This window comes from Tachysurus fulvidraco, chromosome 22 (genome assembly GCF_022655615.1).
Source record: "Tachysurus fulvidraco isolate hzauxx_2018 chromosome 22, HZAU_PFXX_2.0, whole genome shotgun sequence".
NCBI classification, from domain to species: domain Eukaryota; kingdom Metazoa; phylum Chordata; class Actinopteri; order Siluriformes; family Bagridae; genus Tachysurus; species Tachysurus fulvidraco.
The window spans coordinates 2,387,545-2,530,579 of NC_062539.1; the positions used below are offsets into that span (position 1 = coordinate 2,387,545).

General features: G+C 39.7%; 10 protein-coding genes and 1 long non-coding RNA gene across 20 annotated transcripts in view; 5 read left to right on the forward strand and 6 right to left on the reverse strand.

Annotated features, from left to right (window-relative positions):
* The window catches only part of LOC113650101 (vitamin K-dependent protein C-like), a 5,936-nt gene extending 1,875 nt beyond the window's left edge, over positions 1-4,061 (forward strand). The window contains exons 7-10 of the mRNA XM_027158188.2: positions 1,884-2,024; positions 2,119-2,240; positions 2,453-2,570; positions 3,247-4,061. Coding sequence (XP_027013989.1) covers positions 1,884-2,024; positions 2,119-2,240; positions 2,453-2,570; positions 3,247-3,797 — 932 coding nt within the window. The 3' untranslated portion in view covers positions 3,798-4,061. The remainder of the gene's footprint in view (positions 1-1,883; positions 2,025-2,118; positions 2,241-2,452; positions 2,571-3,246) is intronic.
* An 896-nt stretch (positions 4,062-4,957) lies between these two features.
* On the forward strand, positions 4,958-9,747 carry LOC113650091 (vitamin K-dependent protein C-like). Its single transcript, XM_027158171.2, has 9 exons — positions 4,958-5,052; positions 5,250-5,315; positions 5,514-5,588; positions 6,262-6,419; positions 6,515-6,539; positions 7,059-7,199; positions 7,311-7,432; positions 8,236-8,353; positions 8,782-9,747. Coding segments are annotated over exons 2-9 (1,191 nt in total). The 5' UTR covers positions 4,958-5,052; positions 5,250-5,314; the 3' UTR covers positions 9,333-9,747.
* A 98-nt stretch (positions 9,748-9,845) lies between these two features.
* dusp28 (dual specificity phosphatase 28) lies at positions 9,846-11,638 on the reverse strand. 5 transcript variants are annotated; one of them, XM_027158177.2, is made up of 3 exons: positions 11,512-11,638; positions 10,752-11,112; positions 9,846-10,199 (listed from the first exon to the last, which is right to left on the reverse strand). In XM_027158177.2, the coding sequence occupies exons 2-3, from the start codon at positions 11,098-11,100 to the stop codon at positions 10,153-10,155; spliced, it is 396 nt and encodes a 131-aa protein (XP_027013978.1). In that variant the 5' UTR covers positions 11,101-11,112; positions 11,512-11,638; the 3' UTR covers positions 9,846-10,152. The 5 variants fall into 5 exon arrangements, with proteins under 5 accessions (XP_027013978.1, XP_027013976.1, XP_047662095.1 ...); XM_027158175.2 differs by having other exon boundaries at positions 10,762-11,112; positions 11,512-11,636; XM_047806139.1 differs by having other exon boundaries at positions 10,762-11,104; positions 11,512-11,618.
* Positions 11,639-11,991: 353 nt separating this feature from the next.
* Positions 11,992-31,032, forward strand: wdr33 (WD repeat domain 33). Of its 2 annotated transcripts, XM_027158170.2 has the most exons (23): positions 11,992-12,209; positions 16,855-17,080; positions 17,253-17,321; positions 17,407-17,511; positions 17,815-17,910; positions 17,996-18,147; positions 20,145-20,242; positions 24,633-24,759; positions 26,278-26,432; positions 26,513-26,591; positions 26,714-26,824; positions 26,986-27,080; positions 27,169-27,255; positions 27,350-27,489; positions 27,641-27,790; positions 27,899-28,603; positions 28,681-28,729; positions 28,852-29,062; positions 29,251-29,325; positions 29,460-29,611; positions 29,709-29,810; positions 29,949-30,140; positions 30,241-31,032. In XM_027158170.2, exons 2-23 carry the CDS (start codon positions 16,877-16,879, stop codon positions 30,348-30,350), a joined length of 3,264 nt encoding a protein of 1,087 aa, XP_027013971.1. In that variant the 5' UTR covers positions 11,992-12,209; positions 16,855-16,876; the 3' UTR covers positions 30,351-31,032. The 2 variants fall into 2 exon arrangements, with proteins under 2 accessions (XP_027013971.1, XP_047662094.1); XM_047806138.1 differs by lacking the exon at positions 29,709-29,810 and having other exon boundaries at positions 11,993-12,209.
* Positions 31,033-31,882: 850 nt separating this feature from the next.
* Positions 31,883-32,973, reverse strand: sft2d3 (SFT2 domain containing 3). Its single transcript, XM_027158173.2, has one exon. It carries the CDS (start codon positions 32,788-32,790, stop codon positions 32,119-32,121), a length of 672 nt encoding a protein of 223 aa, XP_027013974.1. The 5' UTR covers positions 32,791-32,973; the 3' UTR covers positions 31,883-32,118.
* A 1,717-nt stretch (positions 32,974-34,690) lies between these two features.
* On the forward strand, positions 34,691-36,623 carry si:ch1073-184j22.2 (dual specificity protein phosphatase 14). 2 transcript variants are annotated; one of them, XM_027158206.2, is made up of 2 exons: positions 34,691-35,332; positions 35,790-36,623. In XM_027158206.2, exons 1-2 carry the CDS (start codon positions 35,318-35,320, stop codon positions 36,330-36,332), a joined length of 558 nt encoding a protein of 185 aa, XP_027014007.1. In that variant the 5' UTR covers positions 34,691-35,317; the 3' UTR covers positions 36,333-36,623. The 2 variants fall into 2 exon arrangements, with proteins under 2 accessions (XP_027014007.1, XP_047662025.1); XM_047806069.1 differs by having other exon boundaries at positions 34,691-35,265.
* Positions 36,624-42,371: 5,748 nt separating this feature from the next.
* Positions 42,372-54,510, reverse strand: si:ch1073-184j22.1 (erythroferrone). 2 transcript variants are annotated; one of them, XM_047806331.1, is made up of 9 exons: positions 53,937-54,510; positions 53,190-53,518; positions 52,830-52,946; positions 52,511-52,625; positions 48,152-48,279; positions 46,352-46,463; positions 45,193-45,283; positions 44,737-44,815; positions 42,372-43,681 (listed from the first exon to the last, which is right to left on the reverse strand). In XM_047806331.1, exons 2-9 carry the CDS (start codon positions 53,325-53,327, stop codon positions 43,583-43,585), a joined length of 879 nt encoding a protein of 292 aa, XP_047662287.1. In that variant the 5' UTR covers positions 53,328-53,518; positions 53,937-54,510; the 3' UTR covers positions 42,372-43,582. The 2 variants fall into 2 exon arrangements, with proteins under 2 accessions (XP_047662287.1, XP_027014107.1); XM_027158306.2 differs by having other exon boundaries at positions 53,190-54,510.
* Positions 54,511-62,554: 8,044 nt separating this feature from the next.
* Positions 62,555-72,415, reverse strand: gnb4a (guanine nucleotide binding protein (G protein), beta polypeptide 4a). Of its 2 annotated transcripts, none has more exons than XM_027158291.2 (10): positions 72,164-72,415; positions 68,804-68,916; positions 67,984-68,022; positions 67,009-67,115; positions 66,368-66,431; positions 65,899-66,061; positions 65,699-65,765; positions 65,374-65,575; positions 65,059-65,275; positions 62,555-64,944 (listed from the first exon to the last, which is right to left on the reverse strand). In XM_027158291.2, exons 2-10 carry the CDS (start codon positions 68,858-68,860, stop codon positions 64,838-64,840), a joined length of 1,023 nt encoding a protein of 340 aa, XP_027014092.1. In that variant the 5' UTR covers positions 68,861-68,916; positions 72,164-72,415; the 3' UTR covers positions 62,555-64,837. The 2 variants fall into 2 exon arrangements, with proteins under 2 accessions (XP_027014092.1, XP_027014091.1); XM_027158290.2 differs by having other exon boundaries at positions 72,160-72,373.
* Positions 72,416-76,996: 4,581 nt separating this feature from the next.
* Positions 76,997-113,208, reverse strand: pex5lb (peroxisomal biogenesis factor 5-like b). 2 transcript variants are annotated; one of them, XM_027158185.2, is made up of 14 exons: positions 112,552-113,208; positions 99,444-99,536; positions 96,192-96,303; positions 95,041-95,238; positions 93,296-93,425; positions 92,873-92,960; positions 91,892-91,978; positions 82,367-82,486; positions 80,667-80,810; positions 79,645-79,715; positions 79,282-79,500; positions 78,703-78,868; positions 78,085-78,242; positions 76,997-77,459 (listed from the first exon to the last, which is right to left on the reverse strand). In XM_027158185.2, exons 1-14 carry the CDS (start codon positions 112,570-112,572, stop codon positions 77,270-77,272), a joined length of 1,797 nt encoding a protein of 598 aa, XP_027013986.1. In that variant the 5' UTR covers positions 112,573-113,208; the 3' UTR covers positions 76,997-77,269. The 2 variants fall into 2 exon arrangements, with proteins under 2 accessions (XP_027013986.1, XP_027013987.1); XM_027158186.2 differs by lacking the exon at positions 99,444-99,536.
* Positions 113,209-124,745: 11,537 nt separating this feature from the next.
* phb2a (prohibitin 2a) lies at positions 124,746-133,653 on the forward strand. Its single transcript, XM_027158298.2, has 10 exons — positions 124,746-124,903; positions 127,167-127,299; positions 128,004-128,088; positions 128,254-128,333; positions 130,020-130,204; positions 130,327-130,456; positions 131,381-131,484; positions 132,161-132,238; positions 132,350-132,426; positions 133,083-133,653. The coding sequence occupies exons 1-10, from the start codon at positions 124,883-124,885 to the stop codon at positions 133,099-133,101; spliced, it is 912 nt and encodes a 303-aa protein (XP_027014099.1). The 5' UTR covers positions 124,746-124,882; the 3' UTR covers positions 133,102-133,653.
* Positions 133,654-135,271: 1,618 nt separating this feature from the next.
* Positions 135,272-139,911, reverse strand: LOC125139939. Its single transcript, XR_007139104.1, has 3 exons — positions 139,809-139,911; positions 135,849-135,934; positions 135,272-135,606 (listed from the first exon to the last, which is right to left on the reverse strand). It is a non-coding gene; the product is annotated as an uncharacterized LOC125139939 (long non-coding RNA).
* Between the last annotated feature and the right edge of the window lie 3,124 nt (positions 139,912-143,035).

Genomic DNA, 143,035 nt, shown 5'->3' on the forward strand with positions numbered 1-143,035 from the left:
CATATGTGAAAGCAACACCACATCCTGTTCATAATAAAATATTTGTCATGTGTTCAGCCAGTCTGGAACTTATTTGTCTGTTGGATCTGTGTTTTCGCTCTTATTATTATTATTGCTAGTGCAGTGCCAGTGGAGTTTAACTGGAGAAAAAAAATGCACAATCTCAAACATCAGAGTTAAGGTTTCGCCATTAAGCAGCTAAAAATAAACAACCAAGTGCTTCCTTTCCCACACGGAAATCTCCAGCATACATGAAAATAACGATAAATCCATCAATGCCTAGTTATTAATCTACGATGGTGTTAGCATGAAAGCTAGATCTTGCTGTTTGAGCCATGTTAACAGTTGAGAAGGTGAGAGAGCTGGACATGCTAAAGGACTAAAGATATTCTCAGTATTCTGCAGTGTTGGGCAGTAATGCGTTACTAGTAAGTGAGAACGCGTTACTGTATCACAGTTACTTTTGACAGTAACTAATTCTCTAACGCATTCCTTTTTAAATAAAGTAACTCTGTTACCGTTACCATACAGTATGGTGCGTTTGTCTGTTACTTTTTTAAATGAGTTAATTTATGCCCCTTTTCCACCGAGGCAGTTTGAGTGCAGGTTCGGAGCCTAATTTAGAACCAGTTCTTTCTGTCTCGACAGCCAAAGCACCAGCTCTGAACCAGGAAAAGTGGTTCTTAAGTAGCACCAAAACGTTGCTGGTCTAGACTTAAGAACCGCTTGTGTCCGGGGCTGTGGGCGGGGCTACTGTTAGCGCATCTGAAAATGTACCTTAAGTATACTAATGTTTTATACACTTTTACTTTACCGCGATATGATACATTATCGGCACACATGATAGTTTTTTTTAGATAATTTTTTTCTGTGTTAACGATAAAATAACGTTATGTACTTTATCGATTACAACCTCCATTTATACAGATTACACGGAGCCGCACGTACACGTTTTATTCGCCGCGTTTGGATGCTAATGTATGTTCGCAAAGCCATGAGCATTAACGGTAAAGGAACATCCGACATTGTTGTTGTGTTTGTGTTTGCCGCTGCTGCGCTAAAGTTGCTGGGACACGTGAAACGTATACAGTGACGTCACACTCTGCGCTGTGATGGCTCTCTAGCCGGTGGAAAGGCAAACCGGTTCTTAGAAGGTTCAACAGTGGAACCAACTTTGAACCAGCACCCGGTTCTTTTTGGTGGAAAAGAGGCATTAGGCTGAAGTGTAGCCTACAGCAGCGACACATTGTAGGATTGGTGGATGCCAAACCTGTAAACACGAAGACGCCGCACTGTGGGCATGCTTCCATTTATTCAGTAGTATGTGTGGCAGTAACGGCGAGTCGAGGTGAGAGCAAGACAAGTTTCTAAAAGTGGAAATATGCTCATTATAGCACTATAGTTGAGCATAAAGACAAAAAACTTTTAGTCAAACGTACTGTAAGCTGTGTCTTTCTAGTTCAAAGCTCCTATCTACTGCGATAAACAACAACTCCAATCTGGAGGTAGAAACTACACGCCTCGACGAAGCTAGAATCTAACCCTGTGTCGGTGGACACACTCGGAGTGACTCAAGCCCCTCCAGCCAAACAACAGCGACTGGATTTTAACCAGACTGTTAGCCAGGGACAGATCAACAAACAGTTTTGTGTTTGTATAGACCATAACGCCTAAAAGGCCATTAAAGGGAACATTAAAGAACGTTCTTTAAAAAAGTAACTAAAAAGTTACCTTTAACAGTAAAGCATTACTTTTTGGTGTAAGTAATCAACAAAGTAATTGAGTTATTTTTGAATGAAGTAACTACAGTAGTAACGGTAACTAGTCACTATTTCTTAGTAACTAGCACAACACTGGTATACTGAGACTGATTTGATCTTCAGTTAGCTCACACACCAACTGCTCGGTGGACAACGGAGGCTGTGACCACAACTGCCACGAGATAAAGGACAAGCTCGGACGCTACTGCAGCTGTATTAATGGATACGTGCTCCAGGAAGACTCCAAACAGTGCGTTCCAAAAAGTGAGGACAAACAGATGTTCTTTCTGTAGAATAGTTTAACCTTTCAGGTCTCTATGTTGTTAATATTGTCCATGTGTTTGTTTCTGACTTGCAGGTCAGCAGTCTTGTGGACAGATTCTGCTCGCTAAATCGATCTACAGACAGAAGCCCATTGAAGGTCTACAGCCTTGGATCATGGGGGGTGAAGTTGGAAAAAGGGGAGAGAGTCCCTGGCAGGTATAAAGAAGAAGGGAAAAAATGTAGAAATTTGGAGGGAAATAATGTTTTTTTAAATTTCTAGATATTTCATAAGTTGTGATTTGGGCGGCAGCTCAGTATCTCAGGTTTTCTTCCACCTTTTTTTGCAAGTGTTTATGTTTCTGATTCACGTTAAAACTGCATCAGAGCTCTTCAACATGTTTTCGTTTGTATTCGTGTTTCCACGTCAGGCTCTTATATTGAACTCCAAAGGAAAATTTCACTGCGGTGGCGTCCTGCTTGATGAAGTCTGGGTTCTTACTGCTGCTCACTGTCTCGAGAGATTCAGCCTCTTCGCTGTCAGACTGGGTTTGTGTTTTATGGTTCATTTGTTTTATTCATTTGCAGGCATTGACCATCCAACAACCCGAGTGGGTTTTCAATTCGTTAGGAATTTGTTAGAGCCCTAAGGAACCTTGAGGAACACTTTTTTCTCCAACAGTGTTAGTTGCTGCAGTCCATTCTGTATCCTGTACAGTAGGTGTTTGGTAGAGAGGTTGCTAGATCATTGGTGGTAGATTAAGAGTGACTGTGAAGCAGAGAGGGAGGTGTGGAGAATGAGCAGGTAATAAGTGAGTGTCTGCCCATGTGAGTGGTTTCCTGCAGCCTGTTTCCATGGTTACCCATTCGGCAGCGCGCTGTAAACCTCCCGCAAGTGTAGCCCATCACTCATTACCCACCAATTCTCCTCCTGCCGAATAGTGGTCTGCTTGCCCTCTCTAACATGCCTTGTCTCATCAGCATACATTATCACACTTAATAAACTTAATGAGTTTTTAAACTACTGCTCACTGTGGGCAGTTGTGGCCCAAATGGCTAAGGTTCTGGATTGTTGCTCAGAGGATTGGGGTCAAACTGCACCATTGGGCTTTTGAGCATGGCCCTTACCCCTCCCTGCTCCAAGACATGATATACTCAGCCGCTCACTTTGAACTGATCCATGTTTTTTTTTGTTTTGTTTTTTATTTATTAAAATCACTTTTAGGTGACTACAATCGTTACGAGTTCGAAGGATCCGAGTTCACCGTTTCCGTGGTGAAAATCATCCCCCATCCAAAATACAATAGAGAAACACTGGCCAACGACATAGCTCTGATGCGCTTAAAGTTGCCCGTAACATTCAGCACGTACATCGTCCCTGCGTGTCTGCCGAGTCAAGATCTGGCCGAGCGCGTGCTCCACCTCAACGGCACAATGACGGTGGTGACAGGCTGGGGCACAGAAACCGAAGGCGCAGAATTATACAGCACAGAACTCAAACACATCAACGTGCCACTGATGGACCAATCCGAGTGTGCGCACCACATGGTCAACAACCTGACGGAGAACGTACTGTGCGCCGGCAGCATCGGGAGCATCGACGACGCATGCAAGGGAGACAGCGGCGGCCCGATGATGACGCTGTACCGCAACACGTGGTTCCTCATCGGCCTCGTATCCTGGGGCGAGGGCTGTGGCCACACGGACAAACTGGGCATCTACACCAAAGTCTCCAACTATCTGGAGTGGATCGATAGCGTGAGGAATCATCCGTGATCGAATCCCATCAGTCCAACTCTCATCTGCATATCATGTCAGATTTAGTTATGTCTTTAGTTAGGCATAGACATGAAACCTTGTTAAGTGGCTGTTTGAGGACAATAATTAGACTCTCAGGCAGTGCAACTATGAATTATTAAGACTTTAGTCCCTTGGATCGCTCATGTCCATGCTTGCCTCCCTCGTCTTCACACAACATTACAAGCCAAATGACCTACTGTTTTTTTTCCTAATAAAATCAGTGTTTTTAAACCAAATTAACAAATATTCTCCATTAAAATACTTTTGGGTTTTATTCTAAAAAAAACAAAACAGTAATGAATTGTAATCCTCGGTGGCTTAGTGGTTAGCACGTTCGCCTCACACCTCCAGGGTTGGGGGTTCGATTCCTGCCTCCACCTTGTGTGTGTGGAGTTTGCATGTTCTCCCCGTGCCTTGGGGGTTTCCTCCGGGTACTCCGGTTTCCTCCCCTGGTCCAAAGACATGCATGGTAGGTTGATTGGCATCTCTGGAAAATTGTCCGTAGTGTGTGAGTGTGTGAGTGAATGAGAGTGTGTGTGTCCTGCGATGGGTTGGCACTCCGTCCAGGGTGTATCCTGCCTCGATGCCCGATGACGCCTGAGATAGGCACATGCTCCCCGTGACCCGAGGTAGTTCGGATAAAGCGGTAGAGAATGAATGAATGAATGAATGAATGAATGAGTTTAATCCAGTTTCCCATCATTAACTACTGAGGACCAACACAGTAACACCAACACATCAGTTATTAGTAACCAGGGTTATTTTATTCACTTCATTGTTTAAAGTTAGATTTGTATCCTTAAAAAAAACATGCTTGGGGTGATATAGTGAAAAAAATGGCTAAGAAATTAATCTAGAATCATTTAATGATTAAAACAAAATAAGATTAATAATAAAATTAAAATAAATTTAACAAACCTTAACGTTAACATGCCATAACATCGGCTTGTTGAATAAACCACAGAAAAAACATTTGCTTTTACTAAATAAACTAAACAATAAAAATTCAATGTTATAATTTGATTTTGAATTTCACTTTATAGTGCTTTAGACTTTATGACAATGTTATAGCCCGGCTATCATTTCATGGCTTTCTCAAATGGGTGTAAAGCACTGAAATTCTCTGTCAAGGGGTTAGAGGGCAGGAGCCGACTCGCAGTCCACGCATTAGTCAGTCATTAACACAATTTAAACAGAACCTTCAAGATCCCTGATCTTTATTATTCAGCATGTAAGTAAAATGGTTACTTCATTATTTATTGGGATTTACATTCAGAAGCGTGTGGATATTTAATCTCTGAGGGTCTATGTGCTTAGACAGAGATTTCTTAGAAACTGATGATGAAATATTAAGAAGCAGCTTTTAGACGACGACAAAAAGTTACAGCTCTAACCTACGATTTCTGACACCTCTATTTCTCCATCTAGATCTCGTGCGAGAAAGAAACAAAGACTGGTTTTCTGGATTTTTGCTCAGATCTGCTATCTACAGTAGTAAGACTTTCGGATCTGTATTATCAAACATATCTACGGAGATGTAGAGGAAATTTGTTCCCACTCCACTCCAATCCCACACTCGTTCTGTTACGTTTAATATGTTCTCTGTGTTTCTGCAATGTTGATGTAGAAATATTATTAATATAATAAATTCTAACGTAGATTTAAATGCCGTTATGTTTGTTACGTCCGCAGTGACCATGGGGAGGGCGATTTTTCTTTGCCTTTCACTGATTTTCCTCTGGGCTTCTTCTACTGTTTGTATGTCAGGTATGACCTGAAAATTTATTATACAAAACATACATATGCAAAAAAATAACCTTTAGTCAAAAAAACATAAATAACACTTTAAAATATTATCTTATTCTGTGTTTATATTGAAACATTTGTGGGTTTTTTTTTTTTTTTGTTCATATTGTATTCGTTTTAATCTTTGTTTTATTCATTTATTTGTCAGATCTACAGTATAAATCTCTAGCGTCGGATCTATAAATAAATCAGACGTATGTTAGATGTTATTACAGATGTTATTACACCACTGTTAGATGTTATTACATGCAAAGCCTTACAAAAACAAACAGACAGAAAAAAAAATCCAGTGGCTTATTTGTTTGGGATGTTTGTACTTCACAAAATCTGAAAAGCTGAAATCTGGCAACCCTGTTGAAATCTGGCAATTGTGCTTGTGCAACTCTAAATGGCTGCCCACTGCTCCGGGTGTGTGTTCACAGTGTGTGTGTGTTCACTGCTGTGTGTGTGCACTTTGGATGGGTTAAATGCAGAGAACGAATTCTGAGTACGAGTCACCGTAGTTAGCCGTTTATCACATCACTTTCACTTTCAAATAATATAATATGTTCAAATTGTTTCCTCTCTATTCCAGGATTTGAAATCAGACGCTATAGATATAAAGCTGATGATTTTTTTTTCCTGTATGTCTCAGTTTTTTACAGCAGTCCAGAGGCTCACATGCTTCTGCGCTCCAGAAGAGCCAATTCCATGCTGGAGGAGCTCAAGGCGCCATCGTTGGAGCGAGAGTGTATGGAAGAGCGGTGTGACTTCGAAGAGGCCAAAGAGATCTACAAGACCAAGGAGGTTACGGTTAGTCACTTCTTTATCATCTTACGAATCTTCTTTATGATCTGTGCACCTTCACAACGCAACATTGGATCATGTCTGCTCTTCTTCTCTTACAGTTAAGGTTCTGGTCCATTTATGAAGGTGAGTGTCAGGTTTATTTAAGGTAAACTGTGGCATCTTCATCTAAACCTAAAGCTTTTTCAGGAGTTTGGAAACCAGGGTGTTGTCTACAAGAATCTGAAAGACAGAAGTACTTTAAATCAATATAGTCTAGCAAAGATCCGCCCAGAAACATACGACTTATATTTTTGATAGGTTTAGTAATTCTGGTGCTAATTTGTTGGGTGGTGCTGTCAGGTCAGGGTTCACACTTAGCTTCATCAGACATTTCAAACATCATATCTGTGAGAAATCCACCAAACAAGTAGCTGAGATGTCGGTGCAAACGTCCCAGAATGCAAAGTGGCTACACACCGAGTTACAGCAGACGAGACAACGTCTGCAAAAGAGTCAACACACTAAAGTGACGCTACATCACTCTTTAAGTAGAAGGTAGAGCTGAAGCAAGGGCTTAATCCTGAATCATAAATATTGCTACGCAAGTCGTTCGGGGTGGATTTTTCCTTTACGAGTGTATTCTGAGACTGATTTGATCTTCAGATAGCGCACATATGAACTGCTCTGTGGACAATGGAGGCTGTGATCATGACTGCCAAGTGAGGAAAGACAAGCTCGGACGCTACTGCAGCTGTATTAATGGATACGCGCTCCATGAAGATTTCAAACAGTGCGTTCCAAAAAGTGAGGACACAGATTTTCTTGCTGTGGATGAATTTAACATTCCAGGTCTCCATATTGTTAATATTGTCCATGTGTTGGTAAATTGTCACGTTTTTTGTCGCTGATTTCCAGATCAGCAGTCTTGTGGACAGATTCTGATCGCTAAGTCGTCTTACAGATCGAAGCCCACTGAGGGTCTACAGCCTTGGCTCGTCGGTGGAGAAGTTGGAAAAAGGGGGGAGAGTCCATGGCAGGTATGGATGCTTCATAATGACCATTTAGTTCAATTTCATTCATTCATTCGTTTTCTACCGCTTATCCGAACTTCTCGGGTCACGGGGTGCCTGTGCCAATCTCAGGCATCGAGGCAGGATACACCCTGGAAGGAGTGCCAACCCATCACAGGGCACACACACACTCTCATTCACTCACACACTACGGACAATTTTCCAGAGATGTCAATCAACCTACCATGCATGTCTTTGGACCGGGGGAGGAAACCGGAGTACCCGGAGGAAACCCCCGAGGCACGGGGAGAACATGCAAACGCCACGGGTATCGAACCCCCAACCCTGGAGGTGTGAGGCAAACATGCTAAGCACTAAGTCACAGTGCCCCCCTTGGTTAATTTTTTTTCAATGAAATTAACCTATTAAGAATGCCTTAGTAAGGACATTTTTTTAAATTAAGGCATCACCCACATTAGGCCCAAACACTTGAGTCCATACCAGTGGCCTATTCTCTTCTGCTTTGGAGGCGGGGCTTATTACCACAAGTTTACTTGCACATAGAAGAATTTTTTCCAAACTGTGGATTGATTGTGGTATTTTTTTTTATTTTATTTTATTGTTACAGCTTAGCTTAACAATTTTCTTTAGCTATTATTTAAGCTAAGATTTTAGCTACTCAGGATGTGTTTTTTGTTAACCAAACTAATTTGTCGATCCTCTCGAAGTAAATGCAGCCTACACCTCACCAAAGAAATGTCTTCATTCGTGTTTACGATGGAGAGATCACTATTCAAAATGGTGCTATTTGTATTTACTTTCCTTCCCAGGCTCTTATTTTAAATTCCAGAGGAAAATTTCAGTGCGGCGGCGTCTTGATCGACAAAGTCTGGGTTCTCACTGCCGCTCACTGTCTCGAGGGATTCAACCGCTTCGCCGTCAGACTGGGTTTGTGTCAGGATTTTTTTTATGTGGATAATTTGCTTTTGGTCAGTTGTTAATAATGACATACAGTAGATGTAGCTAATCTCTCATCCGTCTGCTCTCCATGACTGCCTTTACGCTTGACCGAGCCCACAGCAGCCACACAAATAAAGAAGCTTTCATGGTTTCTTATCACTCCATTGCTTGCTAGCTAGATTACTAGCTTTGGTGACTTTAATGGCATTTTAAGTTATACTTACTGGTTTGTTTTCACCAGACAGTGATCTATAAAATACTAACATGAAGCCAAATAAGTATATTGATTGATTGATTGGTCAGAACTACAGCTTGGTCTACATTTGTGAAGATGTCATGGAACACTGGTCTTGTGATTATGGGATGGCCAAATGTTGGATGCAAATACTTTCTAACTGAAAGATTATCAACTTTAGGTGACTACAAACGTTTCGAGTTCGAAGGATCTGAGGTCACCGTTCCTGTGGTGAAAACCGTCCCCCATCCAAAGTACAATAGCCTGAGTGCAGACAATGACATAGCTCTGCTGCGCTTGGAATCACCTGTAACCTTCAGCACGTACATCGTCCCTGCGTGTCTGCCGAGTCAAGATCTGGCCGAGCGCGTGCTCCACCTCAACGGCACGATAACGGTGGTGACAGGCTGGGGCACAGATAAAGAAGGGACAATCCCATACAGCCCGGATCTCAAACACATCAAAGTGCCACTGATGGAGCAATCCGAGTGCGCGCACCACATGACCAACAACCTGACGGAGAACGTGCTGTGCGCCGGCAGCATCGGGAGCATTAAGGACGCGTGCAGCGGAGACAGCGGCGGCCCGATGATGACGCTGTACCGCAACACGTGGTTCCTCATCGGCCTCGTATCCTGGGGTGAGGGCTGTGGCCACACGGACAAACTGGGCATCTACACCAAAGTCTCCAACTATCTGGAGTGGATCGATATTGTGAAAAAGCAGCCGTGATCGAATCCCATTGTCCCGGCTCTGACCTTCATATCGTCTAAAACATCGTTCAAACAACCCCCCGGACTTTAATATCAAATCAATGTCATCTCTACTTTGGAGTTAATTAGGAAAGCCATTTAAAAGTATCATGACAATGATGAGTTGCACAGATTACTGAGGAAATATAACCTGGTTCTGATTACAGATAAATTGTCTAAAATTATTAAACCAGGCTGTGATTCTTTGTTAGAGAAAACTAAAAGATTTTTTAATTTGATCTAGATTTTTCCATTCAATTTATCATTTCTGCCCATTTCTGGTATACAAAAAAAAGCTTCTCACTGTCTTTGTACTATCTCTGATTTGACTTTCAAGTCAAAGAAAAATCAAACAAGAAAAATCTTGTTCTGTTTAAATAAAAGTACAAAAATTATGATTCATATACATCACTGACTACACACAATATCCACTCCTATGGGGCCTCATTGGTTCCTCACCCATGTATTAAATAAAGACATAATGAACTACACATCGTTTAAGAGATATTAGATTTATTTTGTGATATACGTCTTCCGTGAACTAGTAGCTGAAGTGAAAGGGGTCTAAACCGCAGGCGTTTGTGTTACATCCATGTCATTAATGGGTATGATTTTCAAGAGAACAATCTGTAGTCTTTTATTGATTTTGATTTACATAGCAGCTAACTAGCTGGAATAAGATCAACAGGAGCCTCGGTGTGGAGCTTGTTGTTTGTTTGTTTTAAGATGGCAAGATATTCAGACTGCTGCTTTCTGACCTCCTGGTCTTTAGCTCCTGCTCGTATCGCTCCAGTTGGGCCCTAAAGCCTGGGTTTGGTTCCACCACTGAACGAGCTTTTTTTACCACCTGATGAAACAAATAGCGGAGTAATTAAAATGAGAGACCAGAAATACAGATAGTTGAGGCACAATTCAAGACAGGTAGAAAAGTAAAAACTGCTTACAGCATAAAGAAAGACCAAACGACTCAAATAGAGAGTCGGCTCTCACGGTTCATTCAATGAGACATGAGAAGACTCGCATATGTGAGCAGTTATTTCTTTTATTCTTATTTTTGTAGCTGCGATTCATTTTATCTTCTTTTTTTTATCATGTGGGCTCTGTTAGGACTTTTCAAGTATTTCGACTGTCTCCTTTAGTAACGGTAATGTGTCGGCTCTCGTGGTTCATCTAAATGAGACGAGTCAGAGAGCCGACACATCATCGTTACTAATAGACACATTCGAAACAGTCTGAACAGAGCCGAAGTGATAAAGGATTAGATTATTGCACTGCCTATATCTATAAAAACAATCATTAAAAAAAAACTTCTCACATATCCTACGAGGTTTACTTAATAGAACCGATTCGTTCTTTCTAAAAGAATCGACTCGGGAGGGAAAGTATGAACATGACCTACAGATGTCTACCTCATACGCCTCGGTTAAGGACAAGCTCTGGTGCTTCATGAGGTAGGCGATGCATATTGTGGCCGAGCGACTGCGGCCATTTTTGCAGTAGACGACCGTTCGGCCGCCGCGCGCAGCTTCACGGAGTATGACATCAGCGCAGCTATCGAAGTGCGCGTGCAGGTCCTCGTTGGGGTCGTCGTAAACGGGCACGCGCAGAGTGCTGACACGTGCTGAAGGACAGGGCTGCTGCTTGGACACGTTGATACAGAGAGTCACTGCCTCCTTCTGGAGAAGCTCATCACTGCAGGCTGAGCGCGCATTGCTGATGAACAGCGAGTCTGTAACCTTACACAGCATTTAGCTAGCTCACTGTGTGTGTGTGTGTGTGTGTGTGTGTGTGTGTGTGTGTGTGTGTGTGTGTGTGTGTGTGTGTGTGTGTGTGTGTGTGAGAGAGAGAGAGAGAGAGAGAGATCAAAACTGTCAAATTGGGCAAACTCACAGGCCTGTATACTTCTAGTGCTGCAGAGTCCTTCACATACTGCACTCACTCACACACTCACTCTCACACACACACACCCCAAAATTACACACTGCACTGCTAAATGTATTACATGACGAGAGAAGCAGAGCAGCCTGTCTTCATGGTCCTAATGCATATGCTATACTCTTCGTGAAAGCTTTTTTTACTCACTAATAAGTAAAGAATCAACACTCCTGGTGTTAAGGGAAAGTAATTAACGACAGGAAGGAGCGATAAAGCACACTTACTTTTTCCACCCTGATGTATAATTATTTTATGTTGTTTTATTCCTCTTTTACCGTAAACGTATTATAAATAAACATCACTTTATAGATTTTATCCATGCAGTTTGAGTTATATCCTGTTATTACTAACGAGATGTCCATTATAAACAGGTGTTTCCTCACCATGATCAATTAATTTATTATTCAAGAGAAATGAATTTACAAAGCAATTCGAATCAGAAAGAAACACAGTCTATAAAATGATCAAATAAGGAAACATTTATAACAGCTTTGCGGTGCTAAGAAAAAATATATAAAAAAAATTTTTTGCTACCGAAAGTATATTTTTAAGGGTTTCAAGTAGTTTTACAGCTAAAAATAAAGAGAAATAAACTGATAAACGAATCTTTACGTCTTAGAAAACAAACAAATAAACTGAGCGATGACGTCATCACGCCAACTCAAGTCGTCCCGACGCTCCTGACTCTCTGGTTGCGTAATGACGCCATCACGTAAGCCCAGATCAACAAGACGAAGGCGCACTGGAGGTGGGGGAAACGGTGTTGAAGATGGCGGCCGCGAGTGATTTGCGGTGCATGTTGACAATCTGATTGCACGCTTGGGATGTTTTTTTGGTATTGTATTTTCGTTAAGAGAATACAGAAGAGTCGTGAATAAAAAAAATAGCTTTATAGACTCAGTCAGCACTGGATATATTCGCGGTGAGTTCTCAAGAACATGATAAAAAAAAAAAATAAACAATGACTCTGTGACCGGGGCGCCATTTAAACCTTAACGCTATGTGAGAGGAAAGCGGGTCCAACCTGTAGGGAATAAAAAAAATGTCCGTTTTAACCTGTTTTATTTTTCCCCGAAACGGTTTTGTGCTCATTGTAGATTTGTAGGAATACGTTTCGTCCTTAAGGGCTTGTGGGATCTAGCAAGGTAACTTAGCAACTGTTAGCTAGCTAGTATTGTGTGTGTTCGAGAGCACGCGCGCGCGCTTTGCTCGAGTTCTCTAAAAAAAAAAAACATCTATTTAAAGCTGTTTTATAACTAATTATAAACGTTTAAATCTATATAACTACGTTGAACTGCACAATAAAGATATAAAGAGACTATTTTGATCCTATACGGTTTTAAACAGGTCTCTACTTTGGCTCATGACGCTAGCTAGCATACACATTTCATTAGCCATTAGCTACACAACACTCCAGAGACCTTTTTATATAGATGTTTAATATAAAATACATTGCAGTATGAGTTGTATACGTGATTTAGTTGGCAGGTTTTCTTTGCTAGTTCTCAACCGTTGGTTATTTTATTTCCATTATTATTGTTGTTACTATTAATAGAAATGTCTGATTTCGTTGTCAAATTAAATAAATCCTCGTATTTAAGTACTGTATGTATTTAAGTGACAAGGCTAGTTTCCTGCCTTGCTAATTATCCAAAAGCAAATAGGATGCTAGTCAGAGAGAGAGAGAATCTCACCACATGTAAATATAGTTTGCTTTGTGTATTTTTAGGAACATATTTCTGATTTAGTCTGGCCTAACACCACAAATATCTACAGATGTATACACACACATCACATATCCCTAATATCGCTGTTATTCGGATGGTCCAGTTTAAATTATTAACTTTTCTTTTTTTATTATTATTACTCATAAGTTAGTGTCCACTGCTTATTAGTAGGGCAAAATAAAGTTCAGAGATCTCATACACAAGGAAAAATGTTTAGAGGCAGATTTGTGTGTAAGTGAAGAGGTCCGTGAGTTGGACAGACTAAAAGACTAAAGCACCGCTGCATCAAGCTCAGAAATCACATTTCCCACTAGGGCAGTGTAGTGTAAATCCCCCTGTATCAGCAGGTATTCCATCACAATCTGCTGTAGTCCATCAGATTTTTGAAACAGTTGGTTTATTTATTTATTTTTTTCAATGCGATGTGAGATTAATCTGGTTTGTCTTGATGTGCCACATACTTTCACAGGATGACGATTTATTACTGTTTTCTTTCCCTTAATATTTTATAGTTTGTGGAAACAGATTCATTTTTCAGTTTATCAGATATTCATTAGAAAGGCTAATTCACTTAATGTTGATTATATTGAATAAAGAACATTTTTTTTCATTAATCTCAGTTAAAATAAATGCCTGGGGTTTTGAGTTCTGCACTCTGACCTTTTTATTTTTTTATCTATTTTTTTTTTAATTAAGAACTGTAATCTTTTAAATGATCCCCATTGTATTTTAAAAGAAACACATTCATTCTATTTGAACCTATGGTATGCAAAAACAGTTGATGTAAGAATGCCCTCACCTGATTTATCTCAGAATCAGAATCAGGTTTATTGGCCCCAGGGTGTTGACACACAAGGAATTTGGTTCCAGCTTTTGGTGTCTCTCAAAAGTACAGACATGTGAATGATTATATTTACACGGTGCTGCTGCATTTCTTGAATGTTTTGGATAAATGATAAGTTTTCTGCAAACCTAAGCTTTAACATTATTCCAACCCAAATATCAGCTTTATAATATAGTCAATAATATATATATATATATATATATATGTGTGTGTGTGTGATATATATATATATATATATATATGTATGTATATGTATATATATGTAGGCCTATTGTAACATGGGTATGTTAAATATGTGCAACTCAAACCCAAAGTTATAGCCCTCACTTCAAATTCTCCTAAGAGGCCATTTGCTATTTTATATTTTTCTTTCTTATGATCTCAACATAACAAAAAACTTTTCTCACAATGTAAATGTATTGTGAAAAAATCTCATGCCTTGTGCCTCCTTCTTACACTCATGTCTGTCTCTGACATGGAGCTGTTTCAGTTTGGGTCGCCGATCAAAGAAAAAGTGAATGAAGTCATCCAGGATGTGGAGTTTCGACCATTTTGCTGCCTCTAGAACATGTCCTTATGCCAAACACACAGAAAAATGTAGTTGTGATCAGGAGAAAGGAGATTAGGACTTCTGTAAAGTGTTATGGGAAAACGATCCATGCCTGGTTGGTGATGCGGCCCGATGTGAAACCCAGCCTGGTTTATACTTGGTGCATGCAGAACCAGCGGTAAAGCGAGCTGAAAAGCTAGTACATGCTCAGTTTGCTTAAAACGTTTCCTGCTGTCACCCTGATAGTCATCATGATCTGAGACTCAAATTGGAAAGAAGAAACAAAACCCTCTGATCTTAAACCCAAAGTATCTGCTAATCTAGAAACTCCAGAAGAACCTCAGTAGGTTTCAAGGCAAGAGGCTGAGACGCAGGGCTTGTTTGTTTAGGGTGCGTACATGGATGGGGAAAGATGCTAGTGCAGAACATCAGGAGAGTGAAAAGGATTAATGTACACGTTTCATTTAAACATGACTCATCTGAATGTGACTCAGTTACATTTAAAAACATTAGCACACAAAACCTTATGGATTGAATCAAATGAAACCGTGAGCTGCTCTTTCTCGGCCCCATTCATAAATCAAGCACCTCTGTTGTGGGCTTCTCTGTACTGTGTTCATTTTTCTATCACAGAATAAAATGAGGTTAGCTCCTGGATAAAGATGTAAACGTGGAAGATTTGTATACATTCAGGAAAATACAGCAAAGTTCATATGCAGTTTTTTATTTTTTTTTTAAGGGAGGCATCTTTCCTGCCATGAGCTGTGGAGTTTTTCTCCTCAAGTAGCCTGAATGTTTCTGTTCATTTGTCATCATGATCCAGAAAGCAGCTTTCATTTTTCTCCATCCATGAAATGAAATATTGTGCTGAAAATGTTAAGAAGCGATAAAGTAGTGAAACAAGCTCGTTGTCCGGAACCTGATTAGCAGCCGCACAACTGTGTGTGCGTGTGTGAGATGTCATAATGATCTCCTTTAAATAACACTGCCTTCATTTTTATTCCAGAAACTTCGCCAGGTTCCTTATTTTTCTGTACGTTTAATTCTCCAGCCATTGTAAAGGTCGTGTTTTAATCCTCATGAACTTGTTTATATTTGTATAATAAACTGATTTTAAATGTAATTAATGTAAATAGCGATGAAGTTGATGGCTTCAAGTCATTGGTCAATGTTCAGGAGATTTAAATCAAGTCATGTGGTAAAGTGTTGCGTAATCCTTACTGGATTTGGAGAAAAGTTCTCAGCCAATCAGGAGCGAGGACCGTTATTTAATCCTTTAATACAGATTGTTTCATTTCTGATGAATAAAAAAGGAAATTGTTGAACGTTTATGTTAATCACCTTGATATCACAAGCCTGGATTATCTTTGTTAGGGAAACTAAGCAAATCTCAACTCACTCGGGTTAAATGTAACACAGTTGGGTGAATTTTTAGAAACCGCACATTTTATATGTTCTGAAAGTTCCATAAATAGTATTCTGGAGGATCTCTATTGTATGACTCGTGTTGCTGGTGGACTGCAGCAGGGTGATTTATAAATGTGGGACATCACGGGGGGGGGAAGAGAGAGAGAAGCATTTAATCTGTTGTCGTAATGATAACTTTGTCCTCGCTTTATGCATCCGAGATGAATTGAGTGTAAGGTACAGAAAGAGATGTTTGTGCTCCTGTTACCTCATTATCATTATTACAGTTTTCATGAACGTTCTAACAGTGTGTTGTATTTTTTTTTTTTTTTTTTTTTATATATGCCGTTGTCCGATCCTGATCGTTTCGAATGACAATGAAAATGTGCGAACTTTTTCGTCGTTTCACCGCCTCGTATGTTTTAGAGCACTGAGTACGAAGTGCGTGTTGTGTTGTGGTTGTTTTATTGTGCAGAAGTGTTAGCAGTGTTAGAGAAGTTAGAGGATGAGACGGTTGATTACCGCGACACTCTTGAGATATCCGAGAGTGTCGATTCTTTGCTAATCATAACCTGGAGGATGTGTGTATTGATGTGTGTTCGCTGATGAACTCTTTGACTCCTTATGTACGGTGTTGAGGTACTTGCATACAATATGTTTGACGTCACTCCTATGTGGGAAGCTACATTTTTCATTAAACAATCAATCTATCAGTTTTTTGTAGTCAGAACAGCAAATTGTGCTTTCGTGCTTATCGAATTAATAAACGTCTCTTTCTGTGAGTTTTACTTATTCAAAGGAAACTCTTTTAAATCTGTGTGCTTTTTTTTTTTTTCTTCCCCCTTTTCTATTTGGAGAATGATGAGTTATGAGATTAAGTCAAACGCTGCATTCCGTTGCAAGTTTTTCTTCGAGTTCAAACCCAGTTGCAAAGGTTTACAAAACTGGACTTTTCTAATTTCCAAATTTGGTTTGAAGGCATTGCTTCTTATTTGGAGACAGAACCCTTCTTATAACCTTCATCCTCACTCGTCCACAGGTGTAGCTGAAGACTCACCATCATGGCGACGGACATCGGCTCCCCGCCACGTTTTTTCCACATGCCTCGCTTCCAGCACCAGGCGCCTCGGCAGCTCTTCTACAAGAGGCCGGACTTTGCGCAGCAGCAGGCCATGCAGCAGCTCACCTTCGACGGAAAGCGCATGAGGAAAGCCGTGAACCGCAAGACCATCGATTACAACCCATCCGTCATTAGATACCTCGAGGTAGCATCAAAAACTCTTAATTCATGGCTACTGGGGAAAATAACCAGAAACCTTTAGATCAGAAAAATCCCACCTTCATACAACCTTGATCTTTTTTTTTTTTTACCCAACGTTCCTTTTTAATTTAAACTATATTTGGTAGATTGACTAACATTTACACTTTTACTGACAGAATCGTGTGTGGCAGCGGGATCATCGGGATTTGCGTGCTGTCCAACCGGATGCAGGCTGCTTTAATGATGTGAGTGTGTTGACTTGTTTTCAGGCTTTTGGAATATCAGGCTAGTTTTCTTATCTTGTGTGTGTGTCTGTGTGTGTCTCTGCAGCTCGTCCCTCCCATCGGTATGCTTAATAACCCTATGAACGCAGTCACCACGAAGTTCGTCAGAACGTCCACAAATAAAGTGAAATGTCCAGTGTTTGTAGTCAGGGTAAGTTTCCTTCAGTGCCCATGTCATGTTTGTGTAAGAGGCGATGCCAAAGTAGCAGCTGTTCACGATCGTCTCAGTCCTGTGCCCAGTATAGCTGTATTACGTCTGCGCTATGAACCCCAGTGTTCAGCCTCCTCCTCGTCTGCTGCAACAGAACGTACTAAACGCTACAGTGCATTGTTGCACCCTTAAGTACTGTAAATAGTGTTAATGTGGTATATGACATGAATTGGAATACTGCTGCCTTTGAAATGAAATGTTTATACTCATCTCTGTGCCTTTCTATTATTCGTTTCTAAACAGTGGACCCCCGAAGGCAGGCGACTCGTAACCGGTGCCTCGAGCGGGGAGTTCACGCTGTGGAACGGCCTCACCTTTAACTTTGAGACCATTTTACAGGTAAGTCCTCAGATAAATCGTGCTCTAATCCCCGGTAATATTCCGACCCAGGACTCATGGTGTATGACGGTTGTCGTCCTTACAGGCTCACGACAGTCCGGTACGAGCCATGACGTGGTCTCACAACGACATGTGGATGCTGACCGCCGACCACGGCGGCTACGTGAAGTACTGGCAGTCCAACATGAACAACGTCAAGATGTTCCAGGCGCACAAGGAGGCGATTAGAGAGGCCAGGTCTATACCCAATCTACCCTTTTCTGTAGTTAACCCAAGAGGCGTGTATAGGAGGCACCCCTCGGGGTCCTCCGTCCTTCTCTACTTCTCCCTGTGCTGCTCCATGTTGATGTTCTTGATTATTGACACGTGTATGTGTGTGCTGTCGCAACACTGCATTGATTTGTCACCTGTGGCTCATAAGTTCTGTATCCTGGATTCTTCTCTACATAATAATCACAATGTACAGAAAAGGTTTTTCCTATTTTTCCACATTTTAAATAAAGACTTTACTTTTATCTTTATGCTAAGGTTATTACAACCACAGAGTAGACACGGTGAGAAACACAGGGACAAAGTGGTTTATTGTGGAGGGTTTTACGGTGCTACACGGTCCACCTCACCGCTACACTCACCGGGAATGTCGGCCGGCGCCAGCGTGTGCCATGCTCACTCACCATGACATATTTAGTTTTGAATAAAGATTGAATTCTGGAATTTTTTTAAATAAAGATTCAACCAAATAAAGATGGTTAGAATAAAGACGACAGATATCCCTACTCTCATCTGGGAACGATTATCATTTGTAAAGCTCGCACCACAGCGTGACCTCCCACTGCTCCTACACCTGTTACACTTTCAGGTCAAATAAAAATTGGTCATCCTTAAACCCCCCCCCCCCTCCTTCCCCCCCCCCCCCCCTTTTTTTTTTCTTTCTTCTTCACATTTTCACTCTTCGGTTTCAAGAGTTATAAGCCACGTTTAGTAATTCTGTCCCTTCTTGCTGTCACTTCACACACGTTCGCTGGTGTCCCTTTTGCTTTGTGGAGATTCAGCCTGTGTTGGATGAGCAGAGGGAAAACTTTGCTTGCTTTCTGAGGGAGATTTTGTTCATCTGGTGCACTGAAGTCTCCTGTGCTTACATTTTTATTCATTGATTTGGGATAAACTAATGTTTGCTTTTGATCAGGAGGAGTGTTTGTCCAGAGTGTGGGAGCGGATTCAGAGTTCATGAGTTCATAGGTTAAATTAAATCAGTTTGTTTTTGTTTTTTAATAAGAACAGCAGCATAATAAAAATGGACTGCAAAAGGACGCAGAGCCAACCACACATCCTCGTTTATACCGACCCCGTAGTTAAACAGGAAACCTAATGTGGAAGTTTAGTCATCTCGTTCTCCTCCGCTGTTTGCGCTAGCCGATGTGCTGTTTCTCGCTATTTTTACAAAACCCCAGACGTGTCGACATCGCGCTTATAGCTTTAGCGTTTGTGATTTCTGTTCCTCTGCTACTTGGAGAACACAGCAAGGCTGTAAATTAAAATTCCTTGGTGCGTACAAGTAGATTCACTGTAGGCGAAAGGGCTGAGTGTATAAAACATGAACGTTTGCATGCCAGCAGAAATCATTGAAGTGAGATTACGGCCACTTGGCGATCGCACCGGACGACCAGGGGAAGAAGTAGGCGCCTGCTAGACTTAACAGTGCTGTCGCTGTAAATCCTAGCTTCCCAAATCTGGAGGAACCGTTTGTGTACGCTAGTCATGATCACATATCTGAGAACAGGATCGAGAAAGGAGAAGAGCCAGCGGTCAGTGTGGCTTCCTGTCAGTCAGCAGTGAGATCCTTTGCATCCTGAACAGGGAACCAAGAGTAAAACAGATCCCTGCGTACTGTAACACAACAAGAACTCAACCAAGCAAACGTGTACCATTTTTAAATGGTGTGTGTGTGTATAATGTAAACACTCGGTTTCCCTGCTTCCTTAATGCTGTAGTTGTGGATTTGGTACACGGCCTCTGTAGTGACGGTGTAGATGGACACTTCGATGAGGTTGAAGCATCTTGAGAAACAGATCTTGAAGTATTCGATTCACTTGTACACACTTACTACAGGAACACCTTCTCTATCCTACCCTTACCCCACCCCTCATAACCACAGAAACCTGGGAGTGTCTCAATCCCACTTAGAGCTGCTATGTTATCCTTCATTATTGATTCTTTTCCTGCTATGTCTTCAGTTTCTCTCCTACGGATAATAAATTTGCCACTTGCTCCGATGACGGAACTGTGCGCATCTGGGACTTTCTGCGCTGCCACGAAGAAAGAATCTTAAGAGGTACGTTTATGACCGACCTGAAGGCACAAACACCGTCAGGGAATTAAAAAGAAAAGAAAGGGATATGTGTGTTTTTGCACTCCATTCACACACTTCTACACCTCATCACCTCTCAGTAAGCTTTTAATGGTTTCATAAAGTGATCCTTCTCTCAATGCGCTGAAGATTTTTTTGTTCAAGTGAAATCACATGGGGGAAAGTTAGGTGTTCGCCACCACTTTTCTTTTGTAAGAGAAAGGTCCTAAAAAAAAAACCTACATTTTAAGATGAATAAAAAAAATCAGATTAAGAACTGAGCAGGAAGCAAGTAGATGAAAGGAGAAGTGTTGGAATAAATGTTAGATTTATACTTCAATCTGTTTTCCAGTGAATAAAAACCGCGGCTTTTGTGTCCTCTGAAAGGCAACACAAAGAAAACATGATCTTTTATGTTCCATTAGTCTTCTATAGTCCTGTCACTTTAAGTTATTAATGATTCCCCCAGGAGTGAGTTCTAGTAAAATAATGAACAACAGGCCGGTGTGATGATTCTCCAATAACAGCATGCCAGGACATGGGGGTTTTTACTCAACAGACAACCTTTTATTTATTTATTTACTCACTCATGTATAATTACATTTAACATCCATGAGACGTGATGGTAGCTGTTGATGTTTGTGAGGGGCCTTTTGTTCATGTAACACGCAGCACAACCCAGAAATCCTCAGCCGTCTGTCGGATTTGACGCTCGCTGCTTCTTCATCCAGTGTTTTTCTTCTCTTTTCTTTTTTTTTTCTTTTTTTTTTTTAAGTCATTTGGATTTTTTTATTTCAGAGCGCATTATTGACTTTGTAGCTCTCCTGAAGTTAAATACCCCTCTGTGATTTGACGATCTTTCCCGTTAAACGAATTCGCCAGTCTGCGGCACGAAGCAAAGAAAGAAATGTTTTTGATGCTTTTGCAGTTTAACAGCAGAATACGCCGGAACCTACTTCGAAATCCATCTAAAGAGCGTTTTATAAACGTTTTTATATGAAATAGGATTTATTCAGAATTCTTGTCGGAACCCGACACGGGGCTTTAAATGTTGGGCCGGATCCAAACGGGCTTAAGGTCAAAAGGCCACGTGTATGAAATGGTTGCTCTTCAGTAGCATCCTGCCAGGAATGCTAAGATATGTTTTTAGGGTTTTTAAAAGCATACACAAGTAACAAGAAGAACTAGACTCGGGCATCGATGTTGACATCATCACCAAATAGTATTTTAATTTTTCATCAGGAAATTTAAAAGGCAAACCACTCTGAACTCTACGACGCTTAGACGCTGCGGAGGCTCCGCCCCTTTATATGTTTCACCTTAGTAATGTTTTAGCTTGTTGGCATCTGTCAAACTAAATGGATTTATTTATTATTATTTTTCTCCAATAATTTTGCTCACAGAAGATTAAGCCTACAACTCTCAATGAACATTTCTCATGCAGATTTTATTTATTTATTTATTTGAATTTTGTGATAATAGCCAATCAAAGCCCTGATGAGGAAAATGACTGTCTTAGCCTTCAAAACCAAGAAGTGGGACCTAATGGGTAAAAGAGAGAACCCATTCAGTCTAAACTAGAGAACAAAACCTGCTCTGTCCCATAAACCCAACCACATCATCCCCATCAAACCAGCTGCTTAACCTCTCGTTCTGGGTCACAGTAATACTGTTTATATTTTATATTTATATCCACATCTGCAGGTTTCTCATCTTTCTCTCAGCTCGTTCTTTCACGTCAACTCCATTTCTAAACGCATTCGAAGTCCGTCTCAATTTCTGATACTTTGGTTGAACTTTAGGATGCTGTAAGAAAAATAAAGGAGGTTCCCTTAATTTTTTACATTTGCTCTTTAATAAACATCACGTATTGAATTGTCCACATTAACACAACTGGAGCTGTTGGTTATCAGTGTTTTGTAGAAGTCATGATTAAACTCGTGTCCAAGGTGCATACGAAACTGAAATGGAACCAAAACACAAGCAGTGTGATGGTTTGGGCTCCGAATTTCCAGTAATTATATCGTACTAATATAATTCTACTACGTTAATTATACTCGTAACATCCCTGTGTTTGTATAGCCTGCAATTCGACACAACGATGTTCCCGATTATTAATTAAATAAAGCTCATCGCTGGGACCGGTACGGATTCGACGGTACGTTAGGGTGCGTACAGATCTTAAGACATTATTTTTCATCTCGTATTTAATAGTGTTTTAAATGATTCAGCCATTTTACCGGTGAGATTTTGTTTGAGCTTTTCGTCCGACGTATATAAACAGCGTACAGCTTTTAAAGGAGAAAAGAAGAGAAAGGGGTTTGGGGCGTTTTTTACACGGGTCGCTGATGAAGCCACCCGATGATCATATTATTTTAGAGATGACACTTTCACCTCAGAAGTGCAGCCGGTACTGATAGACGGACCCCAGAGAAACAGTTCATTAGGATCATGGATATTAGGTTTTTTTTGTTTGTTTGTTTTTTTGGACTTGATACTTTTGTCCTTGAAGAGCTGGGATTTCTGTCGAAATGATCTAGAACAATCCGTCATCACCGACACCACGTACCTGTCTGTCCTCTCAGGGCACCACTAACATGGCTCCTGAACATGTCTAACAGGAACAGGTCATTGCTATGCGTCATTACACACACACACGCACACACACACTCCTCCTCAGTCTGAATGGTGACTTACAGATATTACACTACAGTAATCACAATCTCTCACAATTTGTGTGTTTTTTTTTCTGATTTGAAAAACATTTATATTTCTATTTATATATTCTATTTATTTTATTTTTTGTTCTATTTAGAGATTTATACCGATTTACTTTTGTTTTGAATTGTAGGGGTGGGGGTCAATTTCACAAAATGTTATTGTTTTACAAAATTCTGAGTCTTTCTATTGGTATTCTGAGAACCATCAGCCGATTTTAAAAAGGTGGAATCAGGTGTGACTTCTGCTTGATCGACGGGGGGGGGGGACCTGCACTCACAAAACCGACCCTTTGTGAAATAAGAACAGACGCGGTTCTATCGGGTCGTAACGTTTTTGTCGGTCGTACAGAATCCGATCTGTCTACACAATTCCGCAAAGTTGCGTCGCTTTAGAGTTCCAGATTTTCTATTCGTACATATCCTTTTGTCGGTCATACAGAATTGTAACGGTGTAAAAAAAAAAAAACCACGTAATTCTTTTATTGAAATCATTTCCAAATAATCGGCAGGTTTCTAGAGGTTTTCACCGAATTCTATTAGTTCAGATGTGTTTTTTTTTTTGTTGTTTTTTTTTTAAAGATTTCCACAGAGCTTTTTTTTAATAAAGATCTTGTTACCTGCTTTCCTACAGTAAAAGCCATCTTTTATTTATTTTAGGCTGTATGATTTTTTTTTTATGTGGGATGTGGTAGTGGTTAAGGTGTTGGGCTACTGATCGTAAGGTCATGGGTTCGAACCCCAGGTCCACCAAGCTGCCATTGCTGGGCTCTGAGCAAGGCCCTTAAACCTCAGTTGCTCAGTTAGTTGTAAGTCACTCTGGATAAGGGTGTCTGCTAAATGCCGTAAATGTAATTTTTATCTTGTTTTATTTTCTATACCTTCACGGAACCAGTCGATCCAGTTCTCATTAATGGTTTGAATTATAGAGCAATGTTTTGTTTTGTTTATTAACTTTAATGAACCTTTTAATGAACAGTCATTAACTTTGGTAGGTTGGTTGCGGATGAATGCATAATTAACCCTTTGGACTTTGGCTCAAACGCTTCCTCTGCCCTGGTGAAATATTTCTGCAGCACGCTGCACACCGGAAGTCATGGGAAATGTCACATCGTACCGGAAACTATAAGCCCTTCCCATCGCTTAGGATTAGACATGACGACACGATGCTGCTCATTCTTTCCTTGATAGCAGTAAAAAAAATAATAATAATAAATTTGAGCATTTTACTTACCATAATCTTTTTAAAATAACTCTGAATATCCAAACGTCACAAAAACAGTACTAGAGAACAGAATAAATCCCCATGACTTATACAAACCACAGCTATTTTAATCTTAAACAAAAAAACTTTAACTCGCTGTTTTTGTACGATATCGCATTGTATTTATCCTTTTTTTTGCCTGAGACTGACTCTGGGTATCGAATTAGTCACAAAGGCTGATTGTTTTTAATTTTGGAATTTAATCTACAGTAAAAGATGTGATTTCATTTTAGTTCACAGTCGGAGTTACAACCGTGAAGCTATTTTTAATGGTGTTGCTCGTTATCTACATCATCCGTCAGACACACATGCGCTATACTGTAGAATTAATGCCTTGAACATGGATGAGATCTTTTAACATTCACATTGAATTCTCTTACTCGTTGCTTTCCAGGTCACGGAGCGGACGTCAAGTGTGTGGACTGGCATCCCACCAAAGGCATGGTCGTCTCGGGCAGCAAAGACAGCCAGCAGCCTATAAAGTTCTGGGATCCAAAAACTGGCCAGAGTCTGGCGACATTGTGAGTCTATTCCCCAGGATGCATTTTAGCGAGAAATGTTAATCCCTTTGTTTGCCTCTGGAACACTAAAGGGTTAATTGTATGGCAGGTATCAGTGCAGATTCAAAGTGTTTTAATGTTTGCATGTGATTAGATATAAATTCCTCTATGAGGTTGAACACCAGCGTGTGAGTGAGTGAGTAAGTAAACTAGCAAGCGAAAGCCGTTAATATGGCACCTGTATGACTGCTTAAAGGTGTGGTCTCCGATTTTTGAAAGCCAATGCTGACATTTGAAATCACCAAACAAACACGCCCCTAACCCAAATGGGTCCCACCCCTGCATCGATAGCTCCGCCCACACATACATACGTAACCCAGGCGACTAACAGAAAGAAACGTGTCTTTATCATAACTGAAGGGAAGAACAATACGATTGTAGATAAACAAACAAGCAAAAATGCCACACAAGCATAATCATGTAAAGGACAAAGGCATATATTAGTTCTGTGTAACAAAGCAAAACCAACGTTACTCACCTATCGAGAAGGAAAAAAGCGCCTCGGCGTCTTAAGTAAAGTCGGCCACATATTCACAGGTCGGAGTTTCCCGAGTCAATAACTCCTGAGCTAAACACTGTTACTACACAAAACGCGGTTGTAGCTGCCTCTCTACATTACTACGATAGAAAAGAGGTGTTATTTGTGTAGTAACAGCGTTTAGCTCAGGAGTTATTGACTCGGGAAACTCCAACCTGTGAATATGTGGCCAAATTCCTGCTCCTTCCTGCTAATGTCTCACACGCACACTGAACACTCTCTCCACCCATATTGACAAGACACGCCCCTTTCTGCTCATTGGCTACACGTTTGTTTTCTTTTTTGTTTTGATTTTTGTTTATTATTTAGCCCGACGAATAATGGCATTTCCGAAGCATTTCTCAAAAATCGGAGACCCTGCCTTTAATCGAACACATTAGTTCGGTTCAGCTTACATCATCGTTTAGTCCTGCTTAAGTAAAAGACATTATAATATTGGGGGTTTTAAATTAAGCACACGATTTAGACTATTAGGCCATGCCCACAGTTTGTGCTTATAATATAACAGCATTTAGCAGACGGCCTCATCTAGAGCGATTTTAAAATTTGTATTTCGTTTTACACAGCTGAGCAATTGAGGGTTAAGGGCCTTGCACAGGGGCCCAGCAGTGGCAGCTGGGTGGACGTTGGAATCGACTTACAACCTTCCAATTGGTAGACCAACACCTTAACCACTAGACCTCTACATCGCTCAGATTTTTTAAAAATAAATAAATAAATAAATAAATTAATAAATAAATAAAAAAAATAAGGATCTCCTTTAAACAGATGGATGGTGAAATTGGGAGGTTTGTGAGTTCAAATCCCAGCAAGCCCTTGAGCAAGACCCTTAAGCCTAAACGTTTCATCCAAATGAGCATATAAACATAATGGAAAGGAAACATCTGATGTTCTCAGAGTGCAGTAAAGCCTGAAATGACCCATCTTGTGCTCTTCTTCAGACACGCCCATAAAAACACAGTAATGGAGGTGAAGTGGAACCTGAACGGTAACTGGCTGCTGACAGCATCGCGAGACCATTTATGCAAACTGTTCGACATCCGCAACCTGAAAGAAGAGCTGCAGGTGTTCAGGGGGCACAAAAAGGAAGCTACAGGTAGAAAGTGAGAAACACAGAGTTTGTGCTGATGTCATGTTTGTGTGGTATCTGATGATGTTCATGGGCTTTGGTTGTAGCTGTCGCCTGGCACCCGATCCACGAGGGACTTTTTGCAAGCGGAGGCTCTGATGGCTCTCTGCTCTTCTGGAACGCAGGGTACAAGCTGCTTGCTCTCTCTCTCTCACACACACACACACACACACATTTATTAATTTATTAATAACACAGCTTGTTACAAAACACCTGCTGTGAACATTGAGAAAATATTCCGTCGACAGGGTGGAGAAGGAGGTAGGCGGGATGGAGATGGCCCATGAGGGTATGATCTGGAGCTTAGCCTGGCATCCTCTTGGTCACATATTGTGCTCAGGGTCTAATGACCACACCAGGTATGTATTTAAACCGCATATATGTAATACAAAACATGCTCAAAACACAACACGCTAAACAAACTGACTGTAAATAACATTAGCATTAGGCTCATGATCTTGAGATTAGAGAATTTGTGTGGTGTTTTAAATATTCATCAAATCTGTTTTATAACCTTCAGCAAATTCTGGACCCGGAATCGACCGGGAGACAAAATGCGCGATCGCTACAACCTGAATCTGCTACCAGGAATGTCAGAGGATGGAGTCGAGTACGGTGAGTGATTGTAGATCAACACAGTCTGGGACTCGAGCTTCTACACTTTTTTTTTTTTCTTTCCTGAGTGTCATTTTCTGCCTCTTAGATGACATGGAGCCCAACAATCTGGCCACTATTCCTGGGATGGGGATCCCGGAGCAGCTGAAAGCAGCCATGGAGCAGGAACAAACCAGTGAGTGGGACATAGTGAATTTTTATACATTTCAAAATCCTGCAATTTGTGCTATTTGACACTAACATAAAACCTACGTTAATGCATCGCTCAGATAAAGAGACCGTACCAGAGGCTGAGATGAGCATTCCTGGACTGGACTGGGGAATGGATGAGGTGATGCAAAAGGACCTGAAGAAACCTCCAACAAAGAAGGTTCCTTATGCAAAACCTATTCCTGCTCAGTTCCAGCAAGTAAGTCCAAGTTTTTTTTTTTTACCTTCAGTTTAAATATTAATATAGAAATCCACAATAAATCTTCTGTGATAAGAAGCATGTATCATGCAGTATCTAGAGGCAAACAAATGTGTATGAACCAACCTGAAGGATTAAACTATTTTCTTAGGCCTGGGCAGAGAACAAGGTGCCAACTATGGTTCCAGGAGAGCCACCCAAAGAGAGGAAGGATGACAAGGTTGATGGCAAGAAGAAGACTCAGGCTGAGATTGAGCAGGAGATGGCTGCGCTGCAGTACACAAACCCCATGCTATTAGAGGTTTGCTGAATCCCACTAAATTGTTTGCTTCCTTTCGTCATCTCAGTGAATTCTCTGTTCTGTGACAATGACAAAGTTGAATTAAACAAAGTGCATTTCCATGTGCAGCATCTGAAGATTGAGCGAATGGCCCAACTCCAGGATCAAAGCATGCCACCACCTGGAAGCCAACCTGGCTCCATCCCATCTTTCCCTGGGCAAGGTGGCCCCATGGCAGCACCTCCTCAGGGCTTCCCTCAATCAATGCCATCTCAGCAGATGCCTCCTAGCATGGGGCCTCCGATGGGTCAGGGTGGCATGCCCGGCCCCTACATCCCTCCGGGTCAGATGGGACCTCCAGGGCCTCTGCCTCACCAGGGTCCTCCTCCGCAGGGCATGATGGGACCTCTGGATCTCCATGGACCTCCCCGCCACCCTGGACCTCACAGGAATATGGGGCCTCATGGCATGCCACCAGGGCCCAGGGGAATGCAGGGTCCCCCGCCAGGATCAATCCCTTCAGGACCCCCTTCAGGAGGCATGATGGGACCTCCACCACGGGGTCAAGGGCCACCCCAAGGGGGAATGATGCATCAGGACATGCGCGGACCAGCACCTCATGGGAACATGATGGGTTCTCAGGGGCCTCCTACAGGAGGAATGATGGGGCATCCACCCCGAAATCACGGCATGGGAAACATGCATGGAATGGGGCCTCCTGGAGGGATGCACGGGCCTCAAAACAACATGCAGGGGCCTCCGGGACCTCCTACGTATATGCAGCAGGGCAAGCCGCCACACATGGGCGAGGGAAACAGAGGGCAGTACAACCAGGTAAAAGTTGGACCTTAACCAAAATCGAAAATCTTTTAAATTAAGGGTTCTGGTTTTAATCCCTGTCTGCTTTCTAGGGACAGAATTCTGGCCCACAGTCAATGATGCACGGTCCTGGTGCCAAAGGTAAGCTCGAGAAGCCACTTTATTTAAATGTTGTTGTAGAACACTGCCAGAGAGAGAAATAAATATATAAATAAACAAAAATCAGATCAGTTTGTTTCTTCGCTGTTTGTTGCATTATGTAGATGGACCTCGAGGGCCTCTGAACCACCACATGGTTGAACACCAGGGCTCAGACGGAGGTTCTCAGTACTGGGTGGAGGACGGAGGGTACCAAGAGGGCTGGAGGAGACCGGGACAGGACTTTCATGGTGATCCCAGGGGCCACCGAGGAGGTTCTGGTGGGCAGTGGGAAAATCAGGAGAGGTTCCCTTCTCATGACGATGACTATGAAAGGTCAGTCATATTTTTGTGGTTGAGGACCTGTGGAAGAAAAAGTGTCACAGTTAACAAATAAATACACTCATAACTTTATTCCTATTCGGGAATTTGGGCATCTATAATGCATTGGGGTTATTTTTCATAATGCCTCACCCTACACGAGTTAGATCAGCCGAGTTGTTTACAGTATTGCGTCCCTACAGGTATGACGATGGGTACGAGGGCGCAATGGACGGATACGAGCAGATGCCGAGGCGACCACCACATTCTGACGACTCGTAAGTACAATATAATGCAATTAAAGATTATTCCAATACATTCTTATGCCCTGTGTGCACTCTTCAGTAAGAATCACATTCAACGGCAATGTGAGCAGAAAAACGTGAAGTAATGAGCTCTGGAATTTGTTTAGTTTCAGGAGAGGAGGAATGAGTGGACGTGGAGGCCGAGGAGGCTACCAGGATGAGTACGGTGGAGACGACAGCTTCGACTCTCAGGACGAGATTGGCCCAAACTGGGGGAACAGTGGGAGAGGGAGGCCACGTAGTGGACCACCGCGTGGAGGTTGGACTCGAATCATGCAATCCTTTCAGCCACAAACACACGCGAGCACACACACTCGGTCCAATCAGCATGAGTTTGAACATGTCATATCTCATAGGTGGTGTAGGAAGAAAGGGGCTTCTGCCAACTCCTGATGAGTTTGCGGCTCACTACGAAGGAGGAAGAAACCAAGAGGGTTGGGAGGGAGGGCGAGATGCAGGTAGAACAAAAAAAAAGAGTTGGGGTGGAAGGGTGTAGGCAGATAGTGTGAATGTGATGTTGAACATGAAGTTGAATTTCCCATAATACTGTGGAAAAGAAGTGGATAATGCTGACAGTGTTGTGTATGTGTGTTCAGGTCACGAGGGCTATCGGGACAGCCAGAGAGGTGACCACAGCATGCACGACAGTCCGTCTGCGGTCAGCAGGGAGCGCTCTTCTTCCCTACAGGGCATGGACATGGCCTCACTTCCACCTCGCAAACGTCCCTGGCATGACGGTCCTGGCACCGGAGACTTAGACTCACCCGGAGCTGATGACCGAGGGGCAGGTGAGACCTCTAGCCTGTTTCTGTTCTCAGGATTTTGTTTGTATATAAACATGTTTGAAAAACCCTTAAGACTTCGAGAGTAACCCTCTTTTCTGTTCAGGTCGGCCTCCACCACGTGAAGATGTCGGTTACGGTCCTCCTCCGTCTAGGGGCGGTAGAGGAGGGTGGGTTCGCGGTGGTCGTGGACTGAGAGGAGGCCGGGGACGGTAGTCAGAGCTACACCCAAAAAACAGCGGGTCGGACACTGTGGATTAAAAATAAGGACCAAAAGAGCCGCAAATCTGCTCCGTCAGCTCTGGTGCATTAATGCCCACCTGCGCATTTTCTCAAGTTTGTCCTGAGGACAGAGCAGCTCACGCTCTTCGTGCTGATCATAGGAACATGAGCCTGGTTGTAGCCTACATGCTGTGACTGAATATTGTGCAGTCAATAAATGAACCTGAAAGCTGATCTAACTTCAGATAGGAGAAACTAGCTCACACCTTTCACTTCATTTTGGGGATTTTTACGTGATCCTTTCCCAAATACTCCACAGTGCACTATAGAGTCGGATCCTCATGTGGTTCTGTTCTCACTCGTCAATGGTGACCTTCACTGGATTGGCTCGAAGTTTTCCAGCTCATGTTAAAGCTTAAAACATGCACCATGAGCACACTTCCAATCCAGCACCCGAAACACAGGACAGGCGGACATGCTTCGAGCTGAGGCACGTTTGAATCGTTTCATTTTATGTTGAAAAAAGAAAATACAGAAATGAATTGTGTAACATTGAGCAGCTGACGCCTGAGGCTGCTGACTTTCTTTCATGATGTACAGTTTGTCAACAGGTTGTCTTATTGTTTTGTGCATTTTGTATGAGATGGCAATAGAAGTTTGTGCAAAATTTATATCACATCAGTTGTCATTTCCTTTCTTTCACATTTTATGCCAATCTATTTTCACTATTGATTCAAACGGTTTCATATACTGTATTTATATTTAAATATTTGAGGGTGGAGGGGCTACTTGTAAATTAATACAATAGTTTCTCATTAAATCTAAAAACATAGGATGTGAGAGAACATCTGGCCCGTTGTTAGCCATGAACACCCCCCCCCCCATCCTGTCCTTAGCTGCTTTGTTGTGAATAAATATTAACTCACTTTATTTATAATTTTAAGCACAAATGAGGAATACAAACATCAGGCAATAAACCAAACTGACTATACTTTGGGAATAATTGTTGAGATCATGTAGCTGCTTGTTTGGAGATGTTTATTTAAAGGTTAATGCAAAGAGCCTCCAGTGTCAGCACAGTATGAGAGGATTTTAGGGATTGTGGTTTCTTGGTAACATGACAAGCTGGATTATCTGTCTTGTTGCTTTCAAGAAAAATGAGTGTGTGTGTGTAACCAGGAACCTAACTTGTTAAGCTAAAATCTCACAGCTTTAAGTGAATAATACACAAATTAAAAAGTATAAATGGTATCAGTGCTGTTTTCCATAGTTGGAACAATCCGACTGCAAAACCTCACCCCCTCACTGATTGTTTTCCTATAGCTACATGCCCCACAAAACCTAGAAGTTATTCTGTTGGAGATAAAGAAAACTCCTGAACATCTACACACAGCCTGCTCAAGCAGTTGGAGGTGAAGACCCTTACAATTCATTTTAACATTCATTGTTTGCACCACGATGACCGCATTGTGTTCCATCTTGTCTACTACATTCATCGGTCACTCAGACAAATCATTAAACAAATGTTAATCTCCATGACTTTATTTACAAACTGTTAGATGTGCATAAGAGCTGCGTCGGTCCTCTTTTCACAGCTGAACGATCCGAATGTGCTTCCAGTTCATCCAGATTAATACAGGAACTCGTCATTGCACGAAGATGATGAAACACTGTTGGTCTGCACACCACATTAATACACCGAGCAGCTGAAGATTTAAAACCGATTAGTGTTTAGTCCTGAGGTTTGTGCTAAAGTTTGTGCTCATATCGGCATGGTTTTGCCGGTCACTGTCCTTTTGATGGCCGATGCAGCCATTCCACCGACAAACCGCATCCCTGCGCTGCCACCGGGCACCAGAGACAGTACGTAGGCTGCTATAGCGCCGATCTGCACGAAGGCTCCGAGGGCCGTGAGCATGGTGCTGTGGAGCCCCAGCGCGGCGTACAGCGTCGCTCCCAGCGAGCACAGGTATATCACGGCCCCCGAGGACGGGGAGGCGATCATGCGGCTTGGACCGCGGAGGATGGCGGCGCCGGTCAGCGCAAAAAGCGAGCCGAGCGACCACAACAGAGCGAATTTCCGCGCCTTCAGTAACAACAGCGGCGCATAAAGAGCGGACAGGCCGAAACACAGAGCCGAGAACAAGATACACACACCGAATGCGACCAGCCGCTGAGACCGACTCATGCCCGGAAGACACGGATCAGGCTCCGCAGACCACGGCCAGGAAAACCCGCTGCTCGAGCTCGGGCCTGTGGAAGATCCGCTACGACCCGAGAACGGACTCGACCACCGACCGAACCAGCTGTCCGGTGCACCGCTGTCGGCTTCATCAACGTTCACAGTGGTGCTGGAGCTCGACTGAGATATTGTCTTCGCACCGCTCTTTGACTGAGCTAAATATTCCTGAAGTTGTCGGTTTAATTCCGCCATGATTGTTGTGTTGGAACCCAAACAGGAAGTGTTACGTCAGAAAAGTGCGACGTGGGTCCCTGTTAGTGCTTGAATCCAGCTAAAGGTGGACAATAAAACAGAATCAAAGTGCTTATTATTTATTTATTTGTTTGTTTTTAGTGTCACATACGCTTCCAGTACACAGACATATGTATAAATAAAAACAAATAATTGTATGTACAGTTGTTCTATAGATTTCAGAATGGAACAGAATAGAATGCAGATGCAGGGATGAACTAGGATGGAGATGTTAACCATGAAATGTAAAGTTATTGCACATTGTTATTGCATAATGGTGGAAACCTTTAACTGTTCACGAGGCAGGCATGGGAGACATATTTTATATATGACTAGGCCTAGACCAGTGGTTCTCAAACTATTGGTGTGTGACACCCCCCGCCCCCACCCCGTATACAGTGCATCCGTATGGCATAAAACATTCCAAAACTTAATATTCGAATTAAACAAAACATTAAGTTATACATCGTAGTGCTGTTGGTTAGTAGCCTTACTTTTCTGAAATTTAATTACACAAAATTTATGATAAATTCATTATTTTATAAAATGTCATAAAACCGGGGCCCCCTGGCACCATCTAATGGCCCCCAGTATGAAAACCACTGGCACTAGACTACTTGTTCTGAGCAGGAGTTGTCAGTGACCCAGCTGTAAAACTGTTGGCTAACAGACACTGATGCTAATTATCTGGGAAACATCTTTAACAGCAGTCAAAAGGGTCAAGTTGTGAATTTGTTGTAACATTACAACAGGAGATCATGACTTACTCTGTGCTCAAAGTGATGCTCACAGCTCCAGTGGTTTTCTCTGTGAGTGAACGAGGATGATGCTGAACAATTCCAGGATCTGCTTTTTTTCATTGGGTGTTGCTTTAAATCTTACCCAGATACAATAAAACCCAGCCTCTTTTTTTGATTGGCTGATAAGTGTCAGGCTTGACTAAGAGCTCCAGGGGAGACGCGCTTGATTCCTGCCCGGTTCCATAGAGAAAGCGATGCAGACAGATACATTTTGGGCGCTGCGTCATATTAAATATATGATAAATAGTAAGTTTTTCTGCGTGACAAGTACAATGTGTGGCAGGAGAGCGTGACAAAAGACCCAAATGAGCTCTGATTGAGGTAGATCTGGGGGAAGAAACAGTTCTTGTGCTGGTTGTGCTGGTGTTTAATCTCACTAGCTGCTGCCAATCTGTGAGAAGGCTGGTGATCCACTGACAGACAGAGTTAGGAACAAAGAGCTGGGTAGTTTGGTCTGGAGGAGTGTTGGAATGATGGTGTTGAAGTCCAAAATTAAATCCACAAACAGGATCCTTGCATAAGACCCTGATTTTATCCAGGCGTTGCAGGATTTAATGCAGTCCCAAGTTTACTGCATCATCCATGGACCTGTTTGCTCAATACAGGAGGTCCAGTAGGGGTCCAGTGAAGTCTTTCAGATAAGCCAGAATCATTTTTTCATGACGACAGACGTCAGCGTCACTTCTTTGGGACAGGTATGATGGTTGAACGTTTGAAGCAGACAGGGACTTCACACAGCCCCAGTGATCTGTCAGAGATCTGTGTGAAGATGGGGTCAGCTGGTCAACACTGGTTTTCTGAAAGGTTGCTGTCACGGCATCTGGTCCCGGTGGCTTTCTTTTTTTGTTCTTTCTGAAGACCTGGTGCACGTCATCTTCACTGATCTGAAGTGCGGGACGGGGGAGAGAGGGGTTAGTGGAGGTGTTAAATCCAGGTTTACGTGAAACACAGTGCAGCAGAGTGTGAAAAGTTCTTATTTTTCATGGAGAGCAGAAAGAATTTGTCCATTTTGTTGGGTAGAAAGCAGAGGATCTATATTCAGGAGTTTCATCCCTGGTAAAACTGATAAACACAAAACAGGAAAAACTAACAAAAAACACTAAGACAACTGGAGAGAGTGAAGTAAATAGATGTACTTGAGTTTTTTTAATTTAACAGTCAATTAGTTGTTTAAATCATTAAATAAATAAATATTTACAGTAATCATTTATTTTCCATACCTTCCTTACATTTTTATGAATCTTGTGTGTTAATATCACTACCTCAAATAGCATATTTTTTAATTATTTCAGCCAACTAAAAGGCTAGAGTATTCAGATGTTCAGATAAAGGCCATCTATGCTGGATGAACACTAAAGAGCTGAATAAAGAAACTGAAGTTTCTTTTAATTAAATCCTAGTTTGAAATCAAACAAAAGTTCACAGTAACAATTGCGCTACAGAAGACCAAAAGTTAACACTTTTCAATTCTCATACACTTACTGTAGAGCTATATTCCTCTGGGCTCGTCCACAGCTGTTTAGCCCATCTAAAATTAACCTCGCTCTCTACTGGACTCTAGTTCCCGAAGCCTTTTTATGGTCTGAGTGTGCCATCAGACCTGTAAGGAGAGAGAGAGAGCACATCTAGGGACCAGGTCAGTCGATTAAAATCACATCGATTACTCTGTAGAAATTATTTAAAACTTCATGGGAAGTAATAAGGTAAGCATGTGCTGTTAATTGATTATATGACTTATAGGCTCATTTTAACATGACCAGCATTATTGTAATGGACATTTGAAAATATTTCCATGATAAGCGATGTGAATTTGTATACTTCTATTGTTTTTTTTATTCCTCCTTTTCTATTGTATTCTACTGTTAAAATTGTTAAGAGCTAGACTTTTTGTCAGTGATGCACCCTGTAACACACTAATCTCTTATTATATATACTTAATAAACTCTTACGGCAGCCCTTGATGAATATACAATTTAAATAGAGGATGTGTGGTTGTTTAAAGGGATTAGAAGGCTTGGTGCTGTTTTTATTTAAACTGAAGTGACCCTTGCAAAATTACAACATTAATAAAATTAACTGCCTCTTTAATAATATGAAATGTGTCATGTGAATTTGGAGTCAATTGCTAATCTAGTGATATAGAAATTTTGTCCTGTCCAGCTTATGTCTCTGTCCAAGATCACCCCAAGCCTTTTCCTGAGTGGAGCCGATGCCCCTCTCAATCGAGCCCTCATGACTCGTAAGGGCATTACCCTCATTGTAAATGCCACCCTGTCCCACAGCTGCCCGACATACCCAGGAGTCGAGTGTGTACGTGTGGCTGTACCTGATCTTCCCTCTGCACGACTGAGTGAGCACTTTGAACGAGTGGCAGCCCGCATTCATAATAACCAAGCAGGTGGAACATTGGTGCACTGTGCAGCAGGCATGAGTCGTTCCCCGGCTCTCGTCATGGCCTACCTCATGAAGTACAAAGGAGTGACACTGTGCCAGGCACACAACTGGGTGAGGCAGAGCCGACCCTCGATTCGCCTCAATGCAGGATTCTGGGACCAGCTTCTGGACTATGAAAAGAGACTTTATGGGAAGAATACAGTGAAAGTTGCAGCTCCAGTAGAAGTGCCTAAGATGCCCAAAATGATGCCCAGACACAGTCTGAGAGAGTGTCCAAAATCGCCAAGGCTGAGCTGGTTTAGACGATAGGACTGTAATTTTATTTTACACTTGTCTGAGTGGCAGTGCCTTCACATTTTGTAAACATTTGCTTATATATAGCACTTAATGAAATGTTGTGAGGATATATTGTGATATTTTACCCAGCTTATATTGCTGTTATAACTTATAAGCACTTTAAAGAAAAGTGATGAAAAACATCACTTCAGCATGGAGTCGACTCTGAGTCAAATGACTCGACTACCTGGAAAGAACGTCATCCATAAACTTTTTCTAGTAAATAATGAAAGCCAAATAAATCTACATCACTGATACAGTTAACTTTTTCTTCTTATTATTTTATCCAATAATACTTTGGTGTTTTGTTCTTGTATTATTTTTAAATACTTACCAAATTCGTCTTCATGTTTTCCGTTTCAATTTTGTACCGATGTGTCGTTCCCGAATGAGTCAACTCATTGAGCCGAGTTCTGTAGGTCAACGTTGTGAGCCGACTCGCACGTTTACATTTGAAAAGCCTCGCTGATTTTTAGTATTGAATTATTATTGTAAAAAAAATGACTTTTGTAAAATACAACGAAAAGCAATGTGAACAAGTGAACTGGTAGACACTGTCCGATTTAAGCCAAAATAAAATGCACTGAAAGATTCGACTCTAATTGGAGAGCTTAGCCAGGTGATCCGATTCACTGAAAAGAGACCCGTCACTGTTATTTTGGTAGTTCCAGTTGTTTATTTCTCTTAATATTTAAGTAAATCTGTACCATTTAGAAAAACGTGTGTTATTCGAGAGCAGAAATGTTGTTGCTACTTTAAACGTGTGTAAACCTTCACCACAATGTGCTGTATAGTTTGAGACGACAGGGGGCGATGTGGGAGCATAAACTACAAGCCAGCTCCAGCAGGCAGGTGAAATTGAAACAGTGGAAAGTTTGGATTCAGAAGATAAGAATATCTTGAAATATCTTTGGCGAGACGAGCCACATGGCCCCTAATCACCTGTCTGACTCAAACATCTCTCAGACTCAAACACATTTATCCTCTCAAACGTGGAGTTACACTGGATGTCGTGATGGGCTTCGTCTCGGCCAGCGTTTCCCAGTCTCACTGGAATTATTAGAGACAGTGTGTTTTTAGTGATGTTAAAACAATATCGATTGATTATTAATTCATAGTTTTGTATGATAAACTGTGTGTCATGAAACAGGTAACATTACAACTATAAACCTATATTATTATTTTCCTATAACAGCACATCCTAAAGTGTTCTATTCTTCTTATACCACAGCAGTTTGCCTGTCTGGCACATCATATTTTTTAACCTTACTTGTTGTTAAACACCTACACTACAAGTTAAAGATGAGTAGAATTTAAGATGAAGTAAAATGAGCATGTCTGCTATACTAAGCTATACTATAATATTGCTGTTTGCTCATGTATCATATATTCTTTATGTTTCGAGTGACATTAGGTGGGTGTGGAAATATTTATATATATTTACACAAAAATATAATACTGATTGACAAAGGCAGTTTGCATACAATTTGCTAGCACTGTAGCAGAAAATTATATATAATGATATCGATATGGATTTATATGACCTATGTTAAATATGGATAATAATTTGTTCATTGTAATGATTACGGGGGGGCACGGTGGCTTAGTGGTTAGCACATTCACCTCACACCTCCAGGGTTGGGGGTTCGATTCCCGCTTCCGCCTTGTGTGTGTGGAGTTTGCATGTTCTCCCTGTGCCACGGGGGTTTCCTCCGGGTACTCCGGTTTCCTCCCCTGGTCCAAAGACATGCATGGCAGGTTGATTGGCATCTCTGGAAAATTGTCTGTAGTGTGTGTGTGAGTGAATGAGAGAGTGTGTGCCCTGCGATGGGCTGGCACTCCGTCCAGGGTGTATCCTGCCTTGATGCCCGATGACGCCTGAGATAGGCACAGGCTCCCCGTGACGCGAGAACTAAGCGGTAGAGAATGAATGAATGAATGGAATGATTACGTACAAAATATATCAAATCAGCCGTTTTCATCCAGTATATCATTGAAGAAAAAATGTACTGTGACATAATTTTTATCATGATATTTAACCAGTCCTAATACCCAACATTTAAGGTCCTTTTGTACATTAGAAGTAAATACACTTCCTGTTTGATTTAATACAGACCTGTAGTGTTTACTAATGAGGTTTTTTAGATTCACACAGCGTTAGTTACCTGTATGATGTCGTCATGTAGTTATATCGTTTGTATAAGGCTCAACTGCTAGCTCTAATCTTTCCTTACTTGTTAGCTTCAGTGCAAACTTGTGAAGCTTTTAATATTTACAGAGCATAATTAACACTGGTCTTTAATGTTTTTGGGCTGAGCTGTTGCTGAGATTAGTCTATAATGTAGACGTAACATTTAAGCTTTGGTTTCTTTACTGAAAAACTCATTTTGAGTGTGTTTGTTTAAAAACGGAGCTTTATTTGCGTCATACTGGCAGACTGGTAATTTGTGTCCAGAGTCCAAGACTAACATCGTTTGTCACTTTTAATGTCTCAGTTATTTTAGGGTCATTTCTTAAAATCTTGCCCTGCAATGGATATGATGTGTTTTGGCAACAATGCAGTGTTGTAGATGAGAGAGAAGAGGGAGCAGGCGATGGGGAGGGGGTAGTATGAGGGGGTACGAAGAGGGGCTTGGGGAATGTGTTGGAAGTGAGGCAGAGGATCGAGGCGTAAGGCCACACGTGGAAACTTGCTCATTTCTCCTGAAAAACAAACAGAATTTATTCTACACTGAAAGCCTGCCATGTTGTGCAATTAACAGGAAACAAGCTGGCACACACAGGCTGGGTAGATGTGTGTATGTGTGTGTGTGTGTGTGTGTGTGTGTGTGTGTGTGTGTGTGTGTGTGTGTGTGTGTGTGTGTGTGTGTGTGTGTGTGTGTGTGTGTGTGTGTGTTTAATGAAAGTTTGCTTTCAGTGGAGCCATCATGAGTAAATAACCACATGATTATGATGGGATCATTTATCTTTCTGCACGTTATTTGAAGGCCCTCTTAAAGCAAGGCACTCGAAAGCATACGAATGTAGCATTGGATATTTCCCTGGAAGGTAGGTGTGTGTGTGTGTGTGTGTGTGTGTGTGTGTGTGTGTGTGTGTGTGTGTGTGTGTGTGTGTGTGTGTGTGTGTGTGTGTGTGTGTGTGTGTGTGTGTGTGTTGAGAGAGTGGGGCACAAAGCCAGACAGCAGGCGCCACTATTTGAGCATGATGACCTCATCTCTTATCCCTTATTAAAGCCCAGAGTCCACAGCCCTCATTTCTCTCTCTCTCTCTCTCTCTCTCTCTCTCTCTCTCTCTCTCTCTCTCTCTCTCTCTCTCTCTCTGTCTCTGTGTTTTCTGGGAGTTAATTCACATAATGACAAGCTATTTCTAAAATAGTACTTAATGTAAGAATATTTTCCTCTTCATTAGCTGTACAGTTCTCAGTATGATTATCATCAATTCATCTTCGGTATTCACTTCACTTCAGTCTGTCCAGCGTCCAGCTCTCACACCGTAACGAAACTTTCTGACATTTTTTTCCCTCTTCCTCTAAACGCAGCCATTCAGCAACATCATGTTTGGTCACAGAAGTTTGCTTTCTTTCCATTTTGCACTGATTATAAAGTTAGTGAGTACAGGAAGCTCATCACTAACTAGCCTCATCACTGCGGCGTGTCTCAGAGCTCTGACCAGCCGAACCACCACCATTAAACCAAATTTCCTCTTCCTTGGTGTCTATAAACATGATGTTTCTACATTTTTAACTCAATTTTGTTCTTTCAGATCGTTGACTGAGTTTCACTAAATGTTCATTAATGTTGAGAGAGTGGTCTTGCATGTAAACCCATATAATCACGAGCAAAACGAGATTTTTACCACAGTTTACAGAGAACGATTTCACAAATGTTGCAGGAACGTTGTCAGAAGGTTTATAAACGTTACGTAAGTACCACGATTTGAAAACCACAAATCGTTCAAATGGGTTCAGAAATGTTCTGCTGAGCCACAACGGCTACATGGGACGGTGCTTTTATCAGGAAAACAGCCTCGTAACTGCACCTCAGAAAAAGAATCGACTTAAAGTTGTAAATGTTTCCAGACCAAGTCTTAAACTTCATACTAATGAAAAATCAAATGTGTAGATCAAAGCTCATAAAGCAGCTCGCCAAGATCCAGTTAGGGACTTAATAGTTCACACAGTGAAACCCAGCTGTGACTGGAGCGTCTCTCTGTCTCTCTCTGTCTGTCTGTCTGTCTGTCTTTCTGTCTCTCTCTGTCTTTCTGCTTCTATCTTTCTGTCACTCTCTGTCTGTCTGCCTTTCTGTCTCTCTCTGTCTCTCTCTCTCTCTCTCTGTCTGTTTGTCTCTCTCTGTCTGCCTTTCTGTCTCTCTGTCTGTTTGTCTCTCTCTGTCTGTCTCTCTCTCTGTCTGTCTGCCTTTCTCCCTCTCATCTTTCTGTCTCTCTCTGTCTCTCTGTCTGTCTGTCTTTCTGTCTCTCTCTGTCTGTCTTTCTGTCTGTCTCTGTCTTTCTGCTTCTCTCTATCTTTCTGTCTCTCTGTCTGTCTGCCTTTCTGTCTCTCTCTCTCTGTCTCTCTCTCTCTCTCTCTCTCTCTCTCTCTGTCTGTTTGTCTCTGTCTGACTTTCTGTCTCTCTGTCTGTCTGCCTTTCTGTCTCTCTCTGTCTCTCTTTGTCTGTCTGCCTTTCTGTCTCTCTATCTTTCTGTCTCTGTCTGTCTGTCTTTCTGTCTCTCTCTGTCCGTCTCTCTCTGTCTGTCTCTCTCTGTTTGCCTGCATGTCTAACTATCTCTCTCTCTGGCTCTCTCTCTCTCTCTCTCTCTCTCTCTCTCTCTCTCTCTCTCTCTCTCTCTCTCTCTCTCTCTCTCTCTCTCTCTCTCTCTCTCTCTCTCTCTTTCTCTCTCTTTCCCTCCCTCCCTCTCAAAGATGCTGTTCAGATCACACCAGCATAAACCCCAGAAATAAAACACACACACACACACACACACACACACACACACACACACACACACACACACACACACACACACACACACACACACACACACACACACACACACACACACACACACACCACACACCACACTGGTATATGGAAGTCATTTAGACTAATAAAAGGCTGCAGTGAACACAGTTTGTGGACTTCGTAAAAACAGCAGAGCTGAAACACTTTTCTGATGCTGTAAAACTTTTTAAACACCACAGAAATGATTGAGCCTTTGAGATGTTTTTTTAAGGACTTGACTATTAACTGGCCGATCGGATCGCATAATGATCATGAGGTGTAATTAAAGGATTAACACATTAAACCTACGACGAAACTCAACAGTCGTAGCATTTTCGGCTAAACAGTTTGTGTGATGTAATGAATTTATCGCCCATACATGATATCATATTGCTTATATATACCTAATGATTCACTCCAATTATTTATTTAGACAAGGAATTTATTTTAATCAATTAATAAATAAAATGAGATCCATGACAACTCGGTTTGTGAGTTTATTATATCGTTATATCGCTTGACTCTAGGCGACAGCGCTGTAAATGAAAACTTTGAAGGTGTATGTTGTTAATAAACATGTATTTAATCACCCTGCGTTGTTAAAATCCTGGACAAAAAACATTAATAAACCTAGTTGGTGTTAAGTGTAAGAACTGATGAAAAGGTGTCTTTGGTTCCACACAAGGTTCCTCCATGGTTCCTGTTGCTGTGAGTCTGATCTCAGCATATGGTTTGTTCTCCTTGTGTCTGTTTCCTCAGGGTTCTCCAGATTCCCAAAAATATATCAGTAGAAGGAATGATACACACACACAACACCGCTCGAGCAGTATGGTGTGTGTGTGTGTGTGTGTGTGTGTGTGTGTGTGTGTGTGTGTGTGTGTGTGTGTGTGTGTGTGTGTGTGTGTGTGTGTGTTCTTATTCTGTAGCCCGTTCCTAAAGGTTTAATCGAAACCGTCTGTCGATAAACCGAAACATAAAACTCATCGTCACTCCTGCAAATGAAGACGCGTCAGTCTGACGTTCAAGATTTTTATTGACATGACTTTCACGCTTTCTTCAAAAAAATGCAAAATAAATACGTATATAATTTCTTTATCCGTTTCTTTATCCGGTGGACGGCTGTAGCGTATAAACACGGCGCGTGAAAAAATACATACATCTCTATGGACAGATGATTAAATGTGTCAAAGTCGTGTAATTATCTCACTGTCAAGGTGAAAATCTCTTAGATGCTACAGCGTCTCGGCGTAGATATGTGGGGAAACGGTACGATTATTACTGCTGATATGATTCCTGAATTACAAGCGAAGAAATATGTAGAGAGAGAACTGGCCTGGGAAGACAGGTAGATGTTTGGAGTTAGTGGTGTGTGTGTGTGTGTGTGTGTGTGTGTGTGTGTGTGTGTGTGTGTGTGTGTGTGTGTGTGTGTGTGTGTGTGTGTGTGTGTGTGTGTGTGTTTATGTGTGTTTCTCTCTCTGTGTGTGTGTGTGTGTACACTCATTACCTGCTTTATTACGAACACCTCTACAACTCTACCTTCATGCAGTTATCTAAACAGACGATCATGTGGCAGCCGCACAGAGCGTAAAATCATACAGATGCCACTCAGGAGGTTCGGTTTACTGACCGTGGCATGGATGGATACCAGATGGTCTTTTTTTTTCCACACACGATAACAGTTTTCAGCCTAGATTTGTAAAAAAAAAAATCTAGATTTGTATGTTATGAGCTGCCAGGAAGTCTATAGTAACTCATAATACAATCCCAAGAACAGGAACCTGAGCCATGATGGATGCAGCCGAAGATCACCGCGTCTCTGAGTGGAACCCAGTGTGGTGTTCTTCAGCTGTTCATCCACTTCATGGTTAGAGGTGTTGTGTGGGCTTGAGTGGTCTTGTAAGGAGTGCGTATTGTAGTTACTATACACACTTCCCATCAGCTCGTTCTCCTCTGATCCCTCTCAACAAGGTGGTTCACACTGTGCGGGAAAATGTTGCTGAAGTCACAGTAATGTTCAGCGTGAACATGAACCCAATCTCTCGTCCCGTATCTACACGGGTTTATCTACTGCTACACGAACAAGCAGGTGTACAGGTGTTCCTGTTAGTCACAGGTGTCTATGTGCCTTTTGTGTGTGTGTCTCTCGCTTCCTGACTGTGTGTGTGTGTGTGTGTGTGTGTATGTGAGTGTGTTTACGCATGTGTGTGTGTGTGTGTCTTTGAGGTCTTATACTCCAAGAAGGATTCCAGAAAATAAGCTGTCTTGGAGAACGGTTAGCGCCGATCCTGTTCCGTTGTCAATTAGAATAGATACGTATTCTCCAGCCTGCAGAATGAACACACACACACACACACACACACACACACACACACACACACACACACACACACACACACACACACACACACACTTAGATTTATGCTTTGCCCTAATTTATCATGTGACTATATTTCAGTACAAAATGTTATTCTTTTATAGATTTATAAAATTGTAATCATGGGCAAAAGTATGGAGGGACACGGTGACTTAGTGGTTATCACATTCGCCTCACACCTCCAGGGTTGGGGGTTCGATTCCCGTCTCCGCCTTGTGTGTGTGGAGTTTGCATGTTCTCCCCGTGCCTCAGGGGTTTCCTCCGGGTACTCCGGTTGCCTCCCCCGGTCCAAAGACATGCATGGTAGTTTGATTGGCATCTCTGGAAAATTGTCTGTAGTGTGTGAGTGAATGAGAGTGTGTGTGTGCCCTGTGATGGGTTGGCACTCCATCCAGGGTGTATCCTGCCTCGATGCCCGATGACGCCTGAGATAGGCACAGGCTCCCCGTGACCCGAGAAGTTCGGATAAGCGGTAGAAAATGAATGGATGAATGGGCAAAAGTAATAAACACTTATTTCTGGGGTATTTTATATGAAGGAATAAATCAAGGTTGGTATGAACCATTTCTCCGTTCGAATAAATCTCTATTAAATCATTTGGGAACTTTGAAATACGGGCTTTATATAATTGTCAGCAAATATTAATTAATGTTCCATGTTTGGTAAAACAATGAAACAGCATGTAAAGGAAAGATGTGAAAAATGAACATTCCTACTGTTTCTGGAAATGTAAAGGGTTCAAAAATGATCCTTGCAGCTTCCTTACACAGAGTTTTGACGTGTGAAATGGTCCTAATCTGTTCTATACGGATTGGGGTGAATACCACATGGTATTTGTGTATGTCTGCTATAATCTGAGTGTGTGTCTGAGGTTTTACTCTCAATTGTATTACTGTCTGTGTAATTGGTGTGTGTGTGTGTGTGTGTGTGTGTGTGTGTGTGTGTGTGTGTGTGTGTGTGTGTGTGTGTGTGTGTGTGTGTGTGTGTGTGTGTGTGTCATTCTTACCTGCAGGTATAAGGTTCCTGTCAGCAGAATGCTAAACACTCCTCCTGCAGGATTCAGGCCTGTTACCGTCTCCAGAGACCTGAATCATCATCACAAAACCATTCATCATCATCATCAAAGTGTGTGTGTGTGTGTGTGTGTGTGTGTGTGTGTGTGTGTGTGTGTGTGTGTGTGTGTGTGTGTGTGGGCCTCATTCTAGCTGCCAAATCACAATGAAATTGTTTTTCATTTGAAAAAAAAAAAAATTCTTTGACGTTTTTTTCCTATCGATTCTGTTTTATCGCTTCTCCTTCGTCAAATGTGATTCTGACTTCAAATGCGAACAAACCCTAGAAGAGTCGTTTCCCTTCGTCTAAATAGTAAACTGTAAATCTGTACTTTAGCACTTAAAAGCACTTTTTTTCCTCCCTCTAATAAGCGGTGTACCGTTCATGTAACTATGGGCTTTATACTCACATGTTGCTCTGACACAGAGACTCGATGCATATGGAGGCCTTCACGCTGTCCTTCTGTCGCGCCTGCGTCCTTTTCTGCGTCTCACTAGATTCTGAAAACACACACAGTGTAACGAGGGATGTGTTGTCGTGGGTGGATGCTGGGTGTTAAGAACACACCCGTTTTCCCCAGAGCTTTATCTGTAATGATGCAACCGCACCGCAGGGACCGCGCAGGCTTTAACGTGTAGAATGACACGGTGACTGACTGGAGGAAGAATGTTCCTGACATACCAGGAGTATTTGACACATACAATTTAACATCTGGGGGGGCATCTCTGGAAAAGTGTCCGTAGTGTGTGTGTGTGTGAGTGTGTGTGTGAATGAGAGTGTGTGTGTGCCCTGTGATGGGTTGGCACTCCATCCAGGGTGTATCCTGCCTTGATGCCCGATGACCCCTGAGATAGGCACAGGCTCCCCATGACCCGAGAAGTTCAGATAAGCGGTAGGAGATGAATGAATGAATGAATTTAACATCTCACATGTCAGTACATTAAAGCTCTTGAGTAATTGTACTTCACTGTTTTCAATTTTTTTTTCCCTACAGATCCAATTTGTACAAAAAGATTACAAAAGATAATGTTATGATGTAAATGTCCATTTATGTTTATACCCTAAAGCTTGTGGGAGGCAAAATCTCTGTCCCTAAACTCATCATTCATTCATTTCCTACCGCTTATCCGAACTTCTCGGGTCACGTGGATCTCAGGCGTCATCAGGCATCGAGGCAGGATACACCCTGGACGGAGTGCCAACCCATCACAGGGCACACACACACTCTCATTCACACACACACTCACACACTATGGACAATTTTCCAGAGATGCCAATCAACCTACCATGCATGTCTTTGGACCGGGGGAGGAAACCGGAGTACCCGGAGGAAACCCCCGAGGCACGGGGAGAACATGCAAACTCCACACACACAAGGCGGAGGCGGGAATCGAACCCCCGACCCTGGAGGTGTGAGCCGAACGGGCTAAACACTAAGCCACCGTGTCCCCCCCAGTTCAGATTATTAACATTTATTATATGTAAGGCTAAAGGCGTGCGTGCGAGTGACACTGTGAACATTCAGTAGACATCATTCTGTAACGTGTATGTACAGTACATGGACTCACCCAGCACCAGGCTGGCTGTGAGCTGGTAGAACCCTGACACCGGGGCGGTGTATCGTCCGCTGCTGGCGTTGAAGCCCTGGCCTCTCTGGTGAAACTGCTCTATGTCTGAAGGCTGTGGGAAGCACAGAGAAGAGGAATGACTCAAACTATTCCAGCTGCTCTTTTCCATCGCCAGCTCGTCTCATCTGTGTGCCAGCGGCTCGTTTCGTTTCATTTACTTAAATCTGGAAAAACACGCCGAGGGCGAGGGCCTCGTTTACAATATACGGTGCCGAGTTACAAACAAAGGAAGGCATCGTTATATAAAGAGAGAGAAAAATGAAATGTTTCAAGCCATGCATTTTCAATTACAACAAATGCGCTGGCAGGTTTTCTTGTTTGTCGCACATAATGTCAAACAGGCACATGTTGCGATTACTATATACACACACTATCATTTATTCATTTATTTCTTACTATAACTTTTTTTTCTTCATATTTCGCTCAAGGTTTACACGCTTCCATATAATGTGCAGTGGATCATCATACTTAATGATGTATGAAACAGAAAATTTGTCTCAAGGTGACACCAAGAGCAAAATTTGAATATTTATCATGGGTGCGTTTTAATATTTAAATATTTAATATTTAACTTTGTAATCAGGTCAAAGTTCATGTAGGAAAATACGGAGAATTACGATACGGTGAATCAACTTAAAAGTTTGTCTGAAGGGTCAATTTGTACAAGCAGAAAGCAGGCCCTGTGAGTTAGATTAGATTAGATTAGATTAGATTAGACTAGACTAGACTAGATTAGATTAGATTAGATTAGATTAAATTAGATTAGATTCAGCTTTATTGTCATTGTGCAAGGTACATGTACAGAGCCAATGAAATGTTGTTAGCATCTAACCAGAAGTGCATAGACAGCTTGTTTACAAGTGGGAGTGTATTAAATAAGGGTATGAGGTTATACAGAAGGTGTAGTAACATGTACATATAAATGAATAAAGGTAAATATAGTGTGGTTATTATATAAGTATGATACAGTATGAAGTGGTATGACAGATATAGCTGTACAAAAGAAATGTCATTATGAATATATAAATCTATATATATATATATATATATATATATATATATATATATATATATATATATATATATATATATATATACGCAGACTAGACAGAATAAATATGGATGGACATACAGAAGTGTAATGATAGTTTTTTTGGGTGGTGCAAGGATGCATGATTTTAAAAGTGGTGCAAAATAGTGCGAAACACAGAAGAAAAGTGACAGTACTGTGGTGATTCAGTGCAGAAACAGCCACGGGAAAGAAGCTATTAAGAAGCTATTTTTCAGTCTATTTGTTAGTTAGTTAGATAGAATGGCTAATAGCGTCGCTATGGTTACAGTCAGTTTGTTTTTTTTTCATATCACTTGGGTAAAAAGCACAATTGTGATATTTTAGTACTCAAAATCTTTAAATCTGTTATTACTTAAAGTGCTTAAAGGTGATCAAACCCCACAAAGTTACAAACAGTCACTTCTTCAATCAAAGGAAACGCCGTAAACATGAAGAGCCGAACGTAAGTGATCGCCAGGTTCTCGTGAGTTTATCTGTCTTTGCTGATAAAACTACTTTTAGATTCTGGTTTGTGATAAAAGCGTGTTAAAGAGCCCCAGGCGTCATCATAACAGAATCCACATTGAAGCTGTTTGAAGTTTAATCCAGATGTGTGAGACGCCGCATGCCGAAGTCCCGGCGATCAGCCAAGACTTGGCACGCTGATGGCTTGCGTTTAGGGAACTTACGCTGCTGAAAGGCTGGAGCTCCTGCAGGCTCCGTCTCTGGACCAGCAGATTGCGGTGCAGGTGGCTGTGGAAGGCTGTGGCCACACGAGGGGGCTGTTCACAGAGCACACACTGGCTGCCCACCATCTCTAACAACAACAACAATAACAACAACAGGCAAAGTTTAAAATAAACCATATGTTCTTAAACACATCCAATTCACCATCATGACTATATAGTATAGTAGTTTCTCAAGGTCTCTACTAATCAGAGAATATAGAGGAGGCTATCCATCTCACAAGCACACTATGTACAGTAACATAACGAGCACAGAATACCCATAATACACTGTGTGTTATGCGTGCATGCTGAGGAGAGGAGACGCTTGTGATGGCGTTTATGTGGCATACGTAGTGGATGAAGTGTGGTTTGGGATAGAGCCATAGGAGAAAAAAATAGTAGTGAATAAATAATTCTAAAAGTAATAATGAAGTAACCTTCAAATAAAGAAAAAGAACATCGCTAATGGGTGAACAGTCACAGACGGCAGGCTGACCGCTTGTGGTTTGAGACACAGCCACTGTGGTCTGACGATGGTGAGATAATTGTGGTAATGTTTATGTGGGCTGTGTATGTGGTTTGGGACACAGCCACAGTGGAGGAGGATGCTGATGATGATGGAGGCAAGTCGGTTATGTAATAATTCCATGAATCAGAAAGGAGTCATTCATTCATTCATTCATTCATTCATTCTCTACCTTTTATCCGAACTACCTTGGGCCTGTGCCTATCTCAGGCGTCATCGGGTATCGAGGCAGGATACACCCTGGATGGAGTGCCAACCCATCACAGGGCACACACACACACACTCTCATTCACTCACACACTATGGACAATTTTCCAGAGATGCCAATCAACCTACCATGCATGTCTTTGGACTGGGGGAGGAAACCGGAGTACCCGGAACATGCAAACCACACACACACACAAGGCGGAGGCGGGAATCGAACCCCCAACCCTGGAGGTGTGAGGCGAACGTGCTAACCACTCAGCCACTGCCCCCCCCCCCAAGGAGTCTTTTTTTATTATATAATAATCCTGACAAGCCCCAATTCCCAACCCACCAGCCAGCTAGCAGCCTGAAGGGTGAAGGTGATCACGCATCACTCCTCTGCGACACATGAAACCAGACAACTGCATCTTTCCAAAGTGCTGCACACTGGGAGGAACGTGATATCTGTGCTCTCTCTCTCATACATGAGCTCACACATGACCACAATTGGATGGTGATTGACAGGGTAGAAGGATCTTGCTCCTCCCACCCAGACGACATAGCCATGATGCTTATGGGTTTATAGGGATTTGAACTTCCCATCTCCTTATCCTGAATCATTAGAAGTCGTTGTATTAGTAGTGGTCTTTGAAATCAGACTATTTTCCTCTTGCTTTAATGTATTTAGTAGAGCAGGAAGGTTGTGAAGTGCTGACATCTTAACAAATAACAACAAGAACATAAAAGTCTTAAACACTGAAGATAAACAGCGAGATACGTTCGAAATTATCTTTGACTGACGTTTGGCTACAAGTAAAGTCATTAAATAATCTGTGTCTGAAAGGGAGATGTAAATATTTGGAGTGCGAGTGTGTATGAGTGGATGGAGGGAGTGGATGTGTGTGTGAGAAAGTGTGTGTGTGTGTGTGTGTGTGTGTGTGTGTGTGTGTGTGTGTGTGTGTGTGTGTGTAGGCGTTGAACATGCTCAAGTTTGCGGCGCCACTGTGTTTTTGCCGTGTGAATAAGAGCCTTTATGTTTTATATTGCTGTCAGAACAGCCTGCAGCTCACTGCTCCAGAGCACAAACAGACCTGTGTCTGCTTTCCTGGATGGCTGCCAACACTCAATCCCCACACACACACACACTCACACACACACAATGTGGAATCCAGGGAATTCCACGGCAGGGCCAAGTCACACCGACGTCCAAGAAAACTACACTTATTAAAGGATCAAACCAGCCCACGATCAAACATGCAACAGACACACACGAGACAATACGAACACACACCACAGGCTTCACGCTGAAAGTGAGACACACACTCCTCGTTTAATACATCAATCAGACCTCATCCACAAAAGGCCTGTTGATCTGTGAGGCAAAAACACAATTAACAACAGAAATGATGGTAACATTGCTCAGAAGGTGTTGATTAATTTTCTAGAGATGATGCGTCGTCTTTAACTGGAACTTCAGACATCTTCAGGACAGAGGGGTTTACACTCCGTGACATGACACACCTCGATCGAGAGAGAGAGAGAGAGAGAGAGAGAGAGAGAGAGAGAGAGAGAGAGAGAGAGATAACGATATATGCGAAATAAAATACCTTCGATGTGCCAACGTTAACCCTGATTTGTTACTGATTATTTTCCGTCATCAAAGTTTATTCCTTACACAATCTACTATTGTAAGGGGGGCATGGTGGCTTAGTGGTTAGCACGTTCGCCTCACACCTCCAGGGTTGGGGGTTCGATTCCCGCCTCCGGGGATATGACGCCTGAGATAGAGGCACAGGCTCCCCGTGACCCGAGACGTTCGGATAAGCGGTAGGATATGAATGAATGAATCTACTATTGTATTTATTGTAACTACCGTGATCACTAGGCAAGTTTTGATCTGCTCTTGTATTTATTTTAACGACGAGTTCTTTATGTAATCGTGCTTCACGGCTTTGCTGGCTTTTATACCGGGTTTAATTTTATGGGCTTGCAGTGTTAATATGTGCAGAATAAATCATTTTGAAAGCTAATTAAGTTTTATGTGGTTAAGTAGCCTATCAACTCACCGTAATGCATATATTAGCTGTGTCATGCTAATTATGTTGACTTTGCACTCGTTTACTGGCGCTCGGATTTATATAGCGCCTCGCCATGTGGATTAGTGCCATATACAGTGTTACGTGTGTGAATCTCTATAAATAATGTGTGTAATAACATTGTTGGGTTTTCTTTTTAAACTGGTGATGGTGAAACGTGAATTTCACAAGAGCTACACAAGAATTACGGTTCTGATGGATTTATTTCTTTTTTCCTCTGTTCGCCGGTTACAAGCGTACCGACTGACTTCCTAGAAAAGCCACCGTTTGATTTATATTTGCACAGACATGCACCTCAGTTATTTTACACAATCATGCACTACTTGGCTCCTTCGGTGTGGTTACGGCATCTTAGCCTGGAGCAGAAGTATGAATTATTTAAATGTTGAAGCGGCTCTGCGGCGTGTTCGAGTCTTCTCTGATAAGCGAGCTGTAGAAACGTGGATACACGAGGCGCGAACCTTAACAGTGAGGTTAGCCCCAAAGGGCATAATTACCAGCTCTCTGAGAAGTAAAAGCTCAAAGTGTTTAACTGTGTAGGATCGTTTTGTCGTCGCCTCGGTGTGTAAGTCAGGACTAAAACACCTCACACCGTGCTGTGATAAGAAACGCATCAGCAGCAGGCTGGACTCATGACGCAGTCACTGCAATGCTGTGACGATATAATAACAGCACATATTGATGGGTTCTATTCCTCGTATCACACATAATACTTTTAATAAACGTGCACTACTTTTTGTATGTTTGTTGTTGTGGAACGAGGGTGAAAGTAGCTGGTGCTCGGGATTGGGCAGCTTTAAACAGTCCTTCATCGATGAGATGAAAAACCTTCAGCTTCACATATTACAGTACAGAGAAACCTCAAAGCTTAACCTCATGGAGGGAGACTCGAAGATTTTTCCATGGCTTTTCCACTGTTGTTACAAAACGCTGACACCGGAGAACTTCACCACACAAACGGAGCACACATCATCCACCCATCGTCACGACATCGGTCGCTATAGACGTGATCACGTTAATCAAATATTTTATATGGTCTGATTTTCAGCCAATCATGTGGCAGCAGGGCAATGCGTAAAATCATTCAGATACAGGTCAAGAACTTCAGTTAATGTTCAATGTTCACATCAAACATCATCAGAATGGGAAGATTTTGATCTCAGGGGTTTTTTTTGTTGGTGATCGATGGGCTTGTGTGAGTAGTTCAGGAACTTCTACTTGCCTGGGATTTTCACACACAACAAATCTCTATAGTTTTATAGAATGGTGCAAAAACGCCATGTCGAGCGAGTTGGAAAGATGGAGATGGTTGGAGGAGACAGGAAGGGTAAACAGTACAGTAAGTAACCACTCTTTTACAACCACGGTGAGCAGAAAAGCATCTCAGAACACAAATAACATCCTGTCGACTACGGGCAAGGATCTAAGGCAAAGTCCGTTAAAACTACTTCTTTAAGTTCACTTCAGTATTTCTAGTTCCTTTGGATCTAAGGAACATTAACATTGCCATACCTTTCAACTTTAGCTGGAGGTCCTCCAATATCTCGTCCTGGTTGGGTATCAACGGCCCAGGAGGACCAGGAGGCCCCTGGGGTCCGGGAGGGCCTGGAGGACCAGGCAGGCCATGCTGGAGAAATTAAGAGGTATTAAAGTACCTTTGAGAGGAACAGGAAGTGATGTATTGTAGTTTGACAGGAAAAAAGATTCCTCAAGGGTTGTTCAAGTAGTATAGACATTCTACACTGAGCATGTTTGATAAGCTTTAAGGTGAACCAAAGAACTTTTTTCCTCAACCACATACTGTATGTCCTTCATAAGGTCATAACCTTACCTTTGAGGTTCTTCTATTTTGTTTGGGCTTCTTGTTTCCCCCTTTGTTTGAGTTATCCCTGAAGGCTATCCACGTCCTGTGAGGATCGACTATGTCCATATCTGAAGACATGGTCTCCTGCAGAAAACGATCACCAAATTTTTCAGAAATTGCCAACAGCATCAACAGGGTCAGGGATAGAAAACAGACCACAATTGTTTAGTAAAAGTTTTGTAAAAACTTTTTCCAGTCGTCTAACACAAATATTACTGTAGATTTCACCTCCTGTATAATACAGCACAAAAAGAAAAGCCCACATGAAATCATTCCCTCGTGCATTAACACAGGTGCACACCACATGGACATCAATACTGAACTTACAGGACTCTCTGTGCTCACGGAGTTGCTCTCGTCGTCGAGTTCGAGATCCTCCAGGCTGTCCTGTCCAGCGCAGGTGGTGAGTAGGAGGCTCAGGACCAGGGGCAGGAGCGGCCCTTTCGGCCCATTCCAGGGCAACATGGTGCAGGGTACGAGGACGGTGATTTCTCACGGATCCTCAGTGTTCGGGTCCCATCCCACTCCTGGGAAGGTAAAAGAGTGACCTTTGAGCTTCTTGTAGTGTTCTCCAGAAGCAGTTCCTCAAATGGATGTAGCTGATGTGAAGATCCTCAGTTCCTCAAAGGGTTGATGCTTCTCATGAAGAAATAGTACTGAGATGGTTTTAAAGTGAGGGGGAAAATAAAGTAAAATCTCTTTGTGGGGTTCAGTTCTGGAGATCAGGGATATTTATCTTGAGCTATGCGAAGCCTAACGTCACTCTTTTTTCCCCTCCAAGCTCAGTCTTGCCCCGTGTCATCCAAGACTCTGTATGCCTTCTTGCTACAGTCTAAACATTCTCAGGTTGAATTAAACGTCCTTGTGCCTGTATTCTGTAAATACAGCATGTGTGGCACCGTTGAAGCTTTTGTGTGATGATTAGGCAGCTACACGGTTCTGTTACAGCGTGACTGCCTGTGATAAAGCCCGTGTGTGTGTGTGTGTGTGTGTGTGTGTGTGTGTGTGTGTGTGTGTACACTTGCTCAGTGGGTGGGATCGCCTCTCTTAGTTACTCTCTGCTCTCTCACTAACCTTACAGTCCCTCTGTGACTTTGCTTGCTCGGTTCCTTTCTGCTCCATCGGCCCTCGTGTGATGCTGATTTATTCCTCCTGTAGGAGCGTCTTCAGTTTACTCCACGTTCACTCCGTGTTATGAAGGTTCCCTTTCGCGCTCTCCTGTTTTTAAGCTCCAGAGTAGCTCAGGCCCCACCTCCTTTCATCCCTTCACTCCTCCTCCTGTTGCTTATCTGCTTGTGAATCTCGATCTGTCACTTTGTCTCTCTGCAGCCACCCTGATCCCTCATCTCTCCCTCGTCTCTCTCCCGTCCTATCCGCCTGTCTGAGCATTCCCGAGTCTCTTACTCCTGCCGTCCTGCGTTTTGCTCATTCCTTTCCTCCTGCCAGCTCTGTTTTGCCCTCTTACATGGATCTCTGGGTCCTAGTGCCTATTGTTTGACTTCAAAAGTCACATAATTTAACCATTACTGCATATCAGGCCGCTTAATCGGGTACTTTCGTTCCCTATTATATTAGAGCGCACAACTGATCCATTTGTGAATGCTGAAGGACGTTTGGGTGGAGCAGAATTGTGTAGGTCAGATATGCTGAATCTTGTGATCAAGAATGATGACATTTAGTAGGAAATTTGCAAAACCGTCCGCAAGACCTGCCACACCTCCTCATTTATCAGCCAGTGCCTTCTTGCGTTTGCCGCTTTCCCCTCAGCTGAATGAACAGTGTGGTCTTTAGATCAGCACCTGGTTCATTTCTGACCTGCTCACATCTCCAGGAGCCTCGTTACATAATTCCAAAATCGTATGCGAAGTCAACACGAGCGGTCGCTGGCACCATCTCATGGCCGATTTCTGTTAAAACAAACACCAGAGATTTCAAGTTGCTCCTTGTCTTCTTGTTGTATAATGAATATCCAAAGCACGCTAGATCTGTCTAAGCATTTAGGCAAGCAAATTAATTTAGTAGGTTGACGTTCAGAGTTTGAACACATCGAGTGTTTTGACCTTTGCCAGCAGACGGATCTGCGGCTATACAAACCGTAACTCACGCCGAGGAGGTTTAAAAGCACTCTGCGTTCTTAAAACCACTCCAGTCGCCAGTGAAAGTCTTGCTTGTTGTAATATAAACTGTAATAAGGGACGCTGGACTTTTAGACAAGATTTACATGAGAGGACAAAACATCCAAATCAAAGGAAACCGATACATGCATACGCTGAGGAGTTTAGAGTTAAGAGCGTTCTTAAAGCGAAAAAGTTTTTATACACTTCAATAATAAGATAATAATAAAGGAGGTTAACTTCAGCCTCCCAACCGTCCGCTAGCACAGACCTCCGAGCCCCCGCTGCTACACACAGATAAAATAAGAGGTGTGGCAGTCTGCATGGAAAGCTTGCAACTATCCATCTGGATGTCATCATCACTGACATTGTGACTTTACTTGAAAAACTGCAAATGTAAATTCGGATGTCGTCACATCAGAGCTGATGCGTACGTGTGAGATCGGAGCCGGGACGTAGCACGTGCACATTTTTACAGCCCAAACGTAGTCGACGTTCCATCAGTTATCGAGTGTATAATTATAAATGAGGAGATAAAAGGTGCAAAAGGTGTTCTTTGTAGTCCAAGTGAAAAGCATGGCTTGATCGTGCATTGTTATTTTAGTAGGACGTAGAATTAGCAGCAGTGACATTTCTTCATCGTTCTTAAGTCACGAAGTTCTTGGCTTAGCAATTAGCCAGTTAGTGATGCTTCTATAATCATAAAAGCTCTGTCCTGAAGCCTCATGGTGTACTGAGGCTTGGATAAGAAGACGACTCGACACTTTTGTTAATCATTTTTGTAGGTTTTACACCAGTTTTTTTTCATCGCTTAGATATCACTTTGTACCCCTGGGTGTTTGAGCAATTTGTGGAGTTTGTTAAAGACGGATCAGAGTTTATCGGAGGTCAGGAACCTGACTTTATTTACAGCCAACCCGACAAAGGCATCGGGTTCACGGTAGGGGAAAAAACATGATTGGTTAAGACGACTGTAACGTCTTAAAGCCGTTTTATTGCGCTGCTTTACTGCTTTTAAACAGCAAGCCTCGGTGTGTGGAGTAAAAAAACACACCGCACCTTTTCGATTTATTAGCTATTTAAGAGCCATAATACGACTCGGGTGTATTTATCGTGAGAACACACACCGGGCACACTGGGGCAGTAAAATCACCAGTGTTAACGCTACAGTTATTTCATCATAATCCATCCAAGCTGGACTCCCATTAACACAGATTTGAGGTTTTATTTGTGTGTGTGTGTGTGTGTGTGTGTGTGTGTGTGTGTGTGTGTGTGTGTGTGTGTGTGTGTGTGTGTGTGTGTGTGTTTAGGTGCTCAGAACCTGGAGCATGTAGAGCAGAAGATGACGACCCCAGGCTGCTCCAGCAAACTAGCTGCTTTAAATTAAAGTGCTGCTGGTGTGCAGAGACATGAAGGTGGCCCTTTTTTCTGCAGTTACAGCCAAAAACACGGAGAAAAAAAAATTGTTTAGGCTGCTTGGTTTGTAAACAAGCCTGCAGAAGGGAATTTTTTATTAGCATTAATCTTGCGCTGGCTTCGGTTAGCGACGTGCTGCCAAAACATGCACGCAGGGCGAGAAGGGTTTTATAGGTTTAGAGAGGTAGATGTTTAAAAATGAACCATTACAACAATTTATTTCATCGTTTCTTGGATTAACGTCGGCTTCGTTGACTTACCTTTGTAGTTAACACTTTGCTTCATGTCTCATTTATTTAGTCTAATTCTTTCAATAAAGCCTTTTATTAATAATCTAAGTAACACTGCATACTAAAAGCATAGAGACATTGGAAACAAAAACAAAAACCGTACGAGATATTAACTTCGCTAACCTAACAATTATGAGGTCCGGCACCACTTAGCATCGACCTCTTAGTGACTTTCCATCACAATTCCTAGTGAACATCAGGAACAATCTAGTTATTTAATATGATGAGCTGTTGAAGTTCTATAAACGGTGCAATAAAACAGTTTTTAAACGGTTTAAATGATCTAGTTTGCTCACAGACTTTGCTCACAGACACACATCTGATCTCTGGTTGTCCTGGAGGGTAGACATGGTGTTTTGAGAGACTAGCCGGTCCTGACAGACAGGTACAGGGCACACTGCAGCCCCCGGTGCAGACCGTCTGAGGTAAATCTGAGGTAAATTAAGGGCACTGAGGCTTTGGCACACGCGCCGCACTGCTGGCGTTCAGGACAAAGCCTGGCATATTTAGTCCACTGCTGGCAGACACGCAGGCTTCTGCAAGGCTTAATGTGTTGTACAGGGGATTAAATCGATGCTGACGTGACTAATGGATTGTCCGTGTGTTAGCACGTAGTCCATTAGCGCAGCATCTTATCTAACAAAGAAGTACACTTTGTTTTAATGTTAAGAGCTGTCTCAGAAATATTTAGCTGGCAAACACGTTTGCTTGCTCGCTCCAGGTTGATCCTGAATAATCTTGTGGATATTGTTCCTGACGCGTGGATATCTAAAAAAAAACTGGACAAACACACACACACACACACACACACACACACACACACAACACACCGTTGATGTAGAATAATTTGGATGATTTCTGAAGTGATTTTAAAATAAAAACAGGCAGGAAAATCACTTCCCGAGGCAAGAGTGCACACTGACTGTAAAAGCTGATTGTTCTGATCCGAACCCACGCTGATGAACACGGCGACTCGATTCACTGACGCTCTCCTCTCAGTGAGAGCCACATCACCGTCTCGGCCTCACGCTCAAACCATTATGTTTTTTCCCCACAAATTTAGCGAGCCCAAGTACATCACTGATGTGAGTGAGATTTGATGAACTGCATCATATAGTTCTCTAGAGAACATAGTACTTTTTGTTGTGTGTGTGTTGTTCGGGTGAGAGAGTACAGCTCGTGCTAATATGTCTTCTGTGTCTCCACATTCTCAATCGTTTCTATTAAATGTGGAAAAAACTGGATGTGGATGTGCGTGAAAAATCCGTTATCCTCCTTCAGTTTTACAGTGGGATCAGTGATCCAAGGTATCGAGGGTTATTCTGTATTATCTTGGGAGAGAAGGCAGCCACACCTCCTTTATTAGGACAGACAGGCACAGTTTGTACTTACTTGACTGTGACTCACATGCATAAATGCCACGCCCACTTTTTAAGGTCTGGCATGTGAAGGAGCAAAGCCTTATATTGGACATAACAGGAGCAGAGGCCACGCCTCTTTTACTGTGACTCAATTAAGCCCAATCCTTATTTGGGAGTGACAGCTATAAAAGCCACTCCTCCTTTATTCTAATTCACAGCTACAAAGACCACGCCCCTTAATATAAAGGCTCAAAGGCCACACCTCCTTTATTGTAAAGGCCACACCTCCATTACTGTGCATTAAAGGCTCCCTTTACATTAAAGGCCTTTGTAGCTGGGGCAGCCAATCACAGTAAAGGAGGCGTGGTTTTGTGCCTTTGAAGACCACATGTATGCTACCTTTGCTTATATGTGGGACTGACAGGCACAAAGGCCACGCCTCCTTTACTAAGACCTACAAATACACAATCTAGTGTCAAAGGAAACTCATTTAATGAAGTGTGTAAATAAGCTAAAACAATTAACATTCGTCATTAAAAGAGGTGTCTGATCCGTGTAACTGCTCCGTTTAAGGAGTTCTGACCGACGGTGAAACTGGTGCCAATCCGTCCCAAAAAACTGATCTCAGGAATGAAGTGAATTCAGTGATTATTTTTCTCTCCAAGTCACTCCATTACCTCAGATGTGGACGCAGCACATGGAGGGATGTGTCAGTTTGTTCATGAAGCTGGAGGCCCTCGACCCCGGGGCCCGAGCACATCTTCTTCACGAGCGCCAGAGACCAGAGGTGTGAAAAGCTTTGAGCTCTTCCTTCTGTGGGGAAAAAAACAGGAACCAAACCAAAAATCAGAGCGAAACAGTCAGAAACCAAGGTGGAAAATCTCCTAATAAATCTCGTCGGTGTCAGAACACGACAATGATTTGAAGATTTAAAGCATGCTAGCTTCAGGGGGTAAAAGTACACGAGAGTGACCACACAGCTCGAGCTTCATTTCTTGTTTCGTATGCTGCTTGGCTTCAAAGCAGTGCATGTGCTTTTTATTTATAGGTGCTGCTTTGGCTGAAGGAATCCAGGAGAGACTGCACGACTTTCCGAGTTGCACTCAAATCATGGCTACCGGCTCCAGAATAATCATCGTCTCGACAGAAAGGGGCTGAAAACAATTAGGATTAAGAGAAGAGCTCGGAAAAATCTGCGTTTGGAAAATTGTTCCGTCTCGCTGTTATTTAGTCTAGGAGAGAAATGTGCGAGAGCTGTTTTCCCAGAACTCGGAGGCGTGACGTGATGACAGTCCCTTCTCTGCGACGTGCGAGATGCTTGACGCGGTCCTGTAGATGCCAGTCCTGCATTCCTGTAGTGCCATGACCGTCGTAGCGTCTCCGTCTAGCCAGCTCTGGGCTGCTGTGTCCATCCGAGCCTTTTCTCTACAGCTCTCTACATTTGAAAACGCTGTAATTATAAAGAGCGTCGCATCCAAAATCTATAACTCAAGCTCTCGGCTAGCCTTGAGGAATTTCGTACCGTTCCCAAGGCTCTCGGTGATATTTATTCTGTGCTTTATTTTAGGGATTTTATTTATTTTATGTGGTATCATTAGTACTTTCTGCCAGTTGCTAGTGGCAAAAAGGAGACGGGGATTTTTTTTAAATGAAATGCAGTCCAGAACAACAGAAGCACAAAAAAAGAGAAAGGAATTTGGTTATTATGGGACGGATATATCAGAAAAATAAAACTTATTTTTTACAACATAACCTACATCAGGTTCTAAAAAGTTTCTGTTTCATAATAAGACATTTTCTCAATGTTTTGTGTAGAATGATATATTTTTTTTAAATTAATAACAAGATGTTTTCATGTAGTTATTTCCTTGTAGTAATGAGATGTTGAAAGAGATTTTTCATTTTTTTTATTTTGTGTCACAGCAACATTTTTCCATACAGAACTAAAACTAAGCTGATGAATAAGTTCAAAATAAAAACGAGGTGTATTTAAAAAATATGGAAAAAGACACAAAAGCATCCGGACAGTACAGTAAAGGCAGCACATGATGCTTAAATATCTTAATACAAAGCTTGGAAGTGCCCAGGTTTCATCTTTGTATTTTTATTTGTTTTTGTATAAAATATACCATAAAACAATAAATATGTATATGGATATTGTGTATTCCCTCACCTAAGCAAAACTTTGGCACAGTACAGTATATAAAGACACGCAGTATTTGTGTGATTAGTCTTTAGGACAAAGAATGTTGTGTGATGAGTAGAATGTCTACTTTCACATTCTCACCTGGTGAAACACTGCCCTCTTGTGGAACAAAATAATAAACAGTATAAAATAAAGAAGTGCTACAAATGGGTTGCGATATAAGATAATTAAATGTTATTTTTTTCCATAAAACTTTTTTTTTACTACAAAGACGATTATACCATAAGAATGGTATAACATTAATATATTAAAATAGAAATTTATACTTAAATATGTATTTATCTAGGTAGTGCGCAAGTAACGCTTCCTTACTAAATATATCATCACTGGTGTTTGCCACTCCTATGCTACTCAATGCCTGACTAGCTCGATTCTGAGTCGATTCACGTGAATTGTCCATAAAAATGAATCAATCGCCCGATTCAATCAGACCTCCAAACTGCACCGTATACAATTCTATTTTATGTGATAGCGTCTGAATATAGTTACGATATACTTTCCTTTTATAATGCATCTCTTATTAGCCTAACGACGCGGTTGTTGGGTTAATTTGTGACGTTTCGATTCTTAAAACTTCGATTCTTGGTATCGACACATTCACTGGTTCGATTCTATGAGTGAGCAATTTAAGGCAATTAAATGTTAGAAATGTGCAAAAGGTTCATTAAAAAAAACATCTGACTATTCTTTTAATGTATTGACAAGCAAAACGTATATAAATGTATATAAATTGTTTTATTGGAAATCAATCAATAAAGATTCATTTATTGGCAATAACAGGTCGCCAATAAATAAATGAATATATATATATATATATATATATAATGTTTTTAAAAAAGAAAAAAAGAAGAAAAAAAATTATTTGAATAACGATTATGTATATATCGCAATATATTTATATAAATTACAAAAAAATAAAAAAAACCGTAGATCATTATTTTATTCATTTTCATTGTTTTATTAAAGAAACATTTTAAGTTTAACAATTTTTTTATTTTTTGTAATTCTGTAATGGTTAAATGATGCCTGGTTCGTGAAACTGTTTTGTTTGATGCGATGATACAAATGTACCATATATCTTATGTCTCCAAAAATAAGAAGTAAATCACACTGTAATCTGATGCAGTGACCACACCGCCCTCTAGTGTTGCTTTGCGGAACCTTCCCAACATTGTGCCATCTGCTCAGGTTTTAAAGGTCATCAGGCACAACGCTGTAGGAGCTCTGTGTCACTGCCGAGCTTCCTGTATGAGGGCTCAGGTGGGGCTTTCCGACATCGACTATTCTGAAACTGTCTATTCTTTTGATCTGTGTAATTTTCTTTAGCTAAAATACCTACCTGTTTCAAAAGATAGCTGTCTGATTGAGTGTATGTGGTACCTACATATATGATGACAGCACATTAATGGTCTATTATTTAATACAAATCACACATACAGTGTCCTTACAGTCCTCGGGAAGCACTGCCACTTCACTATTAGTAACTAGAGCTGTCCTTTGTGTATCATCATCATCATCATCATCTCTGTAACACAACTTTTGTGTTTGTGATGAAATGAATAAAACATTTTGGTTTGTTTGCCTTGTGTGTTTGTGTCTCCCAAGTACAGTGATTGTGAGGGTGACCACGACAGAGAGAAACAGATTTACATCACACTCACTTTTGTTCTCTGTAGAAATCATGTATTTCTTCTGAATTTCTGAGATGATGCAACAGCTTCAGTTTCATCAACCTAAACACTACAGACTAAACTCCATCACAGGAACACCACAAAAAAAGTGTGTGTGTTGCCTTGTATGTTGCATACCAATTGATACCAAAAAATTATCAGCTTCATCGCAGCACATGTTCATATCGCTGCAGTACAGAGAGACACACGCACACAGGAGGAAGGGAAGACTTTTCTGAATCGAGGTACAATCGCTCAGGCTTCCTGATCTTATGTAGTGAATGGATGCAGCTCTGTTGAACGCTTCTCCTTCATGCAGGACCCAGAGAGCGCTGTAGCACCATTGTTTACACACTGGGTAAATAAAAGAGCCATTTATATTTATTTATCAATTAATTTGAACTTTCTGGAATTCAGTATTAAGAGATCACACTAATAAGAGAGGTGTCATGTAGTGAGTGCTCTATTTCTCTCTCCCTATCTATATTCATCCATGTACAGTATCACTTTCTCTCCCTTCTACCATTTCTAGATCACACACACACACACACACACACACAGTGCAGCTGTGAGTTCGTCATTCCATCATTTCCCCGGTTTCTACTTACGTCAAATGTTAAAATGAACAAAATCTCTCTGTGTTTTGTTTGGTTTTAATGTTTGTATTTGTGTTATAAAAATTAAGACATCAGCTGAATGCAGAAAATAAAACAAACAACCAAAACACACACACACCCTTAGTGCAGAAAAGACACTAATATTCTGCCACATTGGTGAATTTGCACTCAGCCTGCACTGGATACAAACAGAAGAAATTCGGGTTTTGATATAAAACACTTCTGCATCTCTACTGAAAACTGATTCTTCACTACAGCAGGTCAAAGTGTACATCCATCCTTCAGACTCCACAAAACCTGACAAGGGATTCTTCACCGACTTTTGTGCTAGAGTTTGATTCAAGAAATAGTTTATAAAGCACATTCTATCTCGCTCGCTCACACACGAAAGACAGTCGATGTGAAATTATACCAAAATCATTTAAATGATTTAATACAACAAAACCGTCTCAATACTGTAGGCAAAAAAAGACAAAAATAATATATATATATATATATATATATTAAAAAAAAGTTGAGTGTGGGGTAAAGCTTCCATGGAAAACACTCATGGAAAAAAAACCCAAAAAAAAACCAAAAAACACATCAGCCTTCATTTCTAATATCTGGCACGAAATTGTCAAGTTTCAAGTGAACTACAAACAGTTAAGGCTTGTTCTGTTGACACAGGAGACTGTGCCGTTTTATACCAAAGCTCACATCAACTCACATTAGAGGAGGGAAAAGAAAAAAAAAGTTATAAAATGGACACGTGCACATTTATCATTACGTGGTGTGTTAATAACGATCTCCACTCAGAGCACTTAGCGTTTAACATTTGGCACTGGAAACGGCCGACATGACGTAAATAATACTACACTGAGGCAGAATCCTCCAGTCTGATTGGTCAGATGTTTCTATAGCAACTCAGCTGCTCACAAATAAATGGAGAAGAAAATAAACAGTGCAGTGTTGCACAATTACAAACAGCTGGTTGGATGTTAATGTTCATATCAAAAAGTTTCTCAATTTCTCTCTTTTAGAATTCATTACAGCTTCAATAAAAATACCTCCAGTGATGGGGACACTGTCAATTTTCTGGCACGTTGTTAGCAGGATTTAATATAAAAATGTATCCGTTTAATCGTTTTTTATGCTATCAGACTGCGCTGCTAGTTCCTACGGTCACGTTTCATCAGTTCCTAGTTCCAGTGAATGCTGTGGAATGTCCATTAAACAAGCTAGTTCCTGTTCTCACTCACGATAGAACAGAAACAAAAGCTTGTCTTATTAGTCTTATTAGCCTTAAAGTGCTGACACTGGTGGCTCCTTCCGTAAAGGTAAAATGAACTAATCATTAGACACTACAAAGGATTTGAGATTTGCTAACAAAAGTGCCAGTGAATTAACAACCGAAACAAACACGAGGTCATGATTTTGTCTCTCAATATCAAGATCACCTGCTCGGGAGATTTATTCCTATCGTACATGACCAATACTGGTACTACAACTGTAACACAGACAGAATAGACAGGGCCTGTGATGCTGAATCCCTCAACACGATGGCGTCTGCTGTAATACAGCAGGAGTAAACACGAGCCGCCCGCGACTGGCAGAGCGACAGAGCAGGAAACATGAACGCAGACCGGCAGCCTGAAAGACTGTATCACGAAGTCATTACAGTGTTACGTGATGCTTTTTAACACCTCACGTGCTCCTTCACCTAAACCGACACTTTAAGCATCTAACAGACCCGGGAGCAAGACGGGTCGACATCAGCACCTAGAAACCGCATAGAGACTCAGCTTGTTCATGGAGTGGACCAAACCACTGGCAGGGTCCCTGTGTGTGTGTGTATAGCTGTGATGGTGGGGTGGGGGGAAGGAATACATGAAATCATAGAAAAGTCCATAATTGGGACAAGGAAAAAAAAAAAAAAAAAAACACGACCAGGACGAACACACTCAGCTCAAAAATTTCACATGACATCCAAACACTGTAAATGTGTACGTTTTACGTAGAAGCACAGAGAATAGCAAATAGTATATACACGACAGTCTATTCCTTAGGATTTTTCAGATTAGGAGGCCGTAGACAGAGACAGAGAGAAAGACAGAGAGAAAGACGGAGAGAGAGAGAGAGAGTCCAGATCTCTGCCTTGTTCATCCTCTGGAAACTGGGAGTGGGATTGGCGGCGTATGCAGACGTAGGGAAAGGGTCTATTAAGAGATCACCTGGAAAAGGAAGGATAAAAGAGAGGGAAAGGGTCCCTCTGTGGAAGCAGGCCGCTACAACGATACACTCCAGTTCTCTCCAATCAGGTCAGTTCCATATCCTGAGGAAGCTGTCCCATGAGCCGGTGGCCACGGCCATGCCATCATTGGTCACGCCTAAACAACTCACCCTGTTATCATGTCCGGCCAAAACTCCTGCAAAGAAATCCGGTGCATGACTTGTTTAAAATTGTCGTAACAAAAATTTTTTTAGCCTTGTATTTTATGTACTGGAAGAGAAATGATGTCTAGCGCGTCAAGAAGACCCACCTGCACGTTCTCCCTTCAGCGTGTCCCAAACGTTGCAGTTGAAGTCGTCGTAGCCGGCTAGGAGCAGGCGGCCGCTCTTGGAGAAAGCTACAGACGTGATGCCGCAGATGATGTTATCATGAGAGTACATCATGAGCTCCTGATCAGCACGCAGGTCGAAAAGGCGGCACGTGGCATCGTCTGAGCCGGTCGCAAACGCGTTCCCATTGGGGAAGAACTGGAAAGAGAGAGAGAGACTTAAGATGGGACTATATACACAGTACTGAAATCTCACACTTCTAAAATGAACCACGTTTTATATTTTGTTACACTCACACAAACGGCGTTGATGTCAGAGACGTGACCAGTAAAGGACTGCCTGCACATGCCATCTCGGATGTCCCAGAGTTTGGAGGTAGCGTCACAGGCTCCGGATACGAAGCTCCTGGAGTCCGGGCTCAGAGACAGACTCATCACGTCTCCACTGTGGCCTGAGAAGATGGTGGCCTGCTGACCGGTCTCTATGTCCCACAAAGCACTAAGAAAACCCCACAAAGGAACAGTCAGCTGCAGCTAATGAAGGTCTGAACAATCCAACGAAAGCAAAATATATATATTTGTTTTATCTGATGTGGAGAGTGATGCCATGTCCTTTACTCACCATGTGGTATCTCCAGAGCTGGTGACTATCTGGCTATCATCCAAGAAACGACAGCACGACAGATAACCTGGTTGGAGAAAGAACAATAAAGAATTATAATAATTAATTAAAAAAATTATAATAAATAAAAAGAAGCATCACGGCTCCTGGAGCGTCTAAAAAGCATCTTCTATTCCTACAACCGCTTTCGTTGTGTTCACCTGTGTGCCCGGGCAGTTCTCTGGTGACCCTGACGTTGCCCTCTCGGGTCTTCAGGCTGTAGATGGAGCAGATGTTGTCCAAACCTCCACACGCCACGTAGTTCCCAGATGGAGCGTAGGAGCACGTCATGACCCAGGACGAGCGCAGAGGAATGGCGTGGATCTGAGAACAGGGAACAAAATAAAAATACACCGAACGGCAAAGGACATAACAGACGTGCACACATAATATCTAGATGTGATCTTTTTGGATATTATAATCAACAGGTGGAGTGATGAAGCAGAGTTACGGACGCCTCCTGAGACTTTTTTTTTTAATTAAAGCACGTTTATTCTCGGCTTGGTGATTTAGCAGACATCCCACAGCGTTAGAGTTTAAAGCACATGTATGTGTTGGACGTCTCTGTAGGGACGAAGTTATAGAGCGACTTCATGTCTGCATCGTGAAGCACTTTTCCACTGCACTTACTTTGTTTGTTGTGTAGCTGTCCCATACGATGAGTTTTCCATCTTGAGATGCGCTCACTAGAAGCCTAAATGTCAACAACACAAACGCAGCTTTATTATTAACCTCTATAACATGTTCCTGGACGTACAGATGTTTACAAACCTGACAGGAGAATACAAATGCATAACGTGTCAGCACAAATTACCTTCTTCGTTAAAAATAAAAAAATAAAGAAATTAGATTTTTGTCCAAATCCTCACCAGAAGGATGTCCGGACTAATGCTAATTTAATTGCAGCCCTAGTTTGGATGTGTAGCTGACATTTAATGGCTCTAAACAATTTTCCACCCACCGAGACGAGTCAGTTATGCGCATGGCCAAGCTCAGTAGAACAACTGCTTTGAGTTTGAGCAGAGATGGAGAGAGAGAGAGAGAGAGAGAGAGAGAGAGAGAGAGAGAGATGGGGGGTATAATCTCAGGCCACCATCGAGTTGTGAGCAGGTTTCTGCATTATTCATCAAGTGTACACTGACAGAGCCGCAGGGTTTCCTCTGAGGGAACCCACCCATCCTCCTACTCTCCTCTGAACTTTCTCTTCCTCTCACCAGCACATTCTCCCTCTATCCGTGTGTGTGTGTGTGTGTGTGTGTGTGTTTTCTGACCTGGAATCAGTAGCCCAGTGCATGGCGTAGATTTTGGCTAAATGGCCCCGCAGGGTTCGTCTTGTGCGCATCTGGATCCTCCCCACCGAATCCAGCCCAGCTGTGATCTAGCAACAAAATGTAGAAAAACAATCGTCAAATGAAAGAAAAAAAGTAAAAAACGTGAAAAGGTCTGAATGGCAAAGAATGGAGCTGTGATGATGAAATGACAAAACGAACATAAATGATCCGTCACAATCTGAAATCGGGTCTAAAATTAGCTTTAGACCTCATGTGAAGATGTTTAATTTGACGCTCTGCCATATCAGTCTTTAAAAAAAAAATGCTTTAAGGAATAATAAAAGCACAGCAAAGCCCTGTATTATTATTATGACATTTACTATCAGTTGTAAAAGGGTTTTATTGACTTTTTTATTTTAAATTCTACATTACAAGCCAAAATTCCTTCGAATATTGAGTTATGATTTAATGCTGTCAATAAGAGCTCTTCTACCACAGCGAGACTGAATCCTCGATTCTGATTGGTCAGAAGGTGAGGACTATTTCTGACAATAAGTCACAGTTTTACTGATGAAGCTGGAATGATGCTGTGTTTTCCTTCCTTATTAATCTCAGACGATCAGACCTGGGTAACGTTAAACGTATAAAAACTACAATGTTTGACTAAAAAAAACCTGATCAATACAAACTCTTGTTAGCTTATTTACATTGCAGTCAAATCTATTTATGTAAGAAAGACACATACAATCACAACTGAAAAACCAAACAAATCGACAGTCCAAAAGAAAATAAATGAATAAATAAAATAATAAAGAGTTGTTATGCGAGAGTGCACATGCGAGGGGGTGTTTAATATTTCATTAACTTGAGAGCATGTACGTTAGCAGCAGTTCTGCATGTGTGCTGCACTCGCATGAAAACACTAATGCAGAGAAGAGGATAGAAAAAAGCTTTCACGTGAGCCGAGTTGCTTACCTGGGACAAACTGGAGTCGCTGCACGCTTTCCTGGCATCCTGCAAAACACAGCATGAAGATTACAGGAGACGGATTATCAGAGAAACAACGAACAAACAATCTCGTTCTACAGGAAAAGATGAGATGAATTCTTCATGACTACAATTGCAACAAAGCAAATAGAGATCGCAAAAAACAGCTTTAAAAAAGACATTGTTGAAATTAAAAAGAAATGACGTAACAGAATTACAGGTTGAATCGAGATCATATTTTGCATGGCATATTTCAGCACTAGCCACTAGAGGGCACTCAAGGCCCACAAACCTGAATCCTAAAAGCTAGCTAACGCAAAGAACACATACAAAACCATCTCTTTTTTTATTTTAGACCAGCTTGAAGCGGACCTTTAGCTGAATCAAATCCTTAAAGCTCCCAGCACAGTAAGAAGAGCAAAGTGACTAAAAACCGTGAGCATGAAAACGCGTGATCTGAGTGGACAGTAAAACGCATAGCTGGCATTTCCAAAGACCACTCGGAACCGATTTTCATACGTTTACTTCTGCAAGAAGACGGGAGTCGTGCACATTTCTTACTTGACTCTTCATCCCATATCTCGAACATACCTGTACACACTGCTTCACCTGATCTTAAGAAGCTGAGCAAAATAAAATGCAAATTAAACTCAAACGCAGTTTAAACAAAACCATGCAGTGACACGAGTACATGATTTGTGAACAAAGTATTTTCCTAGCGGCTCAGCGGTTACGGCTCTGTGCTACCGATTGTTAACCATGTGGTTTTGAATAAAGGGGTTAATGTAAATGTTGTGGACCGACTCACTCGGATCTGATTGCGCAGCTGCTCGGCCTCCTGCCGCAACTGCTCCAGCTCGCTCATGATCCTCCGCTGAGAGCTTCACTTCCACCTCACGTCAGGCTGATAAACACGCAGGCCTGCAAAGCATACAATCTGTTCAATCACCAGCAAAATCATAACACAAAAGGGATTTTAATCACCTGCTTCATCCCTACACCTTTGATTTCAGGCTGTTTAGTATCTGTATATTTCATACATAACTTCCTGACTTCTTTCATTAGCAAAGTTCCTGTTCATTTCTCGGTACAAAGAAAACGTGCTGATGAAATTATTGTGTGTGGATTTCGTTTAGTCTTCTTCCCTTAAACTACATTTCGACTCCCAAGTTCCTAGTGCAGGCCAGATCCACAGCACCGTTTACGTCACAGAACGAATTAACATGTTAAGAAAAGAAAAAAATAGGCAACACTCAACTATCACTGATTTGTTTTTTCCCCTCGTTATCGTATGAACATACAGACCAAAGCCCAACTCTCAGAGCATTTAGAAAATTCGAGCAGGTAGAAAAAAACATTTGCTCCAAACCCAGAATACATGGAATAGTACAGTAAAAAGCGGTTTACTTTTTCCAGACTCGCACCAAAATCCAGTGAGACATGTCCTTATTTTTTTTTTTTTAAATAAATGTCTTCACATTTTCAATCACCAGGTCCTGTCCACTATCACTCAGTGTGTAAAGGGTGATGGCTATGGAATAAAAACACTGTCAATAATAATCGTACGTAATTCAAAGCATTGTGTGTAAATTTTAATTTAGTTGTGCGTAATTTCAAATTATTGTACGTACTTATGTTTTTTGTGGACTTGGATCCCAAAATCTACGGCTACGACAGTTTACAGATACGAGATTTTGTGTGTTTGTTCAAATACAACTCCAAAATGTACGACTATGACAGTTTACAGACACAACGCTTGTTTTCACAACACCTCTTTTTTACACACGAAAACGGTCTGCGAAACAACTGTCAAAAATACGTCATCACGTTCACAGGCATTACTATCGATTCCACGAATGAATCGATTCCACGAAGCGCGCATGCGCCCCGCCCTCTTCTAAACCACTCATAGAAACCACTGGTGCCGAAATGGCTGGTTAGTTATCACTAATAACAGAGAGAAATTTGTGCTAACACTTTAAAATAATGGTCTGTTGGTAACGAGTGACTATGCAGGAAGTAATAGGTAGTACTGCATTAACACTGAGCTTAATACTACTAACTAATATGGAAGCAAGATGAACTAAGCAGTATAAGTAATAGCATAGGGAATCGAACCCCGACCCTGGAGCTGTGAGGCGAACGTGCTAACCACTAAGCCACCGATATATTTTCATCAAATTAATCTTGAATGTCCTTTAATACCACCCATATCATAGTCTTTAACCAGCTGTGATTTCTTAATATAATGAGTTTTGCTTTTCCACAGAAATTGGAAAACGATTGAATTAGCCTTCTTAACATTAACTGTAGAAACATACAGGGAGTGGCATGGATGGATTATTTTGGAAATAGCTCAAAGATTTCCTCATATCTATTAACTGGTTAGAAAAGTTAACGTCTTCTCTTCTAATAGCATTTTTAGATAAAACTATTCCTAAATATTTCACTTCGTCTTTAACCTAAATTGAAGAGATGATAGAGTCCGTTGATGAGTAAATGGAAAGTAGCTCACATTTTTTAATATCAAGGGTAAATCCTGAAGCTTTAGGGAAAATCGAGACTGAATTTAGGGCAACATCAACCATGAATTTATTCTTTAAAAGGATTGCTGTGTCGTCTGCAAATTGACTCATTTTAAATTCCTTGTCAAATATTGAGATCCCATGCAAATCAGGGTTATGATTAATGAGTAATATAAGTGATTGAGTGGCTAGAATAAACAGTTTGGGAGAAATCAGGCATCCCTGCCTAATTCCGCGGAGCACTTCACACCTAGGAGTTATACTAGGTTTCAGGGATACAGAACTATATGTCAGTATAAAACATCTGTGTTAGCACAAATTTCTCTCTGTTATTAGTGATAACTAACCCGCCATTTCAGCACCAGTGGTTTCTATGAGTGGTTTAGAAGAGGGTGGGGCACATGCGCGCTTCGTGGAATCGATTCATCTTCCCTCGGATAGTAATGCCTGTGAACGTGATGACGTATTTTTGACAACAAGCGTTGTGTCTGTAAACGGTCATAGTCGTACATTTTGGAGTTGTATTTGAACAAACACACAAAATCTCGTATCTGTAAACTGTCGTAGCCGTAGATTTTGGGATCCAACTCCACCAAAAACATAATTACGTACAATAGTTTTAAATTACACACAACTAAATTAAAATTTACACACAATGCTTTGAATTACGTACGATTATTATTGACAGTGTTTTTATTCCATAATCGCTAACATGTGACACACTGAGAAAATCTGCCCTCTTCCCTGTTCAGACTGTGTCCCAGTTGATCAGTACTGGTTTGATATGCAGGAATCATCTTCCTGTAGTTCTGATGAAATAGTGCTGGGTTTTTTTTGTTGTTGTTGTTGTTGTTTTTATAGCGCCACCTGTAGTATCGGAGAGCCATTGTGTGTGACCCCCTTATATAAAACTCCAACCATTGTACATCTTACAAGCTAATGAAGGTGGTTTTGTTGTTCGTCTACCCTCACAGTCTCTGACATCGACTCCATCTCTGTAGAAAGCACAGTTTTTTTGGCCTTGGTGCACTTTAGCCCGAGTTTCTAAGAACCACAAAGCTACAGTGCTCAAAAACAGGAAGGAAGGAAAGAAAGCTGCTCCTTCCTCAGCAAGCATTTCACAGGACGAATCATACAAGCAGATCAAAGATCAATTAAATTCATTAAATCATAATCTCAATGGTTTGAAATCAGACCCACTATTAAGTCATGTACATAATCTGACTCAAAAAAAGAAAACAAAAAGAAAGAAAGACGACATTTTTGATTCAGAGTCCAGCCAACGTTAAGAAAACGTCCACGATTTGATCAACAGATGGTCTATAATGATGAAATGATAATGCTGATAATATAAACGTCAATATAAACAATGTTTTTTTTCCTCCCACTTATTAAAACTAGCTCATTATCCGAGCCATAAAGATACAGCTACAATTTCAAACCACATGTTGCTTTACAAAACGTCGACCTTACAAACCCCAAAAGATTTTTTTTCTTTTCCTCTTCTAAAAAAAACACTTGACCATTTATTTAATCACTTTAAATTCAGAGCTCGTGCTTTTATTAGCAACACTGCTAGCAGGTTGCAGCTTGCTAACGTTATCTTAGCTGCTAACGGTTTAGCCTCTGAAGGGTTTACCTACTGTTGATAGCTCTTAGGATCCCGCAGACCTTCCGTCAGTTCCTAGTCATGCTTTTGTAGGTCGATTTAAAAAAGTAACTCGCTCATCGTTCGTGTCTGCGTGTCGTTTGTTATGTCCGGAAAAAACAACAAGGCCTCAGGCGCCAAATTTTGACGCGAATCTGACCAATTCATACCGGGATTACCACCACACCCATACTGATATTGGAGCATGGCAACAATCAGGCGGAGGGGGAGTCGACAAAACCAAACAAAACATTTTTATCATGAAAGCGTTAAATTGCAAATGGATCGAAAACTGTAAAAAAGAATACTGTATTTTATACACATCAGTGCATTTTTTGCTAAACAATCGAGTTCCACAACCAGTTATGCACTATAAGTTAGTTATTAACCCCCTTCTATGACAATGGTATGGTCCATCAGCTTCCTCAATTATCAAAATGACTGAACATTCGACTCCGATTCGGAATTAAAATTTTAGGTACTGGAAAATGAATGAGTCGATTCTATGAGTCGATTCGACAAAATAAATGGGAATATAGAGAGATAATGTTTTCTGAATTAATGTAAGTTCTTCTTTTGGGCGAGTTTTAAATGTTTAATTACTGATATCCTTGCTTTATTGTAACACAATAATTCTCCTGTCATATGTTTTACTGTAAAGCTTCGGAATCGACCAGCACCTCCCAAAGCCTTGGCAGAAAGAATCGATTCTTTCTATAATTGGCTCACAGCCCTAGTGTTCTGTGTTTCGATTTTAGCATCAGTCTAAGTTTGCCATATAAATAAATAGGATTACTTCTACATGATGTGATAAACTATAATCAGGAAAGTGGCATGGTGCATAGAAAAAGTCCTGAACTTTATACTAACATGTGGCCATTTTTTTCTCAGTGATCATTATAACTGAATCCAAATCAAGACATTTACAACACCTAACAGTTTACTAGGGAGGTGTCTGTGTAGAACTGTATGACAGCAGCGTGTGACAGGGTTCTGTGGGTTTTTGCTGGATCTCTGAGCTACAGTTAGGGTTATAATTGTATTTTCAAAGCCACATCCTTTTGGGTGGGAGCTTTACTACCACGCATGTTTAAAAAAGACATTTATTTACACCTCACCATGATCAGACTCCATATTAAGGAGAAAACATTAATCATATAATCAGTCTTTAACAAAGTATTAAAGAATATTACAGAAATCCTAGAAAAATCTGACTGTTAAGGAGTAGAGCATGTTTCAGTCACCTGTTCAGACACAGGACACTTCATAAAGACTAGTTTCACCCTCTGCATCCCATACATAAGATATACCCAACTCTGTGTGAATTAATCATATTAAAACGGTTTATTAGTCTTACCAAAAGATGTTCGTCTATGTGCTGGTCCCTAGTGGAGTGTGTCCTTCTCAACGAAGTGTGTGTTTCCTGTATGGATCAGAGTGATGGCACCGTGGAGGACTAACGGGTCCACAGCGGGTTTAACTCCAGCCTAGGTGGAGGGGTGTGAGCTCCTGGAGAGCCTTAAAGAGACAAAACCCCCCGTAACAGGACACGAGAGTAAAAATGTGGATATAAGACATAAGACTTTAAAGTTTATCGTTTAATCCTGATCTTACCTGTCTGATGAAAGGAAGATTAAAGAAGGTTATAATCGTGTATTATCTTATTATCAGTATATGATCAAATACACACTGTTAATTACACACATAAATTAAGGAACAAATTTAGTCATGACTAATAATAATAATGACTTGTGTCTTTCTGCGGTGCATATCAAGGCGTGTTAAGATGTAGTATTATCAAAGTGACTAAACTGAACAACACATACACGCACACACACACACACGCACACACACACACACACACACAGAGAGAGAGAGAGAGAGAGAGAGAGAGAGAGACTATGTATCTATAAATAGACAAGAGAGATAAATTATATTGTCTGAATATCTGAACATAAATGAAAGAGAATGTTTTATTTAAATAAAATTGTTGACTGCAACATTACCAAAAAAAAACAGTTATTTTCAGGAATATTTACTTAACATTCATGGAAGGAGTCTCCAGTGCAAGCGCTTCAGGATAGAGCAGTTTCTATTGTGGAAAAGACAAGACAAGCTGCGTCTTTTTTTATTTTTATTTATTTTTTTATCAACTTTTCAGAAAGAGAGAGAAAAAGACTCTGAGATTGTGAAGGACAGACTGCGATATAGCTGATGCAGTATAAATGAGAACAGGAACTATGCTATTAAATGTGACTGTAAATGGTTAAAAAAATGAGTAAAACTATTTCATTAATAATGTAAATGGTGCCAATTGTTGACAAATTGCTGTGGTTGTACAAACAGGAAGAAAGACATCAAGGTGTGGCTTTTGTTGGTAAATAAACAACTTTTGGAGAAACAGCACTGAGCATCTGAGGTATTATATGTATATTATATTTAAGTAATGCAGATTACTTTTAATTTTAAATTTCTAGAACTTTTTTTAAAGAATTCACCTAATAATAATCTAATGATTTCCCTTATAATAATAATAATAATAATAATAATAATAATAATAATAATAATAATAAACACACGAGTCATTATGAAACCTTCTAAAATATCATTTTAATATCCGTTATAAATACATGATCATATCTCACCTCTTTAAAGTACATGACTTATTTACAAAATAGTCCCAGAGGTTATAGGAAGTCTTCTAACATGCTGAATGTTCATTTTATACATCCGTTAATATACCAAATCTACCGTAATCATCTGAGCTGTGGATGATGGCGTCATTAATGCAGAGGTGATATGACACTTAACATTTGGTTATTACAACGAGAAAACAGACTGAGCAGTTAGATGTTAGATTTAAATCTGTAGGTTCAGGAGTCAGGTGCGTTGCAGTCGATTATACATGCGCAGGCAGGTGATATCATTTCATATGGATTAAACATATAAGAAATGACACATTCAGCATTATAATGCAGTGTAGAATTTTTTTTTTTGGATTATGCTTCATACAAAGCTGTTATAAAGAGGTTAAAAAAAATCATATACAAACAAATATGGCTTGCATAGTTGTATCTTAAATGAAAACTTTCATGCTAGTAACCCTTATCAACATTTTATTTTTTAGACATTTTTGTTTATTTTCACTTGGAAATGAATCAAAATTCAATTTGAGAAATATATTTCTATAATTGATTTTCTTACCATTTAAAATTCACCATTACAATTCACCAATTAACCTTTTTTTAAATAAATTTAGAATTTTTCCACATTATTTTTATTTGACACATTTTAAGATAGGTTTTCATTTTTTAGCATGATCATTATTTTATCGAATCATGTTTAGATTTTATGACCTTTTATGATTAGAATTTTTATTTTTACACTTTAGATATTTACATTTTATCATGAATCATTTATTTTTGAATGTATTTTTTTAATACAAATGTAGTTTGTTTTTTTGTTTTCAACACGTAAATTTCTTACATGATTAATTAAACATCTTAACTTTAACGTGTTTATATTTCCACGTGATTTAGTTCCATGTGTCACGTAATTGCTCAGATGTGAAAATGTGGAAAATTTCAGGCTATTCAGAAGCATATAACTGTTCACATGTCCCTGCTTGATCACGTTTGCTTTATGTAAAAATGATTATTATAGGATCTTATTAAATATTTGCCCCTAAAATAGTCTGCAAATGACCTTTGACCTTTAAAGCCCAACAGCGGCAGGTGAATCGGCTCGTTTTTGTCGCCTGCATGTATCTGGGAACAGGTTTAGTATCAGCTTGGCCTTTTGTGCTATTGCTCTTTCATACATTTCCCCACTTTCAACATGATGCTGTAGTTTTTTTTTAGTTTTTTTTGCTGTGACCTTTCATGCGAGGCGTTTGAAGTCGGGGCCCTGTGGAGTCCCCGAGCTCTGCACAGTCAAAGGGGAGCGCTGGAACACAGATGGCTCGGGGCAGCACATCCTGCTGGCACACCTGGGCACATGACATGCCTCAGAGGGACTGCTGTGTCCCGAGGAGAGAAACACTTAATGTCATTCATCACCCTGGGGTCATTATGGTGACTTGGTGTATCAACAGTGCTATCGTGTGGCGGACAAATGGAACTGCGGCACTAATGAGCATGCTTTCTTTAACGTTTCTGGGCTAATGTAGCAAACGAGTAGTGGAAGCTTATAGTTTAGTTTAGCATCAGCTGAAAATATTTCACACAATTGAGTGCAAAAATTTGTATTCTGCTTAGTTTCCACTTTCAATATAAATAGAATTCTATGTATATAAACCTGTACATACATTCTGAATATTTAATCATGCTTTAACTGTGCCTAGCATAAGTATTTGGAACCGAATTTACTGAATATATATATATATATATATATATATATATATATATATATATATATATATATATATATATATATATATATATCAATATATATATCACACCAAGCTGTACGCAACAAAGTGCTAAGTTCAAGGTGCAAATACTTATGCAAGGCACTGTATATTTGCTACTAACATCTGAAATGGAAACCTGGATTAAACATATTAACTCTCTTTGGGAAATACAGCTTGGTGTATCAAACATAGTTGAAGAAACATACGTCTAAAAGCTGCTGGACTTCATAAAAAATAAAAATCATGTATGTTTTGAATGGATGTGAGGTTATTAAAGGTCATGTGCTAACTGTTACTGCGTTTTTGCCGTGCTATAATTTGGTTCATATTCAAAGATACAAACAGCATGTACATTTTACAATGCAATAGGAATATAAGACTATATAAGGAATTAGTGTTCTTTAAAATGTGCTTGTATTCTCTCTCTCTCTCTCTCTCTCTCTCTCTCTCTCTCTCTCTCTCTCGCTCGCTCGCTCGCTCTCGCTCTCAGACACACACTTCAGCATCTCTTAAACCCTCTTCAGTGAAATTGCAAATCCATAGCAACACCAGCAGAAATACAAATAAATAAATCACACCAAAAGCTCTTGGTGTGTGTCGAACATCTTTTCTCAGAATTTTCTTTCTTGGCCCAACGTTGTTGCTGTGCTCATTACTTTAGTGGACATCTGTGGATTCATATGTCCAGGATTACATGTCTATATTGAAAGCCTGCATGAGGAGGTCGAGATCACCGATGCTGGCGGCGTGGAAAAGCTCAGGGAGGTCCATGAGTGACAGAGCAATGCGTAGAGCCCCCCAGATGCTGCTGGACATCACCTGATGACTTCTGCTTTTCCTCTGCTGGTTTAGAGCTGTCAGGAAATTACTCACCGCTTCCCTGTAACATGAGACAGTGACATTAGATTTATGTACAGATGACAAATACAACCCTGTGGGTTCATTTATTCAAAAAATCCTCATTATAATCCAGGACACATCCTAAATTGTTAGATTTAAAGGAGCAGGTACTTATACTGCCATCTGCTGGCTATGAAGTGAATTGTTTTCATACACAACAAAAAAAATCAATATTCCTCAGCTAGTGAAAATATCTTTGATAAAGGAATAAATATACAGCATTAATAAAGCCTATTAAATGTCTACAGATATTTACATATATGATTGATCTTTTATCTATTTTCAAGGATGCTATAAAGATATTAGATGACTAAATGCCTATATTCAAGATATTTTCCCCTCTAAGGATATTGTTATCCTGTGTGCACATTTGACCTATCTGAGTCATCATTTAACGAAATTGCAGCTTTCTTCCTGTGGGTGGGGTTAATTTCTGGGCCAGAAAAACATCAACAGAAATGCATTATTATGACCTAAAATGAAACCAGAAACCGCCTTCAAGAAATTCGAGAAACAGTGTGCATCCTGTATCAGTGTACATCCGGTGTAACACACTGCTGTTCTGTATAAGATGAAGGGAAATAGTCCTTTCAGCTGTGTGTTACCTGTGTGCTCCCAGGTTGATGCAGCTGATCCCAAGGTTGTATCTGGAACGGATAAAGCCGGGCTGCAGCTCCAGAGCTCGGGTGTAAGCCTCAACAGCCTCCTCGCTGCGGTCTCCGTTAGCCAGAGTTGCCCCCAGCCGGTTCCACAGTAGATAGTCCTGAGAGATACGGAGCCCTGACATTAGTAAAATCTAAAGAGAATAAGTTCTACATTTGCATTGGAGCAATGTCATAATCTCCTGGTATAATAACCATCTGAACCATACATTTACAGTTGCTGTGGCTTACAGCCATAGAGTGAAGCATCTATCTATCAAAAAATACATTTACTGTGACAGTGTCTTGTCACAGAGTGAAGCATGGTGATGGTAGCATGATGATAAAGAGCTACCCTGGAACTTTTGGTTGCTATATATCTATAGTTCCTTCTAATCTATCTATCTTTAATATATATATATATATATATATATATATATATATATATATATATATATATATATATATATATATATAAACAAAAATATATATATATATATATAAAAAATATATATATATATATGAGTGAGACCCAATATCTTGTCCATATCAGAGCGACGGTGTAGACTTCTGTTTTCTCACCTCAGGCCGTACAGACAGAGCTGCATTAAAGGAATCCACAGCCTTATCAAACTCAGAGCTGAGGTTAAAGAGCACACCGAGTCCCGTCTGCAGGTCAGGGTCCACACATCCAGGGTTTTGATGCACAGCTTCCTGATAAAGCTCCAACACCTCCACCAGCTGAGAGCTACACAGACGCAATGTGGAATACTCAACAAAGCTGGTTAGCCTCTGGCCATTATATTACACCATCACCTGCTTACAGAACATGTCTTAGACTACAAAAATGAGCAGGAGGGTCTGTTGGTGCTATGCAGACTGTGGTTGTGTCTCTGAGTTAAACAAATGTCCCTGTCTTTAAACTCATATTTATCAATTCATAGACAAAGCTCCATAATGTCCATATCTGAACATGATACACAACATGCCCACATTTCCATATATGGACTAACCTTCTGTGGTTTGTGATCTTCAGGTAAATCATATAACCACACTTCCAATATCACAGCATATTTTATGCATGTGTATGTATTTAGCTACCATCATTGCTCCTTCACAATGTTTTTAAGACATGTTTTTTAGTGTGAAACTGGACCGTACCATCCGAGAGTGGGGGTGGGGGAGACGTTGGAGCCCCTGCGTTGGGGCAGTGGTGAGCCGTCCAGAGCGCTGCGCTCCTGTAGGAGGTGTGTGTAGGTAGGGTTGTGTGTGATCCAGCGGTGCAGAGCCTCACATGCCTCTTGCTGCCGTCCTGCGTTAGTCAAACTCACCGCCAGTGCCATGAGAGCGCTCAGGTTATTCGGCTGCAGCTCCAGACACCTGAAGACAGGAGAGAGAGAGAGAGAGAGAGAGAGAGAGAGAGAGAGAGAGAGAGAGAGAGAGAGAGAGAGAGAGAGAGCTTAAAATGGTGAATGTGTGTGAGGAGGTGTTCTATTGGTCTGGCTCTTTCTGGTCTTCACTCACCTCTGAAGGCAGACGATGGCGGCCTGCTCGTTCTCGTTCTCCGCCTGCGTGGTGCCCAGCACTTGCCATGCCTTCACAGAGAATAAACAGACAGACAGACAGACAGACAGACAGACAGACAGACAGACAGACAGTCAGTCAGACAGACAGACAGACGGGCATATTTAGTATTTTATTCCTGATGTTAACCATTAAACATCCAGATTTGTTAAAAAACATGAAACATATACAGGCTTATGAAAAAGTTTATGCAATCCTTCAAAACCCTGTCCTATAAATGAACACAATCTTTCCACAGAAGAACCTCATACAGAACATACCTCTGCAATTTTTACATTTATTATTAACTTTCTGAATTTAACTGACTGGATCCTATAAACAATTAAAATGACCTTTAAATGATTTACAGCATTATGATTATATAATATCAAAACTGTAATAAATCAGATGTAATTTAAAAAACATGAACATTTTTAAATTCAAAAATGTTTAATGCATTTTCCCATATTAAAAAAAAAATATTTTATAGACTAAAAAGTAACAAATTTTTTTTTATGCAACACAACAATTTAACAACATGATTAAAGCTAATCGTTCATAGAAAAAAGTCTAACGTATTTCACTCTATTCATCTAATTAGTATCTAATTAAAGAACATGTGTACTGTATATTAGTTATAAACAATATGAGACAGACTATTATTACCTTATTATTACAAACACCAGAGATTTGCCATTTAATAACAGAGTCAAGTCTTTTAATACGAGTCATGTTGAAAAAATATTCCACTTTAAATAAAATCTAAAATGAGTAATTTTTCTTTTTTTTTCAAGCACTGCAGTGTTAAAACACAGAAGCAGGATCGATATGCTCATGGAAGGGGTTGAGATAAAGATTATGAGCTCGATATTTAATTAAAAGGCATATTTGAGGATTTGTATTCACAGCAGGAAGCGAATGCAGAAAGATCAGAATGAGTAATAGTTTCATGGCCTCTGAAAGAACAGATTAGATGAGCGTACCTCGGAGTCCTGAGGGTCCTGTAAGATGGCTGCCTCCAGCAGCTGGACGGCACTGTTTAAGTCGCCCTCTCTGGATTTCTGCAGTCCTTCTTCAAATGCATTTGGCCAGTCTTTAAACGGGTTGTTCGTGTGGAAAAAGTAACCCTGAAATCCAACACAGATGAATTAGGCACCTTTCAATCGAGGACATCCAGAACATTCTTAGTGACTAAAACATATAACAATAATAATAATATATATAGTCAATTCAATTCAATTCAAGGACACGATTTACAGAACATAAGAAATATAATACAAAAAGTTTCACATTATACAAAGATTAATATTATACAAAGTTTCAAGATTAATATTAGAATTCTATTTAAATTTGTTTGTATTTATCCCCAATGAACAAGCCTGAGGTGTCTGAGGTGACTGTGGTGAGGAAAAACCTCAATTAGATGGAAAAGGGCTCAAAACCAGACTCAAAAGTGAACCTCATCCTCATTTGGGTGACACTGTAGGGTGTGAATATAAACTGTTATAAACACAGGAGAGTGTTATTATGAATAGTGTCCTTTCTACAGTGTGACAATTGTGTATCTCCTGAATTAACTCTTGCTATAGAAACAATGGACATGTTCCTCAGACTGCATTAATATAAACCTCTGATTTGGCTTGAAATAAAGAAATAAAGAGCTGCTGTTTCAACACTTTCTGACCAATCATAGCTCAAAAGCACTGTGGTATCTGACCTCATGTTTTTTTTTATATTTGGTATTTAACATTAGTTCATCGTGGTCTTTGACGTCTGTCATGTTGAATTTACCCTCCGAAATATATCCACAGATCCGACAAAGATTCGTTTGACAGAGCTATCATGTTGTAAACGTTTACGCTGGAGCGCTAATTTGTATCAGTGATAGATAGTAAAACAGAGCTAGCGACTGATATTCCACGCCCATGACTGAAGAGCAGGGTCTGTTTTTACTCTTTTAATAGAGGCTCTGTGGCAGTGGGCTGATAATTGGATCACGCTGGGCTCTTTAATATTGCAGGGAAACTGGAATCATGCTCAGACAGAGCATGCGGTGAAGAAAAGGGCATCGAGCTCATAGAACTGAAGAAGGACAATCTATGCATTTTGTAAATGCTTACTCATTACAGTACAAGTCTATTATCAACACTAAAAAAACTAATGAATTAAATCCTTTAAGGAAAATAAAGCAAATGTTTTTGGGATGGATTTAAAACTCAAGAGAGAAGGATAAAATTTTTTGTTTGATAAAACTGTAACCTCAGCTGTCTTAGTTTAAGCTTGCGATTGCTTTGTGTTTCACATTTGCTGCCATCTGCTCTCTTTCACACACTCACACGACGATGAGAGAGAATATTAGATAAGCGGAAGCATTAGCTGACATCTGCAGTCTATATCTTTTGAAGTGATAATTTAATATCAGCTGTTTTGTTTTATCTGACTTTTGTGTTATTCTGCTTACACATAAAGCATCGTGCACACAAGATATATATATATATATATATTTATATATAAAACGATATACTGTATAGCGATATACTGTATAACGACGATTATCCTGCATCCCAGCTGGACGTATGCGTCTGTACATATCATGTTATGTGAGAAGATCGATCCTGCTGGTCTACAGCTCCCTCTGATGGAGCCAGATGGCATGCCGCAGCTGCTGATTGGCTGATCGTACCGTTTCGTTGGCCGAAAGGTTGGGTGGTATCTTGCCTTTGCTCTCCAAATCCTCCAGCCAGTTTCGTCGAGCAAGTTCTTCCAACTCTGCCTGCATCTTGTCCCAGAACTCGGTGTCTGACTGGAAAATCAAATAAAGAAAAGAAGAATTTTTTTTTTTAATTTTATGCTATACAGAGATGATGACTTTCCTCAACTGAACCACATTATTTCTCAAAATTTCCAGTTTAATCCGGTTATTTGTTATTTCTCCAATTTTCTATGTAATTAAAAATGTAATTAATATTAAATATAAACCTCACTGTGGCTTTTCCATGACCACCTCCCAAACAAAGAAATGTCTATTTTGTAAGTTTATCTTAATTTGATGCAGATTGTAACTCAATTACAGTAGCGTTACAATCTGCATCAAATTAAGGTAAACTTACAAAATAGACATTTCTTTGTTTGACTGGTGGTCATGGAAAAGTTGCTTTTAACAGTACACAAAATTGAAAACATTTCAGGACTTTTCTAAGTCATCTAATTGGTTAATTGGATTTCTGCGAGACGTGTGTCTTTTGTTTTTTTTTGATGGTTCGACTGGAAACAAAGCCGCCGTGACGCTCTACTTCCCTGATGGAAGAAAGAAGCCATTGTGTTTCCAACACTGGATTTTCCAAATGACGTCAACCTCACATTCATTCATTTGCCTGACTTTGTTAAATGAACAATCAATGGTTGTTCGCATATCTGTTTTGATAGTGACTTCAAATTTACGCCCCTAAACATGACGCTGAACAAAAAACGAACTGTGGTTGCGTTACGTGTCATTCAGTCGCTCATTTGAGAGGTCCTTGGAGGAAAAAAGCTGCTATGGAATCCAGACCTTCTGCCATCGGTCTGAAGCTCATGCCAGGCGAGACTACAGCTGTGGTAATGCAGGAACATCAGACATTAGCATTGTGTTTAAGCTGCAAAGTCAAAAGGTCTTTCTTTCTTTTCATGTTACACAGCCGACAGAATCCTATACTGTATCATGTTTCTTGCTGGATTGCACAACTAATACTCAGATTTCATACTGTCTTTGTGTTGGTGTGTGTGTGTGTGTGTGTGTGTATGTGTGTGTGTGTGTGTGTGTATGTGTGTGTGTGTGTGTGTGTGTGTGTATAATGGCTCAGTCTAGATTCATTATAGTTCATAACCTGAGCTATTTACAGTCATTTACTGACTATAGATAGCCTTCAAGCTGAGCGAGGGGATTGTCATTACCACTGACCCTGCATGACAAGTGTGTGTGTGTGTGTGTGTGTGTGTGTGTGTGTGTGTGTGTGTGTGTGTGTGTATACATATTTAGCACTTTTTCTGAGGACCAAAACAGACCAAATGTCCTCGCAATAATACAACACTGTGCCAACACTGAAATTCTGATACAGCTTCCCTTTTTTTTAAGAAAAATCTTGAATAATTCTCTCCACACCTTCCCCAAAGAGATTGTTAGAGCACTCAAAATGCTGCCGCATAGAATGTCAAGCCCTTTTTATAAAAAAAGGCATCACGGACAGAAGAAGATGACCCATGAGGAAAAGGATGTCAAGATGCGACAGAGAAATGAGCACAACCTGGCCTCCAAACTCCGGTTGTTACACCAACATCTTAAAGCAGCCGTGACGTTCGTCTCAAAAGCTCTGATTTCGCTAAAAGTGTGTCAAACGTACGCAAACCCAAAAAAATGTGTACTTTGTATTATGTCTGGGTTCTCACGGTTCCTAGAGGGTTCCTCATGTTCGTAACGGGTGCCAATGATTCTGACATTCACTCCAAGGATTTTGTAGGCTGCAGATCTGCAAATGTCTTCATGTGGCTTTTGCTCGAACTAAATTAACATCAGCTTCCCACTTTCACATCATGCTGAGTGCCAATGGATGAGAGAAGATGAAAGGAAATAGGAGATGGAGAAGAAGGAAGATAACGTGAATCTAGCAACCATCAAAGAGACTTTGTGTGTGTGTGTGTGTGTGTGTGTGTGTGTGTGTGTGTGTGTGTGTGTGTGTGTGTGTGTGTGTGTGTGTGCAGCTCAGAGAGCAGAAATGGGTTTGATATCAGCATTTACTTTGAAGATAGAAAAATTTGTGTGGAAAAACACAAACTTTTTGGGACTTTTTTTATAAATATATTGTCCCTAGTAAGCACTCCATCCAGGGTGTATCCTGCCTCGATGCCCGATGACGCCTGAGATAGGCACAGGCTCCCCGTGACCCGAGAAGTTCGGATAAGCAGTAGAAAATGAATGAATGAATGTCCCTAGTAAGCTAATGAAAAAATATTGAACACTACAAATGAATTCAAATAAAGTCCTGAGTGTCTATTTTCATATGCGCTTCATATTAAGCACCATTGTGGAGTTAGTCATGACAAAGACATTCAATGCTGAACATGGACACAACACAACAGGAGTAAACTCCATTTTTTGTGCTCTGGGGAAAAACTTCATTTGTCTTTTTGACCCCATGAAGAGAGTCGTCTGTTGCTCTATTAAGTGAAAGTAAAGCTCAGTCCTCAGGCACATCTGTCATCACTTTATCAGCCCGGTGCCACGGCTCTGCTACCTAAACCTCCCACTTCTGTCATCTCTGGTCAATTTAATCGAGTGGGTTTATTTCAAAAGCTAAAAACACACAGTACATCAGTTTTAACATAATCACGAGAACATGAAAACAATAACACTGGTGTTTTGACTCCTTCAACCGGCAGCTGTGGTGCTAACGTCTGCTCAAAAAGTCGCTAAAGTTGTCACTAGGCACTTTTTTATTCACTAAAAGGGCTTAACCTGTCTTTAAAACTGGCTTTAAGACTTTTTCTGCAGACCAGTTGTTTTACAGGGCTGTCAAGTGTCACGCATTGAGAGTGACAGTCCCTCATTTCGGTCTTTTGTCACGCTCTCCATCACACATCGTATTTCTCACGCAGAAAAACGTTTTGACTATCTATCATATATTTAATAAGCCGCAGCGCCCAAAACGTATCAGTCCGCACTGCTGTCTCTATGGAACCGAGCAGAAAACAAGCGCGTCTCAGTTCTTGGTCGAGTCTGACACTTATCAGCCAATCAAAAAAAAGAGGCTACACAATAACCAATCAGAAAATAGCACTATCTGGGTAAGATTTAACGCAACAACCAATAAAAAAAAAACATTCATTAGCGAGAGTATTTTCAATGGTCGGTTTGAACAAAACAACACGAAACAGCTCGTCTCTGGGCGGGACATTGTCCTCAATCATCACCCTAAAATGGCTGGGCTTGAGCCTAACTGTTTTAAATGGGAGCAACATTACAAATGATAAAGGAGTCCAAAAAGGCAGTAAACTTAAGTACAACTTAATAAATGGAAATAAACAATTTTTTTTTTTTTAAATTTTAAACATTTTTTTAACGGATGGGGTTGGACGCTTTCCTGTCTTCAAAACTTGAGAGCCCTGATTTTATCATATCAACACGGATATTTGTTAAGATATAATAAAGAAAAAACACAAAATATTTTGCTAATTAAGTAAATACAACATTTACTTAATGTCTGAATTGTAGCTTAGATGAACACTCGAAGGCTTTGATTCAAGCTAAAAAATCTTACAAATCTAAATCTAAACAAAGCCCACAGGAGCTGAAGCCCGATAGGTTTAGTTGTTGGCAGATCTGCTTTAAGAATTTTAACATTTTAACAGAAAGTATGAATGAGCACAGAACCTTAGCGATACAGTATGTACAAAATAAAAACAAACAGACTTGCACGTCCAAAGCCTGCTTTAAGGTAACATGTCTAACTTGTCTCTGAGAGTTTCTCTGTCTTCTTCATGCACCACTAGCTTTTTATAAACCAGTGATACGCGAGACTTTATTGAAGCTAAATGGTTTCCGTCCTACAGCGATCGGATGATTGGGCTTCTGTCTTTTTTGATGAAAAGGCCGTTTGAAGCAGCACCGGCACAACCGTCCTCCGTCAGAGTCATTCGTCTACACTCGAGTGCTCTCAGGCTGCCGTCATGGACGTTTAACCTTCATTACATGTTCAGTTCAGCGCTCAGAGCAGGATTTCCAATCAATCCAAATCCTCTCAGTGATGATCGATAAAACCTGCAGCGTGTTCGGGAATCCTCCTGATGTCAGACGTGTGTGTGTGTGTTTGATCAGACATGTAGCAGGCACTAGAATCTGCATCAAATAACCGAACATGGAATGATCACTTGATATTTTCTTTACTGTTTCGAGACACTAAAGACTGGTTCATAACTTTCTTATAATTCACACTTTCATCTCAATGCGATTGTCCGTATTCGTCATGCTAATTTCTTCCTGAAGTGACTTTTACTAGATATTTTATAAATCTTGTCGGTTATATGCAAAATAAATAATTTGCATTAACTCCGCCCTATACCTAATAACACAAAAAAACTACATGAGCATGCAAAACAGAACAACTTGCTATTAACAAGCTCCATCCTGTTAAAAAAACTACAACGTGTATATTTCAGTGTCAGATTTTTGCTGTGGCCTTATATATTTTTATTACGAATTACGAACGAATAAATGCTAATGACCTGAACAACGATTCCCATCACAGAGAGATCAATCTTCTCCCTCGAACCGTCTGGACTACTACTATTATTAATTATTATTATCATTATAATTATAATATTATTTTCTCTCAGGTCTACTATAATATGATTCAACAAGCAGCATAACTAGGACTTAAACTGCAAAAATAGGACTAGATATTATTATGTTGTTCCAACGTTTGAATGAATCAACTGGAAAAACAATAGCCAGAGGAAAAGAAAGCTGAGTCTGAGGAAAACGTGTACAGAATATCGACTGTACCTTTTGTGCTTCAGTTAAATATAGCTGCAGAGTCGCGTTCAACAGCTCGGCTCAGCTACATATAGCTCTGGACATCTTAAAGACAGATGTAATACAAGACTCCGGTGCAGTAAGCAGCGAGAATAATGCTAGTGAGGACGAGGAGCTGACGTCGCCTCAAACTAACATCCTGCAGACACGCTGCGGATAAAAATACAGTAATTATGCAGGTGTCACTTCCTGTATGGGTGGCGACCGTATGGATATCAGCTCACGACGAGTGGCCGGTTATCACATACACATACTTCCTAGGTGGCTAGTCTGTAATGTGCATTGTAGAAAGTTTTTTGCACCCCTCTGTCAAGGTAAAGCACAACAACAAGTCCTGTAGATATTACTGTAGATCAGTGGTTCTTAACCTTGTTGGAGGTACTGAACCCCACCAGTTTCATATGCCCATTCACCGAACCCTTCTTAATTGGAAAAATAAAATATGATTTTTTTTTCAAATTCAAAACATAAGTATATATTTTACTGGTGCACAAAATGAACCGTGCATCACAACATCACTGTGTTCAAAGACCAAAACCATTAAAACACGATTTTCACACAAAAACAAAAACATCATAATGAATATTTACTGCAAATCAGTGTGACTTCTGCTGTTGCCTTTCAGAGACCAGTTCAGAAATGCGTGGCTTCACCTTGGCAAGTGCCACTCTCATGTCATTTTCGCAACAAAGTCTGTTCCTTTTCTTCGTTTTTATGTCCAGCATCCTCGAAAATGATTGCTCGCAAAGATATGTTGTAACAAACGGTATGAAAATCTCCAGAGCTTTCTTAGCAATAACAGGGTACGTTACCATTTGTTGACACCAAAACGTTGAGAGCGTTGTTGTTCTGAAGAGTTGCTGTTGGAACTGGCTCTGCTGAATTTCAATGATTTCATCCAGGTATTCATCGTTGACATCTGTTGTCTCAACACTAAACGTGAACGGCTGTCTCACCCATGCTGGATAAGACTCTCTTGTAGGGAAGTATCCGTCGAGAGACTTTGCAAGCTCATCTAAGTGCGTGGCAATTGCTTTCTTCAGTTCCGCGGGTAAAGAAATGTCTCCGATTCCAGATACATCTTCGATCTTACATATACAGTCGTCTAGCAGGGGAAAGTTTGCGAAGTTATCGTTCTCTATTCGTCGTTTCCATAACGGTAGCTTTTTTTGAAAAGCCTTCAGGTTTTCTTCTGCTTCGATGATGTTGACTCCACCTCCCTGCATCTGTTGATTGAGATGATTGAGAGCTGCGAAGATATCAGCCATGTACGCTAAAATGAGAATGAACTCCGAATTTTTGAAGCAATCTGCATGAAAATGTTGGTGCTCTTGCAAAAACAGGGCTAATTCCACACGCAGCGATTCAGCACCTGTCCCCGGGATAACCACCGAACGTTAGAATGGTACAAAAGTACCTCGAATTCAGAGCCCATTTCTTTACACAGCTCACTGAAGATGCGGTGCCTCAGAGCACTATTTCCATTCCACTACAATTTTTAATACTTCTGCCAGTGTTGGAGGTAAGGTTTTTGTTGCCAACGCATGCCTGTGCAGAATACAATGCGTAACAATGATGTGTGGTGCATCAGCTTTCACTAGCGCACCAAAACCGGACTTTCTTCCCAGCATGACTGGAGCTCCGTCCGAACAAACTGCAGAACCCATATCCCACGAAAGATTGTTGTCTTTGAAGAAGTCATCCACAAGTTTCTTCACATCGGCTGCCTTAGTTGTTGTAAGAGGCTTACAAAATAAAAAATCTTCCTTTATCGAGTCGCCTTTCACATAGCGCACGAATACAGCAAGCTGGCTTAGATTGGAAACGTCTGTGGTCTCGTCGAGTTGGAGGCTGAATTTTGCCGGGCTTGAAATCAGATCTGCAACTACTTGAGCCAAGATGTCTTTGCTCATGTCCTCTATTCTGTCGCTGATGGTGTCATTTGAAAGAGGAATTTGGGATAACTTAACTTCAGCCGCTTTTTTCCAGCATGATATTCGCCATCTTCAACACAGCTGGTTTTATGAGTGTTTCACCAATGGTGTGTGGTTTGCCCTGCTTTGCGATCAGGTAAGCAACTTCGTACGATGCTGTGAGGATCGGTTTGTTGATGGATACAAAGCCAAGAACAGGCAAAGTAGCCTTTTCATCGAATCTGGCTCTCTTCACCTTGAATTCAGCGAGCGTTGTGTTCTTGCATTTTCCATCTCCATGCAGCTTAAGGAAGTGTTCTCTTAGTTTTGCCGGTGCTAGACTAGAATTGCTCAACTTGGCATTGCAAATAATGCATATAGGACGCTGACTCCCATCATGTTCCGTTATACATGTGAATCCATATTGTACATATTCGTCCGACCACTTTCTTTTTTTGCTCGACATAGTTAGTATGAATGGATTAAAATATTAAGAAAGAAATCACACGACGTACCAACACGACAGTCACAAGTCAACTACTGGGTGCACCAGATTTCCTGCAGCACAGATAGGCCAAGCGATGTTGCGTGATCACCTGCAGCCAATGATGGCCAAGGGGGACGTGTCATCGCAAATCATATGAGTCGGGTGCGTCTTATCCTCTGCCGAACCCCTAAGTCTGACTCACCGAACCCCTGGGGTTCGATCGAACCCAGGTTAAGAACCACTGCTGTAGATAATATACAGAAAACATTCAGTTGTGCTCAGAAGTTTGCATACCTTGGGAGAATCGGTAAGATGTGCACCATTTTTAAAGAAAACATAAGGCAGAAGGCAAAACAAATATATTTTATTTCTTCGAGGAGTCAAGTTAACCTGTAAGGCACAACAGAATGTCACAATTAAACAAATCAACAATAACAAAAAAGGAAACAAGGAAATAGGAAAATAATCCCTGTTCAAAAGCTTGCATACCTTTAGTTTTTAATATGGTTTAGTTCCCCCTTTAGCATCAATGATGACGTCTTTTGTAATAATTGTGCTTGAGGTACTTAATTCTCTCAGGTGGTAGAGCGTCTTATTCTTCTTCGCAAAATGCTTCTGTAAATTATTTGATCGTCTTGCACAAACTGAACGTTTGAGATGTCCCCAAAGTGGCTGAACAATATTGAGGTCAGGAGACTGTGATGGCCTCCAGAACCTTCACCTTTTTCTGCTGTAACCATTGGAGGGTCAACCTCGCCTTGTGCTTTGGATCATTGTTATGTTTGGGACATCTGAGATCGTTCCATGTCCAGTTTCCTGCTGTAGAAGGCAGATTGTCTGCTAGTATTTTCTGACAACATGCTGCATTTATCTAGCCATCAATCTTTCCTAAACATCAGAGATCCACCACCATGCTTTACAGCATACTACAGCATGCATACTTTTCACCGTAGATCTTGTTGAATCCTCTCCAAACATACAGTAGTGTTTATGGTTGTGACTATAAAGTTCGGTTCTGGTCTCATCACACCACATGACTCTGCTCCAGAAGCTGTGAGTCTTGTCTAGGTTCTGTGTGGTGGTTCCTTTTTGGTGGCATGGGTGCAGTAACAGCTTTAGCCTGGCAACTCCAACACCATTCAGGTCATTTGTGTTCAAACCCCTCCTTATTGTGCTCCTTCAAACAAACACAGTTTTTTAACTCTCCAAGTTGTTTGTGGGTTTTTCTTTGCGTCCTGAACAATTCTTCTGACAGTAGTGGGTGAAATCTTTCTTGGTGTACCTGACCTTGGCTTAGTATCAACAGAAGCTCTTATTTTTCACCTCTTTATCAGAGTTTGAACAGCACTGACTGGCATTTTCAAGTGTTGAGATCTTTTTATACCTTTTTCCTGCTTTATAAATGTCCGCTACCTTATTACGCAGGTCCATTGCCAGTTCTTTTGTCTTCCCCATGGTGCAATATCCAGCCAAGTCAGCGCATCACCTCATGAGCTGAGAAACTCACTGACTATTTATACACAGACACTAATTACAATTACAATAAGTCAAAGGTGTAGAAACTTCCCTTTAATAGACATTTAAAGCTCTGTGTGTCAACTTGTGTGTTTATAATCTGGCCAACCATTCAAGGATGTGTAAACTTTTGATCAGGATTGTTTAGGTGAGTTAGTTATCATTAGGTTTTAAAAATGAGTCAAACAACTATGTGATAATTAATGACTTTACGTGCCCACGATCTTTAAATATATATATTTTTTGCATTAGTAATATTATTACCAAATAAGTGGAAATGTTTAACAATTTCATTCAGGGTATGCAAACTTTTGAGCACAACTGTAAATATATACATTGTAAGGGCTAAAGAGGATTATTCCTAGCTTGCTTGATAAATCGTGTTAACCTTGGTGAGTGCTTCAACACGCATTAAACATATCCAGGTCTGACAGCATAGAAGCGAATATCCACTCTTATTTGCATTACACAGGATACACACAAATTACCCATAATGCACCTGTAGGGAGTGAAGAGATATTCCATGGTCATGATATTGTTCAGCTGTAATCCGTGTAGGTGTGTAATGTTTCCATTCATTAGCGGGTTTGTGAGGGAAATGTGGCTGGACGCCATAAAGGAAGTTTGTGTGTGTGTGTGTGTGTGTGTGTGTGTGTGTGTGTGTGTGTGTGTGTGTGTGTGTGTGTGTGTGTGTGTGTGTGTGTGTGTGTGTGCCCTGCCTCTCACCTCCACAGCAGCTTTGGCTCGTACAAACTCCTCCTCCAGAGAGTGCTGCCTGCCGAACAGAGAGCTTCCCAGTCTCAGCTTGGGCCGCTGTGCACACAGATGGTCCCACACACACACACACACACACACACACACACACACACACACACACACACACACACACACACACACACACACACACACACGCACACACACAGCACAAGGTCAGTCAGCAGCCTCGACCTGTAACACTATCTATGTCCTTAGGTACCTTTTGATGCATCTGCGATATAAAAGTTCGAGGACAAGTCAAGAGTTTGTAGCTTGAATATTCTTAGAAAAAATGCAAGGATTTTTTAAAAAAGTACATGCTTTTGCTGACACTGAGAAAGACGGAAAAAGACATGAATATTTCGATATATTGAAAGGTCTTTAATATTTAAATCCGTTATCGTGTCCACGTGACTTTTGTTCTGTTCATAAAGAATAAGGAGAAATCCAGCAGGTGAAAAGCTTGTCCATAGAAAAGGGCTAAAGGGAGAGTTATTCGAGTGTGTCAAGACGTCTGTAGGACGCTGTAGAACGCTCAGAAGTGCGCTTTTAGTATGTTAGGTGGGGAAAATCCTGTCGTCGATGATGAAACGATACTTTCAATTCAATTTATTTGCAGCTTTACAGAAGGGTAGAAACAGAATAAAACATTTTCAAGGTTCAAATTTTAATTACGATTAACATCTCTCCCTAACGGCAAGAAAGAATTCCCGAGATGATACTGTATGAGGAAGAAACCTTGAGAGAAACCAGACGCATCGTCATTGATGATAATGCACTAGAATGAACATGTTAATGTAAACCTGTCGTTTATGATATGACTGGAACTACTGTCAGGTTTAGAAAATGAATCATGCACAGTGGCGTAAGTATTGGAACAGATAACAGCCAGCCACTGTCTAGTGAAAGTGTTTGGAGGGCTTTTTTAGATGCCAGTGGACGATCGTGTACCTGTGACGTTGGCCCGGGGTCAGACTCCATGCTCCTGCTTAGCTCTAGCGTGTGTTTGTTCGAGAGGTTGCTTTTGAAATCAGCAGACCTGCAACGAAAAAAGGAAAAAACGTTCAGTATCAAATAGTACAATTAAAAGAGACGTCAAACAAAACATATGTTAACGAGCATGTTTGATTGGCAGCTCTCTCTAGGACATGCTACAAGTGTATGCAGGTTTAGCCACGCCCACAAAAATAATCTGAAAACTGTGTTGAAATGAGAAAGGATGTTGATCTAATATCTATAATAATAGTGTGTGACTTTAAAGAGCTTTTATGTTTTTAATGCAGGATTATAGATCAATGGTGTAGAAATAGATGTTAAGTAATGCTGTGAAGTTCTAGAAGAACGACGTGAAGTTCCACATCCGCAGAGTCGTACCAGAGCAGCTCACTGGAAGAGTGATGTGAGGTGCACCTCTTCCTCTCATACCTCCACTTCATCCCTCTGTTCCGGGCGCTGTCGGGGTGAAGGCTCACGTCATCCCATCTGTCCCGGGGTGAGCTACTCACTACACAGAGGGTTATACAGAGAAAAAACATGGTGATAAAACCAGAGATTTGCCTTCTGTCTAATTTGGATTGTTAATTAAAAGTGAAAGGATTTTATTTTAAATGGCAGTATTTGTTTTAACGTTTATGGAAGGAGTCTCCAGTTCCAGTCAAAAATGAAATCTTCCAGCCAAGGAAAGTCTTCAAGACAGAGCAGCTGGGTGTTTCTTTGTCTTATTCATTTTAAGAAAGTAAAAAATATTGAAGCTGGTAAGGAAACGATTGCTAAGAGCCACAAGCGTCTCACAGATGTTACACAAAAATAATTGGAACTAGATACCCTTAAGTGTTTTATTCTGTGCGTAACATCAATTCCCACAGCGAGATGTAGATGATTCATGCTGGATGTTCATGTAAAAGGTTTTATCTTGCTTTTCTCGCAAAAACTTTATAATAAAACAACCTACATGGAGATAAAATCCTCCCAAAAGTTTTTTTTTTTTTGCTTTTTTTCCCCCCCCGTAAAAATATTGCCCGTTGAGACTTTTCATTTCCATGTTTCCTCAGATCCCGGAATCCTCAGCGTAAATACAGGCTGGAGCTATTCAGCGGATATTATAAAGCAGCACAATGCTTAGCTTGAGGCTGTCTGCTTGATAAGAGGATGAGAATAGAGCTTAAAGCTTGTCTCTGCATAAAAAACAGCTTAGCAACACACGTTTTCAGCTGGAAGGGGTTTATGAGCGCAGCGGCTCTGAGTTTACTCTATGTATGGAAATTAATATAAGAAGGAATGTTAATTTTTAGTGGAATTTTTAGGTAAATAATCTTCAGATAGAATGAATGCATTAATCTTGACACAGTTTTTTTTTTTTAACACATAGCTACCGGGTTAAGTTTAAAGTACATAATCTGCAAAAGGTGGGAAATATTTTACCAGGAAAGGATAAAAACTAATTACAGGAAAAGCATGGATTAAATTAAGCCCCTAAGGGACCTCTTTAAAAGAGTCAAAGAAGCGTAAAAGCCCACAGCAATAATATTCAATTCAGCAAATGTGGCACTTGATGCAGATTAGAGGAAATACCTTGAATAAATGAATGACTGATTATTACATCACGGCTTCTGTGAGAGGAATACGGCTTTAATAAGACAAACTACTGGCGCCAATGGCAGCTGTGTTGAGAATTTTAAGGGAGGATGGTGTAAAATATTAAAAGTGTCTTGATATCAAACCTGAGTGCAACAACCATAAATGATTTCATAAAAAACAAGACAGACATGAAATAAACACCTGATCAGAGCAATCACAGAGGGAGCGATTATTTAATTCCTATTATGTTAATGAACATGTTTGATTGATAGCTCTCTCTAGGATGTGCTACAAGTGTATGCAAATGTAGTCATGCCCACTTTAAATAAAAAATAATCTGCTGAAATATTTTTTTTCTGGCCCTGAAATGAGCAACCATACCCCCTTTTTTCCTCATGTTTGTATTCTTTCTATAATAAATAAATAAGCTTGTTAATATTTTGTTGCAATTTCAACTGACTTTACAGACAGTAAAAAAAGACACACCGCTCCTTTAAGTTTAAAAATCAACAACCATGAAATGTGATATATCCCACATTTACTTGAGTCTAGTGAAGCTCTCTCAGGGTTCAGGTGTCCAGGTGAGAGCTGCTCGGCCTCCACCTGGATCAGCTCCGTCTCATCCGTCTTCTTCCTGCGGAGGCTGTTCTTGAAAGAGCCTCGAGGGCTGCGACGGTCCCAACTCCACCTCCTCTCACACGGCTCGCTCAGGTCCACAAGGTCCAGCGCTGTCGAGATGACTGCGGGAACGAAATGTCGCTCTAACACCAAACCTAATCAGTCAGCCTCCAGTTAAACAGCATGCGAGATGCATATCTGATTCCTCGTGCGCTCTCATCACCTTAAACAGGTTTTTTTGGAGCTGTTTGTTGAGTTGCTGATGTGGATTCTGACACTGTATGATACTGTTATCTATAAAAATAGACAAAAGCAATTCACAGAGCTATAAACAGCGTCACACTCAGGTAGGAGGCGTGGTCTAATGTCTGAATGCTAAACTGGTAGCCCCTTAGCTATCTTACAGTATTAGCTACATTAGCTTTAACATCTGTAAAATCTGAAATTACACATATACACTATCATATACTATAACCTGAAGTGGCTGTGGCCTAAACCAAGAGAGATTTTGCTCCTTTTATTTTACTTTTTTTTTTTTATTATTTAACTGACTTTCTAAAATTTCCATCTAAATTTTCTGATCGCTTGCTCACATGAAAGTAAAAACCTCCTGCTCGTCCACTTTCTACACAAGAACACAACAATAAATAGGAAATAAGTAAACAAACAAACAAACAAACAAACAAATAAATAAATAAAAAAAAATAAAATACAATAAATATTTTATTATGGCTAAAGACAAAGAATTTTTAAAGTAGCAAATAAAAGTGGTATTTATATTAATGAGATTAATTTAAAATGGTCTTATTTTTGTGATTGTAATTTTTGTAATCTTGTAAATAAGTTTTTTTTATTGTTTTTTTTTTTCAAAATGCACATGCAAGAAAAGTAATTCAACACTTTCTATAATGTGAAAAGGTAAAATAAAATTTTTTGCTGTGAGCACAATGTAATTGGAATGTTTAAAAAAAAAAAGTCGGGTTGAGTGACTAGAAGAATAGGATGAGTTGACAAAAAGAGAAAGGAGAACCAGATGACGGATAGAGAGATGGAGAACAGATGAGCGAGGAGGAACCTGCTGTGTTAGAGGTGACCGGTCGTGTGGCTCCATCACTCTTGCTCTCGCTCTGGAAGTCGTCGATGGAGGGACTCAGCAACGGCCGGCTCTCTTGGTGCTCGCTACCCAGCTGTAACACACACACACGCACACACACACACACACACACACACACACACACACACACACACACACACACACACACACAACAAGCTGATACTGTCTTCCTGCTATGTTATGCATCAAATCCTCAATCACAGTCATCTGTTAACATTCTTTCAGGACACAACAGAGCGCATCCCAGTTTCTAACATCAAAGCGTCCATGGAGTTTCCTTTGGCTGTCTGACAAAATCAATATTGTTAATGACATTTTGAAATTTATGCAAACTGCAGCTGTGAAATCTGGATAAACAAGCTGTTATTTAGAAAAACTGACCCAATATTAGCTCCGGTACGTGGAAATCTCTGTCAACACCATCGTTACTGATGGAAGTGAATCAGACAGAATTTAAGATGTACATCTGTTGTGTTTTCATCCAGCAACACACACATTATGTGAGACACGAGCACTGAAATCATGCGTGGGACGTGATACGGTTGGAGATTATCGCAATGGAGTAGTAAAAGTTACAGCATGTTCTTAATCATTTTCTTTTATTAAGGCAACAAAAAAAAAGTCCTTTTCTTCCGCTTTTAGTTACATTTCATGTCGTTGAACATCCACGAAACAAGTTATCAAATGCTGCGTTCGTGTCAGAAATAAATGTACGCATGTGAGCACAACCAGATGTCGTAATTACGATTTTCCAAGTTGGGGAGGGGGTGGGTGTCATTTAGAAACCATGACATTATCAGAGGATTTTTTTTACGGTAAATGTGTTGAAATCGAATATTTACTCGTTCTCAGAAGATTTGAGTTAATTAAAAAGTGATGTGATGATGTAAATACAAACTTTGTGGGAGGATATGAACAACAAGAAATACCTCAGAGCAGCTCTACAACCTCTAGCTGTTATAAAACACTGACACTGGAGACTCCTCACTAACATTTTAAACAAGCGTCTGTGAATAGAAAACTTCCGTATTTCATCCATGCATCCATATATTTTTAAATCCATTCATATAAACTGTCCACAATACAAATCTCTATGAAGTGCTTCTGCATATTTTTATCTATTCAAGAACGTAATTTCATTCATTTTTCTCCATTTATTGTTACGTTTAATGTCGGAAGATCCATGATGTTGTTTCATGCTCACCAGCTTCTGAATCCATAAGGAGGACATTTAGAAGTGTCATGTAAGTGTATCATGTATTAATCATGGAGAAATGTAGTGTCTAGAAACATGTGTGTTTAATAATTTAACACACTAAAAATAGCAAGCTTTTCCAACACAAAGAAAAAAAAAACGACTTTCCGAAGAAAATATTTACGCAATTTGACACAACCCTTACATTCCATCCAGGCTTGGGACCAGCACTGAGAGTTGGCTCTTCAGTTCCTTTGTATCGAACCCAATTCTGTTGCTGGACCACCAGAAGGCTATGTAAAATAATTCATAATATTGTGCATGTTGCTTTAAATCAGGAGCTGCTTCAGCTGTATAAGGTGTATTGATCCACTCCATCCTTCATCCTCAGCAAAATTTATGTGCACTATCCAGAGCGATAAAAATGGCAGGATAAAGATGGCCTTCACACGAGCTGCCAATGTCGCATCACTCTATAACTCACATAAATAGATAATTAACTCGCAAAACCGACAGGACTCTACTTCATGCCAGATCTCAAGTGATTTTTTAGCTCCAACATCACACTCAGGAAGAAGGCATGGTCTAAAGCAATTTGGATGAGAACATTATGGCTATTATTATCATTTGTGCTAATGAGCAATCTGCTAATCTGCTTCTTTTTTTTTTTTTACATATTTTTGTGATATATTTGTCTAACGAACAAATTTACATCTAAATATATGTGATTGTTCGCTTGCATAAAAGTGAAAACCTCCAGCTCACATGACTTTATAAAGTAAAATAAAAAGTTCAAAAAATAAATACAGAAATAAATATATAAATAGATGCATAAATAATACAAAACAAATACACAATTCAAAACAAACAAACAAATAAATAAATAAATACATTTGTAAATAATAATAATAATAATGATTTAAAATAAAGTTCATTTCTGCTGACATCTTTATATAATCAGCAAAAATATTTTTTAATTATTATAGATATTCATTTGTCTATATTATGATTTAAATTATATTTTAATTAATTATAACAAGTAATTCAAGTGTGCATGAAAGTAAAATAAAACATCTGTATTTGTATCTGTCCAGAACACATTTTTATAGGTTTTCTTTGCAGGATAGGTTCTTTCTTAATCTAGTTTCTGCAATGGATGGATGGATGGATGGATGGATGGATGGATGGATGGATGGATGGAGGGATGGAGGGATGGATGATGGATGGATGGAGGGTTGGATGGATGAGTGGGTGGGTGGTTTTAGGTAGGTAGGTAGGTAGATAGATAGATAGATAGATAGATAGATAGATAGATAGATAGATAGATAGATAGATAGATAGATAGATAGATAGATAGATAGATAGATAGATAGAAAGATCCCACTCCCAGTTTTTTCCCCTAGGACTGCAGTGACTTTCTAAGAGCTTCTCGTCTATCCATAGACACTATACTTTCTTTCCGTGACCGTTGGCTGTATTATCCGTGGTTACGTTGTGTGGCCTGTAACGTTCACACCGTTCAAGCTCATAATTCATGTGGTGAAAACTGACCCTTTGACACAAAGCAGATGGGACCAAAACCCCACACCATCCATATCGGCTCGGCTGACACTTAGTTTTCCAAAGTCACTTAAGATGAAGGTGAAGAGTTTATGCTGTGATACTGAAAGGATGAACTACTAAGATATATCAAAATATTCACCGTGATACAGTGAGAACAGAAAGAAGTGGCATTTATTTTCTAATTCCACACTTACACAATTCGTAGACTTCAGAGACGGAGCTTTGTGGATGTGAGGTACGTTTTTTGTAGAGCCTAAATTCTACATACTGCACCTTTAAAGACCTGCGTATGGCAGACACGTGTATCCAGTTCACTGCTTATACATGAAAAATACTCATTCAACAAAAGCTAATAAAAGCCACAGTTCTAACCAAGTGAACTGAGCTAGCAAAGCAAAGGCTTTGGCGCTGTTAGCGCTGTATGTCCTGTTGGTGGGTGTGTGTGTTCAGCCCACCTTGGTTGTGACGGTGAGGAGGGGGTTTCCATCTGAGGAGGCCTTACGTGGGAACTCCTTCAGCATCATGCCAACCACCCTCGAGTCTTTCCCCTACAACAGTGAGATCAACAGTGAACCGGGTCAGTGTGCTGACGAGTTAGCATGGGCTCCATTAGGCAGATGACGAGACCATCATCGATTATACAACGTGTCACTATATTCAGCATGCAGGATCTTAACAGCGTGAACGCTCTGGAGCGTCACAGATGGTCCGAGTTCTTGTAGCGGACACTTTTTCTAAGTATTGTTTCTTTAGTAGCAGCTATCGCTTAGAAGAGGCTAGCAAATGTAACACATAGTAAAGACAGATGTACTGTATATGATGTGCTAGTTAGTAATACCTTGCCAGCTAGATATGTGGATTTATCTACGCTACAGCGCTAATTATCTTTTTTTTTTTTTTTATTCCAGAATTTTAGGAAAAGAAGGCTAATAAATCAGTGAATAGGCTCAAATTCACACCAGCATGCAACTGTAAATAAGAGACATTTAAAAGACATAACCTGACTGTTTGTGCTTTGGTGTTTAGCTTGTTAATGTTTTTAACCCCATGATTCTCAGAGTGAGCAGGATTTGGATATCACATAAATTATGTCAAATATGGAGAGATGGAATAAAACTGACTAAATGAAATGAATATAGTCCGTATTCGATGTGTGCGTCAAAACATTCTGAGTGTGATAAAAAAAAATTTTTTTTACCACAACACAAGATTTCCTCGATTTTTTTATACACCTGTCAATCAAAAAAGATTCGTACATCACTGCCTCCTACATCCTCACTAACCGCTGCACCATGACGAAACATGACGCTCTTCTGACTCAGCGCATTAACCAAATCCATGGAAGCCGTGCACGGCAGAAACATCAATTACGGCGTTAAGCGATTTGAGCCTGGCTCTGTTCCATTCAGGGTCACGTCGAATAGACACTGTCCATCAGCACAGTGCCTTTAACGGGGCTTTTAACAGTCCCTGATCCCCTCAGACACGGCTAAGCACTTCAGCAGGGACCTGCGGAACATCGCAGAAGCAATTTGGTGGACTTGTTTAATATTTTTGTGCCTCGCAGACTTCAGTCCCATGCAACATTCCACTTTAATCTCTTCTTGGCATTGAATGAATTGTATTATTTTTATTTTAGAAACGAGCAGCTTAACTGAATACAAGAAGAAAGAGTAGCATCCATGTAATGGAGGAAATCTCTCTGAAATAAGAAAAAAAAAAGAATACAAATATTATTTATGCGTTACCGTAAATTAAAATAACTAATAACTAATGGTCACTTTTTTAATGGTTACTTATGATGCTTGTCACCTAGGGTTGCCTAGAGAGCTCAGTATTCTTCTTCTTCTTTCGGCTTTTCCCTTCAGGGGTCGCCACAGCGAATCGTCTCTCTCCACCTATCCCTATCTTCTGCATCCTCAACACTTGCACCCATTAAAAATAATTAAACCATCAAATAATTAAAAAGGACTGATCTTATGCAATTAATGCACCATGAATTGTCTAAGCATCAAATGGCTTCCATTAAATTGTCACCTTCCATATTGTACGTTATTACTGTCTTTTCTGATAACGTGTCATCTGACCCCATTTTTTTTTTGCTCTTACGTCCGTCCTGCTCTCAGCCTCGTGACAAACAGACTCCTCTGACTTTCTTTTGCCCCGTGGTCCCATTTATAATCGCAGACACATCCATATTTAACGAAGTCTCTCTTGACAGCAGCACGTTGCAGCATGCAGTCTTTATATTCTCTATATACCTACAAACAACCTGCTGCTGCTGCAATCATAAAGTCTGTTCTGTTCATATCAAACATCTTTTTAACTTTTCTCAGAGAAACCAAAACCTAAACCAAAATTTTCTCCGGTTTTGGTTGTGTCCATGTTGAACATTTAATGTCTTTGTCATGTCACATAGCACACAGTGTAGATATAATATGAAGCTCATATGAAAGTAAACACTTAGGATGTTATTGTATTTCATTTGTACAGCAGTGTTTCATAATTATTCCAGTTTTTCCCTATGCCACTAGGGGCAGTATATTCATTAAAAAAAAAAAACCACAAAAAGGTTGCTCCAAGTGTCTGTTCATCTAAAAAGCAGCTCAGATTTATATTCCACACTAAAATTCTGTGAAATTTAGTAAGACAGTGAGTCCTGACTCATTTTAGATCAGATTTGTGGAGATAATTTTTTTTTTTTTTGTAAAAAGGGTTTACGCTGGTAAAATACTACACTGTTTTTTATGATTCTCATCTGTATCACCTTGTTATTATTTATCATTTTGACTACAACCCCTTTCATTTTTTCCTCTGACATTCTCATCTGAGAGCTCAGACTGTCTGGATGCTTTTAAAGTGAACCAGACATCAAAGCCGTTGCAGCCGGGCCACGTGGAAATGCCCAGAACTTCAAATAAATGAAGGTTATTCCTGTTCATGTGCTTTTTGTTTGAATTCGCACCCCGTGCTCCTGTCCTGGTTGTCCGTGAGATGCAAACCAACATAACCATTTTGAACTGTCGAGCATCCTTCAAAACTTGACCTTTTCTTCACACACAGAACACTGTGCACCGAAGTGTCTCAGCATCTCTGCACTCTCATCATCGAAACTAAAAATAAAGCTGATGGACACGGAGAAGACTCCAAGCCAGTACTCTACGGTGCCTGCTGAAACATGTAACGAGGCTCTGGACATGCTGGAGCAGATCAAACTTGAATAACAGTGCAGATCTGAAGCTAAAGATGTAGGTTAAGCCTGTAAAAAATAATCATTTGAGATTGTTAGGCCATGATTTACAGCTAAAATTATTCATATGTGTGTTTTAGGATGACGTAAGTATTAAATTCAACTGATCGCTAAAGTAGATTTGGTCAAATGCACATTATCATCTAGTGCTTGATAATATTATGAACCCCTCCACTTGCTTCTGTTTTTCTACCCATCCCAAAGCATCCAGAGATTGCTCCTTTTGTACTCCTGTTGTGTTGAAGATTTCAGACTTTCAGAACAAAGAGATCAACCCTGTGAGGATCCTGAGGCATCTAGAGATGTACCAGCTCCAGTTATGTTCCGCTTCATGAAGATTTCAGACATTCTAAGAGAAGATGCCAACTCCCTGTGGCCTTTGAGGACAACAACCTCCTATTCAATACACAATTAATGGACTGTATCTAACTGTAGAAAGGACATTATTTATAATAACACTATCAGGTGTTTATAACAGTTTATAATCACAACCTCCAGTGTCACCAAAATGAGGATGAGGTTCCCTTTGGAGTCTAGTTCCTCTCAAGTTTTCTGCCTCTTCCATCTAAGGGAGTTTTTCCTCACCACAGTCACCTCAATCACCTCAGGCTTGATCATTAGGGATAAATACAAATCTAATATTAATCTTGAACTTTTGTATAATTATTAAACTTTTTGTACTATATTTCTTATGTTCTGTAAAGCTGCTTTGAGACTATGTCCATTGTTGAAAGTGCTATAAAAATAAAATTTAATTGAATTGCATTGAACAGAATACACATCTATTAATGACTGGATTTCTAGCGTATATGGTTAGCTAATGGCTAACATGAATGGCAGGCTAACAAATATGTGTCTGATAAAGCTTTAATTAATATCATCAATTATAAAAAACGTAAAGTTTAACATAAAGCCACCATAAACTGAAGATGACGATGATGATGATGATGATGATGATGATGATGATGACGTGTCTAGATGGATGATTCTATGTATACAGGCACACTCTGTCCAATGAGAGGAGAGTTTACTCACACATGATTTGCATAAATGCATCTTGGTATGATTTCAAATATAGTTTTTAAAAATAATATAATTAATTCGTTTTGAGAACAAAGCACAGATCTATCTACAAGTCTGAAAATGGCCAGTCTCCTTAGTTTTAGAAATCTTTAGCCAGCAACAGCTATGCTAACCTACACAAATGCTAACCTACATGTTCATTCAAACACAACCCACATGGTTTATTTCCAAGCCTGAAACCCACCGGTCCCTCGTGCGGCCGAACGGCACAATTCTGTTTATTTGTGTGAAAGTAGGCCGCTGAGAGGAAGTGCTAGCGCAAGCAGCGCATGGACTGCTAGCATCAGCAATGAATCCTCATCACCTGAAGCTGAACACCTGCACTTACTCAGCTCTGAGGGGACTGTGGACGCCTGAAGCGCTCAGCAGCAGGAGAATAATAAAAGCACATGAACATTATTGCCTGGTTTCTCCACAAGCTAAACTGAAACGTTAGATGCTAATGTTTTTTCCCATATGCCACTTTCATTACATTTTAGTTTTCTTAATTATCTCAGTATTAAATTGATAAATCTAGCTGACAGGAATTTTCTTCCTCCTAAGGACATATTCACAATAAATTCGATTCAGCGATCACAAAAGCATTAAAAGGGTTAAAATAATGAAAAAATGTGGGACATTTTCATTCGGTATAAATAAACAAACGACGTTCTGTCTGTGAGTCTGATCTAAAAGAAATCAGAACTCTGTCAATGTGAGACATGTGTTTGTCCCTCTGTTAATAATCTTACACTGAATTTTAGTGTTGAAGATAAATGAGCTGCTTTTTAGATGAACAAACGCTCGGAGCATCTCAGAGAAGAAATGGGTTTGATATCAACATTTACTCTGAAGATACAAAAATCTGTGTGGAAAAAAAGAACGGTTTTTGAACCCTTTCAGTATTCCGTAGCCCATGAGCAAGAACTGTAGCAGTCACAAGAGACGACCCGGCCATGACATTAGCGATGTGGTGCTTGCTGGTGTTCACATGAGTCCAGAAGCTGCATTAATCTTGCGCCCTTAAGGTCAGCAGTTGCCGCCTCTGAGTCATAATCGTGGCTAATTAGCATAAATCGTGCGTTCAGGAATGTCAATTTATTCTCACTGTACAGCATGGTTTTGTTCCTCAGGGACTGTTATTGGTACAGGAGTTTTAAAGGTTTTAGGAATGACAGGCATTTATGTGAAAGCCTAACAAAAAGGCAGTATGATGAAAAGGCAATACAAACAAACTACTGTGATAATCTGCATCTGTGCCGTTCGCTCGTAATCCTCGCTGTTCACCTCTCAGATCACAGGCTTTATATCCCAGCCAGACATCTGCTCTGACTGTCAGTGCTCCCTGATCTGTTTTGGGAGGAAATGTGGCATGACATCTGTAACCGCATCTATAAATCTGGTTGATTTCAGAGATTAGCTGTTAACCTGAACGCTGGCCTGCTGTAGCCTTCCTTCAAGGCCTTCATTCGAGCTGGTGTATGTGTGTGCCTCGTATTCTGCATGACTGACACAGAAAAGACCCGGCGGCCGTCTCGTGATTCCTGTAAGGTCAAAATGATGCAAATTCATTTTCAGCAGCATTGTGAGTTCAGGCATGGATCAATATTTCATGCCACATTGTTCTACTCGTAAAGCGCAAGTATGAGAACGACTTAGAAATGCTATAATATGATAAGTGCAACTTATTAAATGTGTGTGTGTGTGTTTGTGTGTGTGTGTGTGTGTGTGTGTGTGTGTGTGTGTGTGTGTGTGTGTGTGTGTGTGTGTGTGTGTGTGTGTGTGTGTGTGTTAGTGAAATCAGTATTGCCTCTACGTCACATTGGCCTCTGTACGCGCACACGTGTCTTCTCAGTGGCTCAGGTGCTGCTGTCCAGCTAATCAATCAGAAAGCATAAGATTACATCTAGCCCAGCAAAGTGCTATTCATTTCCTCGTTTATCTTCATATACCATAATGATTTTGAGATTTGTCTGATTTAGCAAGTGGCCATGTGTCAATATTACTCTCTAAGATCACTATAAAAATCCTCACCCTTTATCACTGTGTGTTCTACTGCCACAACATTGTATTAAAAAGTAATGATGGTTTGTTTAACTCATTTCCCCGGCAGTGTCCTGACAAACAATAAACAGAACAGAGCTGGACGATAATAGTCGCTCTCTCTACATAATATAATATTAATAAGCAGATTGTTAATCGGAGTGTCGTGACTTGGACGACGTGCGATGTTGCATGGCGTATGTCTGCATTCTGTTAATGATGTCTTTAAAGCACTTGTACTGTTTGACTGGTCGAATGACACAGATTACACGTTATATAATATTATATAACATAATATAACAGAACCACACTAATCTCTGGAAAAATTGTCCGTAGTGTGTGAGTGTGTGAGTGAATGAGAGTGTGTGTGTGTGTGTGTGTGCCCTGCGATGGGTTGGCACTCTGTCCAGGGTGTATCCTGCCTCGATGCCCGATGACGCCTGAGATAGGCACAGGCTCCCCGTGACCCGAGAAGTTCGGATAAGCGGTAGAAAATGAGTGAGAGTGAGAGAACCACACTATAACTGTTAGCCTGCTTTGGTGTTCTACATGCATTGAAATGATGCAACAGATGCTGATTTGAAGCTCAGAAAGTTTCTATTGCCCATTTTCTCCGGGACACAGACTTTTAATTCAGTCAAATTTTTGAGAGAAATCTCTGTTTGCAGTCATTTCTGATTTCTTTAGCATCCTATAGACTCGTTTGTAGTTAGTTATTGTTTTTAAACAGTTTTTTCCTCGCAAGCCTCTTCTTATTTCAAGCATGACTAAAAAAACTAAAATAAAAAAAAAGGCAACATGCGAACATCCATTCATTCATTCATTTTCTACCGCTTATCCGAACTTCTCGGGTCACGGGGAACCTGTGCCTATCTCAGGTGTCATCGGGCATCGAGGCAGGATACACCCTGGACGGAGTGCCAACCCATCACAGGGCACACACACACTCTCATTCACTCACACACACTCACACACTACGGACAATTTACCAGAGATGCCAAACAACCTACCATGCATGTCTTTGGACCAGGGGAGGAAACCGGAGTACCCGGAGGAAACCCCGAGGCACGGGGAGAACATGCAAACTACACACACACAAGGCGGAGGCGGGAATCGAACCCCCATCCCTGGAGGTGTGAGGCAAACGTGCTAACCACTAAGCCACCGTGCCTCCCCCAACATGCAAACATGCATTATCAATAAACCTGACTTCCGCATAAAATCTAAAACAGCCAAACATTAAGGAACAGAGAAATCACAGAAAAGGGGCGGACAAAACCAACGAAATGGCAAAGTAGACAAAAAGCAAATGGAGGGTTAAGTGGGAAAAAAATCCATGAGATCAGCACTTGAGACACGGTAAGAGCGGGAATCAGAGCATGCTACTGTTGTTGATGACGGAAAATGTGAATTATGGGAATGTCCTCTCTAAAAAAGGACACTTAGAATGGATTTATTTCAATGATAATAAAATGGGATCGTGACTTCTGCCGTCACACACAAAACAAACATTTGATCATTCTGCTTTTAATATGCACAGGCCATTAAAAGGTCAATACAGTACGTTTTAGGTTACATAACCTCATCCACTTAGTGCTCGGGAATAATGTTAGGACTCTGTGAGGTGATGTGATGTGAATAGAGTCGACCAAAGCCACAAATGGATGTTAAACAAAAAAAAAATGCAGCACTCGCTGTGGCGCAAGCACTTCCTGTATTGTGTTAAGAAAATTAGCTTGTCTCAAGCTCATCTGGTCCATTTCCACTGAATCATTACCCAATCAGTCATCGTATCTTTCACTACGCTACGGAGAAAATGGTTGGCTGTCATCTTCCGCCTCATGTGTGGACTACAAATCTACGACGAGGAAGAAAACATGGAAAATTGAGAAACAACTCTTAGCTGAACCTCTCGGGCTGTAAAGCTCATCGACTAGCACAAAGATCGGTCACAGCCTGACATTTTACTGTACACACGGCCGATATTTATGGTACAGTGCATACACTGCATGAATCTTTTATTCTATAAGCACATACAGTAATATTTATTTATATTGATACCTGAACCAAGAGGAATTAAAGATTCTCATTCTGGTGATCCGGATTAAATCAAATCCATCAGCTTTAATGGAAGGGATAAGACTCAAGGAAATCTGGTCTTTTTTTTGTTTATATTGTTACAGTGACCTAAAAACAGTTGGTCTCGAATTCAAGTATCAAATGTTGTGTTTTTACTCTTTCATTTACAGTTTTATTCCCAGCTCTGATTAGCATGCTGTAAAAATCGGTCCGTACAGGAGTTAAAACGAATGGCATCTTTCGCACCGATCGACTACCCTCATAAACGTCTTGGAAATGTCACTAACTGCCCGGGTAGATATTTGCATGCTGACATGGCAGTACAGAAACAATTACTGAGCTAGTGAGAAACCCGATTCAGTCCTGCTCAATGGCTGGGCAGAAAAATTCTATCCCTGAGGCAGTGACACTAGTGCAATATGGACAGAAATAGAATATCCTGATTTTACTAGCTACTATATGCCCTGCAGTGTATTAACACAACCTGGTGAACCTGTAATCATTGTATCATTGGTTTACAAAAACAAACTGGTACGAATTAAAAAGACATGAATGAATATTTGTTATTTGGATCATGGCAATGGTTTAAAAATGATCATCATTTTAGTGTTTATATTATTTATTTTTTTTACATACAATCAAAGATGCCTATATAAAAACTAAAAAATATTTATATGATTTGTTCCTTTGAATTAAGGCACCTGGCACTTTCCAGTTTAGTGTTAATATCTAGTCCAATGTATGAATCAAGATTCTTTTATTGTCACTATACTGTATACAGCAAAATTAACGCAGTCCTTACATTGTGATTCACTTATAATTTGATGCAAGCTACAATTTTTTAGAATTAAAAAAAGCACAATTGCAGTCGATAGTTACTGTCAGTTATCGTAAATATTGACAGTTATTGTAAATGATGTATAAGGTATAATTAAGTATGTAAATATTTCTATAGTTAGAGCTATATAGATTTTTTCATGCATTCATCAATAAGGGAAACTTAAAGAATTAATCCTTTTCTGGTCAAATTTTTAAAATGATTATGCAGCTTATTATAGTGCTATAAACATTAAAAGTTGACAGCGAAAAAGTTTATTGCAAAAACCTCTGCACTCGTTTCCACTTCATGGTCAAACTAGATGTGTAGTCTGTTCTGAGCCTGGGCTGCTGGTCAAAAATGATTAAAAAAAAGTCTCTCCAGGATTTTGTCAAGGCTTAAATTAACACTAAATCATGCAAACAAGCAACACAGATTTTCCGCAGATTCCGACCGAGACCAACCAACCCATAGTCACGTGTGGAACATGAGCAGAGCTATTATAGAAAGTTAAATATTACATATGCATCTTCACTTATTCAAGTAGTTTTCCATAAAAGAATGACAAAAAAACTCTTCAAGGTTCATCACAAATTTTGAAACAAGCCAAATCAAGCATTTTTGGTTCCAACAATACCCAAAAAAAACAAAAACAAGTCTGAAATCCTGACGGGACTGACGGGATTTTTGTGCAGCTTTAACGTGAAAGAAAACATTACTGCTTTTGGTTATATGTGTGTTTAATTTCAATCTGAGAAGCAGTCACTGATGTTTAAGCATTTACGGTGGAAGTTTTCATGGAGACAGGAGATATTTTCTGGAATTTTACGTAGCTGGACCTTCATCAATGTTGGTTGAGCAGCTGTGGATGTATACTGTATACGGGAGAGAGTGAACCATCTGTGCATTAGACAGAGTGAGGAAAAAACGCTCCCAAAGGACTTGCAGAATGTTTAATAAGTAGGTTCAGTGTCTCAACCTATATCACTGCTTGTTATTTGTTTAATTTGGATATAAATCATTCTAGAAAATATATGATATAAGATTAGTGTGGTATTTGTAATACAGTGAAATCATACACTGTAAATTTAAATAATCCTGTTGTCAGAATGTGATACATGAATTCTTCTGCCTTTTTCCTTAAAAAGAGGAAAAAAAACAGTAGATCAAGGTTTTTTCTTTCTTTCTTTCTCATACAGCTTTACTCTTAAGTCTCTGTAAAGACAGAGCAGGACATGGCACATCCCCCATCTCCCCACAGGCCCGAGCCTCATATATTACTGCGGATGTTTTGTTCAGAATGTGTGTGTGTGTGTGTGTGTGTGTGTGTGTGTGTGTGTGTGTGTGTGTGTGTGTGTGTGTGTGTGTGTGTGTGTGTGTGTGTGTGTGTGTGTGTGCGTGTGTGTGTGTGTGTGTGTGTGTGTGTGGCATCCCTTTATGTTATTCAGGATCAAGACTATAGCCATGTCGACACAACACTGTAATATAACATACTCTACATCAAAATTTGCTTCCTTAGCTGAGCAATTTGCTGTAAACATATCACAAAGGCAATTTTTTCATCAACCTCAAATTTGCAGGAAAAAGGAAGTAAAATTAAATGATTGCGACAAAAAACAGAAGGTCTAAACTGTTTCAGCTAATTAACAGTAATTAAACAATTGGGTAAACATGACACTATGACTGTACCCAGAACTGTGTTGCATAATTATCATATATTGCAACGCAACATTCATATCATGTGGTCTGGCCTTAATCCTAATCCTAGTCCGGCCCTAATCTGTATATTTATACTGATAGTTTTATGTAGAGTCATCGTGTATTTTTAACATTTTGTTTATAGATGATAAAAGACTCTAACAGCAAAATACTTCAATTAATCTGACACAGATTTATAAAAATAGGGAATCAACCAAACTCCAACTCCAACCAAAATTTTGAATGTTTTTCAAATAATATTTTCTTGGACACAAAGAACTTTATTTCAGAACTTTCCACTTGAGTTCAGTTTGGTGCTTGGACCCCTAAATATGAAAGCCCTAAATATGAAACCCCTAAATATTAATATTATGACTGCAACAAAATAAAGAAATAAAAATGAAAGAAATCGCTTCTATGCTTCTTGAACCATTGGTGTAGAAAATACTGTAACTTTATAGAGTGTAGCTGTTATGTGGTAGATATCTGTATATGTTTTACCTCTTCCTCCTGGATCGATTTCTCTATAGATGTTGTCTTTTCTTATTTTCTTTAGACCTTTGTCACAATATATCTGAGGACAAGAATTTATAGCTTCTATCGTGAGAGTTGCATTTCATTTGTCCTAAAATGCAGATACAGCGTAAACTGAGCAAAAACCAGAGTCTAACACACACACACACACACACACACACACACACACACACTGTGTGAATCCAGCATGCAGGGAATAAAGTACCGCTCTCAGCTCGAAGCATCTGTCGAGGTCTTTCAGTGTGGACTCTCTGGTTTAATAAGAGTCTCTTTAACAGCATCGTTTTTGCCTGGTGTGTCATGCAGTAAAAAAAAAAACATCATGAAACCATCTGGGCTTAAATCTTTGCTTGCACAGCAAAATTACTGGGAAATAAAGACAGCATCATTTTCCCTAAACCATCAGTCATGATCAATACACTCTGTCCATGGAGAACAAGGCGGGGCTTTCTACACATGATCTGATTTATACAGTGCTGGAAAGGGAAGCACATTAGCGTCAAGCGTCAGAGCCTCTGGAGCAAATCACACCTGATGGCAGTTACCGTGAAGTGCAAGAGCAGCATCATCAGTCATGTGAACGCTAGCAGGCGACATCGGAGTTCATCAGACTCTATGAAGGTCACAGTGAGCCGACGTGGACCACATGCATGTCGAGTGTGCATTCATCCGCTATCTATGTTTGTGCCACGTTGCCACACGGAAGTTGAATTTGTCATCTCTTTTATATGGCACTTCATTTGCATACATATACCTGATTTGCATACACAGGAATCAGTGTAAATACTGGCATGTGAGATGGCATGTTTAGCATACAGATTTGTTTATATTAACACATCCGTATTTAGCCAACATTTGTGAATTGAGAATGTTTTCACAAGTATGACGTCATTTCACAAGTACATTTTAATAGTACGCTGCTATTGAGAGTTTTTCCATTAACACCAAAAGTAACTGAACAGCCAATCAGGATATGGCATTTCCTTTTTTAGATTTGCAGTTAATTTTGGTGCACAATGTTTATAATTTTGATACAATTTTGTTGGGTTTGCTTTCAAGTGAGAGCTCTCTGTCAAGCCACCAAAGGACGCTAAGAAAATTTAACCCTGTAAAGGTAGCCTCAGGATGAGATGGCACTGTTTTTCTGGTAAGACTGTAATAATAAAAAAACAGGTCTGCTGCCTAAAATAAATGCATTACCCTCATTTCCACAACCCTCTCTTTTCGGGTTCTGCCTTTAAAAACATTTAAAAGGGGCAAACAAACCAGATTGCTAGAGTAACGTTTGAAAAAAAACACCTTAAATTTGAAAAAAAAGAAAGAAAGAAAGAAAGAAAGAAAGAAAGAAAGAAAGAAAGAAAGAAAGAAAGAAAGAAAGAAAGAAATTGAAGGTTTATTTAAGATATTCTGGTATCAGGAGGAACACAGTCTGGGCAGATTGGATGTTTCTTTGCTCTAAATCACGATCATCACCTTCGGTTCCTTAGAGGTGTCAAAAAGAACAAGGGGTCATCATGGCTTCTCTGAGTGTTTAATCTTTTTTCAACGAGATCTACTTGGAATCTCTTTTTAAAGGAAAATGATTCTACATGAAAGATCAAATCCTGTAAGGTGCTAAAGGAAGTCTTCTTGTATTAAAAAAAATACTAAAATAATTTTACAAGGAGAACCACAAACTGAGCAGATGTTTGGAAGCTAATTCATGATCACCGCTTCAGGTTCCTCGGAAGTACAGTATACAATGAACTTTCCTTAAAGGTTTTTTGAGTGTTTTCACCTACTACTATTACTTAGTAATCTTTAATACTTGTGATATTTACAGACAGAAATATCTTCATTTACTAAGCAAAATATTCTGGTATCCGGAACTGGTACCACAAACTGAGCAGATGTTCGGGAGTGATCATCCCCTCAGGCGCCTATAAAGTGCCTTAACATTTCCACAAGCAGCCCAAATTCCAAAACTTTATTTAAAAAAATATCTACACTTGTGCTAAATAAAAAATAATCAAGATGATGTTTAATGAAAATGAAAATTTTCCCCACAATACCTTCTGAAAAGGCGTGAAATACATCTTACCTGAGAGTGGCCCTGATACATCTTCACTTCTGCAGAACAGCTGTGAAGTCCGCAGCTCCTACACTTTCATCTCCCAGACTCGGTGTACGGATGTAGGTGGAGAAGAAGAAGAAGGAACTGATGGAGATGCGGCTGTTGAAGTGTCAGGTGCCGCGTCCCGACTGCGCGTAAGGATGTAGGATCACTGAAACTCACGACTCGCGTCTGGTTATCATGGTTTAGAAAACACAAGCGCTGACAGCGCTGCAGGACATGTCCCAACTCACACCGCCCTCCCACTTCGGACTCTTCCTCCTCCCTTTGCTCGTTATTTTCAATTGGTCCTCTTCAGGAACCGCCTCATGCCTCAAAACGATACCGGCGCACTTTCACGCACGGGACTGCGCTGGTCCAGAATTCCCGAGGTGCTGTAGAATCACCCTAACGCTCACGTATGGATGTGATGGACTCATGATACACAACTCCTGCACAATAGGCTTACACAGGAATAGCTCGGAACCTTAATTGGCCGTCTGGCTGTCTCTACGTTGATTAAACGCGCATGCGCGTGTTTTAAACGGCATCAACGTTTTCGATGTGTAAACTGTAAACATAGGCATTACCCACAGTGGAATAATAAAGACATGGACTAATACCAGCTCAGTCATTCATCTTCAGTATCCTGGCTAGGGTTGCCAGGTCTGCAACGCAAAACCCGCACAAAAGGTTTTGTGCTCTATTTTTGTTCTTTTGTTGTTCTTTTTTTCACATTTTGGTTGGGAAACACGTTCACCATGGTGCACACGCATTCCTGATTGGAAGTCCTTCATTCTGTGTATCACAAAATAAATACCAGTGATATAATATAGATACACGGTCTGCACTTACACTTTACACCTTCACAGTGTTTTCAATGGCATTTGTTTGAATTTTACATTTAATTCTTTATATTTTTAAAACTAGCCCCAAAACCATCACCCGCTAGATTGATTTTTCACAACCTGAAACTAGTTCAACACGGTGGGAAAAATAAACCCTGGCAACCCGAGTCATGCTGGATCTATAGCCTATCCCTGGAATACTGGGAATACACCCTGAATGGGATGGCAGTCCATGCGAGCGCGCCCGCACGCACGCACGCACGCACACACACACACACACACACACACACACACACACACACACACACACACACACACACACACACACACACACACACAAACACATTGGGATTTAGGGGAAACTGACAACTGGAACATTTAAAAAAGGAATATTATACAAATCTAAATTGTGGCAAAATGTAAATTCTGTTTGTTTTAGCTAACAATAAAGTGTTTTAATTCAATAAATACTAGATTATTTTAATAGAGAGTTAAGATACTAAAGCTAATCCAGTAGCTATTTTTGAGTCAAAAACAAAACTTTCTGTGTTTTTTTCCTTTGTATGCCATGGTCTCATTTATCATAATCTTTTTTATGTGATGATTGTTTTATGATGCATTCCTGTTAACTGGTCTCTTTATCGATTCTTTATGGTATTGTTTCAGAAAGCTAGCATTCCTTCAGAAATGCCATAAATGACCCATGTAACATCATACACAAACTGCACATTCATTCACCCCTATAACAAGTCTCAGGTTGTAGAGCTCAGGACTAATGGTGGCTTGGAGAGAAGACAGAGAAGCCTCCACGTTCTGGGAGGCTTTTATGATGATTGATTGTGTGTTTCTCAGTGTGGCACTCCAGGTTTTATCAGCGAGGCATACCATTCGCCAGCTATTCATTTCCAGTCATCCATTCTGTTGGTTTTCAAATTAATGAGCTGAACTGTGCAAGTGTAAACTAATATCCCTCTCGTCTCTCAAACCATAACTCAGAAATGAGGTCAGGACTCTAAACTCTGCAGCTGTAAATCCTCACTTTCTTTCCTGCTACAGAGTTCTCTTTCATAATTATCTGCAGAAGAGAAATCAGTGTGCATGCTGAGAATGTCACATGGAAAAAAATATGTGCATAACAAGCCTATAAACTGTCTCGGATATGATTAGCCAATACATTACATTCGGGGTGAATTTTGCTTATAAATTCTGTTCAAAGCAAAATGACATTTACTGAAGAATCCACTGAAGTCACTTGACTAAAACTTTTGATTTCCCATTACAGCACAAATAATCTGAAAGATAAAAAGCAACCTGGAAAACAAAGTCCAGAAAGAATAATGGCCAAGTGACGCGTAAATCAATGTGGCTTTTTTGGAGTGGAGAGTTAAAAAAAAGTTTAAAAACTGAAGCTAAAATCATGTTAGTGCTTGATGCTTGAAAGTAGGGTGTGTTCTTGCTGTAAGCCATCGCATTGTTCCTCTGAGCCACCAGGGGGCCTTGTAAAACCTCCATGTAGTCTAGTTTAAAAGGTATGTTTCGGTTGCATGTGGGTATGTAATATAAAGCTTATGAACAATAAGTTCAGAAACATTTGTTACCCCTCTGCCCCTCAGTAAGACCAAAACCTAGGTGATATAATCCGTTATAACACTGAAGATAGGGTTCCACTGAGGTTGAATTTGAGTCTGAGGTTTATATCTGTGTATCTGGGTTTCGTCACATGACATCATTCAATACAATATTAAAGAAATAAAGCACAAGCACAGAGAGTGCAGTTAAAGGAAATTAGTCAACGACAGCAAGGCCTGAAGTGTTGCCAAAGATTACATATTTCATTCAGTAAAAAGGTTTCTGTTCATGTACAGTATGTTATAGCTACGGTTACATCAAAACGAGTAATAAAACAAAAAACATGTGGCCTGTAAACTTGCAGCTTTTACACTCTGACTATTACAAAGCACTGATTCTGGAGACTCCTTCCAAAAGATGTTAAATAAACAGCTCCTGAATAAAAAAAAGCTCATTAAATAAATGATTACGCATGTGTTTAATACACTGATATAGATCGTCAGATATAGAAAGCCTTGTAATCCAAATTGTTACCATAGAAACAATGACGTAGCATAAACCTACATTTTGCAGCTGCAGCAATTTCAACAGGAAGTCCTGAAGAATTAGGATCAGACATCAGACAGTGTTGTAGTGTAAAATACAATACTGTGACTACTGTCTGCTAGATAGCATGTTTGATATGATGGAAGAGACTAAACTGACAGGTTCCTCCAAGAAGACTCCATATTAATTACATTTTGTGTGACTGTGAGGTTACTCAGTTATCTTAGCAGCTTCAAATAACCTGCCATGGTTTTATCTTTCATTTTGGTGCCACGGAGACAGAATTCCTAATGGGTTTGCTTGGAAGACAATGCACCTAAAGTTCAAGATCAGAGTGAGTAATGTGGCTTTTTTATACTGCCGTCTCACACATTTAGAGAACTTTAAATGACACTGAGAGAAGCTGGGATTTAATTGGGTTTTCTTTGTGAGTGTAGACCACAACCTCAAGAGTGATTGTGGAAGCGTGGAAAGTGTGGAAACTTCTGAAACTTCATCACTATTAAAGACACGGAGAGGGGAAATGTTTTTGGTTTAGGTTTAGATAACTAAGATGAAGGTATCTCTTCAGGCATGTTACTTCTTATGTCATAACTTTTTTTATTGTTGTGTGTCTTCCATGTTTAGATGGACAATTTATTATGGTGCTTTGTAATTAAAAAAAAAACTTCTGTGAAACTGTGAAAGAGCCTCACAAAAAAGTTCATCATGTTCTAGAAATACATTTATATTTTAATCTGAATCCCTATTAATGCTTTCATTTTTAGAGAAAATAACAATTTATAATTAGACCGAGCAACACCATTACTACTAGGTAATAACATCATGTTGTGTAATAACACATTTATAACAAGGTTATAGCACCATGTTGTGTAATAGCACATTTAGAACATGGTAATAGCATCATGTTGTATAATAGCACATGTATAACAAGGTTATAGCACCATGTGGTGTAATAGCCACCATGTTGTGTAACAGCACATTTAGAACACGGTAATAGCATCGTGTTGTGCATATTTATGAGAAGGTAATATCAAAGTTTTTCTTCTTAATATTTGTTTATTATTTATTTATTTTTGAGTTTGTATGTTAACTTGAAAGGCACCAATAAATTAAATATCTATCTATCTATCTATCTATCTATCTATCTATCTATCTATCTATCTATCTATCTATCTATCTATCTATCTATCTATCTATCTATCGAATCATTCATTATTAAGTGGAATTACAAATTTACTGCACTATACACCTGACATATCCAAACATACATAAATAAGTGTAAACATGTTCATAACACTCAGCACAATCAGGAGAACTGCGTGACATGTATTCCAATGGAAATTGTGTGATGTCATGTGCAGGTGAACCCGCAAAACATGTAGAATCACAAAATTACTGCAACATACACATGTGACATATCAAAACATCAGGCACAATGAGAAGAAATTCTTTATGAGTGTTCTGATGACATCATGTGACATGACATACACGTCAGTTCCAAAAATTATGGAATCTTGGAAATGGAAAATGTGATGTCACATGCATGTCACATCCACTCGCCTCCAAAAATAGTCTATTTTTCCTCTCACCTCCAAAAGTATTGGCAACCTGTCTGTACACTTGCCTCCAAAAATCAGCAAACATTACAACTATTTGTTTCATCAAGCCACACATGTAACTATCTAGTTATTATAAATTTTTCATTTCTCAAATCAGCTTTCATCTTAAAATGTGCTTGGATCTCAGAGGATGCTAAGCAGCAAAACAAGTTGAGGTAATGTAAAAAATAAATCCATTTGTTTAGAGATAACCCTAAGAAAATGTATATGGCTGATTTAAAGGCAGGACAGATCATTGTAGATGATTATGCTGCAGTAAATGGCAGAAGCACCAGAGAGCAGCACATGCTCAAATTGTAATAAACAATGTACAACACATCAAATGTAGAATATTATCTTCTGCGCTGTTATTTAAATGATCAGTTAGGAGGTCCAGCAAGATGAATATCTCCTTTCTCACTGTACTACACAATCTGAATGACAATATAAAATGTTGTATCTATAAGAAATAATTTATCATAATTATTATTATCATTTTATAAATTGGGGGGGGGCATGGTGGCTTAGTGGTTAGCACGTTCACCTCACACCTCCAGGGTCGGGGTTCGATTCCCGCCTTCGCCTTGTGTGCGTGGAGTTTGCATGTTCTCCCGTGCCTCGGGGGTTCCCTCCGGGTACTCCGGTTTCCTCCCCCGGTCCAAAGACTTGCATGGTAGGTTGATTGGCATCTCTGGAAAATTGTCCATAGTGTGTGTGTGTGTGTGTGTGAGTGAATGAGAGAGAGTGTGTGTGCCCTGCGATGGGTTGGCACTCCGTCCAGGGTGTATCCTGCCTCGATGCCCGATGACGCCTGAGATAGGCACAGGCTCCCTGTGACCCGAGAAGTTCGGATAAGCGGTAGAAAATGATTGATTGATTTTATAAATTATTCACAATAATATTTTGTCCTTATGTGTTTTATTCCTCTAACCTCAGAGCAATTTACCAATGATGAATAAATTCTCCTCTTTTTCCTCTTTTTCACCTAGACACAATTCTTATACTTTTGGTATTTTTCACAAACTGCTTTTCTGTTATTTACCCATTATTGGAAAGGTTTGATTCTGACTCATCTTTCCGCCAGTTTTCAGAATATCTATTGTTTGCTCAAGTTTCCTATTGAAAAACAATATCCCAGGTACATTTCCATTATCCCTTTAAAGAAAGCACAGCGCAGAATCTGATCTACCCCAAATTATAAATGATACCAGAAATCTAGCGGATACTGGTGTTTAATTCTAGGCAGGCTCAGGTGTATCATATAGGATCATTGTGTACTTATGCACTGCTATGATTTCTACCATTAAGAGAGGAGAGTTTGGTTTAGTCATGCTGAACGTGCATCATAATCCACAGGAGTACCTCAAGGCTCAATTTTAGGGCCTGTTCTTTTTTTTAGGTGGGTTAATTTATCCGTAGTTTGATGAGTATTTATAAGATTGTAGTTATACAATTTATTTGTTATTTATAGAACAGAATATGTTGGTTTCCTCCAAAAATTCCTCAGAAACTAAATCGGTTACTTTTTATTTACACATCTTTGCTGCATCATCATTAAATTACAATACTCCACCCATTTAACCGATTGTTTATTCTAAGTCTTTTCCACTTTATTTTTTCTTTCTGTCTGATGTCTGATCTCTGTGTTTGTTGTCTATATTGTATGCCAGTTTTTTCTCAACCAGCAGCTCTTGCATTTAGTAAATTACATAAGATGTTTTTTTATATCAGTATGTCCTGTGTAAAACCCCGACTCCCCCAAAACATAAAAACATCAGATTTGATATCATTTGCATTGCTTTATCCCTTCATGACTCTTGCTAAGTTGTAATCTATATAATATGAAAATAACAAACCCTCTGTGTTCATTGAGACAGATGAGTTATATACAGAGTCCAGAACTATTATCACATAATACCACCAAAAATCTGTCCTTAGCAGGAAGTACTTAATAATATGACACATGTCAAAAGCATTTTGCTCATCAGTTAGATCAATAATTGTTACTGTAAGTCATTCATAAACCCGTTTTATAGACAATGTTTTGTAGCTAATTTAACACTGACATTTTATATCAACACTCGTGTTTAAATGTAGATATAAAGCCTTTGTCATCAACCCCCTCTGTTCCCAGATAACACCTCCCCCCCTCCTTTCAGAGGGTTTTAACAAGAGTCAAATCAAAATCATCGATGTTCTCGGCTGCCACTTGGCACAGATGCACTGCTGTTTATCCTCTGCATGAGTTCTGAATCAAGGCTGAGTCGTGAAATGAAGGGATCAGAGAGGGAATAATTACACTTCAATAGAGAACTAATGAGAAGCTCTTTAAATAAAACTCTGTAATGAAGTGAAATGATAGATAGATGTAATTGGTGCATTGCATATTTTACTTTGTTGACACGTTTCACATATGATGGGTACGTTCGACTCAGTTGGAGGAATTGGACAGCTGAGGAAATGGTTTGTATTTGGGGCAGATAAATAGAAATAATTATGTAGATTTGATTTTAGTAAAGACAAAAAATATATTTCTATTGACCGAGGCTGTATGTGATATATTTTTAAATCCAACAAGACAACAAGATATTTCAAGCCTGTGTAAAGCCAACAAATTTACAAAAACCTGGAATATCAGATTCTTTAAGGTGCAGTTCAAAGTGTTTTGAAAACATTAATAATGCATACGTTTAAAGCCACTTTAGCAAAAACAGTAGTTAAGATGTTGGAGAACTGATCAGAAGGTCATGAGTTTAAATCCTTACACAGAGCCTTTAACCCTCACAAGCTCAGGTGTATAAATGATATTAATGTAAGTCGATCTGCATAAGAACATATGCTAAATGCTATAAATGTAAAACTGGCTAGCTTTGCTTTCTTTCAACCATCCATTATCTTTGAGGTTTAATTAAATTCACAGCATTTGGCAGACACCTTAGTCCAGAGTTGTTGGATCTGAACGGATATGAAGCTAGTCACGGGTTTGTGTTCTTTAAAGCAACTCCAAATTATAGTGCGCAGTGATTAGAAACATTAAATAGAACAAAAACAAATAAAAAAATTCAGTAAATATATAACCAAAAACACACAATGTCTAAAATATCGATCCAAAATGAAAACATATTTTGCTAAAAAAAACAAAAAACGTTTGAACATTATATGTCGTGTGTTAATCATAGCACTTAAATGTTAATGTTAGACTTCAGTGTGATTTCATGAAAGTATAAAGCTAAACTAAAACAGCTTCTCTGTAGGCCTAACTTCCTGTCTGCTTCCTGCATGCATGGATGATATGATGTAAGATCGCTGCATTCTCAAAGATGACAGAAAAACCTGTGTAGAATTTTTTACCTATAATTATACAAGCAAAAAAAAGGACTCCAAAGTAGAAGAATGCTCTAAAAAAATTGTATGTGGTTAATTACAATGCTTGGTTTTATTTATTTACACCATAGAAATCCTATGAGCAGAGCAGGCTATTATGTGTAAAAAATAGACAAACAAACAAATAAATAAATAGAAAGAAAGAAAGAAAGAAAGAAAGAAAGAAAGAAAGAAAGAAAGAAAGAAAGAAAGACAAAAACTACCATTAACTATTCTTTTATTTTTTTTAATGAAAGAATATAAAAAGACTCTCAAGTTATTAGAGATAATTAATCTGATCATACAGAATAGAATGACTGATCTGGAGCATTTTACAGATCTAAGAAAAATTAGCTATATGACATTGTTTGTTGTAAGTTGCATCTATTCTGACTGAGGTCAAAAAAATCCTTGGACAAAAAGCTGCATGGAAATGAATGCCAATTTCCCTTCTCAGTCTGGGAGGCTCCAGATGGGTTGATATCAAACCGCTCTGAGGTCGTGCAATGACAACGCAGTGAGCAGCGTATAGACATTCACACCATCGTTTCGGCTTAGTGCAGCATTCACAAGTCTGCCACCTGCTACTGGGACACGGGAAAATGTGAGTAAGCCTGACTGGTAGGGTGCAGAATGAAGAGGTGTGTGTGTGTGTGTGTGTGTGTGTGTGTGTGTGTGTGTGTGTGTGTGTGTGTGTGTGTGTGTGTGTGTGTGTGTGTGAGAGAGAGAGAGAGAGAGAGAGAGAGAGAGAGAGAGAGAGAGAGAGAGAGAGAGAGAGAGAGAGAAAAGGAGAGGTTTTTATATCTTTGTGAGGACCAAATATTAAAATATCTGACAACTTATGGACACATTTAACTGACACTTGGGAAACTTGGAAAACTAAAATCACAAAAAAAAAAAAAAAATGTGCTACCTGTTCTTGTTATTGTTGTTGTTGTTGTTGTTGTTGTTGTTGTTGTTGTTGTTTGCTCTTTCTGCTTTGTTATTTAACACCCCCACATCTTGCCATTGTTGGATTTGGGTCCCAGCTGTGCCTCTTGCTTTCCCCAAGGATACTTAAGCAGTATAGATGAAGGGGAAAGTGAGGGCAAGCACCACTTACAATCGCTGGTGTTTCATTTACACATTTGATCCATGTGCTCAGAAAAAAAAAATCTGTTAATACTTCACATTTTATTCATTTGGCTAATGTTTATATGTGAAGAGACTGACAGAATCTCATTTGAACACCAAATGAACTGACTTTTATGCTCAAAGTAATTGACTCTGTTCTAAAACAAATATAAACTTAAATGAATAATAATTTTCATTCATTCATTAATTTTCTACCGCTTATCCGAACTTCTCAGGTCACGGGGAGCCTGTGCCTATCTCAGTGCCAACCCATTTTGTGTGTGTGTGTGTGTGTGTGTGTGTGTGTGTGTGTGTGTGTGTGTGTGTGTGTGTGTGTGTGTGTGTGTGTGTGTGTGTGTGTGTGTGTGTGTGTGTGATAGGTTAGGTTCTATGTGACATAAATCAACAATATTGCTATATCCACTCAACAATTAACTCCACAGACCAGCATTAAATGTTAAAAATACCTAAATGGCATTTCTTGATTTGTGGGTACTTCCATTCGAATACAAGATGCTGACAATGGAGACTCCTTCCCTATATGTTAAATAAAGGTGAGAAATGTTTACCATATCAACCATCATATGTATTTATTAGATAAATAAATATTTTTAAATTTGTTTAATCCTGGGCTTTGGTTACGTGGCACGTATGTCCATGTGAATGAGCTGTTACTATAGAAACGGTAACACGTTGGAACGACCTTATTAATATAAAACTGTGATTTGCAGCTGCACAACGCCCAGAGCTGCTGTTATAGAAATCTAATCAACACCTTTCAGACCAGCAGAATGTTTTTTTCTATCCTTCTGCCACTTTGATGACTACATTAGCAAAACATTTAAACATTTCCTCTTATGAGTCATCCTCAGCTAAATTTTCAGTGAACAGTTTTCATATCATGCATTAAGACAAAATTCAGGTCAGAAATACATACTGTTATTACTTGTTCCTCTAGGACATTACACCTCTTAGTGACAAAAATTGTGCAGTCTGAGTGTACATGCTAGTTCTCTGGGTATTTTGTTTATTTTGAGGCTATAAATATCATCAATGTGAGCAAGTAAAACAAAATGTTAATAGTGCTGTCATTAGGCTTTATTTTTACAAGCTGGTGAATTTCCCAGAAATCAAATAAGACTTTAATTGCCTGAGCTGGCAGACACCACAGTGAGTTGTGTGTTTGTGTGGAAGAACTTGTGTCTGATAACCTGCATGCTACCTCACAAAGCTCGGACTGTCTACGATGGGTTGCCAGTTGCAGACAGTGATGGATAGGCATAGCTGGCAGATGCAGTGGTCAAAATGTCAGACATGGTGTCAGACACAGCGCTACAGGCAAATATATATTTATCAGTCCCAAGGCCATCTGTCCATCGAGGGCTGATACAGTGCGAACAGGGAAGTGATGAGGTCATTAAAATCTTGATAAAGGTTATTAAAAGGTTACGGTTTGTTGTAGCAGGATAAATATGCTAATAACAGTCAATATAGCTGCTTGACTTATAGTTAGAAGAATCCAAGAGCAATTTTTAACTACATTTACAGCACTTAGCAGACACCCTTATCCAGAGCGACTTACATTTTTATCTCATTTTATACAACTGAGCAATTGAGGGTTAAGGGCTTTGCTCAGGGGCCCAGCAGTGGCAGCCTGGTGGACTTGGGAATCGAACTCACAACCTTCTGAATGGTAGTCAGGTCCTTACCACATCCCCTAACTAAAATGTCACTTCCCATAACCATCTAAAAATGTGGATGGAGTGCATACTGTCTCAGGAACGATTTGTTTGGTGTTTTCAGGATAAAGCACTGAAAATAAATGCAGATAAACATACACAGCTCACTCGCCCGTAGCAGCTGCGTTATACTGTCCTCTGTTGGGCGCATGCAGAATAAATAAATAAATAAATAAATAAATAAATAAATAAATAAATAAATGAATAAATAAATAAATAAATAAATAAATAAATAAATAAAATCATGTAGTTTGATGTCTAAGCTAATTCGTAAAACTTGACCACTACAAAATTATCATAAGAAAAATGTGAAATTGTGTTCTTATTCAAATATGGGCTTTTTTTGTATTGTAAAATATTGCAAATATTGTAAAATAAACGTGTGGCATATATAATTATAATATTCATATGATTACATGGAACAACACTATTCCCCCTCACAATACCCAACAGCCCTGTGTCATTTATGGAATCTTTCAAGTTTCTAAGCACTACCATTTCCCAAGACCTGAAATGGGAGTCCAACATAAAATACATTGTCAAAACGGCTCTACGTCAATTAAGGAAGTATGTACTGCCACAGGAGCTGTTGATGCAGTTCTACACTGCAGTCATTGAATCTGTCCTGTGCAAATACATCCATCACCATCTGGTTTGGTGCAGCAACAAAAAAGGAACAGACTGCAATGCACAGAAAAAAAACAGCAGAAAAAAATAATTGGTCCTCATCTGCCCACTCCATGGGACTTGTACCATACAAGAACCAGAAACCGGTCAGGAAAAATCACTAGTGACCCTTCACATCCTGGACACAACCTCTTTCAGCTCCTCCCTTCTCTCAGGTGCTACAGAGCTGTTTACCAAAATTGCCAGACACAGGAACAGTTTCTTTCCCCAGACAATCACCCTGATTAACAACTCACCTTAATTATATTCCCTGCTTCATATCTATAAGTACTGCAATATCAGAACTGTCAGTCATCACATCATCCGTATACGTTACACACACTACCATTGCTGTATATTGTACAAAAAGCATAATATTGCACACTATTGTTATTTGCACTACCATGCACTTCTTTATGTACATAACTGATCAGTCATATATTCTGTATTTATGTTTAATACTCATACTGTCTATTATATCACATCGTCTGTATTGTCTTGTATATTCCAAGCTAAATGTATAGTATAGTGTTATTTATGTCTGTACTATTGAGAGTCACAAACAGCTGGAACCGAATTCCTTGTGTGTGTGAACGCACTTGGCCAATAAACCTGATTCTGATACTGTTATATGATCCTATGTATCATTTAGCTGTATTTCAGGGTTTGACTTTTTCTTAATTAATGACCTGTCCTGACCTACTGGTTTGCCGAATAAATCATTTATTCGTGTATTATCCGTGTATTGTTGGACTGATTTATAGACACAGTACACAGTCGTTCATACTACAACTCCCGTCGTGCATCTTGATTAGACCGGAAGTGTTTTCTCGTGACCTTGGAGTGTCAGGTTGAGAGCAGCAGAAGAAGCAGCATGTCTGGGAAAGAACCTGGAGTAAGTTTTCTTTACGTTAAAAATCGTTTTAAGAACGTTTATAACACGTATATTCTGTTTAGGTGCCTTTGTGATCAGTGTGTTTTGATTTATTTGATCGTTTCTTTGAACGTGTCCTGTGATCTTGACTAGCTGGAATCTTAGCCGACATTTTGCGTGAATATAAAGTCGTATAAAACGTTTCGAAAACGTACTTGTGTAATTCAGTTCCGAACGAAACGGGGCGTCTTGACGTGAATAAATACGTGAGTATACACGTGAGTGTAAGTGCGCGTGCAGGCACGTTAGCTCGTTATGCTAACAGGGTGAGAGGCGCGTGAACCTTCCTGAGGAAATAAATAATAAAACACGCGTCATGTCGGGTTTGTGCTTCAGAAGTTCTGGAATTTGGGTTCAAACTAATTTTGTTTGGGAAGTAACGGCTTGGAATCCAGAAGCATAATAATAATAATAGTAATAATAATAATAACTAAATGCGCACGAGCTCGACAGAAGACACGTGAGGCATATTAAAGAGTCAAGAAGCTTTTATTGTCATTACAACCACATATAGAGCTGTTACAGTACACAGTGACATGACACAATGTTTCTCCAGTATCATGGTGCTACATAGAACAAAGATTGGGCAAAGGGCTTAGTAAGTTATTTCTAGATACATAAAGTGTGTCAGTGCTGTGTACATAAAGACAGTGCCGAACAAAAACCAGAGAGCCAGTGCTGGACAAGAGACAAAAAAGACAGAAAGATGGTACTGGACAAAAGACAAAAAAGGATGGTGCTGAACAACAGACAAAAAAAAACAGAAAGACCGTGCTGGACAACAGACAAGAAAGACAGTGCTGGACAAAAGACAGAAAGAAAAAAGACAGTGCTGGACAAAAGACAAAAAAACCATGCTGGACAACAGACAAGAAAGACAGTGCTGGACAAAAGACAGAAAGAAAAAAGACAGTGCTGGACAAAAGACAAACAAGACAGTGCTGCACAACAGACAAGAAAGACAGTGCTGGACAAAAGACAGAAAGAAAAAATACAGTGCTGGACAAGAGACAAAAAAGACAAAGATGGTACTGGACAAAAGACAAAAAAGGATGGTGCTGGACAACAGACAAAAAAAACAGAAAGACCATGCTGGACAACAGACAAGAAAGACAGTGTTGGACAAAAGACAGAAAGAAAAAAGACAGTGCTGGACAAAAGACAAAAAAGCCATGCTGGACAACAGACAAGAAAGACAGTGCTGGAAAAAAGACAGTGCAGGACAAAAGACAAAAAAGCCGGTGCTGGACAACAGACAAGAAAGACAGTGCTGGACAAAAGACAGAAAGAAAAAAGACAGTGCTGGACAAAAGACAGAAAGAAAAAAGACAGTGCTGGACAAAAGACAGAAAGAAAAAAGACAGTGCTGGACAAAAGACAAAAAAGCTGGTGCTGGACAACAGACAAGAAAGACGGTGCTGGACAAAAGACAGAAAGAAAAAAGACAGTGCTGGACAAAAGACAAAAAAGACAGTGCTGCAGAACAGGCAAAAAAAAAAGAAAGACAGTGCTGAACAAAAGACAAAAAGATGGTGCTGGACAAAAGACAAAAAAGACGGTGCTGTACAAAATACAAAAAAAGGCAGTGCTCGACAAAAGACCAAAAAGAAAAAAGACAAACAGTGTAGTCTTTGTTCAAACATTATTATGATGTGCGGAAATACTATAATGAACACATTGGTATTATAGCAGCAGTTACATGAGGTATTGTAAAGTATTGTGCAAAACAGCAATCAACTGAAATGTGAGACAGCATGTGCTAGAGAATCTCAGCCGCATAATAAACACTTTGTGTAGAAATTTCACTAAAGTTAATCTGCACTTGTATTTAAATCTTCTTTCACTGACCTGTGAAGCTGCCATAGACCAAGGACAAGCTATGTCTTCGCATCTAGTGGCATTCATTTATTCATCATCAGAGAACACTTTATTGTGATCAGGTTCATGCTGGAGATAGAAACTATCCAAGGAATGCTGTTGGCTAGTCAGTATATACGCTTGTCTATAACACATGCACTTATTCACACCTAGGGGCAATTTAGTGAAACCAATCCTCTAATATAACTGGAGATCCAGAAATGCACAATAACAAATAGGAAACAGTACAAGATAATATATAATTATTATTTTTTTATTATTATTATTATTAATAAATCAATATCTTGTCCATTTCACCACCAAAGGGTTAAATCCTGTGTTTCCCCCAATTTTTTGTCTTTCTCAGGGTTTTCTGCAGCAGCTGAGGCAGATTGCCGGCCGGATGTCTGCCGGCGGACCAAGAGGAGCCGGTCTCGGCGTCAAACTGCTTATTGGTGCTGGAGCCCTGGCTTACGGCGTTAAAGAAGCTACTTATACAGGTAATGTAGACTACTCTCTTATTTGCTATGATACTTGTCTTTGGTGTTGTGGCAGAATGATGTATAGAAATATAACAAATCAGAATCTGTGTGCTGACACACACAAGGAATTTGGTTCCAGCTGTTTGTTACTCAAAAGTACTGACATAAATACACAATACTATACAAACTATACAAGACAACACAGACGATGAGACACAATATAGACAGAATGAGTATAAAATATGGATATAGAATGAATAAAATATATAAAATATGAATATGGAATATGAACGATCAGGTATGTACATAAAGTGTGGGAGTGCAAATAACATAAATAAAATAAAATAAAATAAATTAAATTTTAATTTCAAATAAAATAAATTTTGTGCAATATTATGCTTTCTGTGCATTATACAGCAGCAGTAGTGTGTAATATATACAGATGATGGGATGACTGACAGTCCTGATAATGCAGTACTTATGATAAGAAGCAGTGAATATAATTATGATGAATTGTTGATCAGGGTGATTGTCTGGGGAAAGAAACTGTTCCTGTGTCTGGCAATTTCAGTAATCTGCCAGATTTAGATCTGTACATAAGATCTTATTGTTCAGATACATCAGATTTTATTAATGCAGGTGTTTAGATATCAGTATGCATAAAGATTTTGGTTGTACGGCATTGATTTTCCTGTCTACTGATGGTCTGATTGTTCTTACAGTGGAAGGTGGACAGCGGGCTATCATCTTCAACAGAATTGGAGGCATGCAGATGGACACAGTGCTTGCAGAGGGGCTGCATTTCAGGTTTCATATTTACGCTCAATTCACTGGGTTGCCGGTTCATTTTTGTCGTTTTATGATTGCATCTTATGAAGAATCCATTTTTGGCTTTAAAAAAAAAATAAATACAAGAAATCGAAATGAATTCTGTAAGTTGGTGATCATTCTTTATTTTATTTCCATTACCAGGATACCATGGTTCCAGTATCCGATAATTTACGACATCCGAGCTAGACCTCGCAAGATTTCATCTCTCACAGGAAGCAAAGGTAAATTTGTGGTTTTCAGTGCAGCAAACTCTCTCCAGAAGTTCAGTGTGGGTCTCTGAATGATCCAATGTTGACCTAAATGACTAATGATGATAAATAGAATCCACCTGTGTGTAATCAAGTCTCCGTATAAATGCACCTGCACTGTGATAGTCTCATAGGTCCATTTAAAGCGTAGAGAGCATCATGAAGAACAAGGAACACACCAGGCAGGTCCGAGATACTGTTGTGGAGAAGTTTAAAGCCGGATTTGGATACAAAAAGATTTCCCAAGCTTTAAACATCCCAAGGAGCACTGTGCAAGCGATAATATTGAAATGGAAGGAGTATCAGACCACTGCAAATCTACCAAGACCTGGCCGTCCCTCTAAACATTCAGCTCATACAAGGAGAAGACTGATCAGAGATGCAGCCAAGAGGCCCATGATCACTCTGGATGAACTGCAGAGATCTACAGCTGAGGTGGGAGACTCTGTCCATAGGACAACAGTCAGTCGTATACTGCACAAATCTGGCCTTTATGGAAGAGTGGCAAGAAGAAAGCCATTTCTTAAAGATATCCATAAAAAGTGTCGTTTAAAGTTTGCCACAAGCCACCTGGGAGACACACCAAACATGTGGAAGAAGGTGCTCTGGTCAGATGAAACCAAAATCGAACTTTTTGGCAACAATGCAAAACGTTATGTTTGGCGTAAAAGCAACACAGCTCATCACCCTGAACACACAATCCCCACTGTCAAACATGGTTTGGGCCTGCTTTTCTTCATCGTGGTTTGGGCCTGCTTTTCTTCAGCAGGGACAGGGAAGATGGTTAAAATTGATGGAAAATGGATGGAGCCAAATACAGGACCATTCTGGAAGAAAACCTGATGGAGTCTGCAAAAGACCTGAGACTGAGACGGAGATTTGTCTTCCAACAAGACAATGATCCAACACATTAAGCAAAATCTACAATGGAATGGTTCAAAAATAAACATATCCAGGTGTAAGAATGGCCAAGTCAAAGTCCAGACCTAAATCCAATCAAGAATCTGTGGAAAGAACTGAAAACTGCTGTTCACAAATGCTCTCCATCCAACCTCACGAGCTCGAGCTGTTCTGCAAGGAGGAATGGGCAAAAATTTCAGTCTCTCGATGTGCAAAACTGATAGAGACCTACCCCAAGCGACTTACAGCTGTGATCGCAGCAAAAGTTGGCGCTACAAAGTATTAACTTAAGGGGGCCGAATAATTTTGCACGCCCAATTTTTCAGTTTTTGATTTGTTAGTTTGAAATATCCAATAAATTTCATTCCACTTCATGATTGTGTCCCACTTGTTGTTGATTCTTCACAAAAAATTACAGTTTCATATCATTATGTTTGAAGCCTGAAATGTGTCAAAAGGTCGCAAAGTTCAAGGGGGCCGAATACTTTCGCAAGGTACAATAAGTGTAAAGATATAAATAAATGTGCGTACAATATGTGCGTTTACTGTATATAATATTGTACATTGTATGTAGAACAGTTCTATGTGTATATTTACGTTACTAAATATATAGCGTTAATACAGAATGTACATGTTAGAGCAGAACTGCATGAAGATTACAGGCAGCGAAGACAGCAAAGCATCAGTGAGACATCAGTGTCCTAACTTTACATAGTAACGTTAGTAATGCTAATTAGTAATGTTTCTGTTTGCTCACAGATCTTCAGATGGTGAGCCTCTCACTGCGGGTGCTGTCTCGCCCCGTGGCCTCTAACCTGCCCTACCTGTACCAACACCTCGGCCAGGACTATGACGAGCGGGTGCTGCCCTCCATCGTCAACGAGGTCCTGAAGAGCGTCGTAGCCAAGTTCAACGCCTCACAGCTCATCACACAGAGAGCTCAGGTAGTTTGCTAGCTCATACTTACCAACATACATGCATGTGCTATGTGCATTGGAGACACACTGTATTTTGCTTTGAATGCACTCATCTTTGTCGTCTTTTATTGTCCCGCCTTGGTGTTTAGGTGTCTCTGCTGATCCGCAGGGAGCTGATAGAGAGAGCTAAAGACTTCAACATCATTCTGGATGATGTGGCCATTACAGAGCTCAGTTTCAGCAAGGAGTATACAGCTGCTGTAGAAGCCAAGCAAGTCGGTAAGTAAGCTTAGTATAGCGGTTTTACTGGTTTTAGGATAACAAATAGCTTTAATAGATGTAGCAAGTCATTTTTCCCGATTAAGTCCTCAGCAGAAGTTTTGTTTTGAAGACGGACAGTGTGGTTATGTGATGCTATGGCTATAGAATGTCTAGAGATTTTAAATCATTTGATGAACTCAAAAGCCATGGGTCTTACTTCCATTTGACTGAACCTGTTCTGATTCAACTTAATGACACAAACTATTAGACTATATACAGAGTTGTGTTCAAAATATATAAATAAATCACTCTGGCTTGCTAGGACACGCCTGAAACTCGGTTAAAAGGTGAGAAATTTCTCTACTCTGATCAGACTGTGATGATGTCTGTGGCCATAATGTCATATACGGAAAAACTTCCAAATGGAAAAACAGTTCATGTTTTACCTGTGAGTGGGAATCGTTTCTGACCTAGATGCTTACTACATCAACCGTGCTGTGTATCCAAAGAAAATTAAATTATTGAAATGGAAATTTTCTTTACTTAAATTTCCTGATAATTTATAGATGATGTATTGCACCACACACTAAACCTGGAAAACAAGGCGGTTTTCCATCCTGACACAAACACAGTATAACCGTACTGTGAAGTAATGTATTCCTTCAGATGATAACATGGTCTTGCTACCTTTGCTGGGTTTAGAACTTGTTTGTTATACACTTCAGTACATAAATGATTTAAAATGAAAACTGCCTTTGCTTACACCAATTACCCACTAGGAGGCACCATTGTCACTTGTTTCCATGCAGCACGCTTAAGTTATTACCAAAGACTTATAATGCACAATGTTAGAACACTTTCATACTTTCCAGTCTTTATATTGCTTATAAATTTCGTGAATTATCTCACACGTGTTTATTATTGTCCTTTGCTGATATTCAGCCCAGCAGGAAGCCCAGAGGGCTCAGTTCTACGTAGAGAAGGCCAAGCAGGACCAGAGGCAGAAGATCATCCAGGCTGAGGGAGAGGCTGAGGCTGCTAAAATGGTACAGTCCATGTTTGTTGATGGCAGTTTGTTGATGCAGTAATGACGATTTGCACAGGCATGGTTATGTGGTCTGTATTATTAACCAATAACATTAATCAGAATCCTGTGAAATAGGCAATAAAAATTGAGTCATTTAGATACTTGATTCAGAAAGTACATAAAGAAAAAGGCAGATGTGCTTGGGGTTGAATCTGGGCAGATTTCCTTCATGTAACTGGCTTATAAATACTTCATACTGTATATATTATTTAGTCTTTATATGTAGCTACTAAATAGTAGCTACATATAAAGACTAAATAATATATACAGTATGAACCGCAGTCATTAGACCCATGGAAGCATTGCTGTGCATCATTGAGGCACATATAATATTATTTAGTTGTATAGAAGTTGTTTGTTTTTTGTTGTTGTGTTCCTCCTGCAGGTGTGTATATAAACACTCAGCAATACTGTACAGCTTGTTCACAGATCTAATGCAAAATAAGCATTTTTCAAGGTTGTTATTTGCTGGAACTAAGCAGTTGTTCATATTGCAACGTCTGTCCTCTTTTTTCCTGATGTGATGTAACGCTGCATGCCACAGGTCACTTTGTTCTCTGCTGATGGGGACAGAAATGGAGGATGAACTGTGTGTGTGTGTGTGTGTGTGTGTTGTGTGCATTTGCATTTTTCAGCTGGGTCAAGCCGTAACAAAGAATCCTGGCTACCTTAAACTGAGACGCATCCGAGCCGCCCAGAACATCGCCAAGACGGTACGAGGCATACTTGTAACTTGATCTGTGATTATCTTTATATATTGCCATGGTAACCGATAAATCTGGATGTGTTCAAGTTAAACATTCTTTCGATTGTGTGTTTCGCAGGTGGCGACCTCGCAAAATAGAGTATACCTGAATGCAGAAAATCTAGTGCTGAACCTGCAGGACAGCTCCTTCAACAAGTAAGGCTCTTTCTTGTTGTGTTGTTTTTTTGTTTTTTTAATTGCTTAAACGCTTTTCAAAACCGGACAGAAATCCCTGAGGCAACAAACTTGCTGCTTGGTTAAGGAACATTTAGAAATTTGTTTTTTAGTAGAACTGCTGCTTTTTCTAATAACAGAAATAAACTTTCCATAGCCAAGGCCGAATTCTCTCTCTCCCTCTCTCTGGGTTTAGTAGTTATGTAAGCATGCAGCGATGATGTGTGCACGTCATGCTCTAATTGGTTCAGAAGAACAGCTTGACCTGATGGGTGAATTTGACACCTACAAGCCCTTTTATTTAATACACAGCTCGTAATCAACAGAAAGAGTAGCAATACTCGATTACATTACAAAAGCATTTTTTTTTACTCTGCCCTGAAACAAAACGTGACGTGCAGTGTGATTTGCAACGTATAAAAAGGCTATTCCTGATATCTGCAACTTATTGCAGAAGCTCATGACCGATAAATTTCTGCAAAAAATATCCAATGTATGTGATTTTACAATTGTTTTAGTAGATGTACAAAATTAAGCAGTTGTTTGAATATTTTAGATATCTGATTGATTGTGCAGCTCTAAATGTCTCTCATGATGATAATGGTGCTGATGGACGTTGTGTGTTTCCTGCTTTACAGTTTGTCCTTGGGGAAATGAGAAGCGTTGGCTCACGGGAGTGCGTGCATTCCATGTGTTGATCGTCTGTCCTGTATTTAACATCTACTACAAACTGACCTCTCTGAGCCTGTCTCAGAGGGCAGGTTTTCCAGCAAGGGGTTGAGTGCCCTTTAAAACACACAAATATATACACACATTTAAGGAGACTTCACACATGGTTGAGACACCACCAATCTATTAAAGGATTTGAAGGTCACATAAGAGTTTCATTGTAATTTGTGGCTTAATATAGTCTAATGAAGAATTGATATAGTATCAGTGTGACGGATCAAAGCATTGAGATAAGTTGTGTTAACTGTTTATATGTCTGAGACCTGTTATAGTATTATAAATACATACCTACGTTTTCATTAATCTGATCATATTTATAAGGGCCACTCAGCTGTTAGTTACCATTTACACATTCGATTTATCCTTTGCTTTTGTCCCTGCTGTTTTTCCTGTGCTCAGGGACCAGTGGGCTCCTCTGTGATGTGTAATCTGACACAATTCAAACACTCAGAAGAGGTCTCAATAAATATTTTGATTTTTTCAGACTAACTGGCTCTTTTTGTTCCTTTGGTGTACTGAAAATCATGGAATGTTATAGAAGCAAGGATAGATACTAATCTGGAGTTTGAGTCATCCAACGTTTATTAAATAATTCTTTTAATACTTAAGGGGAAAATCCAGGTAGTTAAGTATATAGATGGGTTCAAGGGTGACCAGGAAAGAGGGAATGTCTGACAGGCAGTTATTACATCATTATATGTAAAAGACAATCATTTTTATAGTGGAACTGTCATGTAACAGCAAAGCCTTAGCAAAAATAAAAAGCAGGATCTTTTATATGTGAACTTTTTACATAATCTAGTTTTCGCCATTTGTTACAAGATCCAATATTTGCAATAAGCCCATTGGGGATACTGGGTCTCAGATCAGTGCCACTAACCCTCAGCTCCTCAGCTCCTCAGCTATAGGACTAATTCAGTAGAGGTTTTAGTTCATTACTTTGTCCAGGAGGTGGCGCCAAATACAGTCACTAATTCAGGCCCTTAAACGTCTTTAAAGAAAGAGAAGGGGACTTTGGAAAATCATGCTAAACATGCACATTGTCCAATAAAATAATACATCCGTATAAAATGGCGGGTTAAAAGTGTATATTATCGTATATATATATAGTGTAGTTTATGGTGACGCTGTTTGCTACAGTGCTATGTGTTTTTCAAAAGAGAAGTGTGTGTGTGTGTGTATGTACAGTATGTGTATGTGTGTATATATATATGTGTGTGTGTGTTCTGATTAAACGCGTGTCTCAGCACGATCCTGTGAGAAACGGGTTCTCTCGGTTATATAAAAAATATCTCCTCTATAAAAAGCTCTCCTCCGCACCGGGAGATCTGCAGAGGGGGTTGGGCGCTGCTATCAGCTCATTAATATTCATATAGGGGGAGGGGATTGTTTAGGGGCGGCATTGCCGTAGAAACCACGCCTCCTCCGGTAGATTCAGCCTATAGAATCCAGCGGCATTTTTTGAATGCAGGCCAAAAGTACATATGGGAAAGAAAAGGACTGGCTGGGATATAGGGATTTCAAACTACTTAAAACAACTTCACCAAAAGAGCATTCATACTTCAGTACTGTGGTATAATTACTAAGTAGTTATTATTAAAAATCTTTATTTTACAAGTTGTGTATAAGTGTAATAGTGTAATAGTGTAATAAATGTAAAATGTTACATTATATACTTTTAGTACATATAAACACACGCACAAAACTCATTCGAATAAAACTTCTTATAAAAAGCCTTTAGTCATTTGAATCTAATGGAATTTAGTCTGTCATTCAGTACAACAGAATGATAAATAATAGTATGGTACAAATAATACTAATTTTAGTATTAGTACATTATTACTTAAATAACAAGGACAAAATTATGCTGTAACAATCATCATATTTTAGTTATGATTATGAATAAGTCTGTAAGAATTGCTTGTTTACAATTAATCTTTGTTTTCCATTTATTTATTATTATTATTATTATTATTATTATTATTAAATTGTTCTAAAAATAGATTTTTAGATTTTTAGCGTGCTGTTATAGGAAAATAAACAATCAAGAAATCTCACCATCCCATTGTTGTTTATTTTCCTATAACAGCACGCCTTGTCATGTTTTATTTCTTACTTTGTTAAAGCATATATATATATATATACTAATATATATATAGGAGCACAGTCCAAATTCTCTCTCAGCTGCAGTGTTGCTATGGATACGCTGACCTCACTGCAGGATGGGAGATCATGGAGATTTGCCCGGAGATTAGCAGGTTACAGTAGCACAAAGGTGTTATTTACAAAGGTGTCTATTTTTGGACAGCAGTACTTTCTGGTTATTTAGCATTTTCCAAGAATAAATAAATAATTTAAAGAGTGAAAAGCGTGTGACCTACTTCAAAGTCATGATGCTCTCTCTGCAGCGTGTGTGTGACTGCAGTCACCTGGCTTCAAAATGATAACTGATATTACAGTAACAAATATGTGTGTAAAGTAAAGGTTAAAACCACATTTCCCTGAATGAATCAACCAAACAAAATTGATAGCATTTTGTCCATGCATACTTACTATATAACTACACTCTAACTTTAAAAATAATCATTAAAATACTAAACATAATGTTTTATTATTTGTGAATCCTTCAAAGATTACATGATGCACACAACATGTACGTTTTATTTCAGACTCACTTAATCCTGCTATGGACACAGTCACCCCATGAATCATTTGGAATATTCCACCGGTCACATGTTGTAGATTATAGATTAGAGTTATTCTGAAAAATGAGATAATATATAGGCAATCATTAGCATGTCATTAATGTTATTGTCGCATTCACATGGGTGCTAACTAACATGCTGTTCATTTGCTTATTCTACTACAAAAATTAAAACCCTCAACCCATTTAATTTTACCTCATTCAAGAGCAAAGAAACTTTGTAGTCATGTAAAAAAGAAAAAGTCATTATCTTAAAACTGCCTCACAATTTTCAAGACAAATATGCTGGATTACAAATTTTAATTTAAAATGCTGCTTTTAGTATAAAATAAATTTTCCAGTTGATCTATATAGAATTTTGCAAAATATGGATAATGTGTGCCATATATAATCTGTTTGTGACATCAAATGACATGTTTTACTTTTCTATCTTTAAACCTGTCTGTTTCTTATTTTCTTTCCTTTGTCAAACTGTTTCAAAATGAAATGAATAGAAAATGTGTCAGTGTAGCATAACAGGTTTGTTTCAGGTGAACTGACTTTGAGAATGCCAACCCATTCATTTCCACACTGGGCGTCTCCCAAATGTCTAAAGTAGAGGTTAATCCAATAAGTTACATAAGAGCCTGTGATTTGAGAGAGTGTAAATAAATGTGTCACAAAAACATTATTCAGCTCAATTCAAATTTATTTGTATAGCATTCTAAACGATGGACATTGTTTCAAAGCAGCTTTATAGAAAAATATCGCAAAAAGTACAAAAAGGTTAACATTACACAAAGATTTATGCAAAGATTTATGTGTTTGTATTTATCCCTAATAAACAAGCCTGAGGTGACTGTGGTGAGGAAAAACTCCCTTATATGGAAGAGGAAGAAACCATGAGAAGAACCAGACTCAAAGGGAACCTCATCCTCATTTGGGTTACACAGGAGGGTCAAGCTCTAAATTACAAGTTGCTATTTGTGTCTTGCATTTCTGAAAGAGCAGAGAGGATCCAGCCATCTCAGCCCGGGAGATAATCAGCTAATTATCAGCCTAAGGAGTAACAATTATAATCTCTAGCTGTATGTTACGGATAACTGAGACAGCCAGGTTATGGCATTCACACACTAATTTCTCGTGTTGTTCTTTATTTTGTAGTTTTATAAAGATGAGACTGCCGCATCAGAATTGTTTTTCTGACATGTGTATGACGCGTTATTAAGGCATGTTTTTAGTTGCCAAAAGTGGTTTGGAGAGACAGGTGTGTTTAAACTAGAATTACTTCTTGAAGTAGAACTAGATCTAAATCTGTACACTTTCATTTTTATTTTTCTAATCTAATAACAGATTCTGTGTAGTACTCAAGAGTCACAATATGGTCAGATTTTGCCAAATATAAATTTGGATCAAATCTGGCTGCCTATGCTAGAAAAAAATCCTAAATGATATCTGGATCTGATCTTATTTACGCTTGGTGGGTTTGTGTCCCTTGAGTATTGGATGAGGCTTGAGATCTACTTTAATTAGGATTTCTGAAACAGGGTGGCCTGGCAAATGCTCACAGAAGTCTTGATCTTGGAGATTTTGTGACAAAACAAACCAGATTTGGTTTGCAATGTGGACACTCATTTTATAAATCCAGTTTAAGGATCAAATCGAATTTGCACTTCTGTGTAAAAAAAGCTCAGGCTGAGATTTTAGTACAAGAACCAGCTTGTTATAGGATTTCTCTGTGTAGCTCACCACATGTTGTTGTATCTGTAGACTTTGATTTATGTTTTATCATATATGCATTGTTTGAGTGCCACTCCTTGATAAGTTAGAGGTTGCAACACATCCTGATAGCTTTTCCAGGTTGAGGTTCGTCCCCTGGAGAAGAATCGATAAACTGGTGCAACACGCAGTCAGAATGGATTTAATTAACCTGCTTCTTTTTTATGGCACTCTCATTATATAGTCAAAGGGGATTTAGATATCCTGCCCTAGTTTGCTTAGTGATGCTCCTTTTTCTGTCTTTCCATGTTATTCAAATCATCTCTGTTTGCCTACTGAAGACAAACTTGGGGTCATGTACCTACAAGGGAATGCTTTTTAGTCATCTTTTAGTGCAGACTAAAGTCTAAAGGCATGCATTTAAGAAAAGCCTTGGAGAAGTGTGCTATAATTGGGTCACCACACTGAAAGACTCAGAGGTGAATTCATGGGAAAGTACGCTGCTTTTTTTGTTGTTGTTGAGTCCAGGCATTCTGCTTTCTCTCACTGTTTTCAGCTGCCTCGAGGCACACTCATGCCTTTGTCTACAGCTGGAAGAACAGGAATGCTAACTGGAATGTAGTGTGTGTAAACTTTAGCCAGAGCTTCACACCTAGCTAGGAAATTTGAAACCTGACTTGTTGTGCTGGCTTCATGAAATACGTTACTGTAATTGTATCACTTATCAAATTTTAGTTGCATTAAGCACCTATACATAGAGTATCTTTAACAAAACTAAAAAAAAAAGTTTCTTGAAAATAGCACAAAATTTCACACGAATTTCCCAAGAATTGTAATGCTACGATTCCTAAATAGCTAACACAGCTAGCTATGATAACACAGCAGCACAGTGATTGATTGAAAAAAAACAACAACACATGAATCCAAAGCTAGACTCACTCATGATGACCTGTAACAGAACATAGGCTTGTTTGCTAGCATGTAACTAACCAGCTAACAATTTTGTATTGCAGAAAGTCATTATTTAAAAAAAAATTCCTAACATTGATAACATAGAGACATTTCTGTGTTATTTTTCTACAGGGATATAACGGGCCTTGTTGTTGTTTCAATAATGAGAAAGCTCAATGTATCAAACACAACAACAAATCCTATTTTTAATATCTCATTTCTAGTAAAAAAATAATTTAGGTCATACTATTGAAAAGTTTTTTCTGCCAGAAACCTTTAGTCTGGATTTCAAATGTTACTGTAAGAAGCTCAGCTTTATCATGTATGTGCAGAGAGGCAGTGTGTGCTTCCTGTTTTCATTGTGTGTGAGGAAACAGACGCCGTGCCCCAGCCAGCACTGTATCATGTCCGCACATCGGCCTCTGGGCACGTGGCCTCTGTGAAAAGCCCATAGAAGCTGCTCGATTAACTGAAACGTCTCCGCTGCCAGGCTGTGTTGCCAGATTGGAAGAGTTCCCATACAACAGTGTTACATTTAATGATAAACGTATTGTGAAAAAGTCTCAGATTATAGATGTGTCAATAATTATTATACAACATATCACAATCATATTGACTCCAATTTTTACTCTGTTAGGATTAGTATACTAATACTTCCTAACCTGGCTGGAAACGTCGTTTTAAAAGGCAGTCAGCTGGGTTAAATGTTTTTATTGTTTTGTTCTGTTTTTTTTTTTTTTTATCAGTTTGCATAGCAATAAACTCCTAATTTAGGATTTCTTATTAGAGATGTTGAATTGCATTGTTAGCTAACAAACCATCTTTAAGTGCTGCAAATATCCAGTCTGATTTTGCCTGGATCTTGTTTATAGGGTATCCAGCAAATGGTAAACGATCTGGCAACCCTACAGCCGGCTAGCACGTGCCGACATTTGTGTCTTCAGACAATGTCTTCCATATGCCAAACAAAACAGTCTCCCGCAACTTTTATGAAGCTAAGTGAAGCTTTAAGCTTCTGTTGGCCACATTAAATGAAGTATAAAACTATAACTGTGCAGAAGTGGAAGATTCTGTGGAATTTTTCTCTTTGATATATTTATATTTATTACCTATCATTAAGGTTGGAAGAACCAGAATGTATATAGGCACGCAACATAATTAAGGCACCACAAGTGTCCTTTTGAATACTAAAATATCACTAAATTATTTGAAAATATAATTACAGTAAGTACATTGGTATAAATGTATTTATTTTATATGCCCTTGGCCTTTAGTGTCTTACCTCCCTTCTATCGGTGTTGGCCAGTTTTGAGAGTGTTTATCAGGTTTACTCCCACTAATTACTCTGTGTCTGGCACAGATGGTGAGCACGAAGGGTCTCCAGGGTCTCCTGATTACTCAATCACCCTCCTCTCTTCAAGAGTTTGTGAAAGCATAGCATGGACTAGTACTCTAGCGATTCATTTCCTCCCGATACCCCCATAAATTGTCTCATTGACCTCTTTGTTCAGTAGACCTCTATGGACGCTTTACTCATCAACACCTCTCCACTGCATTCAGTTCTTTAATTTATCTAATGTGGCTCTCATGTATAATAAAAAAGTTCTATTTTTTTTTCTGTAAGCTTTATTAACCAGGGACTCTGTTTATTAAAGGTAAGGGTCGTAGGTATGGGGCAGTTGCTCAGATCTGAGATTTAAAACAATGGTATGATTTTATCACACTGTGTTAATGAACTATGAGGCCTCCGTGTCGTCTCGCTACCCATTAATTATAATGCATATTTAATGAGCGGATCAGCAGGGTCCTCCTGCACTCGGCCCTCATGCTCCCAGGGGCATCGAGTTACAATCAAAGGGGGAAGGGCGCTTGTAGGGAGACCAAAGCCAGCCAGGAAGGACTATTTTGTAAAGACTTTTCCCTCCTTTTTTTTTTATTCTTTTCATCATTTTCTTCATCAAAATCATTTTTCTAAACCTGTATTCTGAATGTATACGTCTATTATGATGCCCAATCATATTCTGCATTTTACCTATCTCCTTTGATTTATGCAAAAGTATTGAGTTATTGTTCGCATTTCTAACAACAATGTTTACGATAAAATCAGTGATAAATCATGTATAACTTTTGCACTTTCCGAAATACCCTTTTTTGTTAAATGAAAAAGCTCCAGATTTATTTATTCAACTTAAATGTGTTAAAAGTACATGTTTTATCTTTGGGGGGGGAAAAATACAACTTTTCAGATCTTGGCCCTCCCACAGCATTCACAGTTCACTCCTCCCTTCCTCCTTTATCTTCATGCTTTGGTCCACCTCCTTTCCATCTACCGTAACCCCCACCTTAGCACACCCTGAGCAATCCCATTTAAGGTATAAGACTTGTAGGCTTATGGAGGGGCTGACAAGAAATGTGCTACCCTCATTAAAGAAACATTTACTAATTTAATGATCATGTTACATTTCTGAGCATGTGTAAGGAGTACTACTACAGCATTTAATAGATGAACAGAAACAGAGACTGCATTTCATCACCATGCACTTTTAATAGGTCCATTTTCATCCATGATAATGACGCTTAGACTATTCCAATCCGTTATTATAATGCGGTCTGGGTTGACAGGTGCAGCACAGAAAAGATCACGTATAATGAGATTAAAGGAGAAGGAATGGGTCATACTCTTGGAACTGAGCTTGTCTGGGATGAGACTGTGTGCACTTGTTTAGGCCACATTCCTTGTCTTTCATTAACAGGTTGACTTTTGTTTAACCTTTAATCTGGTCCTGGTAGGATAAAGATGTGCATGGTAATATTCCCTAAGGACTTGTAAACAATAGTAGATGATATGCAAGACAGTGAACATGTATTTTTTTTAATAAGATAGCAAATTAAAAAGCTATAGGTTTTTTAAAAACTATATGAAAAATGTGCACAGGTTTAAAAGCAACACTGCTATTTAATGCCTTATTTTCTTATGTATCTAACATTAGTTAGTTTACTTTTTTCAATAAGGAATGGACAATTTGCTGTGGATCATTTGCTTTAAACATGGGGAATTGCAGCTAGAGACATTTTATTTACATTTACTTTGAAAAAAAAAAAGTAATTTGGCAAACATTTCCACTAAAGCAAGTCTTCAGCAAGTCTGTTTTTAATTTTCTTACCTTGCATTTAGCTCAGATTAGATCTCAAAATGAATCATGCATTAGTTAGAACAGTAATATATCTATATTTCTTTGAAAGACATAAGGGATACGTGACATAAGGGATAGATATACCTATGTGACTTCAATATAGACGTAAATAAGGAACCGCAGCAGTTTCATTTCCTTCTATGCAAATATAACGTGATATTATACTTGCATATAAGAAATGCACTTTTCCTATAAGTGCATTATATTATTGTTTTGCAAATGCACAGTAAACATGTGCAGCTCTGTATATTTGTGCACTTGTCTTGTTACTTGTGCTGGTTAGCTGGGGTACAACTGAACCCTTGATGCACGTGCACGCTGTTTTGTCCTTGAATTAAAGATTTTAATGCAGTCAAATCCGCGATCCATAGCGACTCCCGTCTCCACGTTTTCGTTTTCGCCCGCTATTGTTGGCTCGGGTTTCATTTCTCGTGTCGCGCCGCCATTTTGTGTCGCGCGCCAAAGTCCTGAGTCCTGTCATGGCGCCTTTGTTCCTCATCGGCAACACAAAGAATAAATGCACACCTGAATAATAAAGGTTATAACACGACAATTATACATGAAATATGCATTCCAGAATGCAGACTCTTAGATAACAAGTAATTGATGATATATAACGAGGTCAACAAGGCCCTGGAGCTGTATTTAAAGTGTAAAGGGAAAAGAAAGCACGTGTTTTCTGCGCATGCGCACATGCTCGTGCTTTATCACAATATTAGTCAGAGTTAGTTGGGATTCTACTCGTCATTGAGACACCAAACCTACTAAAACATATTTAAAACCTTTTTAAAATGACTAACAAATAAAATAATGATTGTTATAGCACCATTTGATGGTCATAACATGGTGCTACATGTAATGTTGACTCTAATTTGGCCTAGTCCTTTTTCTTTTCTGTATATTAGTTGTCTCTTCTCTAATGATTTGTATTTTTGATTGAATAACCCTTTGATTGAAGCCCCATAAAGATACTGAACTCCTTTGCCAATATGCCAAGCTGCTAAAAAATAGATCTATAAATATTAGTATTTTAAACAGAGTATCTAGCTGTTTTTAATTGTTCATCTGATTAACTATTTATTCAGAAAACTCCATATATAAAAGTTACTTGCTGCTTTCTTGGTATCATGATACCTGTGTGGTCTCAGGAAATATGTTTATCCTCTATATTTAGCACAGCATGCCTTGACCATGTATCGCCCCTATAATGAAGTTAATAAAACTTAATGTAACAAAGCCATAGTCTCAACAGTAGCTACATGTAGGCTGTTTTTGGCTGAACATCAACGCCTCAAAAATACGAACTAAGTTGGCA

Bases quoted from the DNA above. Each gene is read 5' to 3' on its own strand.
- pex5lb (XM_027158185.2), bottom strand. From the start codon at position 112,572: ATGTATCAGGGCCACTCTCAG. The intron at 92,961-93,295 runs GTACGACTCTGC...TTTTCGTTGCAG, and splicing joins TCTTCCAGTGAGCTGCTCTG to GTCTGCTGATTTCAAAAGCA. The intron at 91,979-92,872 runs GTACACGATCGT...CTGTGTGCACAG, and splicing joins ACCCCGGGCCAACGTCACAG to CGGCCCAAGCTGAGACTGGG.
- si:ch1073-184j22.1 (XM_047806331.1), bottom strand. From the start codon at position 53,327: ATGTTGCCCTGGAATGGGCCGAAAGGGCCGCTCCTGCCCCTGGTCCTG. The intron at 48,280-52,510 runs GTATGGCAATGT...TGTTGTTGTTAG, and splicing joins CCTCCAGCTAAAGTTGAAAG to AGATGGTGGGCAGCCAGTGT. The intron at 45,284-46,351 runs GTGAGTCCATGT...GTGTGTTTTCAG, and splicing joins CACAGCCAGCCTGGTGCTGG to AATCTAGTGAGACGCAGAAA.
- dusp28 (XM_027158175.2), bottom strand. From the start codon at position 11,100: ATGCTGTGTAAGGTTACAGACTCGCTGTTCATCAGCAATGCGCGCTCA. The intron at 10,200-10,761 runs GTAGACATCTGT...TTGTTTCATCAG, and splicing joins CCTTAACCGAGGCGTATGAG to GTGGTAAAAAAAGCTCGTTC.
- LOC113650091 (XM_027158171.2), top strand. The intron at 5,589-6,261 runs GTATGACCTGAA...TGTATGTCTCAG, and splicing joins TTCTACTGTTTGTATGTCAG to TTTTTTACAGCAGTCCAGAG. The intron at 6,540-7,058 runs GTGAGTGTCAGG...TTTGATCTTCAG, and splicing joins GTTCTGGTCCATTTATGAAG to ATAGCGCACATATGAACTGC.
- wdr33 (XM_027158170.2), top strand. From the start codon at position 16,877: ATGGCGACGGACATCGGCTCCCCGCCACGTTTTTTCCACATGCCTCGC. The intron at 27,256-27,349 runs GTGAGTGGGACA...TGCATCGCTCAG, and splicing joins CATGGAGCAGGAACAAACCA to ATAAAGAGACCGTACCAGAG. The intron at 28,604-28,680 runs GTAAAAGTTGGA...TCTGCTTTCTAG, and splicing joins ACAGAGGGCAGTACAACCAG to GGACAGAATTCTGGCCCACA.
- sft2d3 (XM_027158173.2), bottom strand. From the start codon at position 32,790: ATGGCGGAATTAAACCGACAACTTCAGGAATATTTAGCTCAGTCAAAG.
- phb2a (XM_027158298.2), top strand. From the start codon at position 124,883: ATGTCTGGGAAAGAACCTGGA. The intron at 124,904-127,166 runs GTAAGTTTTCTT...TGTCTTTCTCAG, and splicing joins TGTCTGGGAAAGAACCTGGA to GGTTTTCTGCAGCAGCTGAG. The intron at 131,485-132,160 runs GTACAGTCCATG...TGCATTTTTCAG, and splicing joins AGGCTGAGGCTGCTAAAATG to CTGGGTCAAGCCGTAACAAA.
- gnb4a (XM_027158291.2), bottom strand. From the start codon at position 68,860: ATGAGCGAGCTGGAGCAGTTGCGGCAGGAGGCCGAGCAGCTGCGCAAT. The intron at 67,116-67,983 runs GTAAGCAACTCG...TTTTGTTGCTAG, and splicing joins GCGACTCCAGTTTGTCCCAG to ATCACAGCTGGGCTGGATTC. The intron at 65,766-65,898 runs GTGAACACAACG...TTCTCCAACCAG, and splicing joins AGAACTGCCCGGGCACACAG to GTTATCTGTCGTGCTGTCGT.